General features: G+C 38.1%; 1 pseudogene; it reads left to right on the forward strand.

Annotated features, from left to right (window-relative positions):
* Positions 1 to 21,520: 21,520 nt before the first annotated feature.
* LOC122810603 lies at positions 21,521 to 93,861 on the forward strand (annotated as a pseudogene).
* Positions 93,862 to 144,179: the final 50,318 nt, after the last annotated feature.

Genomic DNA, 144,179 nt, shown 5'->3' on the forward strand with positions numbered 1-144,179 from the left:
AGAGAGACCCAGGCATTATTCTTTGTAGTGCATGGAACTTTACCTGCTCCCGTGTACTACAAACACTGAGAAGGAGGAAGTGTAGTATCACTGTAACACACTTACTGCTGCCAAATGAATGAAAAGCAGCCATCAGAAAAGAACCAGAGGAAGTTGTTAAACATTCAGACTTAAAGTCAGAAGTATTTAACAGCTTCCTGCTGCTATTCTGTGGTGACCACTGACCACTGTTAATGTTGTAACATGAGACTGGAGCTTAACACCAGTGAGGGGGGGCTTAACAAAAACAACGTTCAGATATGTCTTTTATTTCTTAGAATTGCCACCAAAATGATTACTCTTGTGATTAGTTTTGAGACTTTTACCTGTTTACAAAACTCTGTGATTCTGACACAGTCTCCTCATCTGGAGTCATTTTCACCTGCCAGTAGTCAGCAAGGTGTTGAGTAGTGTTGGCATTGTTTACATGAAACTGAAATAGCACACAACAGTTTGACAGAAGGGTGCTTTAAATGGCTACCTTGAAATTTTTATACTAAAATGCCACACAGTTAAAAAAATTATAACCCTACTAATCAGATAAAATAGTTGGGGAACTTTTTTTTTAATTTCATTATCTCTGCCCTTCCTTTCATTCTGATGGCTGTCCCAGTGCCCCATGTTCTTGCTGGGTCTACCAGCACTCCAATCAGTCCCTGGTCCAATACCCAAATTTTTATATGGGACTAGCAAAGATCTTAAGGGCATCTTGGGGGAGGGTACTGTCCAATATCCATCCAGGTTTTGTTTTTCCTTTTTTGACTTATCTTGTTTCTTCCTTCCTCCCCCTTTTGTGGACCTCATGGTTACATCCAAGGAGCAGGTGTGCAATGGATATGTGCAGTGTATTGCCTCACTTTCACAGCAGCTCAGCCATGTCTCCAACCTTTTCCCCTCATCACACTATGCCTTTCATTAGTGATACACCAAGCGTCCACTAGGAATTATCAATGGAAACTTCTTAAACACTGATCATCTTCCCAGGAATGGAAATGCCTATCCTTCCCTGACACTGCATCAGTCACCATATTCAGGGATTTATCCTTATATGCCAGTAGAGTGGTGGTAGGGGAATTATTTTACATTAAAATACACTACAAAAGTATATGACTATCATGCATAGCACACTAAATTTAAAGCTCAGATTGCAAAATGAAAAATACACAGATGCACTTGGGGTGTGCATAGTACAGATGTCAAGTGACTGCAAGATTCTGACTCTTCATGCTTGTGCCTTTTAATGCCCTAATACATATCAGTAAGCAGAGAGGACCAAGTTCCTGCATCTAGAATACTTGTAGAGGTCAATGCTTTCCAAAATGTCATAGATGAAGTCAAGGCCTTGGTACAGTGTGCCTTCACCATGCCTGGAATAGTTTCATTGTGCTGGTAATAAAAATGATTAACATGGGACAACCATTTGGAAATAGTCTGCATTGACAGAGGTTGCCTCCTCTTCTTACTTTCACTAGAAATGAACAACTTATTGGAAGTTCTGAAAGATGTTGTTCTGTAAGATAGTACCTGAGGTGTTAGTGGGCACCCAGGGTATGAACTATCTTTTATCCCTCATTTTTGGGTTCAGGGAAAAATACAAGAAGATGAATAGTTTGGCTTAAAGTCAGCTTAGATACCACTTTAGACATAAAGGATTCATTCTCAAAGAAACTCTGTCTCTGTAAAAAAATGAGATAAGGTTGATCCACCGTAAGAGCTTTCAACTCTGATATCCTTCTAGCAGAGGTCACAGCAACCAGTAAAATTATTTTCCATGTTAAGAACCTTAAGTCAGACAGATGAGATAATTCAAATGGAGCAAATATTAGCTTCTCCAATGCAAAATTAAGATCCCAAAGAGGAGCCATTGTTTTTCTTGGAGGTCTCTTATGCAATACACCTTTCAAGAACAGTTTTGAAATGAGACTGCCTTGAAAGAGGAGGATCCATGGGCAGACATGCAGAAATGGCTAACAAACGAACCTTGATTGAGGAGTAAGGCAGGCCATAGGATTGTAACTCACACAAATATTGTAAAACCAGAGAAATGCTAGCCCTGAACTGGTGTTGATTATGTTCTTGGCTCCAACTAGAAAACTTATTCCATTTGCAAATATATGATTTTCTAGTATCAAGCTTTCTTGCCTCCATTAGAACCTTCTGCATGTCCTCAGTCAACATGTGCCTAAAACGTATTAAGGTCTTACCATCCAGGCAGTCAGCTGAAGTTAATAGGGGTGGGGATATACCAAATAGCTCTGCTCTTGTGTCAGTAGATCCAGTCTGAGGAATCTTGTGGTAATTGCCCCTACCCCATTGACAAATCTCTTTTTACAATTACTTTGTGTAACAATACTATCCTAGAAGTCGTCCCTAGTACCAAACTGCTAGGTGTCATCATTGATGATAAACTAACCTTTCACTTTCATATCCACAGCAATATCAAAAAAACTCATCAAATGCTAGGTGCCCTATATTGACATAACTATTTCCTCACTCTCACTGCCAAAAAGGCTTTCACCTCATCCTCCCTACTCTGCTTTATGGTGCTTCCATCCTTACCAACCTACAATCTTCCCTAAAAAGTAAGCTTGATTCCTGTTACAATACAATCACCAAATTTGGTACAAACTCTAAATATGCTACCCACCACTGCTCCTTGTTGCATAAACTGAATTGTCTAGAATCCCACCACCATCTTACTTACCTTCAGCTAACCACAGGCCACAAAATAATCTACCATCCTGAACATTGCCCTTCCCTTTCATCCATACTGACCGTGTACCAGCGCAATCACCACCTCAGGTCAGAAAACAAAATGTTGCTGTCTATAGAGAAACCCAAACTGTCAGCTGGCCAGATGCTGTACTCCTCTGCTGTCTCTAAATTATGGAATAACCTTCCTTCTTCTCTCAGATCAACCTGTAAGTCTGATTATTTTTAAAAAATCCGTAAAATTACATTTAGTCTCTAACTGGCAATGGTCCTGTACCCCACAAAAAAATCCCAACACCTAATTTACCACTATGGAACCTCTGTTTCTATTCTCAAAACGTTCCCACTTTTTTCTTTGTACCGTCTCACATCTCCTCTCTCCAGCTTTTCATCCAGATACAGTCTGTTCACCTGCTTCCCCCTGTACTCTACACCCGTCTCCTTTGAATCCTGCACACTCACATGTATATACTATTGTCTTTTTCTACTCACATATACTGCTAAGTTACTTTCTTCTTCTACTCTGACTTTCATACTTCTGTTTCCATTTATGCTCTCACTTATAAAATGTTGTCTTTTCTATGTTTTATTGAAATGTCATCTCTGTCAGTTGTCTTATCCTTCTGTCCATTTTTATGTATCAACAATTGTTTTAACTAATTGTATGTAGTAATGCATTTATTTTACTCAAGTATCTACAATGTTTTAATTTGTTAATTGTATGTAATAATGCAGAGTTTTCTCCCTGGGCCTCCACTGAAAATGGGCTCCTCCAGGCCCAGTGGACTTTCCCGGTCAACAAATGCAATAAATAAATAAAATAAATAAATGAGTGAAAACCACAGTTGGCTGGACCAGAAGGGAGTTACCACAATGTTCTTGAGGGATTCCTTCTGAATCTCAGAAGTACTCTGGATATCAGTGGAAATGGTAGAAAAGCATAAAGGACAATTCCTGTCGAAGGAAAATAAAAAGCATCTGTCTTCTAGGCCTTCTTGCATGTAGTTCTGGAGTAGAATTTTGTTAGCTGAAAGCCTAGAGCGGCGACAATGAGGTCTACTTGATGAACTCCCTCCAGATGGATCAAATCCTGAAAGACTGACTGATCTAATTTTTATTCATTAGGGTCTGCCTTTGTCCTGCTCAGCTTGTCTGCTACACATTTTTGCTCTGACAGAATGTAGGACACCTGCAGACTGAGACTGTGGTATAAAGCTATATCTGAAGCTAACATGGCTAGTCTTCATAGGGGGTAAGACCTAGTTCACCCTTGCTTATGTACCACATCACTGCAGTATTGCCTGTAACAACTTGAATGTGATTCAGTACCTTGATAAGAACAAGCATCTCTTTTACATTTGTGTGCATGTGTCTGTCTTTGTTGTCCAAGATACCTTATACTTTTATCCCCCTAGACACAGCTCTCCAAGCAAAGTCTTAGGCATCTGTGGTGATGGACTGCTTTGGAGCAGGATGGAAGAAGGGGAGACTTGGATTCAGGGATATTTGATGTCTCCACCAAGCGATTAACTTCTGACAAATTCCAGAATCTAAAAAGATAATGGGTGTTAGACCAGAGCGACCTCAGATGCCACTGTATCTTTCTCATGTGGAGTTTTGCCAGGGGTATCATGAGGACTGAAGATGCCATGAGACCCAGAATCCTGAGGTATTCCCTCACAGTGACCAAAGTCTGAGTAGAAGACCCTTGAATTGGATCTAAATATAGATATATTTTTTTCTGTGGAAGAAAAGTTCTTTGTATTGAGGATTCTAGCACAGAGACCTAGAATACATTCAGTTGTGATGAAGTCAAAAAATACTTTTGAATGTTCTCTTGGAATCCCAGCTTGTGTAGCAGATCGGTCATCCAAGTGAGAGATTCCTGCCACTTTGAAAAAAGACTGCAAAGATAATCAATTTATCTGAATATGGAAACATGTGGATGCCCTGTAGCTTGCAATGGGCTAAAGCAGGAGTTAAACACTTTGTGAACAATCTTAGTGCTGTGGTCAGCCCAAAGGGTAAGCCAGAAAACTGATAATAGGTTCATAAGTTCATTGGCGTTTACTAGGCTAACGATCACAAGGGCCTTTTTAAGCCTAGCCATGCATCCTAAATCTCTGACAAGTTCTGATGCCCTTGATAAGTGTAAGCAGGGGCCTGGGAGATGAACCATTTACAGGTTACCTGTGTCCACTAGAGACATAGGTGCCAAACCAGGGATGAATTTCTGGTTCCCTATCCAATTCTCCAAGTTGCACTTGAATTAGGTTAGGGAGGAACTCTGCTTCACGTGGATGGGGAGCCTGTTCCATTGACGGGGTAATCTCTGGGATACATAACTGTCTTTCCAGCAGGTCCTATTTCTATCACAGGCAAGGTTTAAGTCTTTAAATCAGGTAATTCTGGTGCTGTTTGTTTTGCGGATATGCAGGAGGTCCATCAGAGTGGGGTCTGACAATGCCCTGTATGCCAGGCATAGATCTCCTCTCAAAATCCTGTAGGAGACAGAATACAGGAATAGTGCCTTGAGGCAGTATGCACAGGACATTTTACTTATACCCTGTATTCTTTTAGTAAGGAACCTCTGAGGATGTTCCACTTGTCAGATGCGCTGGCTTATGTACATACTAAAGGGGGCATTGTACTCAATGATGGGCCTGAAGAATGCTGATTACAGTGGATTAATTATTTCCTTGGAATTAGATGCCATACCTTTGTTTTTAAGTTGTGCAACACAGAATGATTTCCTCACTGCTGTAGACACATAATGGTCAAAGGATAGATTATGTACTTGTATGTCTTTAAGTCCCTGACTACTGGGTCAACTCTAAGGGATGTGTTGTCAATATGACAGTTATCAGGGATGGATGACTTCCCAAAGGATACTATTATGCAGTAGTGACCCGAGAAACTAATCCACACAATGTGATCAACACACAGAAAACCTGAAGTCAGGATGAATGGGAATGTGATGAAAAGCATCTTTTACATATAAGGTTACCAAAAAACTTAAATGAGGAAGGTGGGTTAACAGGATGCGAAGTGAAAGCATTTTGAATTTGGGCACCATTATATACTGATTTAGTGGAAAAAAGGTCCAGAACGAGTCTCCGGGCATTTTCTTTGTTTGGCACCAAAACATTCTTGCATAAATCCCTTTTCCCAACTGGGAATGAGGAACAATTTCTATAACCCCAAGGAGGAAACAGATGGGTTTGGTGGATGTGGAGTAATTCCCTGGAAATGAGGAATTTCTTCCCACTGCCATCTACAATCTTGCTGTATCTGTCTCAGAACCCATTTGTCTGAAACACACTGTTGCCAAAGTGAGAAATGGAGATTCAGACACTCTGGAAGGAACAAGGATTGCAAGGGTAGTGGTTTTGGAACAAGATCCCTTATGTAATCATTCTGACTTCTTTGCCCTTTGTTCTGGGAGGGTTACTGCTTTCTCTTTGGAACCATTCTGCCGTTGTTTTTTTTTTTTAATGTCTGCTAATCAGCATTTTCCTGAGACTGTTTATTTTGTTTCTTGGCAAAACTGGACAAAGGAGCAGAAATTCCTTAGAAAATTTGGAGGATGGTTAAAAATGTTGAGAGATTCTCTGTATCAGCTTGCCTCTCCCCGGCATACTTGCAGGTAAGGAGAGGTCATGCTTCTGATATATGCTGCTGGAGACTTTTTCTGATATATGATGCTGGAGATTTTTTCTGATATATGCTGCTGGAGAGTTTTCTGATATATGCTAGGTATAATACTAGGTATTTTAAAAACATAATTTGTAATTGCTATTTTAAGAGGAACATCCGAATTATAAGTAGTACTATTGTCTCTCCATTAATTCTTCTAAATGAAACGAAAGCCCCGTCCAGTTTATGTGAACAATATTAATGCAGCTGCTACAAGTTTTACTCAGTTACTTGTCAACAAATGAAACTTACCAAATGGTTATGACCCCTCCCAAAATATTGTAAAGAGCAAGTTCAAGCACTTACACTGAAACAGGCATTTAAAGACAGAAGTCATGCATTAAACAAGACACACAGGAGTCCTTGTCACAGTACAACTCCGTACTAGACTTGCCCATGATACTAAACATCAAACATATATTTCAACCTCTTAGATCAAGAAATCTGGAGAAAGTCATAAATAATGGGGGGACAAAGGCACAAAAATAGGGACAATTTTAAATACTGCTATTACAAACATAGAAAGTTGATAGAATAACAGGTTTTGCATTAGCATGGAATTTCTTTAGAGATTTAAGTCTGAAACTCAAATGTCTGTCAGTTTCTGTCTTCAAATATTTAATGACTTGCCAATAATTTGTTAAAAAACACAATTTTATGAAAAACAGACCTAAATATGAGGCGGAAATCTGTACAGTTGAGAGGTATAACCACCAGTTTAAAGTTAACTGTTTTAGGAGAACCCAGCATAATTTATTCAGCGCTTGAGGACAATATTTTGTCCTTTCATAGCTACACCGAAGATATGAAAGGTCTATATTTCACCAACCATCTACCCATAATACGCGGTGCCGCCACCAGTAAGACTGGTGATGATCAGTCACATCCTTTAATGGTTTATTGAACAAGCTATCACTATACATATAGTGGAACTTATGGGACAGTCCAAAATAGATGTAATAAAAAAATACTCAGTAGTACAGAGGGGATCAAGACTCTTTTACACACTTGGAAGTCACTACCCGATCTGGAACCAATGAGTGCAAGGCAGGGATGGGAACTGAGTAAGCAATCTCTGTGTGAGAGAGGGGCGCTTTAATTAATTTGGGACGGGAAATATCTGCTGTAGAAGAAAGTTTTTAATGGGGTTTTAAAACTTTATCTGCATTGGAATTAAGAGTGTGGGAAAATGAAAGAGGGATATAGCAGTTTGTATCTGTGATCTAGGTAAGAAACAAATACAGTTAATTTTTTTGTGCCTGGCATAAGCTGTTTACTGCAGTTGCGTTTTGAGTGTGGTGATTTTTTTGAACTGAGTTCCTTACTGTAGTGTTCCCTTGTGACTGTACAGATATGCATTCTTAGTTGTGTCTCAGGCAAGTGTTTCTGGAGAGTTTTCTGATATATGCTGCTGGAGAGTTTTCTGATATATGCTGCTGGAGAGTTTTGTCGTGTTTCATGTGGATATGCTGCTGCTGGGTTGTGTGCTTGTGTATGGATATGCTGCTGCTGGTGTGTGTGTGTGTGTGTTGTTTGTTTAGCAAATGGCTCGGTGTTTGTGCTATTTTATTTCAATTTCTGTAATCATTGTAGAAGTAAATAAGAAAACAGTATGCACGCCAACAGGTATGAACAGTGTTTATGGTAATTGAGGAGAAATAGTCAAGTAATAGAACACTGGAGTAGTGGCTGGGGAGGGGGCTGCTGCTGGAGCAGCAGTGGGTTACAGACTACCCATTTAAGTAAAACAAAGCTCATCCCTCTCCATATTCAAATGCAACTTGGATCTAAGGATGGGTAATAGAAAATGTACTCCAGGATTGCCCCTCATGCCACTAATGGAGAGAAGCAGTTCCTAAAAGCTGCACCCCTTAAACGGGTCCCCTCAAATTATCTATGGTATAATCACAGTTATTCTCACTAGGGCTAATGTACAATTTTCAGTCATGGGATAGGTAAGACCAATCAGGAAATGTTAATTCAAGCACCAAAAGGGAAAATGTCTTCTAAGTGAACCTATGTTGTGGCAGTAAATAGTTTTAAAAAATTGCCCTTTTTTGATCACTAAGTGCCCTTCTCACCCCCCCCCCCCTCCACAGTCTTCAACAGCTTCTGGCACCCATGTTCCTCGGAGTCTAATTCAGAAATCTGAGAAGAAAAACCTGCATCTTAACATTTCTCTACAGATTCAATTTCTTGAATCTCTTCAGGAATACCCTTTTCTTTTGCCAGATACCACCTTATAAAAAGATTCAATGGCCTATACTATACCCTGAGCCAAACCTAATAAACTACTCCTGTCCAGTAGAACTTGTGCAGGAGAAGGTAAATGTTTAGTTTTCCATTTCTTTTTGACAGAAGCATTGGGAAAATTTGGTTTATTAATAGCAGTAGCTTCCCCAGGGATGGGCACAACATTTTGAATAAGCAGGGGCATTTTCCCTGCCCCTACTCCCACGATCAACAAGAGAGTCTCTCCCTTGCCCACTGACAGGACTCCCAACAGCCACAGTGGATGTGGTTAAGCCCTGTTTCCTAGTGGCTGTATGTGGTACTCCAGGAGGATCTGGGGAAAAAGAGGAGTGGTTTAACAAACCAGTTTTGGCCACAGCAGAGTCAACCACCTGTGGCTGAGGCAAATTGCTAGCCTGATATGGTAGCAAAGTCTGTTTAGTTAACTTTTTCTTTTTGTGGATGGAAGAAGGACCAACAGTGGGACTCGCAGTTTGTTGCATGGTCAAGCTGAAAATGGTGCCGTTTCCCCGTGGAAATTAAGCAACACGATACTGTAAAAAATTAAAATATTTAAAAGTAACCCTTCCCAGGTAAAACACAGTAAAAAGCACTCTAATACACTCTATTGTCCGAAAAAAGGAATCACAGCTTTTCCACTGAAAAAAAAAACAGTTTTAGCACGTTTAAACTTTTAAACTGTCAGAAACAAAAGTGCATTGCCATCTAAAAGTACAGTAAAGTTGCATGACAGTCAACAAAACACATTTCTAGCTTAAAATATACTTTCTTTAGGAGGAAATTAATTTTAAACAAAGAAAATAATATTTGGATGGTTTTCCCCCAAAGGAAACTTATCTGCCCAGCAACAGAACAACACAAGTTGATCATCAACCCTCGAAAGCATGCCGAGGTGCACTCTCAGAAAGGGCTTGGTGTTCAAACCTTTTAGTTAGCTCAGCTTGATCTGACTAATGATTTGGACACATGGAAGGTGCCCTGAAGCTTTGGAAGCTGATTGGTTGTTATATCCTTAGCAGGATATAACCCATATAGCCTAGGCTACTGCTGCAGTGATCAACATGAAGAACTTATTCATGGTCCCATAACCATCTAACCTTCTGTGTTGTGTCAAAGGGCAAAGAGCACACTTGCCATCCATGGTACAGTACCAGTGACCATCTTGGCTAGCTGTAATTATAAGAAAGAGCTTGCCCTTTTTCTTTCATTTTATATTTTTGAAGTCTAAATATAAACATTTGATGTCAGATCTACCAAGATGTCTTTTCTGTGTTAAACTCAAAAGAATATGCTTAGTTTTGTTTGAAATTATCTTAAATGATTTAAATTTATGGCAATGTGAAATACGTCTGATAACTCAAGTGAGCCGTGCAGAATCACTTAATGAAAAATATTTGCACTAATGAAATGTTTTTATAGTATATATGTTTTTCATAAAGAAGCCCAGGCACATGTTAAGCTTAAAGGCTATAGAATATAAAGGTTCTTAGTGCACAAGGCAGGTGTGCCTTTTTTTCATTTTCTCTTTTCTAACCACATAAGGCCTGCTAAGTGATATACTTATAGCAATCACTCCAAAGCTTTAAATGGTTAAGTGGCTTATTCAGAGTTGCATTTGCTAATCAGATGTTGCAGGACTTGAACCCAACTCTACAAAATGTAGTGTGTTTGCAGTGTATTATATTGTTGCTCTTCTTCTTTTTGCCTTTACTAAGTATATAGAGGAAAGCATGTTATATTTTAATCTAGCGAGATGGCAGGATTTGAAAAAGCAATCTCTGTTTCTATAAAACTTAATAACTTTTATTGTTAAGTAACTGAAAGAGGAACACAGCCTGAAAAAGTATCCTGAACAATTGCTCCATTTGTGGAAAATAATGTATTTTGTGCATTATGTTTTTAATAGAAATGTAAGATTATAAAAATACCTACTACCATAATTTATGTCTTGCTAAGGTATAATGCTAAACTGTACTACCTGGCATGATTAAATGAGTGTCCAGCAAGTTTAGGTACCTAAATATATGTGAGATTTATATCTGTGCATTAGCCTGTGTTTGTGTAGAGGTGATCTGGTAGTCAGATAAGTCAGGCAGAGAAGTTAGATAAATAACTATGTACTGTGAGTTTTGAAATGTGTGATGTGCGTGTAACTTTCAGATTTGTATAGATCTGCCTGCACTAAGTGCTCTAACTGCCACTTTTCATTTTTGATTAGTGAAACCTGCTCCAGTATAAGTTTTACATCACTGCACCTTTTACTAGACTTTCCTAAGTTATTATCAAAACAGCACACAGTGTATTGAATATGTGTTGGAAAACTGAGGCAAATAATACATATTCTCATTACTGTTCCTAGTACAGGGTCATAGGCATGTATAAGGCTAGCTGGCCTTGTGGGCCATTTTAAGCCTAGCCACTTTCCCTTGTTGTGCTTGAAATAACCTATCAAATTTGGTTTTAGAGTGACCTTACCCATCCCATGGTTGATAATTTTATATATATATATATATATATATATATATATATATATATATATATCTATATATATATATATATATTACCCCTAATAAGCATGACTGGGATCATACCATAGATAATTTGAGGGGGACACACACATGGGATAAAACATTTAAGAGCTGCATCTCTCCATAAGTAGAGCAAGGGGCAGCCCTGGGGTAAATTTTCTGTTTTCCATCCATAGGTCTAAGTTCCACTTGAAAATGGACAAGGATGAATTTTCTTTTATGTGGACAGGGAATCTGTTCCACAGCACTGGTATCCTCTGGGAAACACACCTATCCATTCAAACTGTACTGTTGATGTTGCAGAAGAGGTTTAGATCCCTAGACTGTGTATTTGTGATGCCATTTATCTTGTTGATGTCCAGTAAATTTATCAGTAATTGGCCAGAGGATGCCTTGTATGCCAGAATCATCACTTAGTAGTCTGTAGGATACTGAGTACAGTGACAGGGCTTTGAGTCAGTCCATGAATTCCGGGGATTGTTGATCTCGCACACATGTTGACTGATTGTGGTTGATTTAAACAGATGTTGACCAACATGCATTTAGACCAAATGCAGGATACCCGTATATGCATCCATCTGGGTCTACTTTCTTTTGTTGAATCGCATGTCATTAACTCCAGGATCGCACTACAGTGGGGAAAGGGCATATACCTTTTACTTGCCTTACAGTACTCTACACAGTGCCATATATACTAAGTTCAGTTCAGTGAAATGAGTTTTCAGTAATTTGTGTTTTCAGTGATGTGGTCGGGTGAAATGAAATTCAGTGAAATGAGATTCATCTAAACAAAGTAGACCCATCCATCTATCCACAACCCCTTTTTCCCAATTTACATATATATCTTTATATTTATATATAAATTCTATCAATTCATGTTTGGGTATCAAAATGTAAGAATACTGCCCAAAATATAAAGAACTGGGCTCTGCAATTTGTAAATCTTTTTTAAATCTAACATATTTATTTTATTTTTTCATTTAAATTTTGGTTTCCATAGTAGAGCACTGATCAAGAATGACCAATTGCAGGCATCGCTTGGGGTAACAACAACGTAACACCAACAAAAAGTAAAAATTAACAGTGTAGTCATTAAAACAAAGCATCCAACAAAGATAATATATGCATATTTACAAGAAGCAGGTACAGCAATTACAGAGAGTAAATGTAGTATAGATGTACCATACTATCAAGATTACCTTCATTCAGACTGAGGTATAGTTAACAGTAAAAATCGAGATGTGATTCTTATACAACAAAAGGAATGAAACACTGAATAAACAAGATTTATATGAGTATATTTACAAAAACAAAGGTTTTCTGTTAAAAGTGAATAGAACAGGTAGCAAAGGTATACTACGAGAGAAATTATAATTGATCATATTTACATGAGATGTTATTAGAAAAGAAAGGCAGGGACTAGCAAGTAGACAGAAGTGCATTAAATACATATTTACAAAGGGAAAGGAGTTTTAAACTACATCGAGGGATAGAGGAAGCAGAGGTTTCCTGTGAGATTATTTATAACTGAACATAGCTAGAAAGTTGTGACATACTCCTGGTTGTTACATTTGCATTTATACTGTTACATTAGGTACAATTTGAAGTGAGGTCTGGACTATGTGTTTTCTGTATTTTCAATCAGACAGTATGGAAGTGAATGCCATAAGTTTGATAGCAACTACAGAGAAGCTATGATCTGTGTAATGAAATTTAGTAGCGGGGTTAGAAGTATGGGACATTCTGTTGCCTGGTTTCTAAGACTGTAGCCAGTGTTGGAAGTAAAAAGTCTCATAGTCAAAGGGGAATGGGGGTATATTGATATAGTAGTCTGTATACTATCAATCTAATCTCTTGATACTTTACTAGAAGCTGAATATATTGGTTCTTTGCTTGTACTAGAATTTTCTTTGTTTAATAAGCAATTAAAGTCATCTCAGAGAATTAGGTTTCCTTTTATCCTTTTAGGGTATCAGTTTGTTAGTGTGCATGTTTGATTGCTTAACTCAACTATATATGTATATATATATATATATATATATATATATATATACACATATATAAACACACACACACACACACACACACACACACACACACACACACACAGACACACACACACACACACACACACACACACACACACACACACACACTTGCATGCAATGCAATCATTACATTGTTCTACATAGAAATGTACAAATTAAGTAGAAAGTCATCTCAGAGAATTAGGTTTCCTTTTATCCTTTTAGGGTATCAGTTTGTTAGTGTGCATGTTTGATTGCTTAACTCAACTATATATGCATATATATATATATATATATATATATATATATATATATATATATACACATATATAAACACACACACACACACACACACACACACACACACACACACACACACACACACACACACACAGACACACACACACACACACACACACACACACTTGCATGCAATGCAATCATTACATTGTTCTACATAGAAATGTACAAATTAAGTAGCCACAGTTTTTTCTTAATTTGTTATAAATGCTCAACAATTGCTTATATATTATTTACTTTTAAAAAATAACCTAGCTAGTTATAATATCCAAATTCAAAATATATTTTTCTGTAAATAACTGGTAGTAATTCATCTTTCATATGAGCCATTCAGCAACTGTATCTTAGTCCAAAGCTTGCTTTTCCAAGGGACCTCTTGTTTGTTATGAATATATAAACTATCTACACAGATCATCATTCCACTTTGGATAACAACTTTGATTGGGAAGTAAAACTTTTTAACATTTGTATTGCTTTTATTAACATTTTAGGACATTAATGATGATCATTCAAGACCATATAACAATGTATAGTATCTCTTTTAGTTTTACGCAAATCTAGGCATTTCATTATCAAAACTAAGCAAATAAACATCAGCAAAATTAAATACCCAAAGCCAGCAATATATTTGCTCATGGACTAGTCTATAAGCAGACAAACTTAACAAAAAACTACAATCACCACTGCGCAGAAATTTTATCATGTAATGTCATGCTCAGGAATATAGTCATGTTCTAATAAATCAAGTCTAACATAATGCGACTTCAATTACAACTGCAATAATAAAGTTCTGAAAAATTATCAAGTTGGACAAAAAGACATACAAAAACAGTGCAACCATTCAAACAAAGGAATGCTTTATGCTCATACATAACTATTTTTTTTAATTTCCTGCATATGTCACACTAATAAACAGCAAAACAAAATGTTCTATAGACTAACTTTCATACTAATCAAAGCATTGCATTTTCTCTGGTGTTAAACTTTTGTGATTTGATAAAAACATTTAGAAATCTAAATCTGCATGTGTCTATAAACTCAAATGCTCATCACGTAGCATGTGATACCAAACCATCAGCCTCGGTAAAACATAGGAATGTGAAATAGAAATATGATGAAATCAATACTGAAAAGTAAATCAGAGCTGCAAAAAAGAAAACAATCTTCACATCACTCTTTCCTAGTTATGCCCCTGTACTAAAATATAATACAAATTTTCTCAGGTTTGGGACTATGCTAGAGCAGGGAATGAATACAGGTGATGTCCCATGTAAACAAACAAAGTTCAGTGGACTTTTGATGCTCTGATTGCATGCATCACTGAAAAATCTTGCCAACAGTAGAACTAGCTTGACATGGTATAAACGATGTACCAGAATAAAGGTCTAAACAAATTCTTCTGCTGCCAGGAAACTCAGCAACATCAGAATAAAGCAGGATGATGCAGAGAAGGAACCCCCAAAACAGCAGAACTCTGCAAAATAGCATGGTCATCTTCACAACAGACATCTCACTGAAGTCCCAAAGAGCTCATGCACCCAAATGCAAAACCAGAACCCATCAACTCAGAGCTGAAGAAGTGACAACCCAAGAGGCAGCCATCAATCTACTACACTACTGACACCCTTGATGTGTGGGTGCTCTCATATACATCTAATCCTTCTCATCTGTTGTGAAGGAATGTAAATATTTATAAACAGATAAAACATGGTAGAGGGACATCTTTGTATCCCAGCACCCCCCAAACCTTTGGAATAAACTTCCCTGCATGCTCAGCAGTTTGAGTCATTATCTTCATTTGCACATCATCTAGATGATAGGGTGGGCGTTCAAAAATGTACACCAGGATTGACTGGCATAGCCCTCCTGGAAAAAGGTGATGCAGCCTGATGGACTGCACTCATCTAGATGACTGGGTGGGCGTTCAAAAATGTACACCAGGATTGACTGGGATAGCCCTCCTGGAAAAAGGTGATGCAGCCTGATGGACTGCACTCATCTAGATGACTGGGTGGGTGTTCAAAAATGTACACCAGGATTGACTGGCATAGCCCTCCTGGAGAAAGGTGTTGCAGCCTGATGGACTGCACTCATCTAGATGACTGGGTGGGTGTTCAAAAATGTACACCATGATTGACTGGCATAGCCCTGCTAGAAAAAGGTGGTGAAGCCTGATGGACTGCATTCATCTAGATGACTGGGTGGGTGTTCAAAAATGTACACCAGGATTGACTGGCATAGCCCTCCTAGAAAAAGGTGGTGAAGCCTGATGGACTACATTCATCTAGATGACTGGGTGGGTGTCCAAATATGTACACCAGGATTGACTGGCATAGCCCTCCTAGAAAAAGGTGGTGAAGCCTGATGGACTGCATTCATCTAGATGACTGGGTGGGTGTTCAAAAATGTACACCAGGATTGACTGGCATAGCCCTCCTGGAAAAAGGTGGTGCCCAGCCTGATGGACTGCACTCATCTAGATGACTGTGTGGGTGTTCAAAAATGTACAGCAGGATTGACTGGCATAGCCCTCCTGGAAAAAGGTGATGCAGACTGACGGACTGCACTCATCTAGATGACTGGGTGGGTGTTCAAAAATGTACACCAGGAGTGACTGGCATAGCCCTCCTGGAAAAAGGTGGTGCCCAGCCTGATGGACTGCACTCATCTAGATGACTGTGTGGGTGTTCAAAAATGTACACCAGGAGTGACTGGCATAGCCCTCCTGGAAAAAGGTGGTGAAGCCTGATGGACTGCACTCATCTAGATGACTGGGTGGGTGTTCAACAATGTACACCAGGATTGACTGGCATAGCCCTCCTGGAAAAAGGTTGTGCAGCCTGATGGACTGCACTCATCTAGATGACTGGGTGGGTGTTCAAAAATGTACACCAGGAGTGACTGGCGTAGTCCTCCTGGAAAAAGGTTGTGCAGCCTGATGGACTGCACTCATCTAGATGACTGGGTGGGTGCTCAAAAATGTGCACCAGGATTGACTGGCATAGCCTGATGGACTGCACTCATCTAGATGACTGGGTGGGTGTTCAAAAATGTACACCAGGATTGACTGGCATAGCCCTCCTAGAAAAAGGTGGTGAAGCCTGATGGACTGCACTGACAAGATGTAAATGCTCATAAGGCTCAATGGCCATGGAATATTTATGTATCTATGATATCATTATGAAGAAGCAGTGCATCTGAACAAAAGGCTTGGGCGGCTGAGGGAACAGCAAGGTGACATAAGCTCTCGTTAAATAACCAAAGAAATTGAGTTGTGCAGTATTTATGTGTCTCTAGCTATACATTAGGATACACACCCATGTAGCAAAACTTGAACAGAAGTACAAAATACAGTCTATAGATCTGTAGCATATTATACTGAGTAATCTTATTAGAACAGAAAATGTGGAGTCACAGGCTGATATACCTCAAATGTAAAGCAGTGCACATTGTAGCTATTGTATATATGTTAGTGCATATGCTAGTGTTAGTTTGTTCCTTGACAGGACAACACAAGATGCTGCAGAAAGCTAGTATTTTAAACTGCAGTGCTGTGGAGTACACATCCATGGATATCTGTCAAATGCATAAAAGGGAAGGAAGTGGGTGTATAAGAAATCATGATATTACGAAAGTGGCAAAGACAGGGTTACATAAGAGGACAAAATAAAGGAGTGTGCAAGAAGGTGAAAGCAGGGCAACAATATTTTGTTGCGGTTAGGCTGTCATTTTTGCTCTCTCTCTCTCTATATATATATATATATATATATATATATGTGTGTGTGTGTGTGTGTGTGTGTGTGTGTGTGTGTGTGTGTATGTATATGTGTATGTATATATATATATATATATATATATATATATATATATATATATATATATATATATGGATCACCTTCAGATGCCCGAAATCGCGTTTCACCGACACCAAAAGACCGACAACAAAAAATACCGACAACGCAAAACACCGAAAACCATTACACCAACACACCACACGTAAACAACACAGTACACTACATAACATATCCACTATCCCTAACCCAAACCCTAACCCTAAGGTCCGACACTACCGCACACTTACCCTACCTGCACCCTAACCCTAACTCACTTACCCACCCCTAACCCCAAGGTCCGACACTACCGCACACTCACCCTACCTGCACCCTAACCCTAACTCACTTACCCACCCCTAACCCCAAGGTCCGACACTACCGCACACTCACCCTACCTGCACCCTAACCCTAACTCACTTACCCACCCCTAACCCCAAGGTCCGACACTACCGCACACTCACCCTACCTGCACCCTAACCCTAACTCACTTAACCCACCCCTAAACCCACAGTCCCTCACTATCGCACACTTACCTGTCCGCTCCCTAACACTAAATCCCTCACTCTATCGCACACTTACCGGGTCCGTCGGGTTCTCACCTTGTCGGTCATCTGCGTTGTCGGTGTTTTCGTCCCGTCGGATTCCGTGTCGGCGAAACGTGTTGTCGGGCATCTGAAGGTGACCCATATATATATATATATATATATATATATGGGTTCACTACTAAATCTCAAATTAAGGAATCTTGAGACTCTGAAACCCGAAGACCAGAATCTCGAGATTCTGTAATATCGAAAGTAAAAAAAAAAGTAAAAAGAAACAAAAAACATTTAGAAAGGTATATGCAGGGGGGCAAGCCCCCCTGCACCCCCCATACCCCCTGCACTTAAAAATACCAACTCCAAGATCACACTACAGTGAGTGAATGGCAAAATTTCTGTTCCACTCTGCATGGCACTATTTTACCGTTCACTCCACTGTGGTGCGATCTCAGAGTTGTATATTTAAGTTGCAGTGGGTGTGGGGGTGCAGGGGGGCTTGCCCCCCTGCATATGCTTTAAAAATGTTGTTTATTTACATTCAATATTAGAAAATCTGAAGATTCTGGTCTTCGGGTTTCAGAGTCTCAACATTCCGTAATTTATATATATATATATATATATATATATGTATATATATATATATATATATATATTACACCCTCTAGAGTTGCTATTTCACTGTAGCTTCCAAACAGGCTTTATGCCTCATGAATGGAGAACAGCAACAGTCATCCCTCTGCACAAAAGCAGGCAATCTACAGACCCTGGAAACTACCGACCCGTAAGTCTCACTAGTCTCATATGCAAAGTCATAGAAATAATTATCATGGAAATTAGCAGTAATGACACAGGAAACCTACAGAAAATGGACCCAATCCATTTTTGTTTCATCAAGGGTAGGTCTTGCCTATTCAACCTGGTGGACTTCTTTCAAAAGTTCACAAAAGCAATGGATGAGGGCAAAATGGTTTACAATGCCTACCTTGACCTGGCCAAGGCATTTGACACAATCCCCCACTTAGGCATTGTTGACAGATTTAAGAGGTTAGGTACAAACCCTTATGTAAGCCAGTGGAGAGCCAGGTGGCTCACAGACAGGACCCAGGAAGTTAGAATTGGGGAGTCCACCTTTACAAAGAGATTAGTCACAAGCGGAGTCCCTTAGGGATCGGTCCTGGGACCCATACCTTTTTGGCATTTACCTCTCTGAAGTCAAGGCCAATGTCAATAGCTTCTGGCTGACTAAATTTGCAGATGATCACAAATTAGCAGTTGTCACTGAATCAATCATTGACCAATACAAATGCTCTCCAGGAATGGCTGGCACAGACAAATAAACTGGAGCCAGAGCCATGGACTAAAACTAAATGCCAACAAATGCATAATAGTATCCTTTGGGAAGTCATCCACCCCTAGTAACTATCATATTGACAATACAACTCTAAGAGTTGACACAGTAGTCAGGGACTTTGGTGGGACACAAACAGTAATCTAGCCTTTGAGCATCATGTGTCTACAGTAGTGAGGAACTATTTTTATGTTGTGCAACTTATAAACAAAGGTATGGCATCTAGTGCAAGAAAGTCGTTGTTCCACTGTATTTGTCATTCATCAGACCTATCATTGAGTGCAATGCCTCCTTTGGTATGCACCTAACCAGACATATCTGACAATTGGAACGTCCACAGAGGTTCCTCACTAACAGAATACAGGGCGTAAGTAATATGTCCTATGCAGACCACCTCAAGGCTCTATCCCTGTGTTCTGTCTTCTACAGGCTGTTGAGGGGACATCTACTTGTGGCATACAAGGCATTGCCAGACCACACTCTAATGGACCTCATGCATATCCACAAAACAAACAGCACTAAAATTACCCATTACGAAGACTTAAACCTTGCCTGTGATATAAATAGATCCTGCTGGACAGACAGGTATGTATCCCAGAGACTGCCCCTTCTCTGGAAAAGGCTCCCCATCCATGTGAAGCAGAGCTCCTCCCTAACCTAATTCAATGTGGACAATTGGATGGGGAACAGGAAATTCATCCCTGGCTTGGCACCTACTGTATGTCTCTAATGGACATAGGCAGCCTGTAAATGGTTCATCTCTCAGCCTCCTGCTTGTAAATGTTTCCCCTCCCAAGCCCCTGCTTACATTTATCAAGGGTACCAGAACTTGTCAGAGATTTGGGATGCATGGCTAAGCTTAAAAAGGCCCTTGTGGTTGTTACCCTAGTAAACAGCTATGAACCTATGAACCTATATGGTCAGAAAGGAATATGAAGTTCAAAATGGAAAGCAAGGTGGAAAAGAGGGGATAGGACAGTGTCCATGGAGGGGAAGATGGACCCACAAAGAACAGAACAGACAAATAATGGTGGATGTGCACACATAAGAATGGGGAGACATGGGCCGAATGGAGAGAAACAGAGGTGAACAAATGGTGATAGGGAGGGCTGTACAATGTAAAGGGCATGGGGTGTGACACAAAGGGAAGAGAATATGGACACACACACACACACACACACACACACACACACACACACACACACACACACACACACACACACACACACACACACATGGATAGGGCAGGGTATGAACAACAACTGGCACTGCAGCACAGAGAAATATTACAGTGATCCATAATTGTGACAGATCAGGGTGGTCTGTGGTATGGGCCACATCCTCCTCTGGTGGCTCAATGGTAGAGGATGGCTGGGTCAGTGACTCTGTTATCTGCTCCAGAAGGCTCTGTACCACCTACTCTAGTTGTGGTTGGCCCATGTCTGGGCTACTTTCCTGCGAGGACCAGGACCACCTCCAGCTAGGACATCCCAGCTTCATTTCTCTCATGCTTTCCAACAACAGCCTCAGCAGGGCAAGACACAGTGGAGGTACCTCATGATCAAATCTGTCATCCAGTCCTGCAGTCAGGATACATAATGGGATGTTTTCCATAAATGAATCTATCCTGACATTGGATGGAATGCATTTAAAGCACACATTAGTAGTTTTGACTGGAGCTAACCACAGCTGCCCACAAGCCTCACCTGCCTCTTACAGAAAGTGGCATAATTATTAATAGGTTGTGCTTGAGCTGAAAGAGAAGAGGTGCATCAGACAACTGTCATAAGTGTAAGGAAATATGCCAGAACAACAGATACACGTTAATGTCTCATGCATATATCTCCTTAACTGCATAGCAATCAGCAGGCAAGCAGGTGTCCTCTGCACATATATCAACTCAGAAAATGGCACAGATACTCACAGGGACATACCAAGTGGTGTACATGCACCATGAGATGGAATGTTTCATAACAGCTAAGAGGATGACCATATGGGGGTCACTCGAGCAGCAAGCTAACAGAGACAGAGGAGTTTTTAGTATCCCTACAAGAGCAGTATGGTTCTGGGATTTGTCACTAGAGAAGCAGACAGTGGTCTGAAGTTGGACCCACCTCCCACACATCTCAATAGACAATATGCCAGGTTAATACCATATTTAGCAGATTTCAGTACACCAGCACTGCACATATAAAACATAAGCTGACCGCAGCATATGTAGCTTGTATTTTGTTATAGAAACATGAGGTATGCAGCCACACCAGGTTACAGCAGAGGTAGGAAGGGATGGTATGATACATTTTATGTAGTTGCTTTTAGCATGCATGCATGCATGCCACACAGGCATAGTTTTAGCATGTATACATGCTACATAGGCATAGTTTTTAGCACAGGTGTTCATGCTTGCTTTTTTTAATTTCTCCAAATTTTTTGGATTTCTTATACCATGACGGGAATGGACCCCATTCCCAAGTCAATGTACGATTAAAGCCTATGAAATTAGTATTGTTTCAATCTTTGATGTCAGCCAAAAGTGCTCTTCGCAGCACCCACAATATGCCCAATAATGACTCCTTCTGCAATTCGTATGTAGTTACATGTATTGGTAACAAATCTAAATATGATTGTAGATTCTTTTTTTTAGAAGACCTGTTGCTCCTACTAACATTGGAACTGTCAGGGTATCTTTCTTTCACAATGTTCTCGTTTCTGCCTGCAAATCTTGATATTTTCTGACTTCATGTCTCTCTCTACGCAAGACACTGTAGTCACTGGGTGTAGCGATTTCAATGATCAATGCTACTTTTGTTTTCTTTTCACGGACCCCTATATCTGGTTTTTGGGTAGCTATCTTTTGAACTGTTGGTAATGAAACATCATAGAAAATAATGAAGTCTACGGGGATCACACAATGTAGACCATCATTTTCTGTGATGCTTTGTGACTCATGTTTCCAGTGTTTTTCAGCTACTTCAATACCATAATGTTTACACAATCCCCATTGCAACAGTCTTGCCACATTATTATGCCTTCAGTATACAGTTCGTCTGCCATTAGTATGTCACAACCAGCAACGAGGTGTGCGACTGTTTTCAATTCGATTTTACAAAACCTACAATTGTCTGTTTCCCCCACATGTTCAATGGACTTTGTAAACCAAAGTGTATGTAGCCCACTATCTTGGGCCGCTAATATTAACCTTTCATCTCTTGGTTTGAATTTGCCTCTCCTTAACCATTCCTGCATATGTTCCTGATCAACATGAGGTTCTTCCAGAAATTTTCTATACTTGCAACTATATTTATGCATTTTCCACATTTCTTACTTTCTCATCTGGTCCTTCACCTTATATTCTTTCTTTTGATTTTTGGCACATTCACTTGCTGCCTGATTTTTATCTACTTCTGGTTTGATTTCCATTCCTGATTGATGCCGATATGCATCTGCTAGATTAAGTAGAGAAGTCATCTTAAATTTATTCTCCTCATGTTTCAAAACTTTCACTACGTTTGTGTCTTGTGAGGTAAGCAGATATGTGTGGACTCCCATAATTGCAGATCTATACATGTAATCACTTTCAAGGAGGCCCATCCCTCCTTTGGAATGGGGAATATCTAATCTTGGTATGTACTGATTTTTATAAATCATTTGGTGAGCATGAAGCATCCTTCTTGTTTTCCTATCTAACCTGTCCAACACGTTTTGGGGCCATTCAGTCAATCACTCCAAAACTGTAAGTTAGGACAGGAAGAGCAAGGATTTTGTTCCTAGATGTTTTCAGGATTAATTTAAGTCTTCTAAAGTATTCCTTACTAAGTTTTATTCACATTTGTTCATGTTTTATTGTTGATCATTCATCAATACCCAAATATTTACATACCACCTCTTGCTCAAGTTCTTTTATATCACATTCTTGTCCCAAACTGATGTTTTTTTGGTGCTGCAGTTTTCCTGCTTTAAAGGTTGCTTTTGCACATTTATCAAGACAAAATGACATTTTTATATCATCTGAAAAAGTTTTAACAACTTGCAGTTGTGCTTTCAGTTCCTCATCTGATGAGCTATACAGTTTTATATCATCGACAAAGAGAAGATGAGAATTCTTTACACTTTGTTGTTTTCTAGGAGCCAAATTATAGCCATGGCCTAAGCTGTTAATTAGACAGCTTAATGGGTCAAGGGCAAGACAGAATAACAGCGGTGACAGGGAGTCATCATGGAATATCCCCCATTTGAATTTTTATCCCTGGAATAATAATTTGTCCTTTATCATAGCTTAACTGCAAATTGGTTTCCCACTGTTTCATGGTCTCTGTGATGTTGTTTATCAGTGTAGGGTGTATCTTATATGTTTTTAAGCACTCTTTTATCCATGAATGTGGGATACTATCAAATGCTTTTTTATAATCAGTCCATGGCATACTTAGATTCTTCCCCTTTTTACAGTTCTCCACTATGACTTTATTTAAAAACAAATGATCCTTTGCTCCATATGACTTTCTTTTATTGCCCTTTTGTTCTACTGCCATAATTGAGTTTTCTTCTAAATGATTATAAACTCTGTCGGCATCAGTTTCAGTGTATAGTTTATACATCATTGGAAGGCATGTTATTCGTCTGTCATTTTTAGGGTAGCTTGCAGGTTCACTTTTAAGTACTAGCATTGTTGTTCCTGTTGTTAGCCAGGTTGGTGTCTGTTCAGGGTGCATGCATAAATAATTATTACTCATAGCTAAATCTTTGTGCAAAGATGTTAATACTTTTAACTAGAATTTAGGTACTGCATCTGGGCTTGGGGTTTTCCATTTGGAAGCTTTTCTTAACTTTGTTTCAGTCTCTCAGGCTGTTACTTTATCCCATTTCATATCCTGTACTTTTAAACTTCTTATTCTTTCTTTTACTTTTTCTATCCATTTAGCATCTTTATATTCCACTAGATCTTCGTAAATACTTCTCCAAAATGTATCTATTTCTTCTTTTTTTGGTGATCTTTCAATTCCTTTTACCTTGTTTCCCATTCTCCATAAAACGTTTTTGGGTCATCAATAAATCACTTATTTTGTATTTTTTCCTTTATATTTATCTGTATATCTTCTAAGTTTTTCTGCCTGCGCTGAGAATTCTAGCTTGTTAATTTGCGATAGTGCACGATAGATTCTGATCTGTTCTAATACAGCACATTGCTTTTATTACATCTATCTTTCTTAGTATTTTTGTTGATCTGTTCCCTCTTCCATATTCTTCTAATAGTGACACTTCTTGTCTTAATTGCTTTATAGTTTTCCCTATTCGATACTTCCATGATGGTATTCAATTTTACCCCTTCCTTTCCCTCACTACCCTGTGTTCTTGTAGTACGACTTTATCAGTTATTAATTTAGCTGCACAGTAATATATCCTGATTACTTCTGTTATATTGCATGGATCTCTATGGACAGTTCTAATTACTGTGTTCATTTGTTTTATCAAACTTCTGACTTTTTGGGTTTTATTGACCTTCTGCAGTCTAGTTCTTTCATTGATCTTAATATGTCCATCTATCTCTATTAAACCAAGAAACTCTTAGCTTGTTTTCTTCTAAATTGAAGGCATGGTTTTTATTTTCCATTTTCTGCGGGCATTCTACAGAAAGTTCTATAGCATCTTCCTGTGGCACATTCTCTTCAATTTCATCATGTGCCATCTGTTGGTCTGTCTTCTTGTTTTCCTATCTAATCTATCCAACACGTTTTGGGGCCACTCAATCACTCCAAAACTGTAAATTAGTTCAGGAAGAGCAAATTGGTTTAGAGTTTGGATTTTGTTCCTAGATGTCAACGCTTTTGTTTTCAGGATTAATTTAAGTCTTCTAAAATATTCCTTACCAAGTTTTATTCACATTTATTCATGTTTTATTGTTGATTCTTCATCAGTTCCCAAATATTTATATACTCTCTCTTGCTCTAGTTCTTTTAGGTCACATTCTTGTCCCAAACTGATGTTTTTTTTGGTGCTGCAATTTTCCTGCTTTGAAGGTTGCTTTGGACATTTATCAAGACCAAATGACATTCTTATATCATCTGAAAAGGTTTTGACAACTTGCAGTTGTGCTTTCAGTTCCTCATCTGATGAGCTATACAGTTTCAAATCGAAAAAGAGAAGATGAGAAGTCTTTACACTTTGTTGTTTTCTAGGGGCCAAATTCTAGCCATGGCCTAATCAGTTAAGTAGACAGCTTAATGGGTAAGGACAAGGCAGAATAGCAGCAGTGACAGAGAGTCATCCTGGAATATCCCCCTTTGTATTTTTATCCCTGGAATAATAATTTGTCCTTTATCATGGCTTAATTGCAAAGTGGTCTGCTACTGTTTCATGGTCACTGTAACATATTTGCTCAGTGTAGGATGTATCTTGTATATCTTTAAGCACTCTTTTATCCACGAATGTGGGATACTATCAAATGCGTTTTTGTAGTCAGTCCCTGCCATATGTAAATACTTCCTTTTTTACAGTTCTCCACTATGACTTTAACAAGAAATGATCCTTTGTTCCATATGACTTTCTTTTATTGCCCTTTTGTTCTATTGCCATGATTGAGTTTTCTTCTAAATGATTGTAAACTCTGTCGACATCAATTCCAGTGTATAGTTTATACTTCATCGGAAGGCAAGTTATTGGTCTATAATTTTTAGGGAAGCTTGCAGATTCACTCTTAAGTAGGAGCATTGTTTTTCCAGTTGTTAGCCAGGTTAGTGTATGTTTGGGGTGTGCATATAAATAGTTCTAACTCATGGCTAAATCTTCATACAAAGATGTTAATACTTTTAACCAGAAGCTAGGTACTGCATCTGGGCCTGGTGTTTTGCAATTAGAAGCTTTTCTTAACTTTGTTTCAATCTCCCTGGCTATTACTTCATCCCATTTCATATCCTGTACCTTTAAACTTCTTATACTTTCTTTTACTTCTCTAACCATTTAGCATCTTTGTTATGTTCCACAGGATCTTCATCTTCATAAATACTTCTCCAAAATGTATCTATTTCTTATTTTTCGGGTGGTCTTTCAATTCCTTTTACCTTGTTTCCCAATTCTCTATAAAACTTTTTGGGGTCATCATTAAATTGCTTATTTTGTACTTTCCCTTTATATTTATCTGCGTAACTTCTAAGTTTTTCTACCTGTGCTGATATTTTTAGTTTGTTATTTGCGATAGTACATGATAGATTATGATCCATTATAATATTGCACATTGCTTTTATCATATCTTTGAGTATTTTGTTGATCTGTTCTCTCTTCTATATTCCTCTAATAGTGACACTTCTTGTCTTAGTTGCTTTATAGGTTTCTCTATTCGATACTTCCATGATGGTATTTGAGTTCTCCCCTTTCTCTGTCTCACTACCCTGTGTTCTTGTGATAGAACTTAATCATTTATTAATTTAGCTGCACAGTAATAAATTCAGTTTACTTCTGTTATATAACTGAACACAGGGACCAATAGCGGTACAACTTTCGCCACAGGAATAACAAATATGCCACAGGATTCAAAATTTATTTACGTGAAGCGATGAAGTCTGCTTTTGGAGCAGACGAAAAGCGCTTCACGTAAATAAATTTTGAATCCTGTGGCATATTTGTTATTCCTGTGGCGAAAGTTGTACCGCTCTTGGTCCCTGTGTTCAGTTTTCTAAGTTTGTGTTCCTCAAGGATTATTACTTCTGTTATATCACATGGATCTCTATGGACATTCCTAATCACTGTGTTCATTTGTTTTATCAAACGTCTGACTTTTGGGGTTTTATTGACCTTCTGCAGTCTATTTCTTTCATTGATCTTAATATGTCTACCTATCTCTATTAAGTCAAACAACTCTTCCCTTAACTTGTTTTCTTCTGAACGGACGGCACATTTTTTGTTTTCCATTCCCTGCGGGCATTATAGAGAAAGTTCTATTGCATCTTCCCGTGGCACATTCTTTTCAGTTTCATCCTGTGCCATTCATTGCTGTGTCATATGGGAACTCACTGGGCTATCAACTTTTATTAACTGCATCAGAGTTTCCAAGTTTCCTGTTCCTTCCCTTGTTGTCCATCTTCACATGAACATTTATACTGGTTTCCTGTGGAAGACTCCGAAATATCTTCATATGGCAACTGACCATTTGCTTCCCATACCACTGGTTTCCCTTGACTGCGGTGGTGGTGCTGTGGTAGCGTTGTCGCCTCACAGTAAGACGTTGTCCTGTTTGATTCTCAGCCAGAGCATCTTCTGTGTGGAGACGTGCATGAATGGGCGTAGACTGGAGTTCCGCTGTGGCGACCTCTAACTGGGAAAAGCCGAAAGACACAACAACCACTGGTTTCCCTTAATTTGGAGGTCTGTTGCTCTGTCCTGTTGTGGTGTTTCTTTATTAGATTTTCTACACTGAATCCTTCACTTTGGAGGTACACCATAACCTCAGTTTCTATTTCTTTAACTCCTCCATTATTAATCTCCTTTTTCTCTTTGTCTTCTTACTTTTTGTATTGTAGAGTTTTCCATGTCCAGATTCCTTTGCCTATATTTCTCTTTAAATATCTTTCGTGCTGGTCTTTTTTTATTGATTGGTTTTGCTTTCTCCTTTGCATGGATATCACACCATATTAAATCTCTTTTTTTCCCCATGTCCATATTTCTTCCTCAGATGTCCTTCCTGTTTCTCCTTACTTTGGGGACTTGTTCCATCATGCTGTGATGTGACCTGTGTTAAAAGTTCTACATCAAATCCTGCAATTCGCAGGCACTCCATAACTTCAACTTCTATTTTTTAACTTCTGCTTTACTAATCTTTTCTACATTCCCTCTTCGTGATATTATTTTTTATTTTGAAATTTTCCATGTCTGGATGCCTTTGCCTGTATTTCTCTTCGAATATCTTTGGGGAAACTTTCTTTATGTTGATTAATTTGGCTTTCACCTTTAGATAAATATTACACCATATCAAATCTCTCTCTTTCCTATGTCCATATTTCTTTTTTATACCTTTCAAAGATCTCTAAGGTTTTGCTGTTTATATTTTCACACTTCCTTAGATGCTTCTTTTTCCAAACAGATCAAAGTTTCTTGGTCTATATAATGTTTTTCACAAATCTCTTGTATTAATGACCACAAAAAAAGATTTTTTTGAGGCTTCTGACAGTTTTTCTTGTGGAAGTATTTTTCTTTCCTATAATTTCTCTCTTAATCTTTTTGTATATCCTGTGTCTGGAAATTCTGTTTTTTTTTGCATAATAGTAACAATGCATAATTTCTTTCTAATCCTCAATAGTCCACTCTATCATCTTTATGGCTCTTCTTTGGCCTATTAGTTTTTGTAATTTTTGTGGACTGGGGGGGCATCTTCCCCCTGGGCTTGGCCTGGCCCCCATTGTGGGAATCTTTACATATTGTGAGGATTCTGCACAGTCATCTTTGCCAGTCCTGGCACCAGTGTGCCTACCAGGATTGGGCACTTTCTTATCCTGGGTCTTGTGCACCCAGCTACCTTTTTTAATTTTTGACCTACTTATGTGCATGATTTATGCTACATAAAATATAGTCTAAATATCAGTGTCGTCTTGGTGAGATTTTGTAGAAAACAGGGTCTACCTCATGAAGGTACTCACAAAAACTTGAGGATTAATTTAATTTCAGCACTACTACTACTCTCCTTTGCTTGCTGAATTTTCATCTCTCCATTCAGACCCCTTGCTTGCTTCAGTGTGTCTTTTGTCATGTACTCACAGGGCACAGCCCTGCTGTGGTACACATGTAGAAGTTGGGGCAGAGCAACAGGCTGATACTGGCAATTGCTCAAAGCTGACAGTGATGAAGAGACAGCAAAACCACAGTCACAGTCTGATGACACAGGGGAACTGGCTGGGTATCCACCCAAAGTATAGGGTGAAGGTGTAGCCCCACTCATAGATGAACATAATGCTGTACCGTCTGGGCACTTATAATACGAAGTGGGTGAGGGCTCCCCCAGTGGCCACAAATGCCATTAATGTACCCCTGTGACTGTAGTAGCAAATGAGTGCTACCCGATGCCAACAGTCATCACAGTTGCCCTCCTGACATATAAGGGCGGCACTCAGGATCAATCAGCACATGTGCTGTACTGTCATTCCTGGCACGTTATGCTACAACTCAGTCAAGCATGAAACTGCCTGCTGTTCTGCATGGCATTTGTGAGGATGTGGAATCCAGGGACCGATTAGTCTTTGAGTTTTATTGTGGTACAAATAATTTCCATATTCACCTTCAGCTAGAGTATTACTAGTGTCACAATCACTGCACATGCTGGAATACTGTTTGTGCTCAGGGTAGGGTACATAACAAGGGTGCCTGTGTAGATGGTCTTTTGCAGGGTATACAATCCTCACCTATATGTGGAAGTATATGTCACTCTGACATACTTTTCATTGATATCCATGACACCCAGCCTACACTAGCAGAACACTTCCAAAGTATATTTCATCCAAATCATGGTCTAGTAGTTGCCTACCATCCCTGATAGGAGGGACCCTGGATCCATGGCCACAGGTCGTGGTCTTGTAGTGGCACCCCAACCCACTTGTTTTTGACAGAGTATGTAATCTCAAAGCTCTTATCTCCACCTCCTGTGACATGCCCCATCCACCCACAGTATGTAGATAGACATGTTGCATGTGTCCATAGCAATCTGTATACACAACTGTGTCCCTCCTGACCCTCTATCCTATGAGGTGTATGTGGGAATGTATTATGCACAGTACAACTTCAACAAGCATAACCTGATATTAACACTGCATGCATGAGGTTTTTATGTGTAAAACTGCAATGTCACTCTGTGCTACATGTGGCCCATAGGTCTGCCCGGTACTGTACTGTACTGATCACTGTCTCTGGAGTGGTAGCGTGGATACTGGTTTCTCACTGTTCCATCACAATGCCTCTCACCTGTTCAGATTTTTAAAGAATGTCCATTTTTTTCCTCATATTTTTGGTCTGCTCCTCATAAAATGTGCGTAAAAGTTTAGTGCTAGTGCAGAGGTCTAATGTTCTTTGTGGCAGGTTCAAAGGTACAGGGCTTGAATCTTCTTTGTTTTCCCAACCCACATTGTCATTCTTTGTGGGAGGTTAGCATAATGGTTAAGGTATTTACCTTACAATCATAAGGTGCAGGGTTTGATTCTCACATAGGGTAATTGGCTAGGCTTAAAATGGCTCACAAGGGCAGTTAGCCTAGTACTAATCTATGAACCTATGAAAATCACTGAGGAATGAAGTCAGTAAATAATGCCATACATTTGAGTTTTTTCAGGAAATGAATGCCAACACAAATCCTGCTATTATAACACATTTTGTAAGTTTATAAGAGCAATATTTAAAATCTATACCTATTTTTGGGCCATTGTCCCCCCCATTATTTTAGGCTTTGTCCAGATTTTTATTGATAAGAGGTTGAGAGATATGTTCAACACACTCTTGTCAAATGCTGGGATTGATGAACCTTCCCTGATGGTTACGAGGGTGTACTGTTCAGCAGTAACAGTGTGTCCAGGGCTGCCCAGCCTGTTTCTTTACCAGCATATTATGTATAATAAAACATGCAAAGAACATTGTGCAGCTTAATGGAGCCCAAACATGTCAAGGCAGCAGAAGTGTGCTTTGAGAAAGCTGAACAAATGCTCTCCAATATTGCAAGTTTGTGTATGTGCGGTGCTATACTGCAGTTTGACCATGCATCATAAGCTAAGGTTCTAGCAGGTAGCCAGCTTCATCTGCAACAGAGTATTAACATGTGGGTAGGTGGTTATGTTCCCAAGAGAATCACAGACTACCTGGCAGTTCATGCAATGGTAGCTCCTCCTGTTTGTTCATTTATTTCTATTTGTTAACTGGGTAGGTGGACTGGTCTATTGACTCTTTTCAGCTACAACCCAGGATCAAGATGAGCACTTAATACATACATTGAGCTCTGACAAATTAATAGATGTGCAAAAGACCATCTGCTTTTTACAGTTAGATAGACATTTACAACTGAACAAAGAAGAATGCAGCAATACATTTATACAGTTTTGCAAACCATTCAAGAGTTGAGCTTAAAACCACAGCGCAATCTATTGTGCCATTTGTTAGCAATGTAACTTATGTACAGTATTTACATTTGTTGTTGCAGTATGGTGCTGCTGTTTCCTAGGTAAGGACTAAGCTAACTGACCTTGTGGGCCATTTTTAGTGTGACTAAAACCCGATGTCTTTTCTCTGTGAGGTAAACCATTATGCCAGCCCTCAGCTGTAGAATTGTATACAAGGGAAGGCTAACCATTGTCCTCATAGCACTTGTAGCTTGCTTCATTCCTAAGGTGCTTGAGTAAAGATTCTTTAAATTCATTCACTGCAGAAAGAATTTGTATTTCTTCTAGGTGATGATTACATGTAGCAGGCCCGATATGTGTGAATGTGTTTTCTCCATTTCTAGTTTTAAATGGGGGCCTGAACAGTGTAATATTGTCTTTCCTGGCTACTACTCAATGTTTGTTCCCTAAATGGCAGTTTAGATCGTAAAGGTGGGCAGTAACCTAGTTTTAATATTTTAAATAGTAAGCATCTGGAACAGAAAAGATGCCCTATCAGTAACAGGAAGCCATTGGAATTAATTAATAAGGTTGCATTGATAAGTGTGGAAATCAATAATAAGGCACATTTGAAAATCTTACTTTCAGTAATCTGGATCCTTTGTGTATTTTATGCTGAGTGTAGTGCAGGTAAGAGTAAGCTGTACTCAAGTTAGGTAAAAGAACATTTCTGGCAATAGACGTCATTGGCTGAAGAAGATATGAGATAAGAGATTTTATAACAAAGCTTGAAATGAGATACATTGTTTGTTATATTATCTGTATCAGTAGTGAATGAAAGTGAAGGATCAGTTATCATACCGAGGCATTTCTGTTCTGTGATGTATGGGATAAGACTGTCATCAATGTCTGTAAGTTTGATATCAGAAAAGTGAGACAATTTCTGGGAAGAAGAAAATAGCATTACATTTATTATACAATGACTGGCCATTAACATTTCAAAATGACCACGCTGATTCGTCAGCCCAGTCGTTGTAAATTGAGCAGATACTAATGGAAAAAAGTCTGGATGTCCAAACTTTCTTCTGTTAATATATGCTAAGGAAACTCTTCTTTTTTTATTTTAAAAAAAATAAATAAACTTACAAAAATCAGAGACTTCAAAATAACGAGAGAGATGGGACAGAGAAAAATACAAGAATAACCGGGTACGTTATGCAAAACTAAAGAAACGCACCTGATTATCCTTATATTTTTTCTGTCCTGTCTCTCCCATACATTTCAAGTCTCTGTATTTTCTTTTTTTTTTTTTAAACTAAAAACAACAACAAAAAAGCACCATATATCTTCCTTTCTTCGTTGCTTGCTTTACACAGCACTGATGTACTGCATAAGCATGGGAATGCCAGTCCTATACGTATGTGCAGTACATCAAGAAAGCCCCATGATACCGGGGAAAATGCAGAAGAGCATCATGACGCTATTATACAAGGATATTATTTAAGAAAAGTAAGTTCATTTTTTCTTAAATAATGTCATTGTATACTAGCAATAACCCACCACCTGTTTTAGGTAATGTTGATTTATCCATGGTTGGCTTTGTTTGGTCACTCAGGTTTGCCCTCCTGACCACACCAACTGTGGGTAAATCCAACATTACCCACACCCACATTCAGCCATGGGTTATTGCTATATTACAATATGGTACATTGTTATGTTATTTCTAATTACTAATATTATTGTTATAGTATTACTGTTATGTTACTGTATAGTGTTATTGTTACAGTTCACAAACCTTTGTGTCTGTGGGCCATTTACTGCTGCATGTGTGCACTCTATAGCAGCAAGTACCTCAGAGAAGTGAGCAATGTCAGTTATGTCACATAATGCACACACATGGTGTTGGCTCTCTTTTGTGGTGGTCTAGAAAGCTGTATATACTATTCCTTATGCAGAACAATTATGGGACGTTTTGAGTATTCTAGAGGTGAGCACCTTTAAAACAGTCAATGTGTCCCCAGTAAGCCTCTGAAGGTCACTGCAGCTAGAATAGAAGGAGCCATGCATACGTTGGTCTCCACAGGTAATGGAAGGCTACACTTTCCTAGAGTTTCTATGTGGAGGTGAGATATACAATGCCATATTCTACTCTACAGTGGCTGATTCTTAGTTTATGAACTTATGTATGAAGGCTGCTGATAGTAATATTTATGTTCATGTTAGATGCTAACTCATGCAGTGTAAACAAACAGCACCAGGAAGTGCAGTATGCTGCTGCATGACTGATGTTGCTACTCCAACCATTTTTGCTATATGCAACTACTATACCACTAATTATCCCTTTTTTAAAAGCACCTTATGTTCTAGATTCAATTCAAAATTCAACTCGTGCAAGCCTTTTATTTATGATTCCCTTATCCCTTTCTTTTTATCTGGACTCTGATATCAGTCCCTAATAGAGAAGATAATCACTAGTCTGTAACCCAATGTCTTCTTGGCCTCTTCCCATTCTGTTATCTTTCCCTCTCTAATTATTAGCTCCCAGTACCTTGGTTCATTTGCCAGTATCCTCCAATAAATTCCAGCCCCTCTGGCCTATTCTCTTTACCCTAACTACAGTCATCCCTATTGGCAGAATCTCCATTCCTGTGTTGGCTTGGTTCTTGGTATACTTTCTGCTGGTTTATGAATAAAATAGTTTGCATAACTGTTGTTATTCTCCTTAAGGATCTATCCAAACTCTAGTTCTTTCCTTATTTCTTAAATTACTCCCCTGCTTCATCATCTTTCCTTTCTTCTTTGAATTATAACCTTCTATTTGTGTTATACAAGAGCCTTAACTGTGTAGCATTAAATATCCCTTCAAATCAGGTAATCCTAAACCTCCTTGTTTTTTGGAAGGATCAGCTTATCCAACTTGACTCTTGCCCTCTCTCTCTCACAAATAAAATCCTTCAACTCTTTATTGATTACTATCCACAACTTCTTCTCTGCTTGATAAAAATATGCCTGACCACTGTATAAAACCAAAGGGACTAAAAACATTTTTACTGCTTGCATCTTGCTATCCATATCCTTAGCTTCCCATTTCTTAGCTTTAGTATTATATTTTTTTACTCTCTTCCCACATAGCCTTAGCTGCCATAATAGAATCCTTTTTAATCCATTATCCTAAACACTTAATTTTATCATGCCCAATAAATATATGAGTATTGCTGAACCAATTTGTGTGGGTATGTAGTTTACAGCTATAGATTTTGTTTTGTCTTCATTAATTGTATATCTTGAAAAAAATCCAACAGCATTGGCATATCCTTTTCTGGTTCCATTAGGTACAAAATAATATCATCTGCAAATAAAGCCAACTCTCTTGAACAATATACCAATTATATATTTGAATTTCCGAGTCCCTTCTTTTCTTTGCCAATGGTTCTAAATATAATGTAAATAACAAAGGGCAAAGAGGGCACCCTTTCCTGGTTCCTCTGTTTAGGCACAACTTATCAGAGAAGAACTCCCTCACTTTGATTTTTGCCTCTGATCCCTCATATATCCTTCTAATTAACCTTATTATTATATCAGGAAATGCCAATGCCTCCATTGCCCTACTTATAAAATCCCAGCTTATTCTGTTGCTTTCTCTGCATTAAGACCCAGCAATAACAGCCGTATTCTCTTACACTCTGCTTATCTCTGGATCATTATTATTCTATTAATATTGTCAAATGTTTGCCTCCCCTCCACAAAAGCACATTGTTCCATATCTATTAATTCTGGCATCACCTTTGCCAGTCTTTCAGCCATTATAGACATAAACAGTTTATAATCATAGTTTAATATTGAAATGGGTTTATGTGAAGCTGAATCAGCTAGGCCTTTACCATCTTTAGGTATTATAGCCATCATATATTTTTTTACAGAATGTTGGTGCCTTCCCTCCTTTTAAAATGTTGTTAAACAAAGTCTTCCAGATCTTTATCACTTTCTTGCCTCCTAGCTTGCAGACGCCCACCAGAATACAAACTATTCATGGAGACTTTCCTGCAGATTGGTTATACATCACCATTTTTATCTAATATCATCTTATCTTAACTGTTAGTTGTTCAGCCTCGTACACTTCCAACCTCGGCATATTTAAGTCTTCCATAAATATTTCCATTTGTGCTTTTTCTTGATTTCCCCACTTCTCTGCTTTATACAAATTTTCATAAAATTTCCAAAATATATCTAATACCTCTACTGGATCTCTGGTTATTTTTCTTGTTACAGGCTCCCTAAGTTTGGCAACAACCTTTCTACTTTCTGCTACCTAAGTCATTTTGCCAAAAGATTTTGTGTCCTGGAGTTATTATCAAAAACAGTTGCTTAACAGCAATCTCTCTAAACTCATGTACATTATCCCAGAACGCCATTATTTTCTCTTTAGCACTCAGCAATTGTGCATCTTCTTGTTCTGTGAGACTCCCCTTATTTGTAATACTCTAACCTTCATCAGCTCCTCTAAATAATTATTATTACTTCTTAACTCAATCTCTTTTTTCTTTTACTTCTATCCTATTTTTAATTTCCACCTTCATTTTATTCCACTCACTATCTAAAACATCTGGAATACTTTCTATCTTCCTTAATAACTTCTGGATAATTTCCACTACCCATTCCTTAAATTCCTCTCTTTTTATCAAGTAAGTGGGGAAGTGCTAGTGTCTCATCTTTACTTCATTACCCTGCCTTTTTATCTTTGTAATTATTGGTGCATGATCTGAAATAGTTACTGGATGTGTATCAAGGTTTTCAATTGAATGCACATATTCCTGTGAAATATAATTTGTCTAGTCTAGCCCAGTTATTGTACATTGAAGATTAATATGTAAATTCACTATGAGCTCCTAATACTGAATTCACGTTTTTCATACCAAATATTTTTAGACATTTCTTCAGAAATCTACCCTCCTTTGTTATATCTTCCCTTCCAGGCCTGTCAGATGCATCCTCATTGTTGCAAAACAACTTTGAATCCCCACCTATAAGTAATATTCCCCACTGAAAGCTTATTATTTCTCCCAATTTTTGTTAAGCTGCATAATAGCAGTTTTAGGTGCAGCCTAAATACATGCCAGCATAATCCTCATCCCTTTACTACCAAAAATCTGTCATTATTAACTTTTTTCCCTCTTCTATCACTACTAGAGCTCCTCTGGCAATTAATATAAGTACTCCTCTTCATTTGTCCCTGAAATTCTGCAGGATATCCATCCTGAAATACTTTCTTTATCAAATTCACATGTGCAGTTCAGTTCTTTCCTATTGTGTCTCCTGTAGCATTGTTGTTTGCACTCTGTATTTCTTAATAGAATTTAAGCATTCTTTCCTTTTTGTCTTATATGGAAAGTGTCACCATTATGATAAGAAGCCATTAATACCATCTATTACATATGGCAGCTTTTTAAATGTCTATTTCCAGATTTTGTGATACATGTACTCATTAATCTTTGACATTTTAAGACATTTTAAACTGTTACATATTTTTTTCTTATTAACAACACTGGAAACTATGTCACATTTTACAAGACTTTTTGGTTTGATAACAATCTGCAAATAAAAAAAACAAACACGCCCCAGCATACCTCAGACCATATTGCCTTAATAGACATGCATAACTATATACATCTTCCAATAATGGTTTAACCTTGGAACATTTGTGCCAAATAGACTACTTACAATGGCCTAATTAACCTGAAATTGAGGTTATCCATGCTCAGATGCATTTTATTGTCTGTACTTCTTAACTAATTGGTGTCTGTTCCTTTTTTATCTTTATTCACTCCCCTAATGTGAAAACAACTTGGCTTCAGAAATCATTAACTTTTAGCCTTGAAGAACGCAGTGTTCTTCTTTTTATTGCGCTATTATCAGTTAGTCTCCATTGAAACAGTTAGTCTACATTGAAACATAACACAAAAAAGAAAAATGCAGTCCTCTGCTGCAGCTTGAAAAACAAGCTGAAATATTTATTGCTAAAGGAAAGCTTTTCGTTATATTCAGTGTTTTCATATTTACTTGTTTCCACTTAAAATTTGTAATTAAATTAAGGCAAGAGTTTTAATCCATTCACCTTTGTAAAAGTAAGAGAAAATATATTAGCTCTACATATATTGTAATCTCTGTACTTTTACACCCCCCCCCACCTCAACAACCCAAGATTACAGCCTATCAACTTAAATATGCTTTTGTCTGGCTTTTATTCACTTTTTGCACTATAATGCCTACATTTCTTAATATCAAAAAAAAAGAAAGAAAAAAAAATATAAGAGGAAGAAGAAAAAAGGCATATGTTTAATCATTTTATCACACACTAAAATACTTTACTATAAAATATGCAATTTATATTGTGAAACCTTTCACAGAAATAATGTTAAGAACAGAAATTATTTTGCTTAAAGTTACCTTTTTCTTTTTTATCCTCCCCTCAGAGTCCTTCCAAACATTAATGACATGAAGTGAGGCAAACACTTTTGAGTTCCCCACAAGTTTAAGAAAGCCAACAAAAATCTACTCTTTCCACTTCTTCTTATACAGCCATATTTTGCAATTGATGCTTTGCAGTGTCACAGTTATTCAATAATTTATGTGTTGCTTGTCATCATCTTGTTCATCTGCATCTCCCAACTCCAGATTCCAGTTCAAAACCAAGGTACTCCCAATTCATCTGGTCAACTCCTATGCTTTTCTCTGTCTCTCAAGCATTTTTCTTTGGAGCAGTAGAAAAGGTTTCACTGGCAAAGTGTCTTTGTGTGCTTCATTATCAGAAGAATGAGAAGAGCACCCGTCTGCTTACTGGCTCATTTTTTGTTGGATGAACTTTTGCATTTCCTCCTTAGCCTGTTCTGCATCAAAAATGAGTTTGATCTTCCAGGAAAAAAATATTCTGGATACAGCAGTTTGAATCTCACACTTGCCTCTTGACATTCTCTGATTACTGGAATAAATGTGTTTCACATCTGCCTGGTATATAGTGAATAATCATTTTCCACAAACACTCTGCAGTCTCCAAATTTTAATAATTTGCCCTTATACCACAGTTTTGTTAGGCTCAACTCTTTCTCCTAGTAGGTTTGCTTCTTTACTAATAAAGGTTTTGGCTGCTTTCTCATGGCCAGATTTGGAACATATACACTGTGTGCCCTTTCAATTAACAGTTCCTGCTGTGGAATACCAGTCCAGTTGCTTATTTGTACCTTCATAATATTAATACAGTCTGTTTCTTCTAGTTTCTCTGGTGCATCATACAATCTCAGATTTTCCCTATGTGCTCTGTCCTTTAATTCTACCATTTTTGAAACATCCCTTCTTGAGCATTCATACTTAGTCAACCTTTTCTTTATTTTGACCTCTGTTTTTTGAAGTTTTATCAGCTCATCTGAATATGTTTAAAACTTTTCCCAGTCTTTTGTTATTTGTTTTTTATACTCCTTCAGTGTTTCATTTATTTTAATCAGCTATGTGCACATTTAACTTTTTTTCCCCTTTAGATTACTGGAAGCCATGTCTTGCACCAAAGCTGGAGCTTGAAATGCATTTTGCTGAATAGCTGCAAGATTCTTCCCAGTCAGTGTTTTTTCTTTACCTTTTCTAGTTTTTTTTCAGACTCTCTTAGTTTCTTTTTTGCTGGCATCCAGGCAGTGTACTGACTAGCCAGTAAAACAATTTTACTCAGGCTGACAATATCAATGGCTGTTTCTAAGTTTATGTTTTCATGCTGGGAGAGCTGAAATTAAGCTATTGATCAGTGTGCAGGGATCTTAGAATTCCCATTTGCTTTAATTTTAGTAAAATAATGTTTAATTAAAAGCTCTCATGAGTATTTCTTTGTATTTTGACGACTAACCTTATTCATATATGTGCAACAGCAACATGGGCCATTACTGATGCAATGGGATACATGGATGAAATCTGTTTTCATGGACAGCTGAACTCTTTTGAAAACAACTCAGGGTTTAGAGCATGCTGAAGGTTTGTTGTGGAAGAGTTTAACTAGTGTTTTTCAACTTCTTCTTTGATTAGGACTCTTTCCTGTCTTCATTATGTATACTCGTTCTGTTTTCTGTAATACTGCTAAAACAAAAATATGGTCAAATAGTGGTCAGAGCTCAGGGATGTTACTTTAAGTGCTACACTACAATTCATAACTTCAGTAAAGTGATGCAGCTGTAGATAGTATGATGCTGAGTGACATAGAGATCTGAGTTTATGGGTGGACACATTTAGTTACTTTGGATGAGTCCTGAGTGCCAATCACATCTCCCAACTAGCAAACACTGAAAATAGGAACAAAGGACCTTGAAAACAAGAATCATCAAGTTAAAAATCTGAATATTTAATTGCATAAAATGTGAATACCAAATAGCACACAGATCTTCACTCTCCCAGTAGAAATGTGGGATACTATTCAGAAACATTTAAAAAACAGAGAGTGACAAAAAGATGGAAACTATAAACACATTATTAAAGAGACTGTCTAAAATCTGCAGACATTAATGAACTGTACTGTAAAATTTTACCAGATGAGGTAATTTATTTTTGGTTCAGAAAAAGGGAATTATAAGGTGTGTATTCTCTTTCTTTAAATCATCAGTGCCAGTAGTATGTTGGTCATGTAGTGTAGTTTTCTGCATACTAGACAACTTCAAAAATAAGATGTGATGAGAGTGATCCAGAAAATTCTGTAAATGGGCAAATCTAGCTTGAAAATACGGATATGCCTCCAAAAATGAGGACACTGTGCAGGGGAAAAATCAAGCCTGAAAATAGGAATATTCTTCCAAAATGTTGACAGTTGAGAGGTTTGGTGCTGATGAATGCATTTCATGGTTACAGTGATTTGAAGCATGGCCAGATCTGCTCATTTTTCTAATTGCTTCATCATTTTAAAGGCTGAATTCAATGTATGAACTTATGAACTATTCACTGTATATATATATATATATATTATATATATATATATATATATATATATATATATATATACATATATATATATTTACATAGCTCCCTGATGTTATACCAAATGTCTCAGTGATTGACGGCTGGCAGAACACCTTTAACATGTCATGGGACCTTTATGTTGACAAGCTGGAAAATCAAAGTTGTCAAACATTGCATTAAAGTAGCATTATACTAAAAACAAGGGTGTATCACTCATGTAAGGATGTACAGCTTTTCATTGAATACTTATTTCACTGAAACTCAAATCACTGAAAACAAATTGTTGCAAATTCTTTACAGCAAAAACTTATTTTGTCAAATCTCAATTCATAGTAAACATTATATATATATATATCAAATATACCATAGAAAACCTATTTTTTGCAGTGGAAGAAGCCCCACCCCCTGCACTACCACACACCCTGACTTATATATATATATATATATATATATATATATATATATATATATATATATATATATATGTATATATAAGTCCAGTGATGAAAAGCCATGGAGAAAAGAAAAGACATGACATACAGTGAATCAGTTTTAGAGCACAAACACAAACTTCCACAGATCTGGGAGAACAACATGATGATACCATTAACAATCAACACATAATCTTGAAACTGCTCCTCTCTAATGACTGCAATGCCCATCATCACATACTATATATATATATATATATATATATATATATATATATATATATATATACTTCTACAGCTGCCTATGAATTGTGATTAGATGAAATGAGTTCTCAACAAAAAGTGTTTTCAGTGAATTGTTTTCAGTGATTTGAGTTTCAATTAAATGAGCATTCAGCAAAAAGCTAGGAATCTATTCCAACACTGATTGATTACTTGATATTAAATTTACAACATAAAGTTTCTGATAAAGGTAAACTTTCATACATACATAAAGTTATCAGACAAGAAACTTCTTACAGTGTAGATTCATACTGGAATTATTTCACTTCTATTAATGGGGACCCACCAAATCAACAAGATAAACAATATATATTGGAATCTGCTTATAGAACTACGTCTTCCATTGTCTGGAGACTTTATACATGGAAATTTTTACATAGATCTTTTTATACACCTTTGACGATGAATAAAATAAATAATAAAGATAATCTTTGTAAGAGATGTAATGTAGAAATTAATGCTGACTGGGCTCATATGTTTTATGACTGTATAAAATTGAAAGAATACTGGAAGTCAGTTAATGAATTTTTGCAGACTCTTTTTACAGGTAATTTCATTATTTCTAAATCTCTTATATTATTCAACACACCTGTACCTCAAAGTGTTAAAAAGGTTAAGCTTCCCTTGTTATGGTCTATTCTAGCAGTGGCTAGGAAAATAATAACTAGAAATTGGATTTCTGATGCACCTCCTTCGTTCAATGAATTTAAAAATGTTATGAATATAGTGTGCCATATGGAAATAAACACAATTAGGACTAGAACAAATAGAAAAACATCTTATTTTATTGTATGGGATAATTTACAAAATTTGTTAAAAAAATTTTAATTTCAATAGCATGGTATTTTAGTTTAATTAATTGATCTGATTGTAGTGGATGTCTTTGTAAATACTTTAGTTGTTTTGTTGAATATTATAATAATACCTATTTTTAATTACTTGTATAAAATTGTTATGATATTTCTCTTATATGTTAAAACAATAAACCTGTTTTGAAAAAGCAAAAAGCTAGGCACCCATATATCACCCATTTAATCCACCAGTATGTCCCAGTATAACTTCAATGCACTACAAAGTAAACAACACAAAGTTAATGTTATGTCTAGTGTTGATGCCAGAGGAGATAGTAGTAAAACATGCAAGAATCATGACATGCTTTAAATACTAGTGGCATACCAATGACACTTGCCAGTAGTGTGTACAGAAGGAATTTATTGTTTGGTAATACTGCTGTTGATGAAAAGAAATTCAAGTGTATTAATAATTAATTGTAAAAATGCATGAGCAATATTAAGTACCAGCATTTAAACATAGGGTAGTTTGAAATGTTAAAAGTACAGAAACTTCTTTATTACACATCATAACATACACAAAAGGATATTGTGATGATAGGAGGTACTGCCAGCCATGACAGGGAGAAGTAGGGCAGTAGATGTATGACTTGTGCCAGTACAGCTAGCTGCAATTTTGTAAATAATTATATGTTATTTGTCTATCATGCCAATTTGTACAGATGCTGGTGCTGAAAATTTACTCTGCTTGTGTTAATTGTTTTAAAATATATCAACAGTAAAGCCTGCTGAAATGAAGAAAAATGTACATTTATTATGGTATCTGAATTAAATGTATATGCTTTAACAGAGGACACTGGCACAGCAATGGTTAACCAGCTGGCTTGTTTTAAGAAAAACAGGGGAACTGTAAATGAGCTGTTTAATCATTGAAAGGCACACCACAGTGTTGAACAGGACTGGATACAATGGGTCTGGGACAGAGCCTTTGTTTATTAGCTCAGTGAAAAGAGGGGAGGCCTCCAGGCACCATCATAAACATTTGGATGAGTATTGCAGCCGTCTATGTTCAATTCCTGTCTCAGCATCAAAGGAGAATAATGTGAGAACCTAGAGTTAGGTGACCAGATAAGACCATTCTGCCAGCCCACTTGGAAAATATATATTTAGATATTACAAACAGAAATCTCAGAATATAGAGTATTATGTTTGGGAGCCTAACTAGAAAGACCGCTCATGTATTTTATCTTGCCTTGCCCAAGTAAGTTATTAGAGAACAGTACAGTCTCTTAGATTCAGTCAGGAATATACTAAAGCTTAGTTTAGAGATTGTTTTTCTTTATTTGTATGAGTCTGTCCGTCAGTGCTGTTTTCAATATTTCTGTGAGTTGAACTCTGTGGTTTACTCAGAATATATATTCAGTATTTTTATGTTTCTTTTATTATTTATTAAGTATATTTAATAAACTTTTATTGTGGCTGGTCCTAAGTAACTAACCTTTGAGAGTGCTTATGTTTATTTGGTGACACTGTGTGGGCCACTCCAGAAGGTCTAGCCATCTTGGTGAACTACTACCATTTGTATTAGCATTAATATTACACAGTATAATAGGACACCCTTTGTTAAGGGCCTTACAGTAGCTGATTGTGGAGTGTCTGGTGGCAGGGAATCTACCTTACAGTCTGGGCAGAAGGGGGCATAGCTAGCAAATCTGTGCCAGCCTTTCCCAAGTGAGTGTGTGAAAATGAAATCTTAAAGAGTGTGTATGTGTCAGCTACTTGGGCAGGGACATGAAGCACTGGGTTTACAGACAGGGTGCTGGAGGACTTGGCTTGGAAACTTGGCTGAGGACCTAACACTACATCTGTACCAGTGGGGAGTCTTATTGGGGATCTGGAAGGAGACAGAAACATCCAGACTTCGGGCTGAGTGTGTTCCCCTGTGTGCTCCTAAGGGAAATTGTACTTGATGCAAAGAGGTCTACATCTGGAAAAACTGAGTGTATCCATTTGTATTCCAAGAGCATGTCCTTCTACAGTGTCAGTGGTGAGGATTCAGGTTACTTGATTATTGGCCCAGCGTGGGGAAGAAACATAGTGGTGCTCATCATATATTGGCAGCAGTGGTGGGCGTCACAGATATACTACAGGATTAGTGCTTTCATGAGCAAAATTAAGTGTGCAGTACATACTAGCATTTAAAGATAGGGTAGTTCAAAAAGTCAAAAGTGCATGAACTGCTTTATTACACATCATAACATACACAAAAGTATATACTGCTAGATTATTGCATCCACAAAACATTGTGTAGCAAACAAGGATCATCACAATTCAACTCAGCTGAGTAGCTGAAGAGAAACTAAATGTAGTAGTTTCAGCACAGTATAATCCCTCCTGTTCTGTATAATGTTGGTAACATTTCAATCTCTGCTAACTGCACTTCTTAGATGTGTACACATTTCCCAGAAATATACAGACATGTGCCTGGTCAATTCTATATTGCCCTCTTACAAAACATATTATATCTGCTAGGCTGATCGTTCACCTCCCAAGCAGAAATTTGATATGAGTATACCACCCTTCCATGAGGTTTTGGGTATGGGGAAGTCCAGCATGATTCACCTTATATACAGACCAAAACTGTGGCTGCAAATCTTGCTTTGAATTTCCTTTTGTGTTCATGTATATAATACTGGCTGACATAGGACAAAACTGTGTGTACCCCATTGGGGCATTCTGTACCAATGCCATAAGGATTTCACAGTCAGGCAAGAAAGCTAGTGCTAAAATTTGTTTAATAAAACCTCTGAAAGCTCACTGTGCCACTGCAATGATGTTAAGTCCAGCCATTTGAACATTTTGCCAGATGTTTTGGCATAAGTGAAAATAACATCCATAGCTACAAATGTCACTGAAATTTTTTTTGTCAGACTTTTTATTGCTGCAGGTTCAAAATCACATATGATATATATGGGCTTAGCTCCAAATACACATTGTGCAAAAATGTCCAGGATAGCATTCTACAATACATTGCATGCCCATAATGACTTAGCACTTCACATAGTAAGTCTTTCCATTTTTTCAGTTCCAATCAAGTAATACTAGCACAGCAACTCCCTCTTCTGGATTGTGGTTGTGTGCTATTAATTTCTGCAGCTTGTCTCCATGAGCTGTAACTACAGTTATAGCAAAGCCAGTGCACCATGACCTTGACTTTAGTCTGCAACACCAGTATGTTTTCTTGTGCTAACTGCCTCTCCAGACCGTATAAGCATCCATCTACTGATAACATGTGTTTCTCTTTTTGGGATGTGACAGGTGGATACCACGTTCCAATTACACCAGAACGGACAGCATATTTTAATGTTCCGAGCAATTCTGTATCCACTATATACTCTTGCAGTCCTCACCATTAGACCTTTGTTAGTGTGCACAGTCAATGCTTCACGGGGATATAAGCATTTATATTGGTCACGCAGTGTAATGATGTTCCATACTATGCTGGCTTTCAACTACATATTTTAAAGCCAACTTTGTGTAGCTCTTCAGCATGTCAGTAGTAACTTCTTTCTGCTTGCTACAATGGCTGACTGCTGCTTCATCAGCTACTGAATGCAAGGGAAAATGGTATGCATAATGTGTGCGTTGTCACTACATCGTTTAATAACTGACAAAAATCAACCATTTTTTCATTAATTAGTATGCAGTAAGACAGTCATAGCAATGGTCATCTCAGTGTTTTGGCATGCATACAAAACTCAGTTAATACTGTTTCTTGCTGGTGTTGTATAATGTTAACATTGACTGTATGATATTTCACATCTTCGATGCTTCCAATGCTTGATAATTCCAATATTCGGTGACTACACAACAGCAACATTGGGGGTTGATCATTGAGACGTTTGGTAAAACGTCAAGGAATCATATTTATTTATTTTATTTTACATTTGTCGACTGGGTTTGTCCGACTGAGCTAAGCAGCCCTTTTTCAGCAGAGGCCCAGGGAAAAAAGCTTCACATGTTCTACAGATTAACATTTACAAAAGATTTACTTACTTTTGTTGCTATACAGGTACGGCTTATGATTCTTTTGTCAATGTTCGTATGCCTGACAGCTAAAATTAAAAGTCACATAACACTTTGGACAAATCCACTATGTAAGTCAAGGTGTATTGTTTTTAAGTTATGCAGCTATTGATTTTTGGTCATCTACTCCCATTCATCATTGCTGTTCCATAATGCTGTTCAGACAGATCTGGTAATGGAGTCTAATAGCAGGCAATTAGGTTATCACCATGGCAAGTGCTGTCCATCTTTTGACTTCCGCTGCTTGTGGCCAAGTCACCTATTGAAGATGAACAAGATCCCTCAAACTCCATGTATCTAACCTCTACAAGTACATAGATAAGGAGGTGGAAGATGATCTCATCATACACAGAGGCATTACTTAGGCATTCTGAGGACAACTTTACTCTGTGTTTTGTTTTTTCAGGACTGTTCAGCCACTGCTTTTGTCTGAACTCATCACCAAATGGTGATCAGTTGACAGCTCAACACACAACCTGATAAGGGTGCCCAGATCATATTGCTTCAAGTCTGATGACATAACTACAGCATCGATTATTTAACTTTAGTCCAAGATGTTTTATCAACAAGTACACTTATGGGAAGCATGTCTACTGATCAAATGCAATTTCAAGGAAAAGTAATTTTGATGAAAGAAATAAGCCAAAATCCAAAATAACTTTCATGAGACCTCTGAGAAAATTATTTTTTGCAGTTGATTGACTGGCTAATCTAAAACATTTACCCAATCATTTTTTGGGGGAATTTTACAACACAGCCCCTTAGAGTTGACCCAGTAGTCAGGGACTTAGGGACACACATAGATAGTAATCTAGCCTTTGATCATCACGTGTCTACAGTGGTGAGGAAATCATTCTATGTTGCACAACTTCTAAATAAAGATATGGCATCTAAGTCCAAGGAAATTATTGTTCCACTGTATTCGGCATTCATCAGACCTATCATTGAATACAATGCCCCCTTTGGTATGTACCCAACCAGGCATATCCAACAACTGGAACGTCTACAGAGGTTCCTCACTAAAAGAATATAGGGCATAAGTAATATTTCCTATGCAGACCGCCTCAAAGCCCTATCCCTGTATTCTGTCTCCTACAGGCTTTTGAGGTGAGATCTATGCCTGGCATACAGGGCATTGTCAGACCCCACTCTGATGGACCTCCTGCACATCCACAAAACAAACGGTACCAGAATTACCTGATCTAAAGACTTAAACCTTGCCTGTGATATAAATAGGACCTGATGGAAAGATAGGTATGTATCCCAGAGACTACCCAGTCTATGGAAGAGGCTCCCCATCTATATGAAGCAGAGTTCCTCCCTAATCCAATTCAAGTGCAACTTGGACAATTGGATGGGAAACCGGAAATTCATCCCTGGTTTGGCACCTATGTCTCTGATGCAAGCAGGTAACCTGTAAATGGTTCATCTCCCAGGCCCATGCTTACACCTATCAAGGGTATCAGAACTCATCAGGGATGTATGGCTAGGTTTAAAAAGGCCCTTGTGGTCTTTAGCCTAGTAAATACCTATGAACCTATATGGTTAATTTATGTAGGCCAGTGAGAAGACTGTTATTAGTTATTCGTACTGCTACCTTCCGGATCTTGTATCACAAATGCTATTCACTGAGTGAGAAGAAAGATTGTGCAACAGACAAAAAGATTAAATATATGTATGTGAAGATAGAAGCTTTAAGTTTAGGAAATGTCCATTGTGGTCGAGAGATAAATGTATAAGATGATCTTATTAACAGGAAAATTAGATGTGTAAGAGAATTAACCAGATAGCAGAAGGAAATGGAACAAAATAAACAAATCATAGTAGGAAGAAAAGGGAACAGTAACTACCATTAATAGTTACACAGTAATATATTTTAAGTTACAAAATAGATAACTATGGGGTTGTGGTATGTGGGTAATGCCTAAATGTAAAAAGAAAAAAAACAAAGAGGAGGGGAAATTCTTCAATGTAGAAATACATGTGATATTTACATGGGAAGGCATACACACAGACACCTTTTTAAACGTTTCTTTCTGGTGAATTTCATATAGTACTAATGCATAATGAAGTATACCCATTTACTTTTTTAGATGTTCCATAATGCCCTCTTTCAATATGAATTTTTTCAACTGATTATTTCTTTAAAACAGAAACACAATTACAATAAAATGTAGAATTTTCTAAAAAAAGATATGCCTATTATTGAAGATTATGTATTGTAATAACTCTTGCATTGTAATAAGGCAGTATTTTGTTTTTAATACAAATATCCCCGACTTTATTTAGTTTTATATAGATTTATACTTGAAATCCTCCACGTTTAAGATGAATGTTCTGGTATTTATATTACAGTGGAAAAATGACAAAAGTACCTTTTTCCTCAAATAGTAAAATATATCTGAATGCAACTTAGCTCTATACTCAGGAACAAACATCCAGGTGTGTCCCAAAGAAGATGATGAATAAGAGAACCGAGGGATTGTTTAAGTTTGCATGACAGAATGAGCTAGAAGCAGACCGGATAGCAATGGTGTGGCGCTAGAAGCTCACCATTAAGTTTGCACTAGACCTACTTACTAACCAGTGCACAGATTTAACGATACAGGGTTCCAAGGACAAGTTAATGTATTTCAAGATCACATGGTTTAGTGAGGTCAACAAAAGTACCCCATTGTGATGGTCATCAAAGAAATGCAATGCCTTTCATCAGTTTCCTGCTAACCTGTCTCCATCTTGTGTCACGTTCTTTTTGTAGGTGGTGTTGTGTCTCCACTCCTTCCAACTTATTTTAAAGACAATCATTTTAATGTAGCTGTCTAATTCAGCTACTGTACTGTTAGTTTAAAAGGATTAAAATGTATATTTACCTGTTTGTCATCTAAGTGTCCATAGGGGATCTGCTGGTTGTATTATGGTGAAGACAGGAACATACCTTCATCGTAATTAAGGGTGGGGGGAAACAAATGGCAATGCCCCACAGTTATTCATATGATTAAAACAAAATGTGGGATAGATCAGCAAGCAAAAAAATAGCTGTGAGAGCTGTACCAGCTTAACTGATAAAATTTATCAGTATTTGATAAAAATAAGACTGTTGTATCTTGTTCAGGGCTATAATTATCCATGGAGTTACTAAGCAGACACGAACAGCCAAAATGCTCAGAGTCCTTGTTGCCACACTCCTTGCTGTGGGTGGCAAGTCTTATGATTTCAATTCAGTCTTTCTAATCACAACAACAACAAAACAATAGCATTTCATCATCAGAAAGATATACTAGAAATTACCTTTTCACTTTCAGTGAAGGTAACTATGTGGTTACCAAAGCAATATCTATCAGTAGCAACGTATAAAAGGCTACATACCAGACTACTTGCATATATGTACAGGTGAATCCGAAAGCAGGAATCATACAATAACTAACATTTATAGTAGAATGAAACCTAGCATAAAATTTGTTTGGATATACAAGCTTCATTTTCCTGCCATCTTATAATAAAATAATGACAAAATTGTAACAGATGGTTTGTTTTCATTCAGATTCTACAAATTCATGAAATAAAATGGGAGTAAGTGGGTGCACTGCTTGTGTTCTATGTTTGTAGTGTTTAGAAAACGATGCACATTTGTTAGCTTAAATTGTATTAGTACATACATTTTAAGATTTCCTGTTGAATTAATAAACGCATTTAAAATATATGTAAAATGAGTAGAGGATAGGCATAATTACACACAAGAGATCATTTTATTTTGTAATCAGCAAGATATGACAGGACTTGTAATATAACATTTTGATACATTGTCTGGAGTTGCGCATACTGTACACACACACACACACATATATATATATATATATACACACACACACACACACACACACACACATATATATATATATATATATATATATATATATATATATATATATATATATATATATATTCACTTCAGAAGCCTGAAACTTCACAATCTCGAAATTCATAAGCCTGAAGCCCAAAATTCTGAAACTCAAAATCCTAAAAACTCAAAATCCTGAATCTCAAAAGACTGAAAACACACAGGATACATATACTAACTATACACAAGACAAACCATATTACTTTTCACTAAGTATAAGCAGGGAGGCAAGCCCTCCTGCGCATCCCATGTGGGGGGCTGTGCCCACCACACCCCCTGCTACTTAAATATATCAACTCCGAGATTGCACTTTACTTCACTATCATGAGCTATACTATAGTATAGCAAGTTAAAAGGGAACATTACTAAGGTTACAACAGGCAGTCATGAAACGCGATGGTATGTTTCCCAATTTGTTTCTGTGCAATGCGATCTCACAGTTGAGGGTGTGAGGGGCAAACATGGGGGGTGCAGGGGGGCTTGCCCCCCTGCTCATACTTAGTGAAAACTCCTATTCTTTGTGTTGTATGTGTGTCTCTGTTTCAGGAGACACACATACAACACAGGAATATTGTCAATATTTCGATTCTGTGTGTTTTCAGTCTTTTGGGAATCAACATTTTGAGTTTCAGGATTTTTGGATTCAGGCTTATGAACTGAGATTGTGAAGTTTAAAGCGTCTGACGTGAATCCATATATATATATATATATATATAACTGGCTAGGGAAGGACTTGAAGCTGAAAATGTAGCTCTGCATTTATTGGTACAAAAACAGTATGCATTGGCCTATTGAGTGTTTGGCTTCATATCTTATTACATGACTAAAGTAGTAACTTACAAATTCATGAGAGTAGAAAGTGAAGCAAAGGGTAACAGATCAGTTGAAAAATAAAATAGTCTTTTGTGGAAGTCTTTTTACTTTTTGAAATTTGAAATTATAGCCCAAGCATGCAAATGAAATAAAAAGTAAAGGGAGCATAGAGGTATATCCGTAAAGAGACGTACAGATATCAAAAACGTATCTGGCTGAGCACAGGCAGTGGAGGGATCAGACAGGGGAGGATGGGAGTGAGTGGCCAATGCCAGCTTGCCCATCCTGGTTTCAGAGAGGCCATTTGGTTCACTGCATTGGTGATAACTGAAACAGAAAAACTTACACTTCAAGTAGTGCCCCCTGAATGAAAGGGTGCACATGTTTAGAAGTATGCATGCACCTCCTGAGGCAGCTATAGTGGAGATCACAAGCCTACTGCAGGGGTGGGGATAGGACAGACCACAGGATCTATAGACTTGTCCACTCCTTATGACCTGACTCTCACCTCCATTGAGATATGAACGTGTTAGAGGGCTATTGCCCCATTGGAGGAACAAATGGGCCAACTGGGTGCAGGAAAAAAGTCACAGAGCCAATCCTGAAAATAATAATAATAAAAAATGTCTCTATTATTCAGAGAAGAATGGTGTACAGCAGACTGCTAATTAGCAGCTATTCAAAGGGTTCAGAGATTCAAAGACAATGTGTAATGCATATCTTGTTATCTAGGAATACTCTGACAAAGTCCCAGACAGTAATTCTGCACCATTGAAGGAAATTGGCTACTCTTAAAATCACCCACATGGGCCTCTAACCTAGTACTTATCTATGAACTTATGAACCTTTGATCAGCACTGATCTGTCATGCCCAGCCCAAACTCTGTCATTAACAGTCTTTTTTCTTTAGACTGTTATACCTATGACTTCAGGTTATTATAAAATTATTACCTATGTCTGTGTTTTAGGGGTGATGTTATTGGTAGTGATATTTCATATCAGCATCATAAATCAATAACTAAATAGCTTTCAAAGCTGAAACTTTATGTTATCTGTTCCATTCAAAAGCATATTTGTAAATTTAGGCAGTTTCATATAAATAAGTTAATATTTTTGAGTAATAGGTAAGTAAATTGTTCATATTTAGTCAGATCAGAGTACCTTTGTTACCCTCTCTTTATATATATATATATATATATATATATATATATATATAATTATATAAATACAAGAGAGAGTACAGCTTCCCATTGAACAGGCACAATGTAGACATCTGGCTGGTTGATAGAAACAGATGTTTAATGTGGACAAGAGATTGACATTTTCTGGATACTTCCTCTCCCTGGGGATTATGTGATCTGAGAGTTAGTATATATAATTTGCTGGGGGTGTGGGGGTGCAGCCTTCCCTGCAAAAACACTTGATGCTTGTTTACCCTGCACCAGGGTAATCCTTGCAGCATGCGCACAGGTTTCTGACATTCCATATTTTGATGTTAGTACTTCGATATTTGGAATGTCAATGTTGTGCTCATTTGATGAGAAATTATAGAGCCTTGTGTGTGTATATTATAATGTGTGTGTGTGTGTGTGTTTGTATTATATGTGTGTGTATATTATATGTATGTGTGTGTGTGTGTATTATATCTGTGTGTGTGTATATTGTATGTGTGTGTGTGTGTGTGTGTGTGTGTGTGTATTATATGTATGTGTGTATATTATAATATGTGTGTGTGTGTGTGTGTGTGTGTGTTTGTATTATGTGTGTGTGTGTGTGTGCGTGGTAGCAGTGTAGTTTCTGCTTTATTGTCTTGCCATCACAGCAGGAGAACATTTAACAGCACAGATATATTACTTATAGCTTGGTCCTGGCCCACCTCACAGTCCCTTATCTAGCCCACCAATACTTTAAAGAAATACCCCAGAAACCACACCATCCTTTACAAAGCATGATTGTAGTTTCCTCCCACCATGCAGTTTCATCACTGGCACATCCCATACAGATATCAACTGGGGTTACCACCTGTCCATCTTTATGAAAGACAGTTTTTACCTTGGCAGTTGCATCCTGTGGAAAAAAAAAAGCACTGACACATGATCCGAGATTTTAGGGGAAAAAATATTTTCTGGAAGTTTTCACTAACAGTTGCATAAAACAATGAGTTAGTATCTGAAAACTATTACAGGAAATAATTAAAAATTGATCCCATACATAGGCAAGAAAGTGAAATCTAGTCCCTTGCAATGATTGCATGTATGGTTTGTCGTACAAAATTGCAAGTTCCCATAAAAAGTCCTACTTTGGGCATTTGAAAAGGTGGTAACTTTAAATCACCCCCCACACTTTTGCAGTTCCAGTCCTACACAGTGTGACATTGCATGAAATTCACCCCCAACTGCACACATGCTCCCGATATAGCACCTGTGACTATGCTGACCTGCTAGATTGTGTAAAGCATATACCTGAGAAAATGATCAAATTGCAAACATTCATGATATGCATACAATTTTAAAAATGCCACTGTATGTGGCACATTTGCAAATCATTGGCTTGTGCTAGCCTAGCATTTCAAGAACACTAGCTTAGCTAACAGTAGAAATCAAGGGACACACATCTCAGCTGATACATACCAAAACTGTTTACACAGCTTTCAGATATCTGTAAAAGTATGTTAGTCTTATAGGAATGTTGTTAGCTGAAGTCTGTCACCACTAACAGGAAAAGATTTGAGAAAATTTAAAGTTCCAACATACTTGCTTCAAAAAAAGCAATTGCTGCTGATCTGAAACAGAAGGCAGTATCATTAAAATATTGCTTTTACTGATATAATTATTGCAATATAATCAAAATTCTAAACAAAGAATGTTAGAGTTATATCTTGTGTATGAGAATTGCATATACATCCTAGGAACTTTTCACTTACTAACATTATTGCCAGTAAATGCAATGACATTTTACAAAATACTTAGCAGTTGTGCATAACCTGAATTTTCAATTATTTTCTGAGCATTCTTCTGAATTTTAAGCTCAAGAATTCTGACCAAAATCCAAAAATAACAGAGTGACAAATGTTCAAAATCAAGGATATTTTTAAAAATATACTCTAGTTTACTTAAAAAATTAATAGAACAGATTCAACAACACACATTTTCTGGACTATAAAAAATGTATATTTATTTAATGACATTTGTTTACCTGGAAAGTCCAAATGGGCACATGAAGCCTTTTTCAGCTCCAAGGTATCATATCATACTGTATGCAATGTAATCAATGTTTACAATAACACATTTTATAATGCAATTTCAGTGAATGCATAGCATAATAGTCAGTATAATAAAATTTGTATTGATATTCACAAACATTCAGTTAACAAGCCTGATACTGAGACTTTACACACAGAAAAGTGGTGTATAAGATAGGTAGGGGTTCATTATGAAAATGACAAGTGCAGGTTGGACGAAAATGGGAATGTCAAACAACAGTTTGATTCCCATTTTTGCCGAACTAGACTATTACGAGTGTGTAGTTTAACGAATGACACAGTGCATTTGCACATATGTCATCGGAGTTATGACTACAGATCATGGTATAGTGGGGATCGGGAAATTACCCTTTTCCCTACTGTAGTGCAATCTCTGAGTTGGAATATATAGTTTGCAGGGTATGTATGTAGGGGGCACAGGGGGGCTTGCTCCCCTGCTAAAACATGAATGGCAGTGTAGGAGTTTACCATATGTTTGCGTTCAACAGATTCGACATTTATGCCTAATTAGTATGCAGACATTCGCAGTTTCCTTTTGATGTTTCAGACTTTTTTTTTTTTTTTTTGTGAGTTTGTTTTTTTTTTATAGTAAACCATAGGTAGGAGTAATTTAAGAAATACATGGATGTCACGGTGGTACGGCGATAGCATTGTTACCTCACAGCAAGAGGTTCTCCCGTTTGATTCTCGGCAGGGCTTGGGAGTGCCTTCTGTGTGGAGTCTGCATGTCCTTCCTGTGGTTGGGTAGCATTCGAAAGACATGCGTGCATAAATGAGCGTGCCTTCGTTAAAGGTTGGGTGTTGAGCTGGCACCTCGGCGTTTCGTAAAAATCTACTGCCAATCATTAGCGAACTGGAGTTCCGCTGTGGCGACCCCCTTACCGGGAAAAGCCAAAAGACAAACAACAACAGAACGAGGCATTAGAGGAGATAACCAAGTCTGAGTATTAACAGAGAAGTAGTAATGGAATAGTAATTTGGTTGTGCTAATTAGAAGTAGGTATAGTATTTTAGAAAGTGCAATAAAGTGAGGTGTTAGAAGGGGATAATCAGGCTAAGTGATCTAGTGCTTTAAAGGGAAGTACAAGAAAGGTACTGAAGGGTGTTAGAGAGCTGTGTCCCAGATGAGAAGTAGGGACAAAGACATGAGTCAGAGAGGAAGTCTTTTAGTAATGATTTTAAAAGATGAAGGTGTGTGACAGACCGGACTGACATAGGAATTTTATTCCAAGTTCTAGCTATACTATTTGGAATAGAGACTGACTCCAGCAGCCCTTTATGGTTTGTAGATGGTAAGCAGTTCATTACTTGACTGAAGGGGATGATTTGGAAGTTAGTATTGGAGTAGGGGTCTAATTGCTGAGCAGGTGGATGGGGAATGGATGATTTTATGGGTTAAGCTAAGCTGAGTGTAAGATAAGTGTTAAGGAAGCTCGAGCCGGTTAAGTGATTTTAATGCTAAACTGCGGTGGGTCCGGTATGGTTTGTTGAAAGCAAATCTGCCATCTTTGTTAAAGCACTGTTCAAGTTTAGAACTAAGTGAGGCTTGTAGGTTGTTCATGATGGGGGCCTCCATATAGGAGAGAGGGTAAGATGCAAGTTGCAGCTAGAGTTACCTTGGCAGTGCCTGTAAGGAATTTCTTTACTCTGTGTAGGGTGTCTAGTTTTTGATGTTTTTTAATGTTGCGGATATGCAAATCAAATGTAAGATTGTTGTTGACTGTCATGCCAAATAGTTTTGTATGTGGGGTAACTTCAATCATGGTATTATTTAAGGAAGAAATGTTAAACTGTTTTTTTCATGGAAATAGGATTTTGGAAAAAAAGAGAAGTAATTTCATTATTTTGTGATTTAGTAGCAAGTGATTATACTGTAGCCAACTTTCAACAGAGTTAAAGGCTTCTTGAGTAATTCTCTGAAGGTGTATGAGGCAGTCGGAAATGCATATTAGGGTCAAATCATAAGAATGCTGTATGAGGGAAGCTTGCTGAGAGAATTTATATAATTGTTAGTGAATATATCAAAGAGTAGAGGGCCGAGAATGGAGCCCTGTGGCACAACAGCATTGACAGGAAGGAAGGGAGAAACAATGTAGAGCCACGTAACCGATTGGTAACTAGTGGTGAAGTCATTGTTAAACCAGAGTAGAGTGGGGTGTGATAGCCTGAGGGAAGACAGTTGGCAGAGAAGTTTTTGGTGAGAGAAAAGATTGAAAGCTTTAGAGAGATCAAGGGATACAGAGGAAACAAGTTTGCCTTCGTCTCTGGCCTTGTTATTAGTATCTGTGAAAGTTAACAATACAGTGGTAGTGCTATGGGTGGGTTTAAATCATGCTGTGTGGGGATCAGGAGCTTTTCTGGAAGAATATGTTGAAGAAGTTGCTTGTGAATGCACTTCTCCAGATGTTTTGACAAAGGGGATATTATGGCGATAGGTCTGAAATTGGTTATATCAGATGACATTCCTCCTTTATGAAGGGGGATGATAATTTTTTCCATACAGAAGGAACATATAATTCCTGAACAGATCTGTTAATTAGAAGAGACACAGAAAAGGCTATGAAACTGTAGCCAGCTTGATGTTTGAAATTCTAATGTCTGACACAAATGACTGACTGCAGTCCTCAAAAATTTACTAGAAAACTCCAAAAAAATTACAAAGCACCAGACAAAAATATAAGGAATATAGGGACATTCTGCAAAAACATGGACAGTTTAGAGATATTCTGGGGGAATCCTTTTAACTTCCTTAAAGCTTTATTTGTGGATTGATGAAGCCTACATCTTTGTATGCAGCCATTTTTCTGTCATCATTCACCAAGTGGTTTTGTTATGTTACATATCTTTCACAGTTTTCAAGGAAAACAACCAAAAAGAAGAAATCACAATATCAGTTTTGAAAACAAGATACCATTACAAATAAAAGAATGAACTGATGAGTTAAAAGTTTCAGTTACTAAATACTCTTTGCAATCTTAGATGCAGATACACATTCTAAGTATTGATTCTTACATTTATTAATTGTATTTATTGTAAGAATCAAACATCCAGTATTAGATAATGTATATCACAGCAGCAATATGGGGAACTAGATGCTCAGTAGGTTATGGCATTATCCCCAAAGTAAATAAATAGGTCGGTCCCAGAACAGTTTTCAGTGAATGGATTCTTTCTTTTCTTTGTAAAATGTTTTTCCAAGTCTGGTACAACTGAGAAATGCAATTTGTTTAAAGCATAAGCCAGCATAATAAAGACTTTTAAAATGTTTCTTTAAAAAGAATAATTTGATTTACATACGTTGCAATAATACCATTCATTTACATTAGACCTTTATTTGAGGTTAAAACCTCTTACTAGCCCCACTTTACATTTCATTTAATTTTTATACAATAAACTACATCTGGGGTTCCTTCATCAGTAAATAAGAAATCTTCTGCTGCAATTCTGCTCCATGGAAAACAAACACCATTGACTGATTCTGTCAACCTGTTCATACTTTGTATGTGGCAGTGGCAGGAAATGTGCACTAAATGTTTATTTCCAGATTAGTTCATTCTTCTAAAGTTATTCTAAAGTATCGCATCTGCACAAGAAATAGTTTTCTGACATAATTATGTGGTCTTCCTTGCCTACACTCAGCTGGCCATCGCAAATATTCATGAAAGTGCATGTCCTTGCAAGGGCCCTGGCTTACACATTACCTTGTAACAGCAGACTACAATTACCCCAATGGCTATGGTGAATAGCTGCATGTAGACAAAGGTACACTAGGTTCATTCCTTACATGTCTCATCTCATTTCCTTGTAACAGCAGACTACAATTACCCCAATGGCTATGGTGCTGTGGTGAGTAGTTGTACATACAGAAAGGTACAGTAGGTTCATTCCTTACATGTCTCATCTCCTTACCTTGTAACAGCAGACTACAGTTACCCCAATGGCTATGGTGAATAGCTGTATGTAGACAAACATACACTAGGTTCATTCATTACATGTCTCATCTCATTTCCTTGTAACAGCAGACTACAATTACCCCAATGGCTATGGTGAATAGCTGTATGTAGACAAAGGTACACTAGGTTCATTCCTTACATGTCTCATCTCCTTACCTTGTAACAGCAGACTACAGTTACCCCAATGGCTATGGTGAATAGCTGTATGTAGACAAATGTACACTAGGTTCATTCCTTACATGTCTCATCTCATTTCCTTGTAACAGCAGACTACAGTTACCCCGATGGCTATGGTGCTGTGGTGAGTAGTTGTACATACAGAAAGGTACACTAGGTTCATTCCTTACATGTCTCATCTCCTTACCTTGTAACAGCAGACTACAGTTACCCCAATGGCTATGGTGAATAGCTGTATGTAGACAAACATACACTAGGTTCATTCCTTACATGTCTCATCTCCTTACCTTGTAACAGCAGACTACAGTTACCCCAATGGCTATGGTGCTGTGGTGAGTAGTTGTACATACAGAAAGGAACAGTAGGTTCATTCCTTACATGTCTCATCTCATTTCCTTGTAACAGCAGACTACAGTTACCCCAATGGCTATGGTGAATAGCTGTATGTAGACAAAGGTACACTAGGTTCATTCCTTACATGTCTCATCTCATTTCCTTGTAACAGCAGACTACAGTTACCCCAATGGCTATGGTGCTGTGGTGAGTAGTTGTACATACAGAAAGGTACAGTAGGTTCATTCCTTACATGTCTCACCTCCTTACCTTGTAACAGCAGACTACAGTTACCCCAATGGCTATGGTGAATAGCTGTATGTAGACAAAGGTACACTAGGTTCATTCCTTACATGTCTCATCTCATTTCCTTGTAACAGCAGACTACAGTTACCCCAATGGCTATGGTGCTATGGTGAGTAGTTGTACATACAGAAAGGTACACTAGGTTCATTCCTTACCTGCATCATCATCCTTTATGTACTGGTCATGAAACAGTGCTATCTTAAGAGTTATCCTTTCATGAATCTCATGACAATCATTCCTAAATATGATTTTTGAGTTGCTGGACTTGTTTTGGAGAAATAAGGTTTTCTTACTGTTAATCTGGGCTGTGTGTGTATACGTGCACATTTTATATAATATGTGTGTGTGTGTGTGTGTGTGTGTATACACATACAAATCATACATTTCTATTGTTATTATATGGAAAACTCTGACATTTCCATAGATAACCTTGCAGAGTTCATTGCACATTAAGACTTTGATGTGTTTAAGTGTGACTGCATACTATTAATTATGAACCATCTCTTGAGCAGCATACTCATGTGGTGTGCCCACCTACCCACCAAATATATCCAAGATTGTTGGGGGTGTTGAAGCAAGGCCAAACAGCTGGCCTTGGCAGGTAGGCCATATACCAGCATTTCATTAAACTGAGAGTAGCTTTTTAGTTTGGGAATTTATTTCCTGCTTTCCTTTCACAGGCTTCTCTGCAGTTTTACAATGGTGGCTGGGGTCATAACTGTGGTGGAACACTCCTTGATTGAAACTGGGTTCTCACTGCTGTTCACTGCATCAAGTAAGTTCTCATATTATTGGCCAGCTGTCAGGATTAAAATAATAACAAAATAGCATTTGAAATTTCTGTGTTCATTATATAGTTCAGTATGAAATTTTATTTCCTTTTCATGTTTGTTATATACTACATATTGGAATTTACATTTTTTTCATTTTCATACTGAGACAGATTTAAAATGCTATTTATAAGCTAATTGCGGAGGCCATTTTTGTTTAGAAAATAATTTTATTTTTTTGGAAACAAGTAGCATTGCAGGAAAATAAATGAGTAGAGTACTACTGATCCATTATGGTGCACTAAATAGAGTGTAAAAAAATTAAAGAGAAAAAGTATCTCACTTTTCCATCTTAAAACTTACTGCCTCATGGGACAATGTGAATAGGAAAGCTCTTAATTTTAACTTTTCACTGTCTTACTCCATTTTTACATGATTTTATCTAATATTTTACTACAACCATTTCACTCTTCGGTTCATAGCAATTCCATTTATATCTGAGTTGGCTAAAATGTATGATAATTTTTTTTCGTCTAGGAAACCAGCTCACATTTTCTGATTTTAGTCACAAACAAGAAGTCACTGGAACCAAGGCAGTAGGAGTGTACAAATCTAATTTAATATCAGAAATAAAATATGCAAGTTAAAACATTTGTCCAGAGGGCTTCCTCAGATGTTTAAGCCAAAACAAAAAGTGTGTCTTAAAATTTATATCTGATCAAAATCACCTGACTAAAACAGTTAATGAGTTCAAACACAAGTATGTTTCTCCTTCAATAAAGGTTTTAAAGATGCAAAACCATTTAAGCCTGGTGCAATATGGGCTCAAGTGTAGTACTCATTTCATCTCAGCAGTCTCAGTTCTAAGTAACAAATCTCCACCTCTTATATACTCAAAACAATATTTTTAAAAATGCAAACAAAGTTGTTTTTGTGCCTCTTTCTAATTTATGCTTAAAAGAGCATTAGTATGTATTTCTCTGTTCATTTCTGAAAGATGGCTACATATACGATCCTTCAATCATTGATTAGTTTTACCTAGGTAAAATGAACTATACTACACATGTTGCTAGGCAAACTATATTGTTACTATTGCAGTTACCATAAGCTTTCAGTTATACTTCTTTCCCACGTATAGGGTTAAGAAAAGCCTTTATAGTATCTATATATGTGCAAACTCTGCAACTGACACATTTAAAAGTACCTCTTTTCTTACTTGGATCACTGTTAAACAACAAATTAGGCTGTTCTTTGTACCACAATATGTGTCTCAAACTAGTATTCTTTTATGCAAAAACATAGGCTGATCAGTAATATGATTTCTTACCTCTGAAATATCCTGAAGGATGTGCCAATATTTATGTACAATTCTCTTAACAGTTGCAGTGCTCTTATTATAAGTCAGGATACATCTAGAGTTATTTATATTATTTGCTGTGTTATTAATCCTTTGTTGTGAGGAGAACAGAGGTTTAGCTACAATGTTTATCTGTGTTCTGATTTTTTTCAAACATGGTCACATCATCATTTTTATTATATCCTCTCACTATAAAGTCTTTGACAGTTGATTCCATTTGTTTCACCATGTTGGAGTCTATTTTGTTGAGTCTTGTTAACTTAAGGAACTGATTATTGATTATATTCATGAATGCATAATATGGATGCATGCTACTTTGATGTAATAAGATATTTTTCTTAACTGCTTTCTTATACAGGCTTGTATCAATAAACCTTTCCTGGGTTTCAATAATAGTTGTATCTAAAAAATATATATTCTTTTGTTTGATATACATTTCTTGAATTTCATAAATGTACATGCACTAGAAATATATTCAAAAATATGTTAAAAGCATCAATATCCCTTTTCCAATCAATAAATATATCATCCACAAAGCATTGACAGAAAAAAATGTTTTTTCAAAATGGGTTTGTAGCAGACAATATGTACTCTCATTCCCATATATACATTGCTATATTGGCAAAAGTATTTGCTACCGATGCACCCATGGCAACACCTTTTGCTGTTTATACAATTGATTTTGACACAAAAATCTTCTTCTTTCGGCTGCTCCCGTCAGGGGTTGCTACAGCATATCAACTGTTTCCATGTCTTCCTGTCCTCTGCATCTTGCTCTGTCATACCAACCACCTGCATGTCCTCTCTCACCACATCCATAAACCTTATCTTAGGCCTTCCTCTTTTACTGTTACCTGGCAGCTTCATCCTTAGCATCTTTTTCCCAATATACTCTGCATCCCTCCTCAGCACATGTCCAAACCAAGGTAATCTTGCCTCTGGCTTTGTCTCCAAACCATCCAGCCTGGACTGACCCTCTAATATACTTATTCCTAATCCTGTCCATCCTCGTCACACCCAGTGCAAATCTTAACATCTTCAACTCTGCCACATCAAGCTCTGACTTCTGCCTTTTTGTCAATGCCACTGTCTCCAACCCATATAACATAGCTGGTCTCACTACCCTCTTGTAGACCTTCCCTTTCACTCTTACTGGTACTCGTCTGTCACAAATCACTCCTGACACTCTTCTCCACCCACTTCATCCTGCCTGTACTCTCTTCTTCACCTCTCTTCCACACTCACCATTACTCTGAACTGTTGATTCCAAGTATTTAAACTCATCCACCTTCGCCACCTCTACTCCCTGCATCCTCACCATTCCTGTATCCTCCCTCTCATTCACACACATATATTCTGTCTTAGTCCTGCTGACCTTCATTCATCTTCTCTCTAGAGCATATCTCCACCTCTCCAGGGTCTAATCTACCTGTTCCCTACTCTCACTACAGATCACAATGTCATCTGCAAACATCATAGTCCATGAGGACTCTTGTCTGATCTCGTCTGTCAACCTGTCCATCACCATTACAAATAAGAAAGGGCTCAGAGCTGAACCTTGATGTAATCCCACCTCCACCTTAAATGCATCAGTCACTCCCACCGCAGACCTCACGGCTGTCATACTACCCTCGTACATATCCTGTACCACTCTTACATACTTCTTTGACACTCCCGACTTCCTCATACAATATCACAACTCCTCCCTAGGCACCCTGTTATATGCTTTCTCTAAATCCACAAAGAAACACTGCAATTCCTTCTGACATTCTCTGTACTTCTCCATCAACACTCTCAGAGCAAACATCGCATCTGTAGTGCTCTTTCCTGGCATGAAACCATACTGCTGATCACTAATCATCACCTCCCTTCTTAACCTAGCTTCCACTACTCTTTCCCATAACTTCATGCTGTGACTGATCAGTTTAATCCCTCTGTAGTTACTACAGCTCTGCACATCACCCTTATTCTTAAAAATCGATACCAAAACACTTTTTCTCCATTCTTCAGGCATCCTCTCACTTTCCAAGATTTCATTAAACGATCTAGTTAAAAACTCCACTGCCATTTCACCTAAACACCTCCATGCTTCCACAGGTATGTCATCAGGATCAACAACCTTTCTGTTCTTTATCCTCTTCATAGCTAGCCTTACTTCCTCCTTGCTAATCCACTGTACTTCATGATTCACTATCCGCACATCATCCAACCTTCTCTCCCTCTCATTCTCTTCATTCATCAGCCCCTCAAAATACTCTTTCCATCTGCTCAACACACTTTCTTTGCTTGTGAGTATGTTTCCCTCATTATCCTTTATCACCCTTACCTGCTGCACATCTTTACTAGCTTGGTCCTACATTATTTAAAAACACCATTGATAAAATGTCACACAGTGTAATAATATATTGATGTTCGTATTCTGTGTAGTCCAATAAAAACTCAGACTGTATTCCAAAATCTATAGGTATAACCATAAACAAGGAATCAACATCTAAGATAAGGAAAAAACTGTTTTTCAAATTCGTACCTACTGGCCAATCATATAGGTACTGTAAGAAGTTACTAGTAATCACGTAAAATGGTACCAGTCCTTAAAAACTTTTCCTTAGCTGTGACTCCAAATATTTAGAAGCTGGTTTGGTTATCCAGCCTCATACAATGCAGAGATTTCCTTCTTGTATGGAAAATGGAAGATGAGCTCCATTTATAACCTTACCCCAAATGAACAGGCAGCTATGAGGGATTTAGCTAAAAAAACAGTGAGATAGTAATTAAGCCTGCAGACAAAGGTGAGGGAACAGTAGTAATGGACACATCCTTTTACTTAAATACAATGCTTGAAATGCTCTCCACGTCTGATTATGTTAAGATATCCATTCAAGAGAAAAATGCAATAGTCAAACATGTTTTAGAATGCTTGCAAAGTTTATATATAAACAAGAGAATAGACAAGGAGCTATCTAATTATTTGATGGTTAGGAATCCAAAAGTACCAGTGATATATGGTGTACTCAAGCTCCAAAAATCTGTTTCTGGTCCAACAATGAGACCAATCATTTCAGGCCAAGGCTGGATAACACAACTAGCTTCTGACATGAAACATGAACCAATGTAAGTAAACAAAATACCTAGGTGGTGGGCTACACTCCCTACACCCCTGATGTGAGGGGCTGCACCCCCATACCCAATTATATATATATATATATATATATATATACCAGCTCCAGGATCACACTACAATGGAGAAAAGGGCATGTTGGACAAGTGTTTACTTACCCTGGGAAAAGTTTGTCAATCCAGTATTTTAGTTTTTGCGATTTTCATCTTGGGAAAATGACGTTTATAGGTGTCAATATTTCAAAGTAGATCCATTCCAAAGTTTGAAAGAACCTGTGCTTGTGAAACATGATTTGAATAGACTTCTGCTCATATTTACATTATTACTGGAAATACAAACTGTATATTAGAGCGAGGTGAAACACTGCTCCTTCTGTGTTCAAACTTTGCAGTCTTCTATTTCAGACCGGTTCATTTTGCTGTGATTAATTTTTCCTGGTCTTTCTTAAAATAAGTATGAAATCCTTGCTCTCCTCCCAAAAAATATTTTGGGCTTGGAATTAATGCACATATATTCCAAGTGTTGCTCCAGTTAGAAAACAAGAGGACTTATGAAGAATGCTTGATTTAGAAAGGATCCAATAAAATTTACAGTAGTTGTAATGGAAATTTCCAAAAAGAAAATCCTTCCTGAAAGCTAAACATTCCAGAATGACGTGCTCAGTTAAGATCTGTTTGGGTGCATTCTGAATGCAAAAAATAATAGGATGGAATATATTCTTTGATAATAGCCAAGTAACTAAATGGTGTCATTTTGCCTTTAAACAAAATGAAAATTCTAATGCTTACATGCTGTTGTTTGATACAATATAGTTCATGTCACAGTTGCTTGAGCTTCATAGCTTGTAGTGCTAGATGAGTGTGAGTTGTTCATCTTTCCATTTAGGAACAATTTGTTTTCTTTTTTATTGTGTGGTATTTTTCATTTTCCAGAAGTGCAGCCTCCTGGAGAAAGACCAAGAAAGCTTTCTGCTGTCTGCTAGTGATCCTTGTTTCTCCAATCAGCAGCCACCTCAGTCAAAGTATAATAAAGTAAAGGTGTTTGATAGGGAAACCCTCCACTTTGTGAGGTTTAGAGGAAACACTTTTTTGTTGCTTTGTTTCATTTGCTAATAAACCTCGGTCTTGTGTATGCTAAGAGCATGTATACTTAAGCTATGGATTTCAATCTATGTTAATTAGAGATTTTTGAATCAGGGTATGGTGCTTTAAGGAGTAATAGAACAGCTTACCTCAACTTACTTTGTGTTCTACTGCTCTATGAGAATGAATGCCAGCAAAATTAATAATAGAAAAATGAATACAAAATCCAGAATTTTCAAAACATATAGAGTTTTAAAATCATAGTATACATTGGAATGTCTTACTACTGAGAAATAAAAGCACTAGAAATTTATTTTGTAACTCAGGGAACTGTATAGCTTCACAGACCCTGCATCCTGAGGTATGTGTGTGTGTTTGGGAGGGTCTTTTTTTATACACTTCCATGGTTCTAAGTATGCTAACTGCACTGCTGTTGTTTAACTGGAAAAAATATTATATTACATTGTAAAATATGATGCAGCCATGGGTTAGTAAACATAGAGTAAGGGCATGTGGGGATGACGCCCCACATTTGCATATAAATGGAGGCAGAGTCCCTTCATTTCACCTTTTATTTGTTAATGTTATTGATTTTATTTCTTTTGTCTTTTGAAATGTATTTTGTAGTATTCTGAAACTGGAGTTCCTATTCTATTATTAGAAATGTGTTTATTCTACGAATTCAACATTTTTGAATTAATTTTAAGGTGTGTTTTTTCAGGTATTTTTCCAACATTGGTTACCCTGCTTTTTATTAGGTTTATGCTTTGTCATCCTGCAACATTAACCTTCCCCATTAATAGTGGTAAAACCCTACAATACCCATGGACAGCCCTTTTCTTTCATTGTTAGGGGGACATATCTCTAAACTGTACAGAATTTTGCAGGATGTCCAGATTTTTGCCTCATATTGTTCTGTTCCCCATAACAAATGTGTTTTTTGATAAATCACTGGGATGATCTAAGGATTAAAGTTGCTAAATAATGACATGCATTTCAGTTTTGGACTTCATATCCTTCAGAAAATGCATGCTAACAAAAATCCTGTTATTCTAGCAACTTTCTAAGTTTATAAGAGTAACATTTAAAATGTGTCCCCATTTCTATGCATTTGTCCCCATGTCAGGCTTTACCCAGATTGTTTGTGCTGAGCAGCTGAGAGATACGGGGACACCTTATGAATAACTTCATTTCTCCAGGTAGAAGGAGACAGGACTTGAGTGCCATTCTGAGCAGTTGAGAGATACGGGGACATCTTATCAATAACTTCATTTCTCCAGGTAGAAGGAGACAGGACTTGAGTGCCATTCTGAGCAGTTGAGAGATATGGGGACATCTTATCAATAACTTCATTTCTCCAGGTAGAAGGAGACAGGACTTGAGTGCCATTCTGAGCAGTTGAGAGATACGGGGACATCTTATGAATAACTTCATTTCTCCAGGTAGGAGGAGACGGGACTTGAGTGCCATTCCTTTATTCTCCCTACTTCAGAAATGCTTACTTGCCACAGTGTACACTGTGGTAGTCTTTAGTCAGATGCCTGCTCCCACACAGTGACTGCCTGCAATGTGCTCTGAAAACCTGGCCCAACATGTAGAATCTGCTTAAACACAAGCCTCTACAAGGAGGTGCTGTTGCAGTAGTGCTCCTTTCTTACCACCCTATTTGTAGATTAGACTGCACCAGTAACTCACGCACACACCCCACCTGCTTGGCCAAATCTTCCACTGCTTGGCTGTGTTACTTGAACCCAGTGCCACTATTGCAAGAGACAAGGGTTCATTCCTCTGTACCACCACACAGGCTCCCTGCAGGATGACTACATCTGTAGGCTTTAATATTTTTTTCTAACTATAAATCAAGGAATATCTTACTGTTGGCATCTGCGGGGTCTTCTGTAGCCCATAGTGGCTGCCATATTTTCCTAACTGCTCTTTTGACTAATCCTACCATAACTCTCAACCTCTGAACATTAACAGTTATAGTGGTGGCTTTTAAAAGTCTTTGTAGAGGTTGAAAAAGTGGAGCATGTTGTCATTTTTTGACAATAGCGGGTTTTTAGATACTGGAACTTGTATAAATAATGCTGCAGAATCTCTACCTAGGCTAAGTTCTGTTATTCAATAATGTGCATTCCTGTAAACAGGTGTTAGATGATGAGAAGCACCAGTAAACCCCATTGAGCAAGCCTACACTGGGGTGCAAAAATCATAATGCTATGCACAAATCACAGCAGACGACAGGAGTTAACTGCTACTGCTTTTATGAATTTAGCTGTATACAGGTAGCAAGTGCATATGAAGATATTTAAACAAAATGAACTGTGCTATGCAACTAACATGCTTTCTGCCTCACTTTCTGAGATTATTTTCTATAGTCACATAACTACAAGTCTTAGCTTCTTCCCACAAGCCCCACTAGGATATACCTTTCTTCTAAATAATATGGCCATCAAAGATCCAGAATGGATTAATTCTTACTCTGATTTACTATATATAGAAACCCCACGGCTATATGTTTAACCTGCAGATCAGGGCAGATTGTCTTTCAACATTTACCTGTGCTGTCTGTCAGCATTTTGTCATTAAGTGCTTATTACTGCAATTACATTCCCTTTGAATTTGGGGCTTTGAAATCTGCTTCAAATTTAAAGTAAGTTTATCTTTAACATTATATGATGCTGTTACATGAGTTTTGTTATTGTTAGTCAACCCTGATATGTTCACTGAATATAGTTTTCAGTCATTTCCTTATTTCATAAACAGAGGATGATGTTTTTTAAAAGTAGGCTACAAATATTTTATATGTTTGTGAACTTTTTCAATAAATTAAAAAGCATGGTTTTACTTTTTAATTCAACTAAATCTTGCATATGAATACATATATAATTTGCTAATGAGATATGTACTTTGAACATGTGTTGGGCAAAATGTACATGTATTTTGTGAAACAGCCTTTTACAAATATTTTATAGAAAATTATTTATGCGCATGCATGTATCTGTATATATGTATGCATAAATATATATATATGTACACAGACCCATTCTATTAATTTACTTTGCTTTCAGGAAATTGTCCAGTGTCCAACTTATGACTTAAAAAAGTCATCCTTTTGGGAAGGAGAAGTGGCTTTTTGGCATTTTTATTTACATACATACATACATACATACAAATGTTCCAAGCACGGGCAATAAAGCCCTTCTAGCTTGCCAATATGCCAAAACACTTGTTCCCACAATAAATGTCCAGGCTGTTCTTAAAAATATCTAAACTAGCACTTGCTTTAATATAATTTGGTAGTCTGTTCCATGCATCAGCTACTCTGTCAGAGAACTAATTAGTACACTTCTCATTCCTATAGAATCTTCTACATAGGTTATCTGACGATACTTTAGTACTTTTTGATAACCCCAAACATTCCCAGAGGTAGTTGTCCCTAAATACCCTATATACCTGAATAAGATCTCATCTTAAATATCTGTAAGAGACACTGTACAAGTTCAGATATTTTAGTCCTTCATAATAGCTTAGATTTTCACATCCATGGATGCCCTTAGTATATTTCCACTGTACTCTTTCCAGTTTATTCATGCTTGTTTTCTTATAGGGTTTCCATATTGTTATTCCATACTCAAGTTTGGGTCTAATGTAACTAACAAACAATGACTTCATTATGTTTGAATTCCTAGACTTTATAAATCTTTTTAAACAACCTATAGTTCTATAACTATCATTAGCCATTTGGCTGATATGATTAGAAAAACTCATAGCTGAATCTACCCATATACCCAGGTCCTTAAATGAGTCTACAGTTTCAATCACTGTGTGCTGTATTAAATATTCACCTTTCAGTTTATGTCTCCCAAATCTCATATGCTTAGTTATTGATGTATTTATCAGCATATTATTCTCCTGTGCCCAAATGGTCAAATTATTTTGCAGACATGCCTTATCTGTAACACTTGTAATCAGTTTACCCAATTTCAGGTAATCAGCATGTAGACTGTAGAACACCTCAGATGAAAAAGTAAGGTCTGAAAGATACAATCTAAACAAGGGCCTAGTACAGAGCCCTGTGGGACACCTTGATCGTAACCAGGGATACTTGCCATGTCCTATTTGTAAGCCATGCAGCTATCCATCTTATCAACAGTACATCAATACCTAGTTGTGCTAATTTATTGATCAGTGCTTTGTGCATGACCCTGTCAAATGCTAAAGTTAAATCTATATAAATCACATCACAGCATAATTTCTCATTAGTAGCTGTTATTATATTGTTATAGAACATCATGTTACAGGTGGTAATAGATCTATTTTCAACTTATGCATGTTGGTATATGGTTTCAACTCCCAACCTATCCAGTTCTGACAATAACTTATCCAGTATTACCTTCTCCATTATTTTTCCACAACATGAAAGGAGACTTAAGGATCTATATGATTCTGGGTTTGTCCTACTCCCCTTTCCCTTAAAGATAGGTTTAATAAGTGCATGTCTCCAATCTTGAGGAATCTCCCCATATTTATATGACCTAGTGAATAATAGATGTAATGGCAGTGTAAGTTCTTGCTTAAGTGTTCTCAGGTCATTGTTACTTATTCTGTCTCTTCCCTGCACTTTGTTTGGATCCAGTTTGCACAGTTCTTTTTCAATATAATCTAATTTGATTCCAGTATCTGGGGATACCTGGATGCCACTAGGACAACTTACCACCCCTTTTGTGGAGACAAACTGTTTTACATAAGATTTTGTAAATATATCTATAATTTGTTGTGTCTGAGAATAAATTTTGGAATCTGCACACAGTTTATCAATTTGCGTATCTTTACTCCTTCCACATCTTATGTATCTATAAAAAGGTTTCATATTATGCTCAATATCTTTATATAAATTTTGTTAAAATTTTTCTTGATCTTGTCTAACACTGTGCTTAATCTGTTTGTCCAGCTCATTTATTTCAGTTTTCAAAGTTGTAGTTCGACCTCTCTTCCATTTCTTATATTTTTTTGTCTTTCACCTTAATCAGTTATCTTGTTCTTATGGAAATATAGCCCCCTGATGCTACGTGCCTAGATCCTGATGTTAAACATTTTTTTTTTGCTTTTTGCACTCAAACAATTTTTCTTTCAAAACTTTCCACATTCCATTCCATTCCATCATTACATTCCATCTGCAGTTTTTCCACTGAACACCTCACTCCAGTTAGTTTTATATAGTAACTGTTTTGCTTCCCTATAATCTGTAATTAACATCCTGTGCACTGGCTTAGATTTCAGTTTGGCAGAATTATCTAGCAACAAATTAACCTTAATGACCCCATGATCACTGCACATCAATGGTGGTAAAACTTGACTTGAAGTTACAGCCATTTCTTTGGGAACACAAACAATATCTAGTATATTCCGTCCCCTGGTAGGTTGTTTTACAATCTGAAGCATTTGTTGTTCCTGAATATACTCTGTGAATAATTTCTTTACTAACATTGTTGAATCAGTATTATTCCAGTCTGTTTCTGGTAAATTTAAGTCCCCAGCTAATATTATTCTTCCTTCCTGTGTTTCATGTAAGAAATGTGTGAATTCCTCTAGGTCATCTGCACTTGACTTTGGTGGTCTGTACACTCCAACAATTGTTATATGTTCCAGGGTTGTCTTTACTGTCACAGTTACACAGTCTATAGTATTGGTGTTATCACTGAACATGCAATAATCACAAGTCTAATAGCTATCTTTAATCCCTATCATAACACCTCCACCTGATTTTTTGTTAGAATGTCTGTTGCAGTAAAAACATTTATACCCTGACAGAACTGGTTTTCAGTCATTGTTCTTTAACCATGTTTCACAAACTATAACATCAATCTTGTGGAAATGTAGCAAATTTTCTAATAAAACAAAATTATTATTAATGCTCCTAGCATTAACAACCATCAGAGATGCATCAAATGCTGCTATCTGTGAACTGTTACATTTTTGACCTGGCAAAAATCCTGGCTAGTGTTTGTCAAATATTGCAAAATATCTGCTGCAAAAATTCTCTTCCCTGATCTAGACAAATGCACATCATCCTGTCTGAACACTTGTGCCCAAAAGAAGGCTTGGATGCTCTACGCATTTTCAGTTTTTAAAACAGGACATTTTTTCCATGTAGGTGTTTATCCAAAAAATCTTTTCAGTCACAGTGACCGGACTATCCTTTCTATACGTGATTTGTGAAAAATATGTCCTAACACCAGTACAAGCTATACTATCTAGGAGGGCTGTCAGTTCCCGAATAACAGTCAGAGCATCTTTGTTGGTGACATCATTTGTACCAACATGAATAAAAACAGATCCATACTTCCTTACATTAAGGCGTTCCAAGGCTCGTTTCACATCTTCTATTTTTGCTCCTGGCACGCATAACACTACTCGATGTTCATTATCATCTCTGCAAATATACGTATCAGTTCCTCTAATAATTGAATCTCCAGTTACAAGAATATCTTTGCTGGCCTGCTCTGAAGAATCTTCAGCTTCTAGTACAGTGATATCTGCTGTATCAATTGTTATGAAGAATAGATCTTCATCATTATTAGTCTTATTAATTCTACTTTTTCATTATGTATTAAATTCTCATCCAGCTGGCATTGCAAATCCACAGCTTGAGCCATGTAGTCAACATCTGTCTTTCTCCTCTTTTTGTTGCAGTAATGTTCTTCAATCCTTCCACATTCAGTTTTGATTTCTTCCTTTTCACCTGCCCCTTGCCTCTTTTTTCTACCTTTTTCATTGGAAAGGTGATGCCTTTTTCTGTAGACTTAGGGTTTTCTGATAGACATATCTTCATTCCCTCTCACCAGTGTGTTACATAACAAAGCAGAATCCTTTTTACTACGTATTCTCTTTCCTTTACAATCATTAGTCAGGTTCTTTTTCTTCCTTGTTATTTGTTGAGAACTTCTTCCTTTCTTTCTTTTTTTGTTTCCTTCTAAACAAACTGGATCCTCAGATTGCTGAGTACTTGTATCCACAATTCCATAATTCTCAGGGGCCTCATTATGTTTCATAGGGGTTGAATGTTCTTTGCAGAAAATAGATGCATCATTTCCTAAATCTGTTCTATTTGTTCTATGCCTAACATTATTTATTTCATCAGTCCAGTCATTAATATATGACACAACAGTTCTCCAAGCCATGCCAATTGCACAAGTGCAATCATTATCATTAAGTCGAGATTTGCTTCTAACAATGGTAAGCAAATCATCCAACTTTTGACACGAGGAACAAGGATCACCAGTGTTATCAGCTGTTACCTTTAAATATGCATAGCATTTATTATACTGCATAAGATACTTGTGCATTAGCAAATCGTTAATTGCATATTCATTTAAGGAATCCATATTCAGTTTTAATTGAATAAAATATTGCAAAGGAAAAAATTACACAAAGTATAATTATTTGACAGATGCACTTTGTTTTCAATATATTTATTTATTCATTTATATATTTACCTAGTTATATTCATGAGCTATGCCTCATTCATTTCCATTTTAACACAAGGAGATTGCTTAGAAATCTTTTTTAACTATATTTTATAACACACAAGTATATGACCATGTCTAACATAACTTCCTTCATCTTTGGTTTATATAATAAGCCACTCTTCTTAAGATGGGTTTTATGGACTAACCAGTTCTAGCTCCAAGCTTCAGTAGATCCTCCGACATCTCCTATGTCTTACCACAATCACATGACTGGCCACCCCTACTGTTCTTTTCTGATCTAACTTACATGTGTCCATTTGCCAGGCTGTACTCATGACGTTTGTTTTGTGATGTAGGACCTTTTTATTTATCCTACTGAGGCTTGGGCACAGATTCAATAGGTGGGGGGGGGGGCAAATCAGGGCTAGGGTCCATCAAGTGTGTGTGTGTGTGTGTGTGTGTGTGTGTGTGTGTGTGTGTGGTGGGAATTCAAATTTTATTTATTTTATTTATTTAACATTTATTTACCGGGAAAGTCCGACTTGGAATGAAGCCAATTTTCAGTGGAGGCCCGGGGAGAAATGCTTCAGATGCATGTCTTTGCAATGTGGGAGGAAACCGGAGCACCCAGAGGAAACCCACACAAATGCAGGGAGGATATGCAGACTCTGCACAGAAGGCACCCCAGCTGAAAATTAAACCGGAGAACCTCTTGCTGTTAGACGACAATGCTACAGCTGCACCACTGCGCTGTCCACCAATGCCGTCCACATTTTTCTTTCACTCAATCTTTTTGATGAAAAATATACACTAATAAATCTTTGCCAGGCTTTAAAAAAAACTTAAAAATGTGGTTATTGTTAAAATAAGTGGCAGAGAGACATCTGGCAGCAGACTTCAGTGATGGCTGCATCCCTGTTTAATGAGATGAACTTGTAGGTTCTCCTACATTTAATCTCCTAGGTCAGACCTAAAGATGGGACCCTGTACTTTGATTGGCCCCTCCCTGCCATTAAAACCTATATGAATAATGTAGACACTGTGCAATCCTTTCACTCTTTAGGCTGATGCAGACACAACAAACCAGTCAGTATTCCTCAATAAAGACAATTTATTCCCTCAGAGCATGATGTCTCACTCTGGCAGTGAGATAAACTATGCCAGGCACATTCCCTTTTAAAGTTTAGGTTTTATTTTTAGCCTTTCAGTATATGATGTGGCTGTTTGCCAGTTATCATGTTAGCCTAGATTATAAATACTGTAATTCTACATTATGCAATAGAAAATCATCAGAAAGTATTTTCCTGTGGGGGTCTTTCTTTGTTGCAATCCTTATGATGGGGATACACTCTCCATTACACTAACTAGGAGTGTAAAGTTTGTGTTCAGGTATAACATACATTCATTTGTAACATTATGGATCAGTTATTGGAAAGAAAATAACTCAGGCTCTTTCAGATGTCTGATTATGTGACAGTTCCTGAAGGGGATATGATTCAAGCTTTATCAGTGTAGAATCTTTTTAGATTAGCGGATTCATAGAAAAAAGCACTACTCACGAAAAACCAGAACATATTTATTTTGTTTGTGGAGGTGTGCCAGCTCTACCTATTTAATATAACCAATTTCTAGGAGACTACTTTACAGATAAATGAAGTAGTTCCTAAAACTTTAGTCTTGGAGTTGGCTAAACAGCACAGGGAAATGTTAATTGTCATTTATGTCATGTTTGACTAATAGTGATTTTGTAGGTGAAACAGCTATTCAGAACCCCCCCCCTTATTTGCTGTGTTGTGACAAAATTCAAGCAATTATCAATTTCCAGTACTTGTTTTAGTTTCAGTATAATTAAACAGTGTCTGTGTGTTTGGGGAATAAAGCTAGGATCACTCCTCTTCAATAAATGTTTTATAAAAACAGCCAACTAAGTGGACACATTCATTCTTTTGTTTTTTGTTAACTGAGAGGTCCAATTGAGCTGACCCATTTTCATGGAACGCTCAGGAAGAAAAGCTCCAACATCATTACATGTGAAGAAACAGAACTTAAATACAATATTAACACAGGCACAGGCATACAAAATGAAAGTGCAGACATCAGTAGAAATGTATGCAGACAATTATAGTGTACAATGACAATTCTTATCTTATACATGCAAAAATATTAAAGGGCTGGAATTTATATGCAAAATGCCAGTAGCATATTTACTGCTATATGATGAGGAAGAAAACATATACTGAACACATTGCACATGCTCACCCACATATCCAATGATAGAGCATGCCTTGACACCCGCAGAGTAAATGTTTGTTTGTGAAAGTATTAGGATACTGGTTTAGTTGTACATCTTGAAGACAAACTGGTAATTTATTTATGCTATATGACTCAAAGATATGTAATCATTTGTAAGTTTTCTGTAGGATTGTCCACTTGTTTATTAAGAGTAAAAATATACATACCACTGAGACAACTATGTTACTATTTACTGACATTTCATTTCTTGTATTTCAGTTAGTCAATATTGGCTGAGTGAAAACTCAAGTAGCCAAATGTGCATTTTCAATGGAGGAAAAAAAAACTTCGCCCCAACCCTACCCCTACCCAACTAATATAACAACTGTCAGAAGTGCATATGACCCTCCTTGAGAAAAGAAAATGTCGTTATACTAACTCATATTCAGCAGCTGGTATCTAGGTGCATTGCACTATGGTACTCTCTACTCTTTAGTTTGTTATGCTCCCTTGGGTGTGTATGCAATATGTTATTAGCCTAGAAATGGTTACCTGAGGAATTCAGATGTCCTTATTGTCAGTTTTGTGAACCACCTGTTAAACAACCGCATTAGTCCTCATTTTGCAAGGGTTTGTTGTTCTAGAAAGATAACGTAGGTTACTGAGACAAATAGCAGTGGCAGTTTTGTAAACTGCCCATCCCTCAGAAAAAGAAATTTAATTTCATAGTGCCCTTCATTTTTTATTTTTTTAATAACATATGTTTGTTCATGTCACAAGTTTGTGACCCAAGCATTAATGGCTTTATCTTTAATAGCAACCAAGCCAGGCTGTATCTTATAAAGAATGTAGCAGAACGGTTCAGACACTGAACAATGTTAACACCACTGTAATGCTGTGTTGAACTTTTCAAAGCCCGGACACATCACAGCACAGCCTATAGGCATGGCCATACTGAAATAATGAAATAATAACTGACAAACTGCATGTCGATTAATGGCCAATCTTGTTCATGAAGTGGGAGTACAAGGACAACTTAATATCCAGTTTTTTCTGGGCCATGGTTCCTTAAACTGCCAAATTATTTATATTGCATTATCTAGGGAGCAGCACTGTACCATAACTATTGCATCATCTAGGGAAAGCACTGTACTGTAACCGCAAGCTTACAGATGCAGTCATTCATGGATGATCCTTGAGGGAATGAGAGACAATGAATTAAAGAAAATTCAAGCACTCTCTCTTCTTTGGAGCCAAACCAAGTAAGGAAGCTCTGAATGATTCAAAGGGGAGAGACTGTAAGGGCCACAGTTCTATCCGCACATATTTCTTGTCTAGAAGCTGCTTCATTACTCCCTCTTTGCCTTTAACCGAACTTGGATTTTTACACGCGATTCCTTTGATAAAACAATAGCAATTAGAGGGCAACCTGTTAATTCAATAGTCTTTCAATAAAGAGGCTAAACAATTAGGCATTCGGCTTGATGGGAGAATTATTACATGGATGCCCACGGGAAACCACAAAGAATTTTACCCCCGGAAGCCATGAAATGAAGACCTCCCTCTCTCAGAATGGGTGCTTGAAGCACCCCATGGCTTGACTTTTGGTATATTATTGAGTTTACAACTTTTGATCCCTTCTTGGACCAGCATTTGACAGCTGAGTGCCCATCACTGCAGTGAGTAAAATATGAGCAAATCTACACGATGGCCATATGCACTTCACAATACTGAAAACCCAACAAAGTTACGCCTTGTGTTTTTCCTGCCTGCTCCTCTCCACTTCAGGAGTACACCATTGATCTCTCTGTTATAACCCCCATTCTAGTCTCAGCATGACACTCATTCCATTTCCGGGACTTCTCAACTACTTTCAGTTTATGGACTTTCAGGTCATAACAAAGGCAGGCCTAGCCTCCTCTCAAGTGATGGGCTTCATGTAATGTTAATAAATAGGTGAATAAAGGCAATGCTTGAGAGGGATCCATGTCAATCACTATAGCCATGTAATATACAAAACCCAGAAAACAATCATTGTAAATTTTTACTTTCAACTTATTTAGATGTCTTTTACTCAGAGCTCCCAATACTGAAACCAAGTCCTCAGCCCTAGGGCCCTCAGTGCATAAAATATACTGGATCCCATCTGCATAGAGTAGATTGAATAGATTGATATATTTTCTCTTTTACTAAAGACAGTATGAGAACCATGATTGTTGAGGTCTGCTGAGTAAGAAACTGGTCTGGAGCATTGGGTAAATCCTGAATCTGCACAGCTGCACTGATGAGACACGTGCCAACTTCACCAGCCTGCATGCCAGTAATAAGCAAGTGGGAGAACACTAAGCTGCTGGGACCAGCACCCACTGAGCTTCCTACCCCATACTGTGGGTGGGACATCAGCATTGCAGGCAACCCCCTCATCAATAAGAAGCTCAAGAAGTATGGATTTCCCTTTCTGAGTGAGCACCTCTATAAATCCCTCCAAACATTCTTCTGCTGTTTGACTCTTTACTTCATCGAAATTTGGATAGTTCAATTGAAGGTAATTATCTCAAAAAAGGTGTAGAAGACTGTTCCTTTCCAGTGATGTTCAACCATCTTTTTGTTACTTGCATCTTGCCTTCTTTGGAGCTGTCTCTCTTTTGTAACTACAGATTCAGTGATCTACTGATTTACCCTCTTATGGTGACTCTTGAGGTCTTTTGGTTGAGAATTCCTTGAACAGGAACCCGGTCTGAGCCTTAAACTGTTTCCACCTGTTTCACATGTTCTCCAAAGCTGTCATGGTCCTGAAAAGCCCACAGGATTAGCCAACATGCATAACTTTAGCAGAAGGTGCTGGGGTCGTGATCAGCAGATCTGTCTGTAAATCTGTGGGAGGGTGTTAGAACCTGTCACTCCTCCTTAGGATGGACAGAGTGCCAGATTAGAGAACAGACTTTTTTTTTTGCTCTTTAGCTTAGTGTTGAGGGGTGCGGATGTGGCAATGGCACCGGGCACCAAATGAGTGAGCTGTGACTTTGAAACAACCAACCAAGCGAAAATAAAAACAAAATGTCTTTCCCCAAAGCAGCATGAACAGTGCATAAATGTTTAAGCCCTCTTGATGACAAGGTCTTTTTTCCTGAATTACTCAAGTAAAGGAAGAGATAGAAATACTGTGAGTTGGGAAGATACGGATGAAAAATCAAACATAGCTGGAATACTGACTGAGGTATGATTGGACTTAACATGCAGCCCCTTTATTCCTTTTCAGGTATGACATTGCTCTGATTAGGCTAGGTCAGCCTGTGACCTTCAATGACAAGATCCAACCAAGCTGTCTTCCAGCCACAGGCAGAATACTGCCACATAACTTCACCTGCTATGCTACTGGATGGGGAAGACTTTCTAGTAAGTGTCAAATGCAGTGGATCATTACATTATTCCGGACGGATTTTGCACATTTCCTTTTTTTCCACATTATATTTTTTTGGTAGGTTCATAGGTAGGTACTAGACTATCAGCCCAAGGGCCTACGTAAGCCTAGCCAACAAGGTTCCCTGGCTTACGCCACCCAAGAAAGTTATTTTCCTGTGCCACTGTCGAGCAGAGACACAGAAGTGATCCCCGGGTGTATTTCCTATTTGTGGGATTCTGGGAAGGTGTGAATGGTTGCAGTTATATTATAGACTCAGTCCTTTGAATGCCTTTATCCCTGCTAACCCCATGTAAAGGTTGTCTGGGTGCATATTTACATTTCAAGGTACCTTTTTAAAAAATGTAAGTGATGTAAAGGTACACTAAGTTATAGTTTATGACTGAACAGTAATGTACAAATCAGGCCTATAGGGACAGGGTAATAGTTAATTTTCATAATGCTTTCTTATAGGACAACTGTTACAGATAAAAACATCATGTTTGCTTGCATTGTATCACATTTGGTTTAGGCTTGCACTGTTTTTGTACCCATACTGTGCAAAAGATTGTGCTGCTTGTTTACTCTGCTTATAACTTACAACAAGGTAGGTGCCCCTTGGGAAAAGTGAGATGTTCTCTATTTCCCCCAGTGCAGCAACTTCTTTTGGACTTTTGGATTTCATACTCAAAACCTATTTGGACCAAAATAGTAATGATAAACTGTCCTGCTCGCCGTTTTAGCGCCATGGTTATGTTTATACGCCACAGTGCTCCCTTCAGAAAAAGTGATAAATTCCCGAATACTGCAGCCAGAATAAGGTTAATTACAGGTTCCTGCTGTGTTATATAATTGGCAGTAGAAGTTTTTACATGCAGAAAAATAAGAAATTAGATGTCAAATCAAAATCTAATATGTTTTAAATGCACCTTTTTGTTGTTCTTATTTATAAAAGTTAAGCCATCTAAATTTATTCTAATTCTATCCAAAAACTAACACCTGTCTGCAACTTTGTCATATACTACTGGAATATAAATTGCTGAACAATTGCAGATATCATGGGTAGCTATGTATTCAGTTGAATGAATGATTTTGACTAGTGAACATAATAGTTTTGTAGCCGTGTATTTCCTCTATCATTAAACTTATCCTTCTTTGCTTGCCTGATATAAAACTACTAAAACTCAGAACAAGAACAGTAACAGTAAAAGGAAATGAGAAGGACGATTCATTTCCCAATGTATACATAATTAACTTTATTCAGTTTTTGTAATTCAGACAGCTGGCGGTTCTTCTCCAGACAGACTTCAGCAGGTCCGTTTACTCACTGTGGATCATGCAAACTGCTCACGATCAGACTGGTGGGGCAGCACCGTAAAAAGCACCATGGAATGCGCTGGTGGGGATGGAATTTACTCAACATGCAATGTTAGTAAATTCTAAAGTTTAAAACTCTTCCTTCTGCTTACAGTGTTATTAAATGTTTAACTCATAAATTCAGCTGTGTGCTGTGTAAAAAGTAGAAGAACGCAAGGACTATAAAGTGTAAGTGGTCATTAAGTTACAATTACAAGTTAAGTCGACTGTGGCCAATTACTAAATCTGACACACTACATCCAATGCTTTAAAAAGGTAAGAAAAAAGCTCAGCCATATCCCATTTATCATCATTTGTTAAAAGATTCACAGAAAGACAGTTTTGGGAAATGCCTTCTTCAGCTCTATAGCTGACTCATCTCAGACATTGTCTACAGCATTTGCTGTCTGAAGCTTTTAATAAAAGTTAGTTTTATTTCTTTCTCTAAATGCTCATAACATTAGTCACCGGAGTCCGGGAACAGCCCTGTAAAGAACACTGTTGTCACAGCTGGTGATGGTTAAGTTTGTTCCACCTGCAATGTTATTAAATTAAAAACTTTAGAACTCTTGCTTCTGCTTGCAGTATTAGTAAAAGTTTAACTAATAAATTCATGTTTATGATGAAAAGTAGAAGCACCTAAGGACAAGATGAGATATGATGTCTAAGTGGTAACGAAGTTACAAGTTAAATCAGTTGCTCCCAGCTACTTAATGGGTCAGACTAGCTGCAATATTTAAAAAAATAAGGACAAAAAGCCTCAGTCATAAGCTGTTTGTTAACATTTGTTAAAAGAATAACAGAGACTGTTTTGGAAAATGACTTCTCCAGTGCTATAGCTGACTCATCTCAGACAGATGAACTGAATAAAGCATTATCTGCAACATTCTCTGTCTGAAGCTTTAAATAAAAGTTAGCAAAATGAATATGGGTGAGGTTTTTATTTTTTTTTTTAATGCACATAAGGTTAATTACCAGAATCCCGCAAATGATAGTTTAGTTTAGCACAGAAATTCAGATTCAGGGTGTAATCTACTAGGTATGAATGCACTAGTCTCAAAAAAAAATTATTACAGGATAAGAAATATTTCCATAGCACAGATTTGAAATATTTATCACTTTATAACTCATAAATGTGTAGTTTGAATGTTCAAATTATAAATGAACAAAAAAAAGTGCAAAAACTGATTTGCTAGAATAACTTGCTTGCTCAATGGTGAGAAAATATTACAAATGTGTATAAGGTGACTCTGCATTTGTGAGCTAAAGCAAGATGGACAAGTTCTTATTATTTCTAAATCCTTTTGTTTCATAAAAGCGCAGGTCTTGCACCTGTCACCATATTTTCCGAAATACAAACAGGCAGGGAATGTAAAGACAAGTCAACTAAATACTGAATTTCCAGGACAACAGAACCAAAAACGTCAACAGCAACATTTTAAGTCCAAAAATCTTACTCTGTGCAACTCTAACATCAACATAAATCAAAAGAGCACACAGTAAGAATGAATTTATATGTAGAAACTATGGCTATGTATAACACAATTAAAGACTTGATTATGTCAAATACTGCAGTGCGTGCTGCAGATGTTATGACATATAGCACAACAGGAAAGAGGCATAAGCTGAACATTTAACAAAAATGAAAATAAATGGCAAAATCATCTTATCTTAACACATATCCAAAAACAAAATAAGAAACATTACGATGTCATGGGAAATTAAATAATTGTAATAACACAGTATTTACATAATAAAATATACAAAAATATGCCATTTCAGGTGCGTTGTTTTCATGTGCAGAATAACCATAATGCCCTAGAGAATGATTACAGTTATTCAGCAATATCTTGCAGAATAACTGAGCACTTACAAACATCAGCACTACTATACTTATTTATTTATCCTTGTACTGGTGACCAATTCATCCTGTTCAAAGTTACAAGGGAGCTGAAACCTGTCCTAGCGCTAACTAGGCAGAAGACAGACAGAGGACTAATTCTAGATGGGTTGCCAAGTCACCCACAGCATATCTTTGGGATCTGGGAGGAAACCACAGAACCATACAAAAACCCATGCAGACACAAGAAGATGACACCCCAGCTAGGAACCAAACCACAAAACCAAGTTTCATGATACAGCAAAGTTAAAGACTGTGTTACTGAGCCATGTAATTATCCCTTAAATCATGAACAATTAACCTACAGTTACTGTTAGCCATACTTTACAGACATCTGTAGGCTGTATGTATGTACGAGAGCCATGGAGTATCCTTATTGGCAGTATTAGCAAATACTGCAGTGATGCAACACAATGTGATACCCAAGAATTCTAGACTTTGTAAAACTTGGGCTTTATTTTACGCACTTTGCCAAGAAATATGTTATGTAAGTTGTACATTAGCCATGAAAAATGAAATATAAGTGAGTGGGACACTTGCATTTTACAAAATATTGTGTGTTATAACTCCATGTATTCTTTAAGCTTTTGAGCCAGTGTAGACTTCAGGTTTACACGGAGGAGGAAATGCTGCTAGATAATGAATCTACACTCTTGGCATTACAGCTGTAACTAGCACCTTAAAATTAGTTTTTCAACCTACTTAACTTAATTCATGCTCTTTGCATAGAGAGGGTTCACTGTCTATACCCTTTGATTTCTGCAAAGAATTGCATAGCATAGTCACAACTCCAGGAGTTTATGCATTCAAGGCTACTGCTTTTTTAGTCCTTAGATGGGAGATGCATTTAAAAAGAATTTCTTCTTCAATTTTGTGTAATACACTAGTATGAGCAATACATTTTATCCCAACATAATTGCTTGAATTAACAAATTTCTGCATAAAAATAATACAAATAAAAGACAGACACATACACACATGCTATGCCTGTATAGAGCAAGGAGATGTAGAAAAATCCAGTTTTATACATTTTAAAATTGTTTTCCAGGATATCACATTATGACAATTTCTGTTTTCAGTGTCTAAAGCTGCACAGTGGTCCGCAGTCCAAAAAGAAAAGTGAACAGTGCTACAAATAGTGAACTTAAGTTGCATCTGTCTTTGCTGCTGGACAAATATCAGTATATTAATAAGCAAAGTTTTTCTGTACTAACCAGTATAGAACAGATTTATATGCTGGAATCAAAGAATGACTGAGAACATTATTGATATATACTGCTGTAAATATGTGGATTAGATTGATTATAGCAGATTACATTTCATTTTATATAACCCTATTTAAAAAAATCCATTTTTCATTTCTTGTAGTTGTGAATATACAAATGACGTATATTTCTGAAATTCCATTCCACTGTGGAATTGAGGTGAACTAGAGTTTGAGTTTCGGGAATATCTTTGCCTTGCAAGTGTTCTTTAATAGTACAATTTATGCTGCCAGATTTCTCTTGCGCTCTCTCTCTCTCTCTCTCTCTCTCTCTCTCTCTCTCTCTCTCTCTCTGTGTCTGCTGTTTATACAATGAGCTCTGCTACAGACTACAAGGCAATTTTAAACTGCCTTACAAAGTGGATTCCATTTGGCACTGTAACTATAAAAGTCCGCTACCATGCAGCTGTGTACGTGATTATTAAGTGCTTCATCTGATGTATGACTTTAGAAGAAATACTTGGACAGAGAGAACGGCAGAAGAGAAGGCAGCAAGGCTTGGGCCCGACACATCTGCTTGTCACCTACTACGGTTGTTGATAGTGACTGCCAGTCAGAAATAGGAAGAAGTCGCTGACAGCATGATCACTAGGGCTCCTGTGGGGACTGCGTTTATGTTTCTGCATCCTTATTCATCAAAAACTAAAATGCAGTTACTGCAGCTTGTAGAATAAGCAAAAGGTAGCAGGACCTATGCTTAAAGTGAACATATTAAAATGGAAGCAGATCACTGCAATTTTCTGCATTTTTTGTTTATTCATATTAATATCCACAAAATGACACAGAGCTTGGCAGTGCTTGCTTTACCTTCCCTGCCTTAACATCAGTAGTACACATTAGTTTATATACAAAACTGTTATGTATATAAACTAGTTACTTCCTTTTAACATCTTTTATGACTGTGTGAAAAGCCACGACCATCTATAGTGATTAGTCCTATTAAGTGCAGGGCCTTCTCAAAAACCTTCCACATTAGTTATAAGGCCTAGTGCACAGGACGGCTTTTAAACAGACTAATATACTTCAGATCCATTAAAGAGATGGTTTGAAACAGTGTGTGCATGCCTCCCAACTGCCCAGATTTTAGTCTTATGTTTTTATTCTGTTCCTCATAAAATTTGTGGTTTTCTTTTAAATCATTGAGAAATCTCTAAATAATGATATTTGTTTATAGGTTCATAGGTTTTATAAGCCTAGTCAGAAAGTGCTGGCTTTCGCCGCCCCCTTAGATTAGTTCCCTGTGCCTCTGTCCAGTATAGCCACTAGTTCCCTGTGCCGCTGTCCAGCAGAGCCACTGCAGTGATCCCCGGGGTAAATTTTCTGTTTCCCATCCACTCGTCAAGGTTTCTCTTGAAGAGCGTTAGTGAGGGGCTCTGTCTAATGTAGATTGGAATCCTGTTCCAAAGCATGGGGAGTCTCTGGGACAGGAATCTATCCCTCCAGCATATCCTATTTATCATTGTGGTGAGGTTTAGATTCCTAGAGCGTGTGACTCTCGGGGATTTGTTTTTTTTTTTAGGTGGAGCATTTCCATCAATTCTGGGTTGGACATGGCCTTGTGTGTCAGGCAGAGATCACCTCTGAGTAAGCGGAAAGCAACCAAGTACAGCTGGAGTTTCTTCAGTCGAGCTGCATAGGGCATCTGTTTGAGGCCAGTAATCCTCTTGGTGAGGTACTTCTGTGGTCTTTCCAGTTGTTGCAGGTGTCTTGTAAGGTACATCCCAAATGGGGTGTTGTACTCTATGATGGGTCTGATGAGTGATGAGTAGAGGGGCACAATAACCTCTTTTGTTCTAGATGTGAACCCTTTTGTGATTAGGTGGGCCACATAGAAGGATTTTCTAACCACCTTGGCAATATGATTATCAAAGAAGAGATTACTATCTACTTGGGTCCCCAGATCCCTTATTACATTTTCTGTATTTAGGGGACTACCACGTATGTGGTAGTTCATGGGCACTTTGTTTTTTCCAAAGGGGATGACTATGCACTTTTGGTATTTAGCTTGAGGCCATGATTTTGACACCAGGTATCCGTCTCAGTGAGGCCCTTCTGGAGGATATCTGTATTAGTCAGAGAGTCAGTTATGTCCCCCAGTTTGCAGTTGTCTGTGAACTTGGTCAGCCATAGTCCTGTGCTTGCCTGTACCTCTGAGAAGTATATACCAAACAGGAGGGGTCCCAGGACTGAACCCTGGGGGACACCACTTGTAACTGGTTTAGAGTCGGACCTAGAGCCTGCAACTCTCACTGTGTGGGTTCTATCCATGAGCCAATTGGCAACCCATCTCATGACGTAGGGGTTTATGTTCAGGCTGGTGAGCTTGTCTTTAATACCAGAATGGGGAATGGTGTCAAAAGCCTTTGCGAGGTCTAGGTAGGCTGTGTGGACCTCCTTTCCCTCATCTAAAGCCTTTGTAACTGTCTCAAAGAAGTCCACCAGGTTTAGGAGACATGATCTGCCCTTAACAAAGCCAAACTAGGTAGGGTCCAATGTTTGGAGGTTCCCAATGTCTCTATTAATGAGTTCCATGATGATGTGCTCCATAGCCTTGCAGACCAGGCTAGTCAGGCTTATAGGGTGATAGTTCCTGGGGTCTGTTGTGGCTCCACCTTTGTGGAGCAGGATAACTGTTGCTGTGCACCACTCTATGGGTACATAGCCTGTAGAGAGGCTGAATTTGAACAGTGTGTTTAGATGAGGGGTTAGTTCATTTTGGAGCTCATGTAAGACACACCCTGGGACAACATCCGGTCCCATTGAAGCTGTGTTTTTGGCTTTGGATAGGGCTGTTTTAACCTGTGTGTCACTGATTGCCCGGGCTCTACATTCTTCTGGTATGGTTATGGGCCCTTTAGGGGGTAAGAGGGGGGTGAAGTTTGCACTAAACTTGTCTGCCAGAATGTTGGCAATATCAGTCGGTTCAGTGTATTTTGTGCCATTCTGCACTAACTCAGATCAGATCTGAGAGTTTCCTCTTAGGTTCTTCACATAGCTAAAGAACGCTTTGTGGTTATCTTTGGAGTCCTTGGCAGTTTTTCTTTTGAAGCTAGCCTTGCATTATTTTATGAGGGATCATAGTTTCTTGCTGATACTGATCAGAGATGTCTTTCCTACTTGGGATTGGGAATTTCAAACTTCATATCCTTCAGAAAAAAATACATGCTAATGGAACAGCTGTCACTCTAGTAACTTTCTAAGTTTATAAAAGCAATATTTAAAATCCGTCCCTACTTTTGGGCCTTTGTTCCTCAATTATTTTGGCTTTGCCCAGATTTCATGCACTAAGAGGTTGAGAGGTGTGTCTACACTGCTAATGAAACAAAACTAGTATGGGCATGTTTTTGACATCTGTGCTTGTCATCTTTGAAGACTGGTTCTTGAATTACATTCTTAAGGCACTCAATTTACTTAGCACACCCTGTGATATAATTTAATAAATCTTCATAAAACCGCGGTGGTGGTGCTGCGGTAGCGTTGTCACCTCACAGTAAGATTCTGTCCGGTTTGATTCTCAGCTAGAGCGTCTTCTGTGTGGAGACATGCATGAATGGGCGTACCTTCGTTGAAGGTTGTGCATCAGGGCTGGTAACTCGGCACGTAAAAATCAACTACCAATCATTAGTGGACTGGAGTTCCACTGTGGCGAACCCTAACCGGGAAAAGCCGAAAGACACAACAACAACAACAACATCCCTAGGAAAAAAGCTTTATATTTTTGCATTTTATTTATTGATTGAATGAGAGTGATAACGAGAAGCGATGAACTGCTCGCAGCAAGTATGATGTAAACGACCCTCTGGCTGTACAGCTCATATGCATTATTCTACAGCTTCTTCAAATAAAAAGGCACTTAAATGATTGCTACACAGATTATATCCTGACTGTAGCGATATCAAAGAAACCTTGTTTTACTGCATTTGATATCAGAATACTAATTTATTGCAGTTTACAAAATATATAGCATATCAGAAGGACTTGCATTGTGTCTTTGTGGACTTGGAGAGCGCATATGACAGGGTGCCTAAAGAGGATTTGTGCTATTGTATGAGGAAGTTGGGAGTGGCAGAGAAGTATGTACAAGTGGTACAGGATATGTATAAGGGCAGTGTGACAGTGGTAAGGTCTGCAGTGGGAGTGACAGATGGATTTAAGGTGGAGGTGGGTTACATCAAGGATCAGCTCTGAGCCCTTTCTTATTTGCAATGGTGATGGACACATTGACAGACAAGATCAGACAGGAGTCCCCGTGGACTATGATGTTTGCCGATGACATTGTGATCTGTAGTGAGAGTAGGGAACAAGTTGAGGAGATCCTGGAGAGGTGAAAATATGCTCTAGGCAGGAGAGGAATAAAGGTTAGCAGGACTAAGACAGAATATGTGTGTGTAAATGAGAGGGGGGCTAGAGGAATGGTGAGGATGCAGGGAGTAGAGTTAGCAAAGGTGGATGAATTTAAATACTTGGGAATGGATCAACAGTTCAGAGTAATAGTGAGTGTGGAAGGCAGGTGAAGAAGAGAGTACAGGCAGAGTGGAGTGGGTGGAGAAGATTGTTTGGAGTGATTTCTGACAAATGTGTACCAGTAAGAGTGAAAGGGAAGCCCTACAAGAGGGTAATGAGACCAGCTATGTTATATGGATTGTTGGAGATGGTGGCACTGACAAAAAGGCAGGAGTCAGAGCTGGAGGTAGCAGAGTTAAAGATGATAAGATTTGCATTGGATGTGATGTGGATGGACTGGATTAGGAATCAGTATATTAGAGGGTCAAGCTCAGGTTGGACGGTTTGGAGACAAAGCCAGAGAGGTAAGAATGCATTGGTTTGGACATGCTGAGAAGGGATGCTGGGTATATTGGGAAAAGGATGTTAAGGATGGAGTTTCCAGCTAAGAGGAAAAGAGGAAGAGGCCTAAGATAAGGTTTATGGATGTGGTGAGAAAGGACATGCAGGTGGTTGGTGTGACAGAGCAAGATGCAGAGGACAGAAAGAAATGGAAACAGATGATCCAAAGCCAAAGCCAGTGGTCTGTGGCTGTCCAGGTTTGCAGATGCCTGCAAGCTGGGCACTGTCTTAAATTCCCCTAGTGATGTGAACATCCTCCAAGAGGGCCTTACCCAAACTAATGACTGGTGCCGGAAGCAAAGCCTCAAACTGAATGCCAAGAAATGCATCATTATCCCCTTTGGGGAAAATGTCATCCCCACTAATTATCACATTAATAATGTACTAAGCATACAATCAGTTGTGAGGGACTTGGGCACCCAGGTTAATAGCAACCTGACTTTTGACCACCACATTGCCTCAGTTGTACGGAAGGCTTTCTACATGGCCCACCTCATAAATAAGGGTTTTTCATCCAGGAATAAGGAGGTCATAACATCCCTGTACTTCTCACTTATCAGACCCATAATTGAGTACAATGCCCCCTTCAGCATGTACCTTGCCAAGCACATGCAGCAATTGGAGAGACCACAGAGGTTCCTAACCAGGAAAATCCAGGGTCTCAAACACCTATTCTATACAGATAGGCTAAAAGCCCTGTCCCTCCACTCACTCTCATATAGACTGCTCAGAGGTTACCTGGGTCTGGCATACAAGACCATTTCAGACCCAGCCTTGATGGAGTTGCTGCATATCTGTAATTCAAACTCCAGTTGTGCAACTCACATGCAAGGTCTTAACCTGGTCTGTGACATTAATAGAACTTGTTGGCATGATAGATTTGTGTCCCAGAGACTCCCCCCTCTGTGGAATAGACTCCCCTCTCCATGTCAAGCAGAGTACCTCACTAGCCCTCTAAGAGGAACCTGGACCACTGGATGGGAAACAGAAAATATACTCCTGGGATCCCACCGTTTTCCCTGCTGGACAGGGGAAACAGGTGCTGACTTAGCGAACATGGGCGAAATTCTTGGCTAGGCTTATAAGGGCCTCTGGGCCAATAGCCTAGTATCATCCTATGAACCTAATCCTCTGTGGCGACCCCTAACAGGAACAGCTGAAAGAGGAAGAAGAAGAAGCAGTTGCTGGAGACAACAAAGTCACCTCTCATGACTGCACAAACTAGACTAATTAAAAATAATAATAACTTAGTGACATGTGGCCATTGATCCAGGCAATGAAAATTCCTATTCATTGGCAAGACAACTTCAAAGAGGGAAATGAATACTTTTTTGGGTCCCATTTTGCTAAGACCCAGTTGTGATGAAATGCACAAATAAACATTGGGCATATGGTCAAGTATTATGAGCAGTCAAACTGCCCTTTATTGTAAACCAATATACTTCCAGCAGCTTTGATAAAATGTGCCTTGGATATTTTCTTCACAGTTTTATAGGTTTACAGGTAAGTACAGCAGAACTAATGACTATAGCATTTTTATATTACTACAGTTACTGGGTCAAAGGCAGATGATGTAAGCAACAGCTTTATTTTTGTCTGACATAAATGAGTTAGGGTGATGGACCTAATTGTGCTGGATGTAGTTACTAATCTAGTTTCATGAATATTATTTACTTTTAGAGATGGCATGCATTTGATTTACACCTTCCATTTCTGAGTCTCCTTTTATGGTTTTCAGCTGTTATACTGCCCTATTTCATTTTATATAAATTGCTGAATTGCTTCAGCAATACCAACCGACAGCCATGTAAAGCAAACATTTTCATTGCAGGGTGACTCTGGTGGGCCTCTGAACTGCTGAAACTCCAATGGTAAGTGGGAAGATCATGGAATTGTCAGTTTTGGCTCTGCTAATGGCTGCAACTACCCAAAGAAACCATCCGTTTTCACAAGGGTCTCTGCTTTCAACAGCTGGATTAGCCAGGTAAGGTGATGGCTGTATAATTTTCCTCTTTTGGTATTGTTTGTCACCTTCCGTTCCTTAACAGCATTGTTAACATGCCTGATCAGCTTTATATGAGCTATTGTTATGATCGTTATCTTTTTATTCATAGGTTCATAGGTTTATACTAGGCTATCTGCCCTAAGGCATTTATAAGCCTAGCCCAGAGTTTTTGTGGTCTACGCCACCCCTTATGTTAAAAAATACTGTGCCCATTAGTTTGTTATGCCTCTGTCCAGCAGTGACACAGAGATGATTCCCGGGGTAAACCTACAATCTCCCATCCACCGGTCAAGATTTCTCTTGAACTGAGCCAGCGAGGTGCTCTGCCTCACATGGACCGGGATTTTATTCCACAACATAGGGAGTCTCTGGGTGACAAATCTATCCCTCCAGCATGTCCTATTTATATCCGTGCTAAGGTTTAAGTTGCTTGCTCTAGTGTATCTGGTAGATTTGGATTTTTTGAGGTGGAGCATGTTCATTAATTCCGGGTTGGACATGGCCTTGTATGTCAGGCACAGGTCACCACTGAGCAGACGGTATGCGACTGAATAGAGCTGGAGTTTCTTCAGTCTGGCAGCATATGACAGATTTTGGAGTCCCTTTATCCTTTTGGTGAGGAACTTTTGGGGTCTCTCCAATTGCTGCAGGTGTCGGGTGAGATACATCCCGAATGGGGCATTGTACTCGATCATTGGTCTGATAAGTGAAGAGTACAGGGGAACAATGATCTCACTTGATCTGGATGTGAATCCCTTCATGATCAGGTGGGCAATGTAGAAGGTTTTTCTAACCACTTTAGCAATGTGAGTGTTAAAAGAAAGGCCACTGTCAACCTGGGTCCCCAGGTCCCTGATAACCTCTTCTGTGCTTAGTGGATTGCCACCTATATGGTAGCGTGGGGTTACCTTATTTTTCCGAAGGTATGACTATACATTTTTTGGCATTTAACTTCAGGCCATGGCTCTGGCACCAGCTATCAGTTTCCGTGAGACCCCTCTGAAGGATATCTGTGTCTGATGTACTTTCCACTATGGCTCCTAGCTTGCAGTCATCTGCAAACTTTGTCAGCCATAGTCCTCCTATGTTAGCCTGTACTTCTGAGAAGTAGATGCCAAACAACAGGGGGCCAAGGACTGAGCCCTGTGGGACACCACTTGTGACCGGCTTGGAGTCTGACATGGCGCCAGCTACTCTAACCCTGTGGGTTCTGTCCTTTAGCCAGTTTGTGACATATGGGTTTACATTTAAGCTGGTAAGTTTCTCTATAATACCCGAGTGGGGTATTGTGTCGAAAGCTTTTGCAAGGTCAAGGTAGGCTGTAATAAGGGAACGCAAGTATGATGTAAACGACCCTCTGGCTGTACAGCTCATATGCATTATTCTACAGCTTCTTCAAATAAAAAGGCACTTAAATGATTGCTACACAGATTATATCCTGACTGTAGCGATATCAAAGAAACCTTGTTTTACTGCATTTGATATCAGAATACTAATTTATTGCAGTTTACAAAATATATAGCATATCAGAAGGACTTGCATTGTGTCTTTGTGGACTTGGAGAACGCATATGACAGGGTGCCTAAAGAGGATTTGTGCTATTGTATGAGGAAGATGGGAGTGGCAGAGAAGTATGTACAAGTGATACAGGATATGTATAAGGGCAGTGTGACAGTGGTAAGGTCTGCAGTAGGAGTGACAGATGGATTTAAGGTGGAGGTGGGGTTACATCAAGGATCAGCTCTGAGCCCTTTCTTATTTGCAATGGTGATGGACACATTGACAGACAAGATCAGACAGGAGTCCCCGTGGACTATGATGTTTGCCGATGACATTGTGCTCTGTAGTGAGAGTAGGGAACAAGTTGAGGAGATCCTGGAGAGGTGAAAATATGCTCTAGGCAGGAGAGGAATAAAGGTTAGCAGGACTAAGACAGAATATATGTGTGTGAATGAGAGGGGGGCTAGAGGAATGGTGAGGATGCAGGGAGTAGAGTTAGCAAAGGTGGATGAATTTAAATACTTGGGAATGGATCAACAGTTCAGAGTAATAGTGAGTGTGGAAGGCAGGTGAAGAAGAGAGTACAGGCAGAGTGGAGTGGGTGGAGAAGATTGTTTGGAGTGATTTCTGACAAATGTGTACCAGTAAGAGTGAAAGGGAAGCCCTACAAGAGGGTAATGAGACCAGCTATGTTATATGGATTGTTGGAGATGGTGGCACTGACAAAAAGGCAGGAGTCAGAGCTGGAGGTAGCAGAGTTAAAGATGATAAGATTTGCATTGGATGTGATGTGGATGGACTGGATTAGGAATCAGTATATTAGAGGGTCAAGCTCAGGTTGGACGGTTTGGAGACAAAGCCAGAGAGGTAAGAATGCATTGGTTTGGACATGCTGAGAAGGGATGCTGGGTATATTGGGAAAAGGATCTTAAGGATGGAGTTTCCAGCTAAGAGGAAAAGAGGAAGAGGCCTAAGATAAGGTTTATGGATGTGGTGAGAAAGGACATGCAGGTGGTTGGTGTGACAGAGCAAGATGCAGAGGACAGAAAGAAATGGAAACAGATGATCCAAAGCCAGAGCCAGTGGTCTGTGGCTGTCCAGGTTTGCAGATGCCTGCAAGCTGGGCACTGTCTTAAATTCCCCTAGTGATGTGAACATCCTCCAAGAGGGCCTTACCCAAACTAATGACTGGTGCTGGAAGCAAAGCCTCAAACTGAATGCCAAGAAATGCATCATTATCCCCTTTGGGGAAAATGTCATCCCCATTAATTATCACATTAATAATGTACTAAGCACGCAATCAGTTGTGAGGGACTTGGGCACCCAGGTTGATAGCAACCTGACTTTTGACCACCACATTGCCTCAGTTGTACGGAAGGCTTTCTACATGGCCCACCTCATAAATAAGGGTTTTTCATCCAGGAACAAGGAGGTCATAACATCCCTGTACTTCTCACTTATCAGACCCATAATTGAGTACAATGCCCCCTTCAGCATGTACCTTGCCAAGCACATGCAGCAATTGGAGAGACCACAGAGGTTCCTAACCAGGAAAATCCAGGGTCTCAAACACATATTCTATACAGATAGGCTAAAAGCCCTGTCCCTCCACTCACTCTCATACAGACTGCTCAGAGGTTACCTGGGTCTGGCATACAGGACCATTTCAGACCCAGCCTTGATGGAGTTGCTGCATATCTGTAATTCAAACTCCAGTTGTGCAACTCACATGCAAGGTCTTAACCTGGTCTGTGACATTAATAGAACTTGTTGGCATGATAGATTTGTGTCCCAGAGACTCCCCCCTCTGTGGAATAGACTCCCCTCTCCATGTCAAGCAGAGTACCTCTCAAGCCCTCTTTAAGAGGAACCTGGACCACTGGATGGGAAACAGAAAATATACCCCTGGGATCCCACCGGTTTCCCTGCTGGACAGGGGAAACAGGTGCTGACTTAGCGAACATGGGCGAAATTCTTGGCTAGGCTTATAAGGGCCTCTGGGCCAATAGCCTAGTATCATCCTATATACCTATGAACCTAATCCGCTGTGGCGACCCCTAACAGAAACAGCTGAAAGAGGAAGAAGAAGAAGCAGTTGCTGGAGACAACAAAGTCACCTCCCATGACTGCACAAACTAGACTAATTAAAAATAATAATAACTTAGTGACATGTGGCCATTGATCCAGGCAATGAAAATTCCTATTCATTGGCAAGACAACTTCAAAGAGGGAAATGAATAATTTTTTGGGTCCCATTTTGCTAAGACCCAGTTGTGATGAAATGCACAAATAAACACTGGGCATATGGTTAAGTATTATGAGTAGTCAAACTGCCCTTCATTGTAAACCAATATACTTCCAGCAGCTTTGATAAAATGTGCCTTGGATATTTTCTTCACAGGTTTATAGGTTTACAGGTAAGTACAGCAGAACTAATGACTATAGCATTTTACATTACTACAGTTACTGGGTCAAAGGCAGATGATGTAAGCAACAGCTTTATTTTTGTCTGACATAAATGAGCTAGGGTGATGGACCTAATTGTGCTGGATGTAGTTACTAATCTAGTTTCATGAATATTATTTACTTATTAGAGATGGCATGCATTTGATTTACAACTTCCATTTCTGAGTCTCCTTTTATGGTTTTCAGCTGTTATACTGCCCTATTTCATTTTATATAAATTGCTGAATTGCTTCAGCAATACCAACTGACAGCCATGTAAAGCAAAAATTTTCATTGCAGGGTGACTCTGGTGGGCCTCTGAACTGCTGAAGCTCCAATGGTAAGTGGGAAGATCATGGAATTGTCAGTTTTGGCTCTGCTAATGGCTGCAACTACCCAAAGAAACCATCCGTTTTCACAAGGGTCTCTGCTTTCAACAGCTGGATTAGCCAGGTAAGGTGATGGCTGTATAATTCTCCTCTTTTGGTATTGTTTGTCACCTTCCGTTCCTTAGCAGCATTGTTAACATGCCTGATCAGCTTTATACGAGCTGTTGTTATGATCATTATCTTTCTATTAATCTCAATTCCCCGATCGGACAAACACATCTGTGCACAAACCTTGTATTGTCTTCTCTGCTGCTTTTACCTTCACTGTATACATACACTCTCTCTGTGAACTAACGCCATCCCAAGGGACTACTGTACAAAAATAAATTCAGCATCAGCTCATCATCTGCATAAAATTTAGCTGCACAATGACAGGCATAAGGTCTACAGTCTCCTCTTCTCTGATTGTGACGCATGTACCAGTCTGCAGGGAGCCCTTACGTAACATCTGAGCTTCAGTTCTCATAATCATGAACAGTTTATCTGTAAAATAGAGAGACATTTTATTACCCAAGTTGATGTTAATTATTTTGATACCTTAAAGGGATGTTTATATTTCAGTTCCATGCACTACTGTGTTCTATTTATTTAATCTTCCTGACTGTGTTTGGAAATTAACTTTTATCAGTTTAGCACAACTTTCTAGTTCAGTATGACTTCTAAGTTAAACAGGCAGGTAACTAAATAAATAAATAACATCCATAATATATGTAGCAATGTTATCATAGAATAGCCTTTATGTTCACATTGCTGTCTGTAATGTACAAGCATGTGCACGTTGCACTTAAACATTACACTTTATAACCATGCTTACACGATGGCAGGAAGGTATCCGGAGAACCATGCCTGGCATAGTGACTTGAATCAGTCTTGCACATTTTTTAATAGGAAAAATGACAACTGGGATATAAACTTGCAACAAAACAGTTGAGTGTGTAGCAGCTGGGGATTTCTCCCATTTTTTAATTCTTGCAGCTGTATCTCACAGTGGTGCCATATGAGGTAGTACTAAAGTATCCCTTCCTGACTGCTTAAGCAATTTATTTTCATACAATGATGGAACAATCCTGTAAAATACAATAAATATAATACACACACACACACACACACACACACACATACTAGTGGGGTATAATTAAAGTTCTATATGTATTCATGAAGAAGGGAATTTGTATGGGTTTCCTGCTCATTTCCTAGCCTGTATTCACTTCTGAATAAGTGCAGGTAGCCGTGTCCCACCATGACCTTGTTTTGTTAGTAGACTCACTTTACTGCATTCGTAAAGTATTTCTAATGTAAAAATAAATATATATATATATATATATATATATATATATATATATATATATATATATCTTATATGAATCCAGCATACTAGATGATGTGAAATACCTTTACCATATGTTAGTCACTATGAAATTAGCTATAATACAACACATAGCTAGAAAGGATCTATCTGACAGACTGCTGTAACACACAGGAAGTGGAAAGTACCTTATTCATAGTCCCACTCTGTAATAGTGGAATAGATATTTCTAAAGGCACAATCAAGTGACAGTGACCAGAGTTTCCATTCTTTTACCATTCCACTGCAACAACTGTGACAGAAACATGCCAGTATTTAGTCGGGCAGAGGCTTTGATCTACATCAGGATTTCTAGATGCTCTCGCTACAGATCCATAATCTAAACTCATAAATCTTCGGTGATGTGGTAGGCAGGAGAAGGCACACTCTGTCTGATGTAACTGCAGCAACATTATCAAACTGATAGGCATGGGCCTGAAGTCTTCTTTCAGTCTATAACTGCACACTGTTGGAATATAAGCAGGTCATTTAATGAAAAGGCAGTGCTCCTGGGCTTCCTTTGAAAAGACACATTTATGCCGATTGTGTTGATCAAGGCTGATAAACAGACCAATAAATAAGTAATAACAACACAGTCTTTGACATAAAAGGTATTTTGTGGCCACTGTTACTTTTCTGGGCTTCAGTCTTTTTAATTTCTCCAAGTCTTTTGGGTTTCTAATACCATGACGGGAATGGACCCCATTCCTAAGTGAAAGCATGATTAAAGTTCATGAAATTAGTATTGTTTCAATCTTTGATGTCAGCCAGTAGTGCTCTTCGCAGCACCCGCAATGTGCCCATTAATGACTCCTTCTTCATTGCGTATGCAGTTACATGCATTGATAACATATCCAAATATGCCTGCAAATTCTTTTTTATAAGACTCGCTGCTCCTACTACTATTGGAACTGTCTGGGTATCTTCCACATTGCTCTCTTTTCTGCCTGCAGATCCTGATATTTCATGACTTTGTGTCTCTCTGTATGCAAGACACCGTAGTCACTAGATGTGGTGATTTCAATGATCAATGCTACTTTTGTATTCTTTTCTTGGACCACTATATCCAGTTTTCTAGCATCTATCTTTTGGACTGCTAGTAATGGGTGATTCCATGTGATATAAATTTCATCATTTTCTATGATGCTTTGCGGCTCATGTTTCCAGTGTTTTTCAGCCACTTCAATACCATAATGTTTACACAATCCCCAGTGCAACAGTATCACCACATTATTATACCTTTCAGTATACAGTCCTTCTGCCATTAATGTGTCGCAACCAGCAACAAGGTGAGTGACTGTTTCCAATTTGGTTTTACAAAACCTACATTTGTCTGTTTCTCCCATATGTTCAATGGACTTTGTAAACCAGCGTGTACATAGCCCACTATCTTAGGCTGCCAATATTAACCTTTCATTTCTTGATTTGAATTCGCCTGTCCTTAACCATTCCTGCATTCGTTCCTGATCAACATGAGGTTCTTCCAGAAGTTTTTTATACTTTCAACTATATTTATGTTTTTTCCACATTTCTTGCCTTTTCATCTGGTCCTTCACCTTATATTCTTTCTTTTGTTTTTTGGCACATTCAGTTGCTGCCTGGTTTTTATCTACTTCTGGTTTGATTTCCATACCTGCTTGATGTTGATAAGCTTCTGCTAAATTAAGCAGAGAAGTCATCTTAGATTTATTCTCCTCATGTTTCAAAACTTTCACTACATTTGGATCTTGTGAGGTCAGTAGATATGTGTGGAGACCCATGATTGCAGATCTATACATATAATCAATTTCAAGTAGGCCCATCCTTCCTTCAGAACAGGTAATATATAATCTTCATATACACTGATTTGTATAAATCATTTGGTGAGCATGAAGCATCCTTCTTGTTTTAATATCTAATCTATTCAACACTTTTTGGGGCCAGTCAGTCACTCCAAAACTGTAAGTTAGGACAGGAAGAGCAAATTAATGTACAGCTTGAATCTTGTTCCTAGATGTCAATGCTGTTCTCAGGATTAATTTAAGTCTTCTAAAGTATTCCTTAAAAAGTCTTTCGGCTTTTCCCGGTTAGGGGTCGCCACAGCGGAACTCTGGTCCACTCATGATTGGCAGTGGATTTTTATGGTGTAGAGTTGCCAGCCCGACGCCCAGCCTTCAACTAAGGCATGCCCATTCACGCTCACATCTACCTGCATGTCTTTAATGTCACTTGGCTGCATGGAGGACATGCAGACTCATAGGTTCATAGGTTCATACTAGGCTATTATAAGCCTAGCCCATAGTTATGTGGCTTTCGCCACCCCTTTAGTTTGAATAAAAACTATGCCTATCATTTTGCTGTGCCTCTGTCGAGCAGTGACACTGAAGTAATCCCTGGGGTATATCTGCAATCTCCCATCCATTGGTCAAGATTCCTCTTGAACAAGGCCAGAGAGGTGCTCTGCCTCACATGTACCGGGATTTTGTTCCACAGCATAGGGAGTCTCTGGGTGATGAATCTGTCCCTCCAGCACGTTCTATTTATAACCGTGTCAAGGTTTAAGTCTCCCGCCCTTGTGGTTCTGAGGGATCTAGATTTTTTGAGGTGAAGCATATTCATCAAATCTGGGTTTGACATGGCCTTATATGTCAGGCACAGGTCACCTCTGAGCAAGCGGTATGAGACTGAATAGAGCTGGAGTTCTTTCAGTCGGGCAGCATAAGACATATTTTGAGACCCTTTATCCTTTTGGTGAGGAACTTTTGGGGCCTTTCAAGCTGCAGCAGGTGTCTGGTCAGATACATTCGAATGGGGCATTGTACTCAATCATAGGTCTAATGAGTGATGAGTACAGGGGACGATGACCTCCCTTGATCTAGATGTGAATCCCTTCATGATCAGGTGGGTGATAGAAGGTTTTCCTAACTACTTTAGCAACATGAGTGTCAAACGAAAGGCTACTGTCAACCTGGGTCCCCAGATCCCTGATGACTTTTTCTGTGCTCAGTGGATTGCCACCTATATGGTAGCTAGGGGTAACCTTGTTTTTCCCGAAGGGTATGACTATGCATTTTTTGGCGTTTAACTTCAGGCCATGGCTCTGGCACCAGTTATCCATTTCTGTGAGGCCCTTCTGGAGGATATCTGTGTCAGATGTGTTTTCGACTATGGCGCCCAGTTTGCAGTCATCTGCAAACTTTGTCAGTCATAACACAGAAGGTGCTCCAGCCATGAATTGAACAGGAGAACCTCTTGCTCTGAGGCAACAATGCTAACCGCTGCACCACCGTGGCTTCACTTCTAAAGTATTCCTTACTGAGTTTTACTCACATTTGTTCATGTTTTATTGCTGATCCTTCATCGGTTCACAAGTATTTATACACTCCCTCTTGCTCAGGTTGTTTTATATCACATACTTGTCCCAAACTGATGTTTTCCTGGTGCTGCAGTTTTAAAGGTTGCTTTTGCACATTTATCAAGACCAAATTACATTCTATCATCATCTGAAAAAGTTTTGACAACCTGCAGCTGTGCTTTCAGTTCCTCATCTGATGAGTTATACAGTTTTAAATCATCGATAAAGAGAAGATGAGAAGTCATTAGACTTTTTCTAAGAGCCAAATTATAGCCATGGTCTAAGCTGTTAAGTAAACATCTTAATGGATTAATGGCAAGGCAGAATACCAACAGTGACAGAGTCACCCGGGAATATCCCCCCTTTTAATTTTTATCTCTGGTATAATAACCTGTCCTTTATCATGACTTAATTGCAAAGTGGTCTGCCATTGTTTAATGGTTATTGTATGCAGTCAATCAGTGTAGGGTGTATCTTGTACATTTGCAAGCACTCTTTTATCCATGAATGTGGGATACTCTGAAATGCTTTTTTGTGTCAATCCATGCCATACTTAGATTCTCCCCCTTTTTACAGTTCTTCACTATAACTTTATTTAACAACAAATGATCCTTTGTTCCATATGACTTTCTTTTATTGCCCTTTTGTTCTACTGCCATAATTGAGTTTTCTTTTAAATGACTATAAACTCTGTCAGCGTCAATTCCCATGTATAGTTTCTACGTCATTGGAAGGCAAGTTATTAGTCTATAAGTTTTAGGGTAGCTTGCAGGTCCACTCTTACGTAAGAGCATTGCTTTGCCAGTTGTTCACCAGTATGGTGTCTGTTTGGGGTGTGCATATAAATAGTTTTTACTCATGGCTAAATCCTCATGCAAAGATGTTAATACTTTTAACCAAAAGTTATGTACTGCATTTGGGCCTGGGGTTTTCCAGTTTGAGGCTTTTCTCAACTTTGTTTTAATCTCTTTGGCTGTTACTTCATCCCATTTCATATCCCATACCTTTAAACTTCTTATTCTTTCTTTTACTTCATCTATCCATGTAGCATCTTTATTTTGTTCCACAGGATCTTCATAAATACTTCTCCAAAATGTATCTACTTCCTCTTTGTTTTGGTGGTCTTTCAATTCCTTTTACCCTATTTTCCAATTCTCTGTAAAACTTTTTTGGGTCATCAATAAATTGCTTATTTTGTAATTTTCCCTTATGTTTATCTGTGTATATTCTAAGTTTTTCTGCCTGTGCTGAAATTTTTAGTTTATTTGCGATAGTGCCTGATAGATCCTGGTCTGTTTTAATACTGTGCATTGCTTTAATCACATCTATCTTTCTTAGTATTTTTGTTGATCTGTTCCCTCTTCTATAATCTTCTAACAGTGACATTTCTTGTCTTAATTGCTTTATAGTTTTCTCTATTCGATACTTCCATGATGGTATTCGATTTCTCACCTTCCTTTCCCTCACTACCCTCTGATCTTGTGGTACAATTTTATCTGTTATTAATTTAGCAGCACAGTAATATATCCTGTTTACTTCTGTTATATCACATGGATCTCTATGGACAGTCCTAATTACTTACATTAATTTGTTTTATTAGACTTCTTACTTTTTGGGTTTTATTGACCTTCTGCAGTTTATTTCTCTCACTGATCTTAATATATCTATCCATGTCCGTTAAATCAGGCAACTCTTCTCTTAGCTCATTTTCTTCCAAACTGAGGGCACATCCCTTATTTTCTGTTTCCTGCGGGCATTCTATAGAGAGTTCTATAGCATCTTCCTGTGGCACATTCTCTTCAATTTCATCCTGTGTCATCCGTTGCTCTGTCATATGGGAACCCACCGGCCTATCACTCCTCAACATTGACTGCATCAGATTTTCCACAGTTTCGTGTTCCTTTCCTTGCTGTCTAGCTTCAAGTGAATGTTTATAATGGTTTCCTGTGGAAGGCTCCAAAATATCTTGATATGGCACCTGACCAATTGCTTCCTGTTCCACTGGTTTCCCCTTAATTTGGATATCCATTGCTCTATCCTGTTGTGGTGCTTTCTGTATTCGATTTACTACACTGAATGCTTCTCTTTGCAGCTGCTCCATAACCTTAATTTCTATTTCTTTGACTCCTCCATTACTAATCTCTTTTTTCTGCTTTTCCTCTTAGTCTTCTTATTTTTTGTATTGTAAAGTTTTCCATATCCGGATTCCTTTAACTATTTCTCTTCAAATATCTTTGGTGCTGCTCTTTTTGTATTGGTTAGTTTTGCTTTCTCCTTTGCATAAATATTACACCATATTAAATCTCTTTTCCTTTCCCATGTCCATATTTCTTCTTCACATGTCTCCTGATCTTCTTGAGTTTACTTATTCTGGGGACTCACTCCATCATGCCATGATGTAGTCTGTGTTAGACCTTCTACATTAAATCCTTCACTTCATGGGCACTCCATAACTTCAACTTCTATTTCTTTAACTTCTGCTTTACTAATCTTCTTTTCCACATTACATCTTTGTGATATTAATTTTTTTATGGTGAAAATTTCCATGTCTGGATGCTTTTGTCTGTACTTCTCTTTGAATATCTTTGAGAGTGCCTTCTCTATATTAGTTAACTTGGCTTTCCCTTTGCATAAATACTGCACCATATCAAATCTCTCTCTCCCATGTCCATATTTCTTTTTTATACCTTTCAAAGATATCTAGGTTTTGTTGTTTATATTTTCACACTTCCTCAGATGCTTCTTTTTCCAAACAGATAAAAGTTTATTGATCTATATACTGTTTATCAAAAATCTGTTGTATTAATGAACGCAAATTTTTATTTGACAATTCTGACAGTTTTTCTTGTAGAAGTATTTTTCTTTCCTCTAATTTCTCTCTTAATCATTTTGTATATCCTCTGTCTGGTAATTCTGGGCTTTTTACATAATAGTAACAATACACAATTTCTTTCTTATCCTCAATAGTCCACTCTATCATCTTTACGGCTCTTCTTTGGCCAATCAATTTTTGTGATTTTTGTGGACTGCTACTTCCTTCTACAACAGGGGGGCCATCCTCCCCCTTGGCCTGGCCTGGCCCCATTGTAGGAATGTTTTCGTATTTTGAGGATTCTACACTGACATTTTTTCCAGTCCTGGCACCAGTGTGCCTACCAGGATTGGACACTTTTTTATCCTGGGCCTTGTGCACCCATCTATCATTTTTGTTTTTGACTTACTTCTGTCCATGATATATGCTATATAAATACAGTCTGTATATCAGTGTCGCCTTGGTGAGATTTTGTGAAAAACAGCGTCCACCTCATGAAGGTACTCACCAGGACTTGAGGATGAATTCAATTTCAGCACTACTACTCCCCTTTGCTTGCTGATTTTCATCTCACCATTAGGACCCCTCAGTCTCTGTGAAGACACCAAGATAGCTCTGCAGTGAGTGAGTGTCTGTCATTATACATCAAGCATGTAATCTTAAACAGTTAGTCTGGCCCAGTGCAAATGTTCTGAAAAACTACTGAACCCGATGATAGTTACAGAGGTCATTGCACAGGGCAATGATTTCCACACCTCTTGTCACAGTGCTGTGGACAGCATTCTAGTGCTGCAGTTCCAATGGCAGCCACAACACATGAGTAGCTCATTAACAACTGTGTAACATGGAATGTCATACCTCTAGCAGCCAGTATACATCCTTGCATTCCAGGGCATTTTCTGAAAAATCTCCTTAAAGAGTATAAAATAAACAAATGTAAATACTGTGATAGCTTCTATTACTATTAAAATTGTATAAGTAACACAGTTATCAGTAAAAATGATCCTTTACAGAGATAATAGTGAATGTGTTCATAGTCTTTTCATAAATACCATAATGCATTATAATCCTCACAAATCCAGAATTATATTTTTTTGCTAAACATTCACAAAGAAATTGTTATATATTGGAAACTGTACGACCTAGACTTATATTGTAAGGACACTGTTGTTAACCAGGCATAAGGTTTCACATTACAAGAATTTTATCTCTGAATGCATGTTTATTATATTTTCAGAAATATGAAAACACATTTAATTGGCAATATAAATGACACTGAGTATCACTCAAGATATGCAACTGACAGTGCAAACATCAATGACAGTTTTCTTCAACAATATCTAATGATGCCATGCAATAGGTGTATGTTTTTTGAAGTATTAAGTAATGTAATAAGTACTATTATACCATGATCCCCCCAAAACGTGCACGCTGATTGGCCAGCGTGCCCGTTGTAAATCGAGTTATACTAATGGAAAAAGGTCCGGTCGCCCGGTTTTTTCCATTAGTATAACTCGATTTTCGCTGCTGTCCCGCTATGTTAAATGGGTTTAACATAGCGAGACAGCTTTAAAATAAGCAACGGAATGAAACGTAATGTACTATTATCACAAGGATACCCCTCTCTATCATCCCGTCTCCTTCATATTCCTTGTGCCTCCTCTCATCCTGTCTTTGGGCTGCTCTATCTCAATCTATGCACACTGATGACATTGTACTAAATATAGTCCCTTGTTTATTCATATACAACCAATGTGGCTATTATTTTTTTAATTGAAACGCTTTGTAAATTATGTAACTGATGTCAAGGATTTCTGAATAATAGAATTGTTGTTCGTGAATGAAACTGACTGTAAATGAGGAAACAGTGCAAATGGTGTCCATGATGTCTGTATAATGGAGCTTTTCTCCCTAGGATCCACTGAAATTGGCACTGCTTAGTCAGATTTTCCCAGTAAACAGATGCCAGTAAATAAATAATATGGAAATCTTGCTTATTTTCATAATTAGTAACAAACAATTGGTAATATCTCCAGTATAGTAAGACATCAATATTGACAATTAACATTTCTGTATCCCACCCATGGACTTTTACACCATACCCCTCAATAGCATGTAGGTCTTTCAGTTTTAAAAAATATGAACATAAATATGAAAATATTAATAAGTTGCAGACAGTGATTAATCTCTTGACTGTGGGAAATTGTTGATTAACAATTGTAGTGCCATTTTGTAAATAAGGCTTGCTCTTTCTAGCACTATTAGCTGGTAGGTTGCTTACTTAAAGAAGCCAGACCCAAAAAAGGTCTAGACCTAGAACAATGAATGTTAACTAGAAATATACAAAAAATGCTATAGGCTTGAATGAGCTAAAGAAACATTTGCTAATGCAGACAAAAGACGCCAATAAAGCCTGTCGGGCATCTGTCTGATTGTAGCGCTGATTCCAGTGTGGCTGTGCCGCCACTTATTTTCAGCTCTACTTTTATTTAGATTTTCTTTACCTGTGATTGCCCCCATCTTCACAAGTGGGGCACTTAGAAGTCCAAATGAGGGATCAATGCAGACCAGCTGGTCTCTTCATGGGATCAGAAGGGACACATTTAACAGCATTCAGTTGATGAATTTCTCTGCCTGCTTTGTACCTGTCCTTTACAGATGATCATCAAAGTATAAAGGCCTGACTGAAATGAAATGCTACTACCATGTGTCAGGCACTATAAAGTTAGCCATACTACTACCATGTGTCAGGCACTATAAAGTTAGCCATACTACTACACAGACAGACTGAAATGCTACTACCATGTGTCAGGCACTATAAAGTTAGCCATACTACTACACAGATAGACTGAAATGCTACTACCATGTGTCAGGCACTATAAAGTTAGCCATACTACTACACAGATAGACTGAAATGCTACTACCATGTGTCAGGCACTATAAAGTTAGCCATACTACTACACAGATAGACTGAAATGCTACTACCATGTGTCAGGCACTATAAAGTTAGCCATACTACTACACAGATAGACTGAAATGCTACTACCATGTGTCAGGCACTATAAAGTTAGCCATACTACTACACAGATAGACTGAAATGCTACTACCATGTGTCAGGCACTATAAAGTTAGCCATACTACTACACAGATAGACTGAAATGCTACTACCATGTGTCAGGCACTATAAAGTTAGCCATACTACTACACAGATAGACTGAAATGCTACTACCATGTGTCAGGCACTATAAAGTTAGCCATACTACTACACAGATAGACTGAAATGCTACTACCATGTGTCAGGCACTATAAAGTTAGCCATACTACTACACAGATAGACTGAAATGCTACTACCATGTGTCAGGCACTATAAAGTTAGCCATACTACTACACAGATAGACTGAAATGCTACTACCATGTGTCAGGCACTATAAAGTTAGCCATACTACTACACAGATAGACTGAAATGCTACTACCATGTGTCAGGCACTATAAAGTTAGCCATACTACTACACAGATAGACAGGATCTATCTGTAATACATAAAACCAAGGGAGCCTGCAGGCAATGGTGAGCATAACACTGAGCTTTCATGATCCATACATTAAGAATGGAAAGGACTATTGTAACAATGGTCTGGAACTACAGGAGTATAAATTTTAACCTGTTGGGAAATGTGATGAGCAACAGTACACAGAACTGCACCACTGGTGAAGGAACTGACTATAATAGTCTGGTACTGTGGTACAAAGCTAGGGCTGTGAACTGCCAATGAACTTTGTCCTGATATTCTGGGTTTGATTCCCTTCACTGCTTTCAACTGTGTTACTCTAAGCAGTTTGTTAACCAGTCCAGAATCCCCAGAGAGCTGCAAAAATGAAGTGCTTCTACTTAGTTGGTATTATCCATTTAGCATAAATCCCCTTACAGTCCTGTCAGACTGGATAAGCCATATGTGCCACATCACGCACATGCACGCACGCACACACACACACACGCACACACACGCACACACAGACACACACAGACACACACAGACACTTTAGTATTGGAAAATATGGGTGGTAAAGCAGAAGACAGCTTTGTTGTGATTTGTTGGAAAATTAGCATTAATGGGCATTTACAAGCTTGACCATTTAACAAAAATGAACGTATGTGTAATGGCTTTGTTATGCTAATAAAGTAAACAATATACTAGATAATCTAAACGTTTAAAACTACATAAAGCTTAAGAGAAATATATGGTTGTAAGAGAAATAATGCATTCTGTTCTATAGTGATCAAGTATTGATTAACCCTGTATAAATTAATCATTTGATTATCAATGAAAGCATAGTAGATCAGGGAAAGTGAGTAATGTTTATGTACTTTAGGTGTGTCAGGTTGCAAAACCTAGTCAACAGAGCTAGTGGATAGAGCAATATTGTGGTGGAGAAGTGGGTTTGAATACCAACTCAGTGCTAGCTCAGTGTGGGAGTTGGAACTGACCAGATATTCTGTCTGGATTAAGTATGCATTTATTTTGCATCCATGAAAAACACTAAAAATAAATTCTTTAAAACACTGCAATATCCTATCCTGGTATTTGTGGAGACCGATTCCCTTCTATCTTCAGTAACAGTAATTGAATAATGCAACACAGAGCACCCTTTAACTTGATTTTGGAAAATGGTCTGTGTTACGTAACTTAATTCCAAACTGTGCACAATGTGTGGATTGTTTGTCATAGTGCTTGATGTTAACATCTGGTAGCTTAGTCTTACACTGCACTGATTCTAATCCTGGAGATCTTCCACTTTATTTTCCATTATTTTTTTATTTCCCCAGACTATGGCAAGTAACTGAAGATTTGTTTTGTCAACAGCTCAAGAACAATGACATCTGGTGGAAATTTATCCAAGTACAACAATGCACATGTTAACAAAAATCCAGAAAATATGATTGGCCTCAAAATGTAACATAGCCATTGTAATGAAATTAAACTTTAAAACACTTTAAGACTTTTTTATTTCTGGATGTCAAGAGGCGAATGCTACTAGGCATGCAAGGTGGCTGTCTTCCTAAAGCTGTGGATAAATTAACTGGCATTTCTGTGAGAAACATTTTGACTGCAAAATTTGAAGAGGCTGACAGAACAATCAAGAAAGTTAAGACAAACCACAAAGTTAGTTTGCACTGGCATTTTATGCAATTCTTGTATCGATAAAGAGAATGCCATCCTGATATTAAAACTTTGTGCTGTATGTGATGCAGGAGACAAGACTCAGTAAAGACATACGGTTTATTCACCGCACATGCTGAAAGTATTCAACAGGACAAGGAAAATTTATTTATTATTTAACATTTGTTTGCCAGGATAGTCAGACTGGACAACAAGTGTCCATTTTCAGTGGACTCCAGGGGAGAAAAACTCCATAAGTTTGCAGAGAGAAGAAAAATTTGCAAACAAGACATTACAGAGAAGTAGCATACAGATTGTAGATTTTACAGCCGTTAGTATACAATAAGAGGATATTCCCCCATTTGGTTGAAAATACAAGTGTACAAAATATACAATGAGAGTAGATAAGAAATTGGTAGAGCATTGCAAGATATTTCACAATTGAATAAGAGTATATAAATGTTTAAGTTTCCATATATATATATTCAAGCAAATAAACATATAAGAGCATATATATATATATATATATATATATATATATATATATATATATATATGTATAGAGAGAGAGAGATATATACACACACACATATATATATATATATATATATATATATATATATATATATATATATATACACATACACACACATACACACACACACACACACACACACACACACGTACATACACTCATATACAGGTTATTGCTCACACATGGATAGGTATAGTTAGATGATATTGTTTGTGTTGTGTTGTCCAGGGCAGACTGGGTGTAGAAATAGTGAATGGACGAGGCTTCAGCGGGTCAATTAAAGTTGCATAGATGGTTGGTGAAGAGGTATGTTTCAAGTAGGCTTTTGAAAGAGGGTGTGGAGTTTTGTAGTCTGAGGTCAGGGGGAAGGTTGTTCCATATTTTTGCTATTTCATGGGCAAATAGTGATTCCCTGGAGTTGTTTTTGCATGTGATGGTTTCAATTAATGCTTTGTTGGAGGACCGAAGTTGTCTATTTGGATTGTAGAAGTTCAGCATGCCAGTCAGGTTGGGGGGTTTCTTGGGATAGTACAGAATTAGATGAACTAGGCGGTGTTGATGGTACCTTAATAGGTTTGGAACTTCAAGCCAGTGCAAGGCTTGTAGGGAAAGGCAGTGGTAGGATCGTGATTTGGCAGTGGTAGCAAATCTAGCAATTTTGTTGTAACAGATGGAAAGTTTATTAAGGTCAGTTTTGTAAAGATTAGTTAGAACTGGGGATGCATAAAGTAGAGTAGATAAGAGGTGGGTCCTGGCTACTGCAATTCGAGATTCGGTGGTTAGATAACTTTTACAGCGATAGAGGGAACCTAGCTTTTTGTGGACTTTAGTGATGGTTGTTGATACGTGCTTTGTGAATTTGAGTTGCTGGTCAGTGGTAACTCCTAGGAGTTTAGCCTCAGTGACACGGGTGATTTGGGCTTTGTTGGCGAAGAGTATAGAGAAGGTAAGGTTGCTCGTTTTAGTAGAGTGGAATAGCATTAGTTGTGTTTTCTTGGGATTTAGTATGTGTTGTGAGTTTTTAAGCCAATTCTCTACTTCAGAGAAGACTTCTTAGGCTTTTTGTTAGAGAAGTTGGATGGTGGGTGCAGAGCATATGAAAGCTGTGTCATCAGCATATTGGACTATGTCTGCTTTAGAGGTAGCTGAGTTGAGTTGGTTTGTGAAGATATTAAAAAGAAGAGTTCCTAGGACTGATCCTTTTGGCACACCTAAGGAGGTTGGGAGTGGGGGGGATAGAGAGTTATGCCATTTGACGGATTGTTGGTGGTTATCTAAATAGCTTTTAAACCAGAGGAGGGTGGGGTTGTTAAGGTTGAGGTCAGACAGACAAGACAGTAGTTTATTATGTGGGACTGTGTCGAATGCCTTGGATAAATCTAGGAAGGTAAGACAAATTTACCTAGATTCCTGTCGGAGTTTATAGTATTGGTGAATTTGAGTAGGGCAGTAGTGGTGCCTTGGGTTGGGCAAAATCTATGTTGGGTTGAGGAGAGAATGTTATTGGTGAGGAGACAGGAGAGGAGCTGGTGATGAATGCATCTTTCTAGGATCTTAGAGAGGGGTGAGAGAATTGCAATTGATTGATAGTTGGAAAGGTCTAGGGAGGGGCCATCTTTGTGGAGTGGTATGATATGAGGTTTTCCACAGGAATAGAACAGTGTGTTTGGTGATGGATCTTTATTAGAAGTGAAATAGGATACGCTATCGCTGTGGATGCAATTTGGAGGTATTCGTCAGGAAGGTTATCGGCTGCAAGGGTGGTTGGTTTGAGTTTGGCTAGGAGGTTTTGGATAGTAGAGGTAGGAACAGACTTAAGTGTGCAAGGTATGGTACTGATTTGGGCTGGAGATGGTTGTGGGGTGTTGGAGGAATTGATGTTGTTTAAGAGTTTGAATACTGAGGAGGTGAAATACTTATTAAAGCTGGAGGCTATGTCCAGGTCTGTATCTGTTACATTGGGGGCAGGAGTGGTGGTTATTCCGGGCTGTAGGATGCTATTTATTGTTGCCCAGAATTTTTGTGGTTTGGTACTGTATTTGTTTTGTTGAGTGATGCAGTAATTTTGTTTATCGAGCTTAACCTGCTTTTTTGCTTTGTTCTGGAGCTCGTGAAAGGTTTGCCTAGCTGCGGGTGATCTGGTGTGGCACCAGGTTTTCCAGGCTTTATCCTTGACACTTAAGGAGGGCTTTTGTGGTTTTCTGGAGTCAAGGGGTGGGGTTGCTACATATCCTGACAGTATTTAAGGGAGCTAGTTGGTTGAAGATATTTAGGAATGTGGAGATGAAGTAATCAACTGCTTTGTCTAATGAAAAGTAATCAACTGCTTTGTCTAATGAAAGGGTTTTGATGGGAGACCAGTTGCAATGTTGCAACGCTCTTATGAAGTGGCTTCTAGGAAAATTTTTGTTAGAGTGATTTTGTAGAAGGGAGGGAGAGTTAATTATTTTAAGTTTGTGCCTGAGGATAGAAGTGGGACTGTGGTCGCTCAGAGAGTTTGGTAGGGTGCCACACTGATGGGCAATATTTATTTGTGAGGATCCAATCAAGTATAGATTATCTTTTTGTGGCCTTATTAGTGAGTGTGGGAGTATCTATAAGTTGGGTGAAGTTATATAAGTTTATGTGGTGGGTGGGGGTGGGAGAATGGATGGAGTTCCAGTCAATGTTTATATCACCTAGCAAGATAGTTTCTTGAGGGGTGGAGTATGAGGCCCAGTGAAGTATGGATTCTAGGGTGGTTAGGTTGTCACCCGGGGTATACAGATACCCAGTAGGTTTAGGTGCTTATGTTGGTTAAGGGAGAGTTTTGCAAATAAAGTCTCTGCATTGTTGAAGTTGGAAACTTTTTGGAGGAGTTGGAGTTGTAAGTTGGTTCTGTGAAGTAGAGCTAAGCCTCCATCTCTTTTATGTAGCCGGTCTGCCCTGAGAATGTTATACCCAGGTGGGGTGATGGAATTATCTTTAATATGTGGTTTAAGCCATGTCCCTGTGATGAGAATATCATCAGGGTTATATGAGGAGATGGCAGCGTGAATTCTTTATTGCATTCTGGTACAAACAACCATTAAGAATTTTACTGCATTATTAAGTGCATTATTTTTACATTATTTTTAACTTCAAAAATGTAATATAACACCTATATTATAAATAACATTCATTTAAATAATTTATGCATAAAAATATTATCAAAAGTTCGAATTTTTATTATGAATTTTTGTATTGGTAAACACAAAATGTCTGAATAAACTTTTATATATCCAGCTATAATTGTCCTTGAACTTCAATTACTTATAATACAATAATTCATGTTTCAATATTCATACCATTTGGAAAGTAAGTTTTGTAATTCAAAATAAATCTGGATTCCATTTCTAATAATCTATCTGCACCATCATCTAGATTTTTAGGTTTGCCTAACACACATATGAATCCTTCAGGAATCCCCGTTTAGCCACAGGACTCTCCAATCTTCTATGCTTGATGTGTTCCATAATTCTGCTAGTTTGACCAATATACCATTTTTGTTTGCCACAACCACAACCTATAATGTACAGGTCTTCTATTTTATTCATGATACTGCAGGTATTCATATTTAGTATGAGTAAATCCGTGGGTTTGTGCTTAGCTGGATAGTGATGGGTGCATGGCTTATTAGCAGGGGTTGCTGGCCCAGGGTTGGGGTGAATGTCTCCTCCTAGTAGTAGATGGGTAATTATACAGGTGATAGTTTTTAGGTATTGGACGATTAGGTAGTGAAATTGTAGACTCGGTTGCTTTTTAGATGGATAGAAGTGGTACAATAGAGGGGCATGGTATATGGGGGGTTGGGTGAATATGGTGGGATATATGCTGGCGTGAGTGGGGGTGATAGTAATGTTATGGGTTAGGGTGGGGGATTTGTGGTGGATACAGTGAGTGATTGTGACGAGATAAGAGGTGCTGATGGTGGCTATGGAAAGACAGGTGAAGAGGGAGGTTGATCCCAGGATGGTATAATGGAGATGAGACTGAGGGTAATAAGAAGGGTCTATATCATAACCATGAAAGCCCGTTTCAGTGAATATGTAAACGTTGACACATATTGCATGAACCGCAAATACACCGAATGCCCTAAACCGCAAAATTCAAAATCTTGAACCAGCATAGTTGGCCAACCCCACCACTCGCTACATATTACCCACCCAAACAAAATAAATAAACCACATACATACACTAACTGAAACCCTACTTCCAAACCTACATTAAACCTTACATACATTACTATCTATGCACTTACCTTAATCTGCACCCTAACCCTAAGGTCCATAACTATCACACACTTACCTTAATGAGCTATACCCAAACAAAATAAATAATCTACACACATACACTTAACAAAACCCTACTTCTAACCGTACACTAAACCTTACATACATCACTACCTATGCACTTACCTTAACCTGCACCCTAACCCTAAGGTCCGTAACTATCACACACTTACCTTACGGAGCTATACCGCAGAAGGGCCAACTATGGCAATTAGAGATTTTGAATTTCGCAGTTTTGGGCATTCGGTGCATTCGCGGTTCATGCAATATGTGTCGACATTTACGTATTTGCTGAAACGGGCTTTTGCGGTTTATAATATAGACCCAATGAGACATACTGGGAGTGAGGTTGTGGAGTAAGAGGAGGTATTTATCTTTGGTGAGGGTGTGAGCTGTGTGAGTAGGAGATATGGGTGTGGATATTGAACTGGTAGGTGGGCTGGGGTGGTGGGAAGTGGAAGGGCATGTGTAGATGGTGCTGATGGATGTAATTATTGGATAATGGGAGGATGAAGGGAGGGTCTTAGAAAAGGAGGTTACCTATAAATTCAAAGTATGCAGGGATGGGTGGGAATTGGTGGCAAGGAGGGCCAATCAAGGTATGTGCAATTCAAAAATAAACCATCAGTTGTTCAGAAGTCACATCTATAATTTTAGTCCTTCTTTTGTTACCAATGCTTTTTTTTTAAAAAAAAAGGAGTGAAAGCCTTTTTATAATTTTACCAGTCACTCCATTAATGATGTCTTTCACTTCTATTTTACACTAAGCCATATGTGCTTGAGTTATGCTTTCAGTATCTTTCTGAATCAGAATTGCATAGTGACAAAACTTCCTAGTTCATCGCACTTACCTGGATTACTTCTTCTGTGCCTCTTGGAAAAATCAAAGTTACTCATTAACATATTTTCTGCCTCATTTTAATACAGTATTTATTCTACACTATATTGTTACCACCACAGACTATAGGTTTTATTTATATTCATTTATTAATTTATGGAGGTGGACTTGGCTATAAGAGTACATTTTCAACTTTGATCTGATTTAAAGTCTTTGAAAGTAACCACAAGCATACAGAGAACATGTTACATAGTATGGAAATAGTATGTAGTACATATGTTGGACAGCGTATCAGTATACCAAGGTAATTAATTGTACAGTTATGCCACATGACAGACAGGCAAGGACAGCTCAAGTAAAGTTTAGTAGTAATTTTGAATGAATTCAAGGATACAGCAGTACACTAAAGAGGTCACTTTTTACTTGATATCAAAGCAAAGTACTGATGAATTTGCTTTAATATCTGTTATTAGATGCTTAAGTGGTACAGAGTGGGTGGAACTGCTGAAGTATGCAAAGCACTAAGGTGGCTAATAGCAGATGCAAGTTGCTAGAATAACTAGTTGAGCTTTGGAATATGCCTTGAAAGATAAGGTGTCACAGCTTGTGATGCAAACTGGAAAGGAAATCTTGAACTGGCATACAACTGCAGAAAAGGATCTTGAGTGCAAGCTTAATGATGAAACTGTGTTACTAGGGCTAAAAGTACAGTTGTTGAGGTTTGCAGGTATCTGTGCTACATTTATACTTTTAAAGTGTTTGTAAATGTGGGGCAGTGAATAATGTGTAGATGTCTGCAGAGCATATCTAAGGAGACTTGGGTTTGGCGATTTATGGGTAGATTCTCGTCATTGGCGAGAGAGAGATAATAGTAGCACAATGCTCATCTCTGGGTTATACGCATATGTAGAACAGGCTTCCTTAGGACAGGTTTGAGGCTTTAGTTGAGTCTGAGGCAGAATTACTGATAACAGGTAAGGTGTAAATTATTATCAGAAGGTGGGAGTATTTTACAAACATTTTTGGCTTTTTTGGGTAGCTGTCATTGAAATTAGTGGTCAATTTATGTTCTTACAATTTGCATACAGTTGTGCTGCTATTTGAAGATGAGGGGAAAGTTCTATCCAGTGTCCTACATATTTGTATTGATAGAATCCTTCAAATGGATTTCTAAACTGTGAATTAAATAGGGCACTGGAGGACTGTAGAAATCACTTTTGGATACCAAGACAACATATAGTCACAAAATACTATATACAGGACCCACTGTTCTTGTTCATAGGTGTTTACTAGCCTAATGGCCCTGGAGCCTTTACAAGCCTAGCCCATAGAAGTGCCCTGGCATCGTGCTGCCTGACGTTAGTTCCCAGTTATTCTAGCAAGTAGAGCCACTGGAGTGATCCCCGGGGTGAACTTTCTATTTCCCATCCACTCATCAAAATTTCTCTTGAAGAAGGCCAGTGAGGTGCTCTGCTTGACATGTATGGGAAGTCTATTCCAGAGCACAGGAGGTCTGTGGGTTATGAACATGTACCTCCAGCATGTTCGGTTGATTATGGTAATGAGACTGAGGTCTCTGGAGCATGTGTTGCAGAGGGATTGGGATTTCTTTAGGTGTAGCATTTTTAAGAGAGCTGGGTCAGACATGGCTTTGTAAGTCAAGCAGAGATCGCCTCTTAGTAGATTATATCAGACAGAGAATAGCTGGAGTTTTTTGAGTCTATCCATGTAGGACATGTGTTTAAAGCCTAGAATCCTCTTCATGAAGTACTTTTGTGGCCATTCCAGCTGTTGCATGTGTCTAGTGAGGTACATGCCAAATGGGGCATTATACTCGATAATTGGTCTAATGAGGGAAGAGTAGAGAGAGTTGATGACCTCTTTCTTCCTGGATGCAAAACCCTTGGTAATGAGATGTGCCACATAGAAGGACATTCTGACCACAGTGGCAATGTGGTGGTCGAAGGAGAGGTTGCTCTCAACCTTTGTCTCCAGATCTCTTACAATGTCTTCAGTGTTTAGTGGGATCCCATCAATGTGATAATTAGTGGGAACTGAGATGTTCCCAAAGGGGATGACGACGCATTTTTTGGCATTAAGCTTAAGGCCATGGTTTTGTCACCAGTCATTGGTCTCAGTGAGGCCTTTCTGTAGGATGCCTGCATCACTTAGGGGATTAATAATTGCTCCCAGCTTGCAGTTGTCTGCAAACTTGGTTAGCCAGAGTCCCTCTGTGTTGGCCTGGACTTCTGAGAAGTAGATGCCAAACAGGAGAGGACCTAGGACAGATTCCTGTGGGACTCCACTCATGACTGGTCGGCAGTCTGACTTGGAGTGTGTTACTTTCACACTGTGGGTTCTATCTGTTAGTCAATTTGCAACCCACCTAGTGATATAGGGGTTGAAGCCTGGTTTGATGAGTTTATCAATAATTCCTAAGTGGGGAATGGTATCAAAGGCCTTGGCCAGATCGAGGTAGGGTGTATGAACTGCCTTGCCCTCATCCATAGCTCTGGTGACTGACTCAAAGAAGTCAACCAGGTTGAGCAGGCATGAGCTACCTTTCACTGTTTACAGAAATCTAATTTAAATATTTCTTCTGTAGCATATTTTGGGTCTGGACAGCATGGGTTTACTCCTGATTTGTTTTAATTTGCAGAATCACCACACAGCTTGGGTTCTCTTCTGATTTTATTTTTAATTTTCACGATCACCATACAGGATGGGTTCAGTCCTGATTTGTTTTAATCTTCTGGATCACCATAAATGTGGTTTTGTTTTAGATCAGTACTACTAAGCATGAATATGAAGATAAGAGATGTATAGTTGCTAATGTACAGGTTACTACCATTTGGCTATATAACCTTTTATTCAAAAACCTTTGCACAAATAAGAGTTTAACATAAAAAATAGAGACCAACGATGACAAACCCATTTTGGTTACATAACATATGTACAGTGAGAAAAAAACATAACATTGTACAACCAATATAGTCATTACACAGTATAAACATAGTCATTGCAAAGTAAAATACTTGTGGTCATCTGACCACTCTAGGTACTTTTTCCCTCTCCTACATCCTTGCTGTCCCCCATTTTAGCATAGCATTAACTTTCTAATGCTTCATTTTACCTCTTTTCTTTCATATACCTGTACCTTGACACCTGTTTCCTGATTGACTTTCTTGTCCCACTTCTCTCTTCTTTTTCCTGCTCACCTATTGGCTGTATTAAATCAGTAATCTGTAATTGGCTGTATTAAATCAGTAATCTGTAATTGGCTGTATTAAATCAGTAATCTGTAATTGGCTGTATTAAATCAGTAATCTGTAATTGGCTGTATTAAATCAGTAATCTGTAATTGGCTGTATTAAATCGATAATCTGTAATTGGCTGTATTAAATCAGTAATCTGTAAGGCCTCTTTCTCCTCTTACTTTGTCAAAGAGGGTTACTCTTTTTTTTTTTTTTGTATCCACTCCTTGCTACCAAATCTCAAAGAAATCCAATTTCTGGTCTGCATTCCTATCACAATTTCTACCTTCCATCAGCATATGCTTCCAAACTACCTTGTAGACTTCCTGTTAACAGACATACTAGTACTTCAGTTTACAAGCTAGTACATATCTTGAATAGTCAAACCCACCCCCTAGATCTCTTGGCAATACAAGTTAGACCATGAAACTCTGTATCTATTTTCCCCCATAAGAAATTGAGTAATCACTTCTTTTTAATTTGAAGAAAAACCCAGCTGGGGCTTCAACAGGCATTACCTTTGCTACATAAAGGACTTTTTGACAGAATAAACATCTGCAAGGCTTACTGCCCCCGATCTATGTGTAGCACTAATGTCTTCCATTTCCTAAACATAATAGCAATTTATACATTGAACACTTCATATGGCCTTGTTACCAGTTCCTCAACTGTTTCACCTATTATAACCCCTAGATATTTAAACTTCTCTTTACCCCATTAAGATGGGAATTTCCTCACCAATGTCCTAACAAAATGATTATTAAGGTATAAATGCACTCATCAGCATTCACTAGAGACATTAAGATGACTGCACGTTGCCATGGCATTACCGTCATGAACTAATAGAATGTTAATGTTAGACGATCTGATAGTCTCTCATATATCAATGCCATCTAAGACAGGAAGAATTCATAAATAATCGCAGCAGTAAATCTTACTATGATTGGAGGAATCACAAAAAAATAATGTAACATTATACTAATTTAGAAAAAATCTTAATAGCAGGCAAAACAAAGTCACTGAAAGACTAAAGCCACAAAATAGGATAGTCTCTATATTTTATTTTATTTTATATTTGTTGACCAAGATTGTCTGACTGAGCTGAAGAGCCCTTTTTCAGCGGAGGCCCGGGGAGAAAAGCTCCAACATATTATACAATTATCATTATAAATTAGCATTAAACAGCAATGTTACAGGATTATGACAAGGCATTAAGTAGCAATACAATGTTATACAGTGTCAATAATCAGGAGTATAGCATAACTATTTCAAGATGTATAAAAAGAGATATGTCATTAAGATGAGTATAGTTTTTGGGGTAAATGGTTAAAAAAACAGTTTTATCATGATGTAGTTGATGAAGGCATGACAGTTACAATAGAATGTTTCTCTGAGGCGATTTGCTTAATAGATTTTAGAAGACAGTAGAAAGATTAGTCAAGGAAGATTAGAGAGAGCTTGTGAGAAGAGTGAGTTAAGGGCAGGAAGTAGATTAAGGCATGAGAAGTAGGGGATGTTTAAGGAGGGAGAGTGCAGTGGCAGGACCAGTGACTTTTAAAGTGCTCTTTGGTGGCTGTCTTAAATTGTTTAGGATGTGTAAGGGTCCTGATTTCTAGTGGCAGCCTATTGCAGGTAGTAGCGGGGTGATAGCTGTACATGTTGCATCCGAATTTAGACTTGGGTTTGTAGATTTGTAGTAGGTCTTGGTTAAAGCTTCAGAGAGGTCTGGAAGGAGAATAATGGGAGATGAGAGGGGATAGTGCTGGGCAGTAGGAAGGCTGGTATAGGATAGAATGGATGATCTGGAGCTGGGAGAGAATAATGGGAGATGGGATGATCTGGAGCTGAGAGAGAAGCTGGTGGGGTAATTCAAGCCAGTTTAGGTGTTTTAGAGAGAGACAGTGATGGGATTTGTAGGTTTGTTGGGCAGCAAATCTAGCTACCTTGTTGTAGGTAGATTTGAGTTTGGTCAGGAGTGCTGAGTTAAGATTTGTGAGAATTTGAGAATTGTACATTAGACTGGGTAGAAGGTAGGTAAGAGAGAGAGTAATCTTGGCTTCACAGGTAAGGAATTTCTTGTTAAGGTAAAGGAGCCCTAGTTTTGAATGAGTCTGTTTGATACAGTTAGTAACATGCAAGTCAAATTTAAGCTGATCGTCGATGGTTATGCCTAAGAACTTAGTACTGGATTCTACCTGAATGGGAGTGTTATTAAGGAACTGTATGGAGAAGGAGGGTTTAATATTGTTAAACTTTTTAGGTAGAAAGAGTAGCAGCTTTGTTTTTTAGGGTTAAGGATGAGCTGGTTGTTGGTGAGCCATGTTTCAACCAAGTTAAAAGATGCCAGAGTAGCTGAGAAGAGCTTAGAGGGAGAGTTGGCTGTGGTGATGACTGTAGATTCATCTGCGTATTGCACAAAAGATGACTGAGGACAGGAGGTATAGAGCTGATTAGTAATGATATTAAAAAGTAAAGGCCCTAGGATAGACCCTTGAGGTACACCCATTTTGACAGGGAGAGGAGGGGAGAGTGCAGAGTGCCGTCTCACTGATTGAGATCTATCAGTGAGGTAGCTGGAGAACCATGCAACAGTATCAGAGGAGAAGTTGAGGTTATGCAGTTTGTGCAGCAGAAGAGAGTGTGAGACAGTGTCGAAAGTTTTTAAGAGGTCCAAGAATAGGCAAGAAATAAGTTTATGGTCATCCATGGCTATAGAGACTGTGTTGAGGAAGGATAATAGAGCTGCAGTGGTGCTATGTTTGGGTCTGAAGCCGTGTTAAGTGGGTTTAAGCAGTATTTTCCTGTATTAGATATTGCATAACTTGTTTATGAATACATTTTTCTAGTACTTTAGAGAGAGGGGAGAGGATAGCAATAGGTCTAAAGTTGGAGATATCAGAGGAGTTACCTCCTTTGTGTATAGGTAGAGTGCAGCATTGTTTTCAGATGGAAGGGACTTTAGATTCAGAGACAGAGCAATTGATTAGGATAGATACAGGGAGAGCAAGAGAGTCAGCTGCTAGTAGAAGAAAAGTGGAAGGAATATTGTCAGCTGATGCTGAGCATGGTTTTAATTTAGAGAGTAGAGTTTTGATGTAGCTAGTAGGTACAGGTTTGAGGGAGAAGGTATTTGAGGAAATAGTATTAGGAGTAGGTTCAGAAATGTTGGAGAAGAGTTTGGGTTAGGGTTCAGTAGCTTAGATAGTGAATCGATAAAATAGATATTGAAGGTAGTTGCAGTTTCTTCAGATGTCTTGTCTGGGCATGGATTGAGGGAGCTAAGATTACCGGGATGTAATATTTCCAGCTTATATTCCAGCTGTCTGTAGATATTAACTGTGATGCAGTGTTTTTTGACTATGACCTGAAAGATAAAGGGTAACAGGGGTTGGGTGGTGTACCTGATAGCCATCAAGTAAGAGATGAATGCAGTCTAAACCTTGACACTAGAACAATGAATCGACTCTTTAGCGTTGTGCAATTCAGATTAGTAGCTTGGAAGTTTGCTAACCGAGTTCGTATTTAATTGGTGGACTTTGAGAAGGTTTATGTCCTTGTTCCTAGGCATGTGATGTGAGGAATTCTTGTGGAAATATGGGGTAACAGGATCACTACTGGATATTACACACTCCTGGCATGAATGCAGCCAAACTTCTGTCAGCACTGCTGGCATTAAATCAGATTTGTTAAACTGCATGTTGTTTTTCCCAAAGGGCATTTCTTGTTGTCTTTGCTTTTTCTAATTTTCACTGACAAGATATCCACATTCATGAAACTTTGCTCAGTTTGAGGGCCTACATTACATTGTCTTTGTGGTCTAATCTGACTGGGACCTACTTTCTGGAGTGATTTGCTGTTTAGTGTGGAGTAGATGGAGTGAAAAATGAAAATCAGTACCTTTAAATCTGATGCTATAGAACGTTCTCAGAAAACAGAATGTGCTCTTCAGGTACAAGTATGTTGAGAGGAGACCTGTACCATAGTGACTCATTTAAAATGAGTTACATACCTTACTCATTTCTATATAAAGTACAACAATGTGTTATTTCTGGTGCTGAAGCTGTCATTTTTGTGATTTATTTTGATTGCTAAGGATTGAACCGTTTTATTTATTTTTCAGAGTGATAATGTCTGTCCTGTGTCACTGTTGAGAAAAGTTTGTTTGTTTGTGTCTTTCGGCTTTTCCCGGTTAGGGGTCACCACAGTGGAACTCCGGTCCGCTAATGATTGGCAGCAGAGTTTTACGTGCTGGCTTGCCGGGCCTAACGCACAACCTTCAACGAAGGAATGCCCATTCACGCATGTCGCCACACAGAAGACGCTCTGACTGAGAATCAAACGGGCAATGTCTAACTGTGAGGTGACAACGCTACCGCAGCACCACCACCGCAGTACTGTTGAGAAAAGTATGAAAAAAAAAAAAGAAAATGCAGGCCTCCCAATAAATTGCAAACATTTGGCCATGACCATATATACTATACATTTGCTTAAAGTAGTATGTTATGTTGGGGAAATCCCCACCTACACACATGCACACCATCAGCCCCTGCAACATGCTTTAATTAACCACAAGGTTGCTATTAATCAAAGAAAAGCTGAATACCTTTTTCCACAAAAGTAATTTTTTATTATTCTAAGAAAACTATCGGGTCTTCATTTTCTGATGACTTTGAAACAAAAGAAAATGCATTTTTTTCAATTATATACTTAAATCAGCCTGATTTAAGCTCTTTGTAAAGAAGAAATGACTCTGAAAAAGCCCTATATTTGCCATACACAGGCTGTTTGCCCTCTGTAATATTACACTACTATTACTATATCTATGTGGTAACTGTGGTTTACCTTCATTTTGTCCAGAATGGTAAGTGGGATCATGCATTTGTATGACTCGACACAGCGAATTACGGAACATTTCCGAGAACAAATGTCGAAAATGGTTTGATGGAAAACCATTTTCAACATTTGCCCATGTGTTTGAATGGCATACTACATTCACATTACAGCCATTTGAACCTCTGTGAGTCTGCATTATGGGCTTTTGCTGGTGTCCTTTCGATGTAATGGACGTCCTACACACGACCTAATGAAGGTAAACTATTAACTGCAGTAATAAGAAACTTGTACTCCCAGTAGAAATATATTGTCATAGGTATTGCATGCAGAATTACTTACACTGAAGTTGAAGCAATAAGATAAAGTAGCAGTCAAATGCAGTAAGCAAGGACCTGTGCTTCTGTTGAATGAAGTTGGTTTTCTTTGCCAAGAATGGTTTGTTACTATATATAGATACACATGACATTTTTTTGAGGTGTGCGCCAAACAGAAAAATAAGCAGGCAAGAGCAATAAAATATCAAAAATACAAAATATATTCTTTCACAAAACAAACTACAATAAAGCTGTTTGGAAATATGCCTAATGCACTTTAGGTACCACAGGGTTTTGTTTATCACTGACAAATGGATTGGGGTTGCAGCCATAGTTATTCAAATACTAAACCAGTCTGTGGTTGTGAAGTAGGTGCTGCAGTCCTAAAAGTTCTTTGTATATTCATTAATATACATCTCTATCTTCTCATGCGTGTATTTGCTCTCTAGAGTGATTGAAAGGACAAGATTATAGGTAGTGCACAGAAAATTTGAGGACGGCATCTCATACTTGCATGGGTTGAGTAGCCATCCACCACATACTTTAAAAGCTTTGCCGTATAGTAAGCTCCTAAGGTTACATAGATTGTACAATATGGGGTGGATTTTTGGAAAGAATGACATATTACTGATATGTTTGCCAAGAGAGGGTATGATGATATGACACTGAAAAGCTGTGTAGAAAATTTAGAACAGAAAGGGTGGTAAGTGACTTGGCTATGCATTCACATAAGAACCAAATAGGAAAAGAGAATAATCAAAGAAAACATATATATTTTGTTACTACATATCATTTATTGAGTAGATAAATAGTGGATTTAATAGAATTTTACTGTTTTTTTTTGGTGAATTTAAAGGATTTTGCTGATGTATTATGTAAAACTCCATGCATTCTGTATAAAAGATATGGTGGTGCATAATAGGTATGCACCCCCCCCAATAATGTATCTGACCCCCCCCCCCGATAATGTATCTGACACTATCATGCTAGTAGGGACAATACCCTGTGGAAGGTGTTCTAGTTTTAAATTTGTAGTGAACAGTTTTGGTAAGGTCAATGGAGAGAAATTTGTAGTGAAATATAAATATAGCTGTGATACAGAGGGATAATTAATGCATTAAAATGTCCCTGCAACAAATTTTATATAGGAGATATGAGAGAGTAAACAAGACTTCAAGAACACACAATAGATATTAAAAGGGGTTGGGTTGAGAGCCTGTTGCAATGTACTTTAAAATACATCATGGTAATGAAGTTGGGGGATTACAAGGCACGTTATTAGAGCAAATACATTAGTCACTATGGTAACGTGAATATAAAAGATAGATTTCTGTAAAGAGTCAATTTTTATACTAAAATATGGCACTTTAATTTCCCATGTACCGAATACACAGTGCAACTGAAAATTTCTTATTTAATACGGAGGAGTTATTTTTAAAAGATTTGAGTAGTGCTAATTGAATAATGACAGTCTGATTTAGTATATATATATATATATATATATATATATATATATATATATATATATATATATATATATAGTGCATTTTTTATGTACTGTTTTACTCCTTGAAGGCTGTGAGCTGAAGCACTAGAAATTTTACTGGAATAAATCTTGGATACCTGGCCTGGTGGTTTGTGTTTTGTTCTATTGTGCTTGGTACTGTTGTTGCTGCTACATTAATAATGATACCCCAACAACTTCCAGTGCCTTCGGCATGTCAGTCAGATCTTATCAACTCTCAAAGTATCACATTGATAGAACTGTTCAGATGCTGTACTAAACTATCTCTTTACACAAGTTGACCCAATCCCACTAGATGGTTCTGCTACTAACAGTTCAAAGGAGCTCACGTTGACAGGTCAGGAGCTCCCAAAGCATTCCTTTCTGCTGGAGAATTTCTTCAGTTAAGATCAGTAGTTTTCCATCATGGTATTTATTTATTTACTATTTGGTAACTGGGTAGGTGGGCCCCATCCAAAGATCCTTTTCAGTCACTACTCAAAAGTCCAGAAACAAATGAAAGCAACATGAATATTCAAGAAGAATACAATACATAAGAACAAATGCAAAATCAAAAGTTTTGAAAGGGTCTTGGAACAAACCTGTGGCAGATCCTGATGCTTGTTACAAATTCTTACGTACAGAAAAAAGTTACTGAGATAAAGTTAACAATAAAACCAAAGTAGTTTGTAATATTTACAGTATGCACAAAAGTCCAGATTGAATGTCAACATTTGAGGGAACAAGCAAGGTAGCATTTAGGATAAAAGCAGAGAAAGAATGTCTTGCTAGAGGAAGCACCCTATTAGAATACAACATTTCATGGTGACTGTCTTGCTGGAGGTAGTATGCTGTTTGGGATACTTTTTATTTAAACTCAACTTATGGAAAATAAAGTTATCCAAACTCAACTTATCTAAACCAGCAAGACTGTTTTTGCAATGTGCAACATGATTTATTTTTCACTCGTATGAATTTTCTTTAAGATATACAAGTAACATTACAGTTTGCTTTATTACAGTGCGCTGGATTGTGAGAGCTGGTAGGGCACCCCCAGTACTTTTTCCTTTTCTTCCACTGTAATGCGATTGCAGAGTTATTATATACAAGTTGGGATGTATGGGGACAGGAACCCCCCAACATGGGTGGGGTGGGGTGTGGGGGGGACCTCCTGCAAAAAAAAAAAAAAATCTACTTTTTTTTTTTTAAATTTTGTTGGTTTAGATATGTTGATTTTCAGTAAGTTGAGTTTAGATGAATAGTAGTGCTCCTGCTGCCTGAAAGAAAATGGCGAGGATAATCATTGTCCCTAAAGTACTTACTCTCAGTTTTCCTGGTAAGTGTTCAGAGATAGCCTTTCAATTCAGTGACAGATTCCAGGCCTCTTAATTCAGGTGAGAATCTGTTCCATGATGCAGGGAGTAGTCAAGAGAAGGCATGTTTTCCAGAAGCAGTTTTATATGGAGGTCTGGTTAATATGACAGCTTTCTCCAGGATATTTCTTAGGGAGTAAACCTGGAAGGATGTGTAGCTTCCATCTCAAAAGTATGCATTGGTCACCATTCAGTATTTAGTATTTTGTGAAAAAGAGTACCTAGGAGATATGTTGACCTGTCAGTGGCTGGAAGCCATCTTAGAAATAAGAAATTACAACTAAGAGATCTGCTGCTGGCAAGGAGGGGCCGGGCAAATCAGCAAATTTTATTTTCTGCGATCTGAAGTCTTTAGGAATTGTGTGCTGAGTAATAGGTAATCAGAGGAAGATGTATTACAATTTAGGGAGAAAAATATTTTTGGTTAGGGAAATGCAGGCTGAAGGTAAGGGTGGATGAGAGATTTTTCTCTTTATGACAGCAAGCCATAGCTGTTAATATGTTTCATTATTTATTTGTACAGCATTTCTTCAAATATTTTTGCAAGTGGCAAGTCTAAAGTGCTTGACAGCTTTGGATGAGGGTATTTTAGGCAAAGGGAAATTACAATGGAGACACTATTCCTGTTGTAAGGGAGAGATTATATATGTAGGCTAAAGTTTGACAATTTTATCTGCTACTCTTTTTTTGGACAATGTGATGTGACTAGGTGATTCTGGAGTAGGGTTTTTTTTCATTTTTTTTTCAGGAGTGTGAAGGTTTCATTTACTTAGATATTTCTAAAATGGAATGTTGTTGCATATTCAGCTAATGGGTATAGTGTTGGCTGAAAGAAGTTTGGAGTTGTGTTGAGATGCGACATAGGTTTGGAAAGATTTAGTGATTTCTCGTAACCTGGCAGCAATGAAGTTTTAGTACTCTTCTTTTATGAGAGGCTTGCTGTTATATTTTTAAGTTGTGGAAGAGTATTTAGCTTTGTGGTTTCTCCTGTTATTTCCACCCATATTGCTTTGGATTATTTGGATATCATAGCTGCAGTTTGCTTGTATGTTAAGTGCATGGATTTGGATTAATCAGTTATTTTTGTTTGTTTTGTTAGTGTTTGAAAGGTTTGGTGTTGGCTAGAATTCTTTGGTTTTTGTTTTCAGGCTGATCATGCCTTATGAATTTCTTTCACAAGGCTTTTAATATCACTAGAGACCAGTGGCATTTTTGTCTCCACAGTCTCCTCCATGACCAGTGAAAGAGTTAGTTTTGTACAGAGGTGAGTGTTTTGTTAAAGTAAGCCAGTGCATTTGTCAGATTGTTTATGTAATATAAAGAGGACCAATTAATGCTTTGTCAAACATCGCCTAGGATACAAAGCTTATGACTTGGGAGTGGTCATCTTATTAAAATTTCTGGGGGGTGGGTTGTTTCTTTTTAAAAGTCCAGTAGGAGAGAACTGGGCAGTAGTCGCTCGCTTAGTGAGTTACAAAAAATAGAGATACTAGATCAGCGGTATCCAATATCTGTAATAATGAGATCTAGAGTATTATGGCTTCTTGACAGGGATGTTTGGTCTGGCAGGATTGCTTACTAATTGTTTGAGGTTATTTATTGATAGAATCTTTTTGAGTTTGGTAAATTCTGTACCTGTTGCATTTACATTGAAGTCACCCAATATAACAATATTGTTAAGAAAGCCTTCAGGAAAAGATTATGCAGGATATCTTTTATGATATTTACTGAATGGGGTGGGGGAATGTACACTATGGAAACAGGTATGTATGATTTCATATGATGAGGTTAGGTGTACACATTCAGCAGCTCTGTTGCTATTATTTTGAGAATGGGAGAAATTAAGAATGTCTAACGAATAGGTTGTTTAGGTAAGAAGCATGTCACCCCCTCCTGATCTAGTATAAGACCTATTATCATAGAGGATATTATAGTTAGGATATTGCTGAGAACAGTCTGTGCAATATTCTGCACCCACACCCCAAAGCTGCTTAATGGTTTCCCATTTCCTCCATGAAGTTTTCCTAAAGTTATTCTCCATGTTGTCTTCATAGTCCTCCTACACCCAGTCCTTCAATTTTATGACTGATCTGCTGCAGCTGTTAATTTCATGGCCTGCTGATACCTGTCTGTCAATTCTGCAAATATACCTGACTAGGACTGCATGAAAGCCTCTTTCTTTAACTTGATGGCTTCCATTACGGGGTCTATATCAGAAGACTGAAGTTTCAAAACTTCAAATCTGATATGGTCGACACCATATGATCAAAGTCTTGAAACTTCAGTTTCCCTTTTCTGCACTGTAGTGCGATCTCAGAGTTGGTATATTTAAGTAGCGGGGGTTATAAGTGGCACAACCCCCCCCCCCATGTGGGGGGTGCAGGGGGGCTTGCCCCATGCTTAGAGTGTTTAAATGGTTTGTTTTTGTAGGTAGTTGTGTTTTATTACATTTTTGAAGTTTCAACGCTTCGATTATATGGTGTCAACCATATCAGATTAGAAGTTTTGAAACTTCGATCATGTAATATAGACCCTTCCATTACTGTTGATGTCCATTAGCAGGTCACAGAGTTATTGCCTTTACAAATACTCTCCACCTTTTGGCCACACCTCCTTCCTCCTGCCTCAACTACTGATGCCTCAAAGGTGTATTGTAATTCCAAGGACCATAATTGTTATCCTCAGTGCTGTGAGCTTTTAAGAACAAATGGAACAATGAATACTAAGTCTAAGATTGTGGTTAATTTACGTATTCTCTGCTACTCTGAGATGCAGTTACCTCACAGGCAGTATATATAGTTAACAAGGGTCAGTTGGGTACAGCTACCTGCATTGGAGGTATAAGAGGCAACTCTTTCAAAAACAGATTTAACTGTGTAAAAGTGTATTTGGTAGGTTACTCCTTTGTTCTTGAAACTAGACATTATCATTCATAAGTTTTGGTGGTATATAACTGCTTTTTGCAGATTTGATAGGATGCCATCTTTAATAGGGTCAATTTGGAATAATTGTCCCTGACTTACCCTGGGAGAAGATCTTTCAGAGGTAGATGTTGAGCTAATCCCACTCTGAAGCATATGCTAGGGATTTCCAGGACCCTATCAGGACACCTTTGGGTTTCCTTGGTCTGATCAGAAGCCTTCTCTACTCACTGACCCAGATTACCTTTCCAGAAGGAGATCTCTTGAAACCTCAGCATGCCTTTTGATCTGAGTGCCCATATCATATGTATTCAGGTTCATAATTCTCAATTTATTAGCTCAGGAGTTAGTGACAGTTCTAAAAAAATAATAAAAGACAAAGGCCCAAAATCAGGGGCAGAGCTTAAGTATTGCTCTCACTTAGAAAGTTGATATAAATACATGTTTTGCATTAGCATGCATTTTCTGAAGGATGTAAAATCTGAAACTCAAATGTCTGTCATCATGTACTGACTACAATCCAAAATAATGTGCCAGAAAACTACAAATGATATGGGGAACACACTAAAAATATGATGCTAAATCAGTAACCCTGCAAAATCAGGGACAGTTGAGAGCTATGCTTCGGTTGGATGACATGAACCAGCCACTGACCCTAGATCCAAGGTAGTTTATTAACAAGTACATTTATGAGTAATCTTGCTTTCAGACATGATGTTCATTATGAACTCTCAATACATTAGTTTGTCATTTCAGTTTGATTGAGGCAGCCATCCTTACCAATCATACTCCACGGGTACCTTCATCATTCCTCATGAGAATTTGGAAATCTCATATTAGAAATACACAGGACAAGTTCTCATCATCTCCAAGAAGGCTGAATATCCGGAATAGCTGTTAAGTGTTTATACAACAGACATAATTTTCTTTCCTTAACTCATAACCAGGCTGATGTTGGGCAGGGCTGGGGGATGGCATAATGGTTAAGGTATTTACCTCACATGTACAGGGTTTGAATCTAACCCTTGAAGTAAATTGTCTAAGTTTAAAATGGAACAGCAAGGGCAGCTATCCTAGTACTTTTTATGAATCTATTTCTATGGGTAAGGGGTTGGTATAATGGTTGGGTCTATATTATATTCTCGAAAGCCGACAATGTCAAATCTGACATTGCTGGCATGAGTTATTGAACACTCAGAATCTCGAGCATGTAAACAGAAATCTCCGTAAGGGGAGATTTCCGTTTACTGCAATGTAGTGCGGTCTTGGAGTTGGTATATTTAAGTAGCGGGGGGTGTGGGGGGTGCAGGGGAGCATAGCCCTCCTGCTTAAACCCGTTAGGGTACTTTTTTCTTTTTTGTTGTTGTGTTTTTAAAACACTTGAGATTCTGAGCGTTCGATATTCTCGTACCGACAATGTCAGATTTGACATTGTCGGCTTTCGAGAATATAATATAGACCCTAATGGTTAATGTGTTTACCTCACAGATACACGTTACATGGTTGGATTCTCACCTTGAGAAGGGCAATTGTGTAGGCTTAAACTGGCCCATAAAGGCGGCTAACCTAGTAACTGCCTATGAACCTATGATGTGAACCCTTCATCAGCTACTACAAACTCCATCTAAGCAACAGCAAGGCATGAGCTTGTGAGTATTTCCACACCAGCAGCTCCAGAGAAGGGAAGAGACTACCCCATTCTAGAATCAATGTTAAACCAGCTTTATCAATCTCTTGGTCTCCTGTGCTGCCTGGGTTCTTTTCAACAGATAAGTGAGACTCCATGCCCCAAGAGCCAGTTTCCATTGCCATGGTCTCTGCCATCCCAATCCTGTCCCCTCTTGCCTATCAGTGGACTGCCATTGCACTTGATGGCTCTTTGCCTTATACATGGTGAACCCACAAAGTGGCAACATATATTTTTGACTGAGAATGACTTGGCAATGTGGGTCACCTCACTTGTCCTTCAGGTGCTTGTAACATTAACTCAAGGTCTGCCTCCAGGGGATGAGTCCAGATATCCTTGTATCAAATAAGGTTATCTTATTCTCTGAATGAAACATCATGGTGTTAAAATTTTTAGATATTTTTTTTTGTCCTGCATTTCCTCTTAGACTAGTTTACCAAGGATGAGCCTGGCAACAGCACAAACTTCCAGACAACATAGGTGCAAGGCTCACGGGGGCATGCATGCCCTTCCACTATGATAAGGCCACTGTCCCAGGAAAGAGTACATAATCATCAGCTGAGAAAAAAGTTGCTTATCATGATCTATCACCAGCTGAAAGTTAAGTGGATTAGCATGACTTTAAAAAAGAGCTATAGCACAGCACCAGCAACCTTAGAAATTAGAAAGCAGTAAAGAGAAACTGCCCTTTTCAACACAACACTTTAACTTTCAGTCTGCTTGCTTGCTGCTGTAGCATGTTTTAGCTTACTGTTTCGTTTTTCCAGTAGCACCATTCTGCATTAACACTAGACTATTCATAAAAATACACAACTGCTTGAAATTGTTGAAAAGGTCAAAAGTCGGAATGCCACAGCCCTGTGAACTACTCTGTTAAACAATAATTGCATGACACTTGCTAACTGTAACACTGAATGTGTGTCTTGGTTCCATCCCATATATGAGCTACAGCTGAAGTAACAAATAACTGACAACACCCTTGACACACATCATCTGCTGCACTTCCCCATGTTTGGGTGGAGATCTGAGAAATATTTCTGAGAAGCTGGATGTCTTGCTGATTTCAAAATTGCTCCCCAAGGGTTTGGTGGTGACAGTATATTGGAGAATGACCAAAAAATCAACTTTATTCTGTGTACACAATGAACAATGCATTTCAAGGACAAAGAAGTATTTCAATCTAAAAAGAAATGCCAGTGCCCACAAATGTGTTAAATAAAAACTTAAGTTATGTACTTTTTTTATTTAATCATTAACATAGCTTCTATGAAATAAGCATTGGGTAGCCATGTGCAACACCTTTCAGTCTAGAAACAGAAGGATGTCTTTGCTGCCGCCAGAACATCATGTCCTCTGACACATCAAAAAAAGGATGATGTCAGTGCTGATTTGTAAATTGCTTTTAACTTTCCAGTGTAAAAGTTACTTAGTTGTAATATATCACGAGTAGCTGTTTGTTATTTGCACAATTCTCTCAGCTAGCCGAGTCTGGAAATGGCCATTTCTAATCAACACTCCTACCCAGTTATTAAAATATGTAAATAATGTAAAAGCGAAGAAAACACTGTCACGACAAGCTCCTGAAGTCTAAAATCACACTTTGAATTTATTGAGTTTGAAGCGCTTTTCGTTTGCTTGGCAAGCAAACTTCTTCAGAAACAATGAACTACAATTCAAAACTCGTATATAAAGTATCAGCTGGTCACATTTAACCAATCTTGTTACAATGTAACACGTAACTAGAAGAATTTTAAAGGCATACTTCTTTCATAAAAAATGTAATACATTCACGAAGAATAGAACCAACTTTACATGACAGAATTTATGAACATCAATATGCGATTGCCAAAGGCAAAATTGATAGCGCCCTAGCTAAACATATTCATACCTGTAAAGAACACAAATTCAAGTATATGGTTATTGACCAGGTAGTGCAGGACATTAGGGGGGATCCTACACCATTACAGTTGGAAGTGTTGGAACTGTGCTGGGAAATCAGGCTGAATGCTTATAACTTCCCAGGTTTAAACGATACCTGCTCTATTAGCAGTATTTTAAAATTAAGGAATCTACAGAGATGACTGTGTGCTAGTTGTGTGAGCTATAGAGTATACATGTACATGGTTTAATTATACATTTTCAGCAACAAACTGTTTCAAGTGAATTTTAATTTAACTTTTTAGTCACTATATTTGATAACAAGAATGACTTTGGTAAGTAATACGTTACTGATTTTAACTGAGTATTAACTTTAGTATGTTGCAATAGGAAGGTTAAGTTTTTTATTCACAATGATTCATTATTAGTAAGACATAAATAGTCTGATTTTCATGTGTAAAGTTGGTTCTATTCTTCGTGAATGTATTACATTTTTTATGAAAGAAGTATGCCTTTAAAATTCTTCTAGTTACGTGTTACATTGTAACAAGATTGGTTAAATGTGACCAGCTGATACTTTATATACGAGTTTTGAATTGTAGTTCATTGTTTCTGAAGAAGTTTGCTTGCCAAGCAAATGAAAAGCGCTTCAAACTCAATAAATTCAAAGTGTGATTTAGACTTCAGGAGCTTGTCGTGACAGTGTTTTCTTCGCTTTTAAAGTTTGGTGTGCCTAATTTGTGATGTAAATAATGTAGGCAGACAACAAACAGTCAGCCTGAAATGAGTGGTGATCTGTTAGATGTCTGCTATGATACTGCTGTTAGTCTATTGCATATGTAATCACATTTAGCTAGCCTAAGTTTCTGATCCTTGGCTATTTTCTGTATGTTCCTTCAGTGTAGTTCACTTTTTTTAAGTTCTCCAAATGTCTGAGGCATTGCTGTGCTGCTCCCATAAAAAGGCAACATGATAACTAATCAAGTAGCATCACAGAGTGCCATCGCCATGATTTAGACTCTGGTCAGTGTAATTAGATTGAGAAGAGTGTGTGTTCTATTTGTGGTTACCTACCTGAATGAAGGATGGTGGTAGAATGGAGGAAAAGTTAAAGTGATAACAAAACTAGGCAGCTTCTTCTCCGAGTTGGTGGGAATAAGGAAAGGCCTGCAATCAGTTAGTGTGGACCTTGTTTGTGTGTGTGTGTGTGTGTGTGTGTGTGTGTGTGTGTGTGTGTGTGTGTGTGTGTGTGTGTGTGTGTGTGTGTGTGTGTGTGTGTGGGTGTACTGGGGGGCATGCACAGATAAAAGAGTAAACCACCTACTGTGTAGGTTTACTGGAGTGAGATCGGTTGCTTTGCACTATTGAGGTGTAAGACAGATGAGGGTTGTCTCTTCCTTGGCTCACATTATGGCACAAATGAGGATTATGGGAATTTTTTTGTGATTGTTTTTTGCATGCTTTTTTTAAAGCCTGTGTAGCAGAGAGGCCAGGACAGATGGCAGAACAGGTTATTTCAGGTTCTGCATGTCCATGAGAAATGGCAGAAGGGATTACAAAAGGACACCTTGAAGCCCTAGTAGATACAATTGGGGGGGGGGGTACGGAGGAGATATGTGGAGGCAAAGGAAGTGCCTAGCTTCGAGGAATGAGAAGAAGTATGTGAAATGGTCAGGTGTGCTTTTCCTAGTGACAGGCCTGGGAATAAGTCAAGCTGGAATGGTGGTAATTAAGGGATGTGTTTATTGCATCGTGTGCTCATGGATCTTTGGTGTGGGTGGGCTAAAGGGTGAGATTCCAGATGATGCTGGAAAAGGTGGGTGTGGCTATAGAATACAGTGAGGTAAAGTAATATAGGACAATGGTAGACAGAGGACACTAGCCCCACGTGGTGGGATAGGATAAAGGTGGCCTTATAAAGTAGGTGAGAAGCATGATGAAAAGGAATACTAAAGAGTTCAGAAATTTGGAAAGAGAACTAGAAGATTTGCACTACAGGATGTGGAGGCAATGTAGTGGATGGGAAAGTACCTGGTTTAAATGTTTGCAGATTAAGAATTAGTGGACAAACAGTTATTTAACTGTTGGCAGAGATGGATCACAGAGGTAATGTTGGTTGCCTATATAAGATACAAAGATGAGGTTTCTTATATGTAGGGGCTAGGGATGAAAGAGAGGATGTTAAATATTTGGTTGTTTAGGATAGGGTTGTGGAACTACGTGTGTGAAGCAAAGGGATTTTACATATCTTAGCAGACGTCTGTGGGGACTTATAATGATTATAGTAGGGTGGAAAAAGTGTATCCCCAAGAGAGATACTTGTTGTGGGTAGGGGGGAGTTTAGGGGACATCAGTACAGGAAGGTCAAGGTGAACAGTGAGGATGAGGAGGAGGCCATTAATGTGAATTATTTGTTGAAAGAAGGAAAGCAAGTGGGCTAAATGGACACATGGAAGATGTCTATGAGTTAGTAAGCAGGAAAACAAAACGTGGGCTAAATGGACACATGGAAGATGTCTATGAGTTAGTAAGCAGGAAAACTGTGTATGCAATGACCTGTCTTTTCAGTAGGGCCAGAGACAGACTAGGTACCCCTTAGTCTTGGCAGGAGTTGGTAGTGGTGGTGGTGTTGAAAATGGGAAAAGAGGAGGAGGGAGGAGCTGGTCAATCAACTGCTCTCACTTATTAGCACGGGCACCAAGAACTATAAGGGGAATCTGGTGGTACAGAGCCAGAGATCACAGAGTAAGTTCCAGAATACCAATTTAGTTTTGTGAAGGGTAACTGTCAGAAGATCTGTGGTTGTTTATACTGGGCTTTCTGGAATGAGTGAAGGGGAGAGGAATACCCAAGTGTGGACTGTTAAGACCTTTGTCAAATTTAATTGCGTGTGCCTGTTTAGGTTGCTGGAAGACACTGGGTTAGGAAGAGGATTCATTAGATGGAGGATAGCCCTGTATCAGACTTTATTGTTAAGGTTTGTTATGAAAAGAGGAGTTCCACAAGTGGAGATATGACGGGGAGTGTAGCAGTAATACCAGATGGCCTCATTTTTGTTTCCATTTGTGAGTGAGGTTCTAGTCCAGAGGATCATGGCAAGGGCTACAAAAGTTTCTGGGTGGTGGATAGGATATTACAGAATTATTATTTTCCCAGATGACTGCATGAGATGTAGAAATATTATTGTCAGGGAATCAGGAGGAATTTCAGTGATCTGGAAAGGCATATAACCAAAATGTCACTCCTAAAAGTCCATTATTATTCTACTGTGGAGGTATAAGATGAGTAGGTCAATCAGGCCATTAATGGGGTTGGAAGGCAAAAGTATTTGGAGCTGAGAGTGTTTCTGATGATAGTGGAGATTAGAATGAGGAATTGGAAATGTATTCTGGAAAAGATAATGGGGTAAATGGAATATGTGCATTTGAAAAGATGGAATATCTGATTGATATGTCACTGCTCATTTGAATGATGGAACGCCTTTCATGTTTTGTATACTGTCAGACATATAACAACAGCCCCAGGGCAAAGTGGTGTACTGTCAGACATATAACAACAGCCCCAGGGCAAAGTGGTGTACTGTCAGACATATAACAACAGCCCCAGGGCAAAGTGGTGTACTGTCAGACATATAACAACAGCCCCAGGGCAAAGTGGTGTACTGTCAGACATATAACAACAGCCCCAGGGCAAAGTGGTGTTAAAAAGGCAGGATGTCAAAGGCATGGATATCAGAAGACAACGGTGTTTGTCTGATTTTAGGCACTATATCATGACTTAATGTAGTGAATCAGATAAGAGCATGGTAAGGACAGACAGAAAGTTGGGAATAAGGGAAACTAAGTGGGGATTAGGGTACATTTTCATTGTAAAAATGTAAAGTCTTGGAGAGACAATAGCAGAATAGTGGATTTAATTTGGATTTTAAGAAGATATAAGATTTGGAAAGCATCTACAAAGGCTTACTGATGAGAATTAGGTCAGCTTGGTAGGGGGTAGTGGGAACAGAGGATATCCAAGGTACAGGATATCCTGTGGAGAGAATAGAAGGGGGATTCAAAGGTTCTGAAGATATAAGTTTGGAGTTTGAGGCCATGAAGAGGTTTTTGCAGAATTATGAAAAAGTGGAAGAACCCAGGTGAAGGGGTAGTAGGCGAAGAGAGGAAGAAAGAAGCAGAGTGGTATTAGCCAAATAAAAGGATTGAGGTCTTACTTTCACTGAATGGGAGAATATGAGAGAAAAGTATACAGGAAATTAAGAGAGAACAGAGGCAGTGGTGTATGCAGAGATTAAGTAGCCACTGGGTGCTGAAACTTTTGGAAGGGAGAAAGATACATTTTGTAAAGAACATTATTTTAAGAGGGCTTGGGGTGATGGGTCAAGTGTTTCATATCCATACATTTTTGCTGCATTTCTGATACCTGACTCCATCAAAGCTTTTTAGACTTCCACCTAGGTAGCAGCTGTTGGAGGTGTGAATCGAGAGATGGTAGGGGTCTGCACACGTGAAATGGATGGAGTGTCAGGAAGTGCAGGATTTATGTGCAAAGATAAGGGATAAAGCATTAGGTGTATAAGAAACAGCTTCTCTGCAGCAAATGTTTTATACACTGGAATAGAGGAAGGGGCACTTGGCAGAGAAGTGAGAGGACTGAGGTAAAGCTAATAATGAGATGGATGAAGAAAAAGACAGCAGGTAGCTGGAAGATGTCTGGTAGGTACCATGACTTAAGGCAAAGATAGGTGGGAACTTGGAGCAAATTCACAGGGGCTTATGGGCATGGAGGTGACCAAGGAGCAGTGGCACATGTGGGAGAGGTGGGCAAAGGGAAAAGATGTGGGGAAGAAGGTGGGCTATCATACAGTGATGCAATGGTAGTGATGAAGTGGTGAAATAAGCAATCACAGAGCAGGAAACTGAAGTCAGTAAAGAGTTAAAAATGAAATGATCTAAACAGGATTGTAACTTTATCTTATTATTAGGATTTGAGAAATGTACACTTTTGGGACACAAAATCAATACACGCAAGTAAATACTTGTGGGAGATATGTGTATATTATATAGGAGACATCAGTATTTGAGTATATTTCATAAGGACAGTGTGAGTGCCATACATACCACGTTTTGTGACTTTATTCATTTGCTCATGAGATGTCCATGAGATTTATGATATGAAAACTTGGGAAAACTAATTGAAAGATCTAAGTCATGGGCCAGTAAGATGTTCCAGTCACCTCCAATAATTATATATTGATTATTGTGATAATGCAAAGCAGCCTCCAGAATGAAAAAGGCATAAACATTTCATTACCAAAATTAGTTGTAGTCTTCCAGTTAAACCTTCACAGATCATTAGAAATTCAAATTGGAATGTGTCTACAAATTATAAATTCAACTGAACCTCTGCTGAAAGAAATTGTGTACCCATCTGTATCTTTTTCTAATAAAATCTGATTGGTGTTGTACCAAATGAGTTTCATGAGTCAGACAGATATCCTCAGAATGATTACCCAACATAGCTAAAACATGTCTCTGATAAACTTCGTGTGAATTCCATTACTATTATATGACATCATAGACTAAACTGTCATTATTCAACAAAGTATTTATATAATGATTTCATGTATTGTGCTGACACCATATTATGTATTACTGTTCTTGCACATACCAACCAAGGTGAAGTAACAAACAGGAAGTAACACCCACAGTTACAAAAATTGTCCCTGATGAGTCTATATTAGGATAATACCTCATATCAGATGCAGGTCACTATACTTCCCCAAACTGTCATCTCGTTGGGCCTTACTTTGCATGCTCCCATGCTCCTCTACTGTACTTCTAATTTGGCTGGAAAAACAGATGTTGATTTAAATTTATTTTACCACTGAATACAAAAAAATCTTTGTAAAGGCTTATTAATGACCACTTGGGAGACAGAATCTCCAAAATGTCTTTTGAAGATGCATAGAGTTACTGGTGTAGTCTTGGGCATTACTTGTTGTCATGGATGTTAACTTTGATATAAGCAGCCCAAATGAATGCTCTGCCTGACATCTTGTGCTCTTTGACCCTTTACTGCAGGAACACAAATTATTTATATATCATGTGTTCGAGCCCTGGAGTTTAAGCACATGACTCAGGAATATAAAGACACCTACGATTTGCTTTTCCCTTACTCTTATTTCCATGCCTGTCTTATATTGCAAAAGTAACTGTTCTTTTTTCAGTTTCTCATTGAGTCGCTCATTTTAGTGGTATGGAATCATACATCTACATGTAAAGCTTCAACCCAAATCAAAATCATTTACAGCAAACATTTTGCTTCAAGTACTTCTTGCTGGTGGTGTAATTATGAAACTGCAAATATATTTCACTGTTGGTGGGAATGTCTACAAACGAAGTAGTAGTAGCAAATGTTATCATTGCTTAGAATGTTGATGTACCTTACGATGTAGTAAAGTTATGTGATATGATGTATATGTTTTTGTTTGTCTTTTGGCTTTTCCCGGTTAGGGGTCACCACAGTGGAACTCTGGTCCGCTAATGATTGGCAGTAGATTTTTCACAAATCCGAGGTGCCAGCTGAACGTCCATCCTTCAACGAAGGCATACCCATTTATGCATGTCTTTCAAATGCCCATCCAACCACGGGGAGGACATGCAGACTCCACACAGAAGGCACTCCCCGCACTCCAGCTGAGAATAGAATGGGAGAACCTCTTGCTGTGAGGCAACAATGCTACCGCTGCACCACCGCGGATATGTGATATGATATATATGATTGTCATAAAGAAGATATGTTAAATATTTTATTGGCTTCTATGTCAAATACGAGATGCATACCGGTACAGGAAATCTTCACCATGTGCCATTTCCCATTACAGGAATGTTGGAAGTATTAAAAGACATTTCTTACTTATTTGTCAACATGATAATAACATATCTTGTTTGGTTCATCTGTATTTTTTCTACAATAGGCTACAGGTTTGCTTTATCTTTCCTACTTGACTTCTTTTAATTTTTTTTTTATATACTATGACAAAAGCATTATTTTTTTTTCTTTATGGTTCATGGTGTTTGTGTGTATTTGAAAATCTTTAAGTAAGGGATTAAGGGGAGAGAGGAAAGGTCAAGATATTTAGGTGGCTAGGGGAGGGAGTAGTATATTAGGGATGGTTGGCAGGATACTGAAAATTTAATCAGGCTAGAACTAAAATGATGCTTAACATTTGGTTTAACAATAGCTCCTCCACATTAATGTAATGGGGTGCATAGTTAGAACTGTAGGGCTGAAGGGGATGTGGGGGAGAGAAGCATCAGGACAGTGATCTCCTAGTGCCAGTGTTTTTGCTTGTAATGTTCCTCTCTTCTTGGGGTGGTTTACTGTTGTATTAGTGTGAATTTACATAAACGTATTTTGATTTTTTGTAATCCGTTTTAAACCAGTAAAAAGACTGAAAATAAATATTTCAGCTCTTTATTTTTTAAGTTGTGTAATGGAAATGAACCATTAGTGCTTCAGTCTTTAATACCGGTCAACAGTGCTGTCCTTAGCTCCTACAGCATGCCCAGGACGGTCTCCTTATTTAGTCCACATGAAGCTGCTGGTACTGTCCATCATTCATGTATGATGGACATTATGTCTATTAACCCATTTGCCTTAGGGACCACTGGAAAGATTTGGGTGACCATTTTTCACATTTCTTTGTTTTTTCATTTACATGCCTTAATATTTTAAATCTTACAGTATGACAGATACTGATGTCACTGCGGGTGACTATGTCAGTCATTAATGTTGCTTATAGCCTTTTTTGGGCTATACTGTCTTATTTTCTTTCATTCTCAACAATTACTTAAGCAGCAAGGTGGCTTACTGGCAGGATCTCTGCTTCTTGTGTATGTGATTCAATCTTAAACACTAGTCATTGCCTATGTGGAGTTTTCCATGTACTTCACTTGTCTGCTAGGTAGTATCTAGGTTCTCTGCTTTCCTCCAACCTTCCAAATGGTGCTGGAATATTGCCTATATTAAATTTTCCACAAATATGTTGTACTTATTTTTCTCTGGTATAATTAGTTGGGGGGGGGGGCGTGTTTAAAGAGTGCATGTGCCAAGGTTCTTTGTACAAGAATGTTAGCATGTTGTGCTGACGTTCTCTGTCAGCCTTTTGTGGTAGACGAATGAGTATACCCACGTTTGTCAAGTAACCCATATGCTGACCTTTTAAACATCAACCACAAAAGAATGACAAAGAGAATGCTTTTATACTAACATGCATGCGCTTTGAAAGAATCTTGGCACATGCAATCTTTAAACATCATTTTTGCAGATAGGCAAGCTCCCCTGCATGAACCATACCCCTTGCTAATTATATATACTAATGTGTGGATTGTACAATGTGGATGAAAGGACTGCGAGAGTTATAGGATACTGCACACCTGTCAACCATCTGCTTAGTTGACCAACCCATGTGTGCATATATACATACATATATATATATATATATATATATATATATATATATATATATATATATATATCTTTAAAACATCATATTACCAGTTGACCAGTTGATCGGACCACAAATTTTTGAGACCAGAAAGTCAAAAACGGAAATGACTGAAACTTAAAAAGACTGAGTCTCAAAATATCGAAATAACCTATAACAACATATGACTGCATCCAAAACATTGAAAACTGCAAAAATAACGTAAATTATTTGCCATTCCCTATGTTTTTGCAGGGGGCCTATTCCCCCAGCACCCCCCACACTCCTATACCAACACCTGACATTGCACGACATTGTAGAAAAGGGTAAACTACAAATACAGTATTTAACTTCTGTAGTACTATAAGCAATGAACTTTTTAACTACTTTAACTAACATACACTTACTGCTCAACCTTTGCATTTACCACTACATATTGCTTACAATAACATCATTTTACTCACTTTAATACCGAAAACATACCTGACAAATATTTGAACTTCTACTTCTTATTTTAACTTACATTTCCAAAAACTTCTCCGGCAGTGCCATCACTTAGCAATGAAACATCTGCCATATTGTATTTTACTTATGTACTAAAAAACTCTTAAAGTGACAACACACAATTTCAGCAAATGCCATATAACTACCCCAATATATCTTCACATTCTGAAACATGATCTTTTTAAGTTTCAGTCATTTCAGTTTTCGACTTTCTGGTCTCGATGATTTGTCGTGCTATCAACTGGTAATACAATTTTTTAAAGTAGATCCATATATATATATATATATATATATATATATATATATATATATATATATATATATATAGCTATGGGTGAGGATGGATGGATGGATCTATAGGGCAGTTAGAAAGAGAAAACACTCATGTGAGTGAACACTTTTTTCTTGTGAAAAAAAAAATGCGCATGCTCATGAATGTATTTTATGTCATCAGCCTTTTGTATGGGATAAGGTTGCAGCAGGTAAGGGAATTTGCCCTTACCCTGCTGTTAAGCAATCTCAGAGTTAGTATATACAAGTAGCAGTGAGTGTGGTTGGTGCAGGGAAGCTTGCCCACCCAGCAAAAACAAATAGTTTTATTTTTTTATATTTTTCAGTCCCTTTAGATTCACTGTAAATTAACCTCTCTTTGAAAGTTTACTTTTATGAGACACTTGTGTGTGTGTGTGTGTGTGTGTGTGTTATATATATATATATATATATATATATATATATATATATATATATATTTAGGTCCTCTTCAGAAACCCAAATGCTCACATTCCTGACTTCCAAAACACTCAGACAAAAAGGCCGACAACCGAACAACACCAACACCAACACCAACACCAGTATCTCAGAACACTGACTTTCCACTCCAGGTAAGTAACCGCTTGGCCATCCTGTTGAACTTTGCCTCTTAACCCCCAGTAGTGTGATCTCCGAGTTGGTATATTTAGTTGGGGGGGTTGGAGGACAGCCCCAACATGGGTGGGATTGCTTTCCTTCTGCTTTACTTTTTTGTCAGGATGGCCAAGTGGTTACTTACTTGGAGTGGAGAGTCAATGTGTCTGGATGTTGGTGTTGTGCGGCCATTGGCCTTTTCATCTCAGTGTTTTTGAAAATCAGGTAAGTGAGCTTTTGCATTTCTGAAGTAGACCCTTATATATATGTATGTATGTATATGTATATGTATATATATATATATATATATATATATATAAAATCATTCAGAAGATGGACTCAACAGAGCATATAATTAACTTTCAGACAAGTTGAATGACAGAAAACAACACAAATCTACATTTTTGAAGGGGGCAAGCCCTGCTGCACCCCCTGCATATTACATATACCAACTCTGAGATTGCACTACAGTGGGGAAAAGGGTAAATTCCTCAATCCTCACTGTACTGCAATCTCCCTTCAAAAGCGTCAACATTTCGGAAAGTTGATCATATGAAGTTCGATTTTCTGTTGACTCAGTCTTCTGAATCGGACCCATATTATGCATATAGATAGATATAGATATACATAGATAGATATGAATATGGATACTCACATGTTTTTTTACTGAGATAAAGCACGGATCCACCTGGACCATCATCTTGGGAATATATACATTTCAAGTAGACTGACATTAAGAAAACAACAGCATTTCACTTTCCCAAAGACACATACAACAATACAAACACTGTATAGCAGACACAGTACGATCTAACCTTGATCTAAATATAGTATTTATAACATTTGTGGGTGAGAAGACAGGGGAGGGGTGGATATGCATATAGAAGCTAGATGAGTTGAGGAATATTCAATTTGATAGCTGATAGGAAAGAGGAGACAGGAAGAGGAATGGAGAATAAGGAGGTGAGTGTTATTCTTGTGTGTTTTAATTAAAATGGATTAAAGTAATGGGGTTTACTAGGACAGATAAGTCATAGTGAGACTGAATTGCAACAAGGCAAAAGCACCCTTTAAGTAACAGTGGCATTGAAAATATGTTTTTTTTTAACTAATAGTGGAATTTTCTAAAGGATTTTATGAAGTTTGTATGTGTAGGGTAGAATTCCCAAATTTTTGGAGCAAGGATTGAGGAGTGTTCTGTGCCTTTTAATTTAGCCTGAAGTTTTGAAGGCTTGGATTTGAATGAGAAATGTCATAGAATACATAGTAGATGTCTCTGACAGTGCATTTGCAAATTAGGGGAATAATTACAGATTGAGTTTAATGATCAGAATTAATAGTAGAGGAGTTGCACTCTGGGGGATGGATGGTAGGACTTTGCTTTTGCTGATGAGGAACAGTGATGATCTCTTCTTGGTGAAGGAATTATAAATCTATAAGCTTTGTTTGACGTAGGTTGAAGTGATGTTATATTATCTGCTGAGGAAGAAACAATAATCAGACATCCATATTCAAGTTGTAGCAGTAAAACTCATTTTCTTCTGGCTGCTGAGCCTGTGGGAGATAGAAAAATTGGAAATTTTAGGCCTTGAGAAAGAGCTTGTTGACTTTGGATTTTATAACTCAGAAATGGTACTGAAATTTGAGTGAGTGGTCTAATTAAATCCCTAGATATTTGTACTGTTGGGTTGTTTGTAGGGCCTTATTTGAAAAGTTTTGGAAAGTTTGTGTTGGGAGTACTGCATTGCACCCTTTTAGCTGTTTTGTTTATTTTTTAACTGAATATGAGGTCATGCTGTACTGGCCAGTTAATGAGATGGGAGATGTCTTATTCATGTTTGTATTTTATGTGAGCTGAGGAAGCATGTGTTGTATAGATTGCCATAGTATCTGCCAAAGGGATGATGGAATGAGGGAAGAAGTCTGTAAGCAGTTTGTTTATGAATAAGGAGAACAGCATGGGTGAAAACTTGGATTCTTGAGGGACCCCCCCCTTTGTAAAGACGTGCAGTGGGTGAACTTTGAAGTGCCTATTGGATAAGAAGTATTTGAACCATTGGATTGCCTGAGAGCTAATCCGAGCAATGATGAGGGAGATTAGCATGAAATGGTGATCAATCATATTAAAGGTTTTTGTAATATCAATACAACTTGGGCCTGTAAGCAAACCATTTTTCAAGTTTTGTACCAAGTAATTCAGTAGTGTATAGAGAGGGGTCATTGTACTGCCTGAGCAGACGCCATATGAATGAAAACAGCTAATCCTATGTGTTTGAAAGCATTGAGACAGCTGGTTGTAAATTAAATTTGTAAGTAGTTTTTGCAGGGTGGAGAGGACTTAAATGGGTCGGAAGTCCTTTGTAGTGAATGGACTTGACGTTGGTTCCTTTCCATTAAGTTGGCATAATGTTTTTGGTAAGGCATAGGTTGTAGAATATAATTTGTAATGTAAAATAAACCAGGGTGGAGGCCACTTGTTCTGCAGGGGGCATCGAAGGGAGATATCTTCTAGAAGTCTAGCTATGTCCTTTTATAAAATTGCTTTAAAATAGAAGGGGATGTTTCTATTTTGTTAACATCTGATGAAAAAGCAATGTTTTGCATACTTGCTTTGGTGGGGTGGGGATAAGGTAAAGAATCGTATTACGAAGTTAATGGGAGCAGGTGGCCAGTTTGTGTTGTGATAATATCTTCTTGTAGGGGGTATTTTGGTGGGAGGTACAGTTTGTCATATTATTCACTAGATTCCTGAATTCTTTTTGTTTGTATTAGAAAATGTTTTGGGAAACAATGAAGAACTTTGCTTTGTACCGCTATGTAGCTTTTTGACTACATTTCTAAACAGTAATTTATTTTTTTCAACTATGGGCTGAGGAGACATTTTTCCATTCTTTCTATGTGTTGTCCCTTAGTTTGCAGAATGATTTAAGTTAGTTGGTAAGGCATTCATTGTTTACAAAAAACATATAAGTGAACCAATGATAAAGTGGAAACAGAAAACAGAAAGTCCAAAGCACCAAACAAAAGCAAGTTCACAGCGCTATAGTAAAATAGTTTTATTAAAACAAAGCTTTCAGACAAAAAGTCCTTCCTCAGTGTTAGATAAAGGCATCTAGTAAGTTTTTAAATGTATTTTCTGAAGAATGAGGAATGTATATGCAACAAAGGGAATGTAATTGGATATAATGTAGTCCCATTTTATTTGCATTCCTTTGATGTTTTGCTGCATTTACATCAGAAAGTTATTAGTGATGGTAGAGATTTTAGTTGTACAGTTTAATGAAGCTCTTAACAAGTTGAAATTCTCAATTCCAATTTTGCTAGGTTTAGGAGGTGTATGTTAAAATCATCTATGATGGTGAAGTTTTTGTAGAATATCATGTAGTAGTGATTTAAATGTTATTTCACTGGTGGAAGGGAGGTGGGGAGCAATAAGGATGTTTTTGTTAATGGGTAGACAATTAGTGTCATGATTGTGTGATTATTTAATGAAGAATTTTGGGGGGTTATGTTAATTGTCAGGTTATCTTACACAAAGAACAAGGTTCCCACACCTACCCTTTTCCAGGTCTGTCACAGAACAGACATTTTTAGTTGAGAAAATGAACATTTAGAATGGGAATGCTTGGTTTAACTCCTTTTTATAAGAAATAAAAAATAAAAAACAAACCATGTAAAAGGATAAAACCAGCTCCTTGTAAATAAAGTCGTAAATAAAAGAAAAACAAAGGAGGCGATAACACAGCAGGATAGGTTCATAGGTTTATACTAGGCTATCTGCCCTAAGGCATTTATAAGCCTAGCCCAAAGTTATTTGGCTTACGCCACCCCTTATGTTAGAAATAATGTGCCCATTAGTTTGTTGTGCCTCTGTCCAGCAGTGACACAGAGATGATTCCCGGGGTAAACCTACGATCTCCCATCCACCGGTCAAGATTTCTCTTGAACAGAGCCAGCGAGGTGCTCTGTCTCACATGGACCGGGATTTTATTCCACAGTATGGGGAGTCTCTGGGTGATAAATCTATCCCTCCAGCACGTCCTATTTATATCCGTGCTAAGGTTTAAGTCACTTGCTCTAGTGGTTCTGGTGGATTTGGATTTTTTGAGGTGGAGCATGTCCATTAATTCTGGGTTGGTCATGGCCTTGTATGTCAGGCACAGGTCACCTCTGAGCAGACGGTATGCAACTGAATAGAGTTGGAGTTTCTTCAGTCTGGCAGTATATGACAGGTTTTGGAGTCCCTTTATCCTTTTGGTGAGGAACTTTTGGGGTCTCTCCAATTGCTGAAGGTGTCGGGTGAGATACATCCCGAATGGGGCATTGTACTCAATCATTGGTCTGATAAGTGAAGAGTACAGGGGAACAATGACCTCACTTGATCTGGATGTGAATCCCTT

The sequence above is a fragment of the Protopterus annectens genome, chromosome 9.part0, assembly GCF_019279795.1.
Source record: "Protopterus annectens isolate FY-2018-M chromosome 9.part0, PAN1.0, whole genome shotgun sequence".
Classification (NCBI taxonomy): Eukaryota; Metazoa; Chordata; order Ceratodontiformes; family Protopteridae; genus Protopterus; species Protopterus annectens.